General features: G+C 49.8%; 1 protein-coding gene across 1 annotated transcript; it reads right to left on the minus strand.

The window, feature by feature from the left end:
- Positions 1-7,490: 7,490 nt before the first annotated feature.
- Positions 7,491-75,729, minus strand: LOC142256928 (myo-inositol 2-dehydrogenase-like). Its single transcript, XM_075328922.1, has 9 exons — positions 74,661-75,729; positions 63,917-64,498; positions 62,004-62,074; positions 45,926-46,034; positions 45,418-45,548; positions 22,948-23,055; positions 22,486-22,604; positions 9,219-9,375; positions 7,491-8,123 (listed from the first exon to the last, which is right to left on the minus strand). Exons 1-9 carry the CDS (start codon positions 74,903-74,905, stop codon positions 7,975-7,977), a joined length of 1,671 nt encoding a protein of 556 aa, XP_075185037.1. The 5' UTR covers positions 74,906-75,729; the 3' UTR covers positions 7,491-7,974.
- Positions 75,730-144,179: the final 68,450 nt, after the last annotated feature.

Below are 144,179 nucleotides of genomic sequence, written 5' to 3' on the forward strand. Positions count from 1 at the left end.
TCTGCTTTTCATTTGTGTGGGAGAAGTTGAATGTCTGCTGGTGCGTGCCCACGATCAGTGTTTGCAGCTTTTTGGATGCGGCATTCTTCAGCTGTGTCCAAAACGCTGCATTGTACAGTACAAGCACAGTGGAGGGATTTCTAGAAATCCTGTGCCCGCTGTGCTTGTTTTTTCCGCAGCAAACCCTGATCTGCGGTACGTCTTTCCAGACTGCAGCATGTCAGTTGTTTATCGCGCATTCGCCTGTGTCCTCCGTAGGGAGAACACAAGTGAGAGACTTCAGCGCCCTGAACCCTGATCATGGGCACATACCCTTAGGCTCGTGTACACAGAACACCCTACATACAGCCCGGTGTGCCCATCATTCCCTTTTTCTTTGTGTGCCTTTTCTATTCTGATCACCACCACCTATATATACCTCTGTAGGAGCCCTGACTTAAGGCCGCTTTACACGCAGCGACATCACTAACGAGATATCACTGGGGTCACGGAATTTGTGACGCACATCCGGCCTCGTTAGCAACGTCGTTGCGTGTGACACTTACAAGCGACCGCTAACGATCCCAAATACTCATCAAATCATTGATTGATTGTTGACACGTTGTTCATTTTCCAAATATCGTTGCTCATTTGGTTGTTCGTCGTTCCTGTCGTTCCATCGCTACGTGTGACACCCCGGGACCGACGAACAACACCGTCCCTGCGTCCTCTGGTAACGAGGTGGGCGTGACTTTCATGCGGCTGCTCTTTGCCCCTCCACTTCTATTGGACGGCTGCCGTGTGACGCCGCACGAACCGCCCCCTTAGAAAGGACGTTGTTCACCATCCACAGCGACGTCGTTAGGAAGGTAAGTTCGTGTGACGCGTTCCTGCGATATTGTTCGCTACAGGCAGCGATTTGCCTGTGACGCACGAACGATGGGGGTGGGTGCTATCCCTAGCGACATGCGATGTCGCAGCGTGTAAAGCGGCCTTTACTATGACCATACCACCTCCCCAGAGAAGTACCAATCTTGGTGTTGGTGTAGCAATGTGCCAAATCAATGTGCCAAATCACAAATTCCCGCAGTGCTCCGCTATATGTATCTGCTTCTGCTTCCGTACCTTGTGTTCTTTTCTCTCGCCTGCTGATATCTGAACATTTCTGTGAATGGCCACCGGATGGAAAGCTCCAGCCTTGATGATATACAATCAGGTCAGAGCATGATTGGAGCAGAGAAGGGGGTCAGCGTCTGCCTGCTGCGCTCTGGTCCAGCCTCAGAGTAGTAATTGCTTTCAGTCCTCACCACACTATATGGTCACGGTCTGGAAGTAGTAGACGTCTTAGGCTGCTTTCACACATCCGGTTTTGCAGTGCGGCTCGAAAACCTATGCAACGGATGCGGCGAAAAAAACAGATCCGTTGCATAAGTTTTTCCATGCGGCCCGTCCGTTTTTTGACGGATGCGGCTTGATACTGAACATCCGCAGTGCAAAAAAACGCATCCGGCGTCCATAGGCTTGCATTGTAAATCTCGCCGGATCCAGCGTGATGCGTTTTTTTCGCCGCACAAAAAAAGTGCCAGGCAACGTTCCATCATGGGCTAAATATGCCGCATCCGGCAAAAAACGGACGCAACGCAAGGCCATGCGGCCCAATACGGCGCTAATGCAAGTCTATGCAGAAAAAAACTCAACCGGCGGCAAAAAAAAAAAGGTTGCGTTTTTTCTGCAAAGCGCCGTATTGTGCCGCACAGCAAAAACCGGATGTGTGAAAGCAGCCTTAGCACCAGCTGACAGGCAATCCTTACAGGAAAGCCGTTCCTTTGTTTTCATCGCAATGCTTTATACATTTACAGATCCGTTTCCACATGGACCTGCACCAGGTGAGTCCCACCTTCACCTTCACCTTGATTTTTAGGTCTTTATGGCTATCAGGACTCTAATGCTAATCTCTGAATTATGGCAAATGGCTAATTTTCAGTAGAAATTAGCAACTGGCCAAACGTAAAAGGGGTTGTCTACCGCTTTACAGCCTTTACTTAAAGCACCGCTCCAGTGTTTTATTTCAGCACGCGAGTGGCGCTTAAAACCCCTGTTGTGTATTTTATCGGCGATACTCCGGTCCCGCAGCGCTATCTTGTGACAATCACGTCTGGAAGTTAGAAGTTACGTCACAAGCTCTCAATCTAACTCTATGAATGCCAGAACGAGGGTCTCATAGACTTGTATTGAGTTGTGACCTCCAGATTACTCCATGAAACATTTGCGAAGCTGGCAGGTCACAAACTACAGAAAACCACTGATGGAAGATGAAGACGCTGTAAGGTGAGTATAAGACCAGGAGCCGGGCACTTAAAGGGAACCTGTCACCAGATTTGGTGACTATAAGCTGCGGCCACCACCAGTGGGCTCTTATATACAGCATTCTAACATACTGTATATAAGAGCCCAGGCCGCTGTGTAGAACATAAACATGACTTTATAATACTTACCTAAGGGGCGATGCAGACTGGTCAGATGACCGTCTCCATTCTCCGGGTGCAGCGCCTCCTCTTTTGGCCATCTTTGTCCTCCTTCTTCTGAAGCCTGGGTGCTTAATGCGTCCTACGTCATCCACACAGGCTAACATTGAGGTCCTCTGTAAAATCTGAGAACACCATTAACCCTGCAATGGATTCGGCAAAACAAATCTTTCCCAATTTTGGCTCCTGACATGGGAGTTGTTTTACTAGTACATAACTTCACTAGTGTATGCATGAGAGCAGACAGCAGCTGCAGAACTACAAGGCTCAGCATCCTCCATTCACTAGTATATGCAGGAGAGCAGACAGCAGCTGCAGAACTACAAGGCTCAGCATACTCCATCCCGGACTGTATGCAGTTTTTTGCCAAAAAAGAGAAGAAAAAAAATGACGTGGGCTTCGCCATATTTTATATGCTAGCCGGGTACAGCAGGCAGGTACGGGCTGCCCCCAACCCCCAGCTGCCTATTTGTACCCGGCTGGGAACCAAAAATATAGAGAAGCCCTTTTTTTTTTAATTATTTCATGAATTTCATGAAATAATTTAAAAAAAAAATGACGTGAGCTTCGCCTAATTTTGGTGTCCAGCCGGGTACAACTAGGCAGCTGGGGATTGGAATCCGCAGTGCAGAGTACCCAAGCTTTCTGGGCACCCCCACTGCGAATTGCAGTCTGCAGCCACCCCAGAAAATGGCGCTTTCATAGAAGCGCCATCTTCTGGCGCTGTATCCAACTCTTCCAGCTGCCCTGAAGCCGGGTGGCTAGCCGGGTAATAATGGAGTTAGGGCTAGCTGTATATTATCAGCTAGCCCTAAGCCCGAAATTCATGGTGTCACGCCAATATTAGACATGGCCACCATGAATTTCTAGTAATGATAAAAAAAAAAAAACACAACACACAGAAAAATATTTTTATTAGAAATAAAACACAACACAATTAGTGACTCCATCTTTATTGAAATAAACCCCCCTCCGCAGTAATCCTGGGTCAGGGTCCCGCGCCGTCCAATCCGGATCCAATATCATCTGATCGGTTTGCTGGAAGGCAAAGCGATCAGATGATGTGTCAGGATCAAGTGCCTGAATCCCATCACACATCAGCTGATTGTATAAAAGCCGATTATACAATCAGCTGATGCATCAGTGCCAAAAAAAAAAAATACATACTCACTTATGTGCTGTGGTGATTACCGGCAGCTCCTGGAGCGATCGATTGGACAGGAGTCTGATCCTGTCCAATCGCTGCAGGAGCTGCCGGTAATCAGCTGATGAAGTCCCCTGACGGCAGGATCAGCTGATAGCCGGCCGGACACGAAAAAGCCGGCGAGACTACGATCAGCTGATGCGTCAGGTGACTGCATCAGGTGATCCACGGCCAGGTCCTGCAAGCTTCGTACGTGCCCCGGGGAGACTGCACACAGCCGAAGCGGCGGGACCGGGACAGGGGCTGGAAGCAGGCATGGACCCTGCAGACAGGTGAGTATGACATACACACTCACTCACACACTGTATATATACACACACACTGTATATATACACACACACACACTGTATATATACACACACACACACTGTATATTCACACACACACTGTATATACGCGCGCACACACTTTCTTCCCCTGGCTGTGTAAAGCTGCTGCTGTCTCTGTGTAATTGCTCTCAGTGCACATCCACTGGGAAGAGGCAGGGAGGAGACAGGGTGGAGAGCAGAGTGGGTGTATTAGACACAATGGGTGTGTTAGATAAGCCAGACACCGCCCTAGAGCCACAAAGAATTCTGGGACTTAGGAACTGAACACAGGAAGTCAGAGGAGAGATTAACCCCATCAGAGCTGGAGCCAGCAATGAGCATGTGCTGCTAGTGCACAATAAAAGGTAATTTTGCTGAAAAAACATAATAGATGTGTTGAGGGGCACATATTAGCAAGATTTATCAGAAAAAAAAAAATCAGTTTTGGTAACTGGACAACTTCTTTAAAGCTGATATTTCTGAGCTTTGGTCTTCCCCATATTGTTGCAAGGGAGTAGCTGTGTTCTCCCCTCCATGGCAGGGGAGGGTAAGCCAGCTCTGCTCCATAGCCCCTCCTGAGCCAGCTGCTGGGGTATTTGAGTGCTGTGGGCCAGGGGACGACCGCGGGGTACCTGGTGAGCTGGAGAAGCCAGAAAGAGAGGTAGGAGATCCTCTGTTCTGTGAAGCCCCAGGGGGAGAAGCACGCCCTGCAGCCAACTTCCCACTGCTCACCCCTCCCCCATCAGTCACCACAGGCCGGTCTCCGGTGCTTTCCCCAGGAGCCATCCATCTGGGAGCCTGCGATGCCGGGTCAGTCTGCAGCCCCTCACCAGGTTGCTGTGCAGAGCGGGCGGGAGAAGCAGGAGAACGCTCAGGCTGTGACAGCCGGGTTGCAGCAGCACGCGTCCCGGCCGCCATTACAGGCCTGGGAGGACGCTGGGCCTCAGTCAGGTACGGCACGACACCTTGCCCCCCTCGGCTGGGAGTCCCTCTGGCGGGCGTCTATGACCGGAGACCCGCTTTCCCTCTCATCTGAGCCCGGTGTTCGCTCTTGATAGCTGGTGGGTAGTGGTGTGTACAGCCGTTTCTGAGGAGCTCCTACATAGTGTGTCTTGCCGGCGCCATGTCCAGGCCACGCCCCATAGAGATTATATATTAATGTGTGTGTGTGTGTGTGTGTATGTATGTGTATCTATATCTATCTATCTATCTATCCATCTATATATATATCTCCCCAATATGACACAGGAGTTAAATAATTAATAAATAATTTTGTATAAATATATAAAAATATACAATATACAAATTTTATTTATTTATCTATATATGTATGTATATATATCTATCTCTCCAATATGACACAGGAGTTAAAGGGAAGGGGTGTTCCAATTATACCCATGTACTCATATAAAGGAATACATAAGATAGACCTACTGCACAACAAATCAGCATGTGTTTTCATAAGCAAATGAGGAAGTAGATCTGAATCCTCCGCCACTCCAGCACTGTCACATCATGCTTGACTGACAGCTCCTTTGTCTGAAGTCACACAGCATAAAAGGCAGTCGGCCAAGCAGGAGGAATCAGCACTGGGCGGGGAATAGAGTTTGAGTGATGGAGGCTTCAGGTCGACCATAGCCCTTCAACCTCATTTGTATATCAATTCAAAGGCTCATTCCTCAGTAACAGAGGAAGAGACCGGTCATGTAAAGGTATTGCTGGACTTGTCTTTAAAAGAGCTTCATGCCTTTATAAAGGTTAGCTGACAGATTCCCTTTAAGGTTGCTTATTGAAATCTCTCCTAGTGGTTACAACAGGCAGACTAGATGTGTACAAAAACGTGTTTGTGTGTAATTAAAAAAAAAACTAGAACTCACCAAGTCTATGTCTGTGGGACAGTGGGCTGTAATCTTAGGTTGGGGACACAAGGGCTTTATTGCGAGTCAATCGCATAACACTCAGCTCCCGCTCTGCTGAAGCGTAAGCCAAATGTTATGCGAGTGTCATGCCACTGTGTTGCGATCCAGCACAGCAATGGAGGACAGGGCGGGCACTGCAGTGGAGAGGGAGGGATTAATCTACCCATCTCCTCCATTGTCAGCTGATGCGATTCTCGCACTGCACTCACATTACACCGGTGTAACACGTGCAATGCGAGGATTCTCTCGCACCCATAGACTTGTATGGGTGCGAGAGAAAAATCAGATTCCAACTGCAGCATGCTGTGATTGTTTTGTCCATCCGATTAGGGGTGAGAAAATAATCGCTCATAGGTGCGGTCCCATAGAGTAACATTGGTCCGAGTGGAATGCGATTTTTATCGCTTTCCACTCGCTCCGTTTTACTTGTCGTGTGTGGTGACCCTTACGCATGAACTCCACAGCCTAACACATGACCACTTCTACCCTCTGATGAAGTGGTTTCCTAATTCACATATTGACAAGTCATTTGCAGTCATGAAGTTATAAATTAATATGGAGACGGCATGGTGTGCGGTGGAAGCGGTGGGGTGATATGATATTACGGAGCCTCTGTATTACCAGGAGAAACAAATACTAATAAAGAGAGATAGAGCATTATCTTTATACTTCATAAATAATGTATACATTATATACAGCTCTGATATAGGCTACAGTCATATCTGGCTAAATGTAAGATCTGTAATTATAAGACAATCTACATCCATAAGAAAAGAGAATATTTACCTGTAACTACCGGGCAGTAATAATAATTATTTTGGTCTTTACAATGCATAGTATAAACGCCCAGCTTCTACACAGACACAAAAGGTACAAACAATGCAGCTTTAATATGCAGGAGGCATCTGAAGACTGATAAAAGACTGGATCCTGTGGTTCATAGTAAATTCTTCTTCATCCTCATCATCAATCATGTACTGGTTGAATACTTTTTTTTTTTTTTTTATAAAGTCTGGGTGCATTAGGGAGTATATTTAAAGGGTTAGGCCGGGTACACATATCCGGCTTTTCGCCGATTTGACAGATGCGGCGCACGCCAGTACAGTGTATACACTTGGTAGCGCAACAAGCGCCGGTCACATGCTGTCATGTGACCGGGGCATGTGACCCAGAAGTTGTGGCGCTGCCACTGTACTGTATCATACTGTTCTGGCGTGCGCCACATCCGTCAAATCGGTGAAAAGCCGGATGTGTGTTCCCGGCCTTAGTGAGTTCCCCATATAGGGGTGGAAATTAAGAGGCCGATGCTTCCCTTCTTCGTACAGGAGCGATGATCACAGAGGTTGTCCCTTCACATCTTACACAAAAAAATAACTCCTAGAATGATTGTCATTTCCACGTTCAGACACAAACATGCCGACTAAAGGGGATATCGCCCAAACAAGAGTGCCAACAATGGAGAAAGAAAAGAAAGGGAAGAATGAAAAGAAAAAGCTTGAGGATATAAAGGAGAAATTAATCAGCACTGAGTTTTGTAACCTTTTAGATTAAAAAAAAAAAAAAAAAAAAAAAGGGATGAACAGTTAATTTAATGGGAAGAATTCAGAGGATAGAAATGACATTTCGCACCAGGAACAAATTCTGTGATCAGCAATATGAAGGGAAGGTGTCCACTTCATAGCTGCCTGTGTTGGTTGGTAGCAGTACCCCTGCCTCTCGTATGGTGCCCGATACCTCTGGATTTTGTGATTGAATAATGAATTATTTTTCAGAATGGCTGTGAACATGTCTGTTACTAAGAAATTCATATGTTTTCTGTATTTATGGTCTTACTAAAGAACAATATCATGAAGAAAATGAAAGATTATGACTTTAGATATAAAGGAAGGCCATCACTGTGCACTGTAAGGGCAGTGCTACATAGAAAGTCAAGTGCAAGTTAGCATTCTAGAGGCCACGACAATGCACGAGGGAAAATACGAGGAGTTTCAAGCCTAAATCCTCCCCCAGAATTGAGCTTTGAGGATGAGGCTCTAGCGTCATATAACCTCAGTCTTGATAACTGTTATATCTACAGCTTCATTCGTCAAGTCTACAGCAGAGCCACTCTGCCATGACTTTTCAGCAGCTGACGCCACCCTCAGCGCGCAGACATACTGCTCTTTGGTAATAACTGGATGTGATATGCCTGGAAAATAAAAGCACATCAGGTTATTTAATCTATGCAGGTGTTCGGCATTAAGACAACTCAAAAGTCTATGATTGTTCTAACTGATAATAAGTAATGGTAATTCATTTTTTTCATATATAAAGAATTAATCTATATATTAAGGCACTGTGTACATGCATTACATTACTTATCCTGTTCTGATCCTCAGTTACACCCTGTATTATACTCTACAGCTGCACTCACTATTCTGCTGCTGGAGTCATTGTGTACATACATTACTGTACTGATCCAGAGTTACATCCTGCATTATACTCCAGAGCTGCGCTCACTATTCTGCTGGTGCAGTCACTGTGTACATGCATTACATTACATATCCTGTATTGATCCTGAGTTATATCCTGTATTATATTCCAGAGCTGCACTCACTATGCTGCTGGAGGAGTTACTGTGTACATACATTACTTATCCTGTACTGATCCCGTATTACATCCTGCATTATACTCCAGCGCTGCACTCACTATTCTGCTGGTGCAGTCACTGTGTACATAGATTACATATCCTGTACTGATCCAGAGTTATATCCTGTATACCCCAGAGCTGCACTCACTATTCTGCTGGAGGAGTTACTGTGTACATACATTACTTATCCTGTACTGATCCCGTATTACATCCTGCATTATACTCCAGCGCTGCACTCACTATTCTGCTGGTGCAGTCACTGTGTACATACATTACATATCCTGTACTGATCCAGAGTTATATCCTGTATACCCCAGAGCTGCACTCACTATTCTGCTGGAGGAGTTACTGTGTACATACATTACTTATGCTGTACTGATCCCATATTATATCCTGTATTATACTCCAGAGCTGCACTCACTATTCTGCTGGTGCAGTCACTGTGTACATACATTATATTATCAACTCTGCACTAATCCGGAATTAAAGCCTATACTATATCTTATAACCATATCTATATGGTGAAGGAGGAGCAGAAGTTTCATCATCGCTGTCATAGCTTCTTCACATTCATTTCCAGTCATTCACCAGATTTTAGTTGATAAATTGGATTAAGAACAGACAAGAGTGGCACATGGAGACTTTCCCACTGACCTTTGATGGTATGTATGAAATGTTGGAAGAGCTCTTTGTAGGCTTCTCTGTATCTTTCGTTATGTGTTTGGAAGGGCGTAGGGAAAGATGAACCGTTCTCTATAATGGACAACGGGCTCTGATTGTCTAAACGCAATGATCCTTGTAAACCGTACAACTGGAAAAAAGAAGATGGCAGTGATAGTTACATGGCACCAATAACCCAAGACCGATTGCAAAGCCTCCATGTGTATATTCAGGACTTCATCAGAGCCCAGCACAGTTTAGAAAATCCAAATTAAACAAATTTAGGACATGTTCACTGAGAGGAAGGTCTTCAATTCATAAAACTCATCTCGTAGCTAGTATGGAGGAGGATGACTGTAATTGTGTCCTCCTGGAGGACCTGTCCTGTATTACACAGACAGCCCATTCAGCTGAAAGGACATTGTGTAATGCTTAAGGCTATGTGCGCACTATGCAGTTTTTACCCGCGGATTTACCCGCGGTTTTGCTGCGGAAATTTCTTGAGAAATGTTTGAAATCTTTCTGCAGACATTTCCCAGCAAAACCTATGGGAAAAAAAATATCTGTGCGCACACTGCGTTTTTTTCCTCAAGAAAATTCTTTCTGAAGATTTTCTTGAGAAAATGTGCATGTCACTTCTTTTCCGCAGGTAGCTGCGGTATACCCCCGGTAGTTCACTCCATTCACTGTAATGTAATTGCGAAATACCGGGGGGTATACCGCTGGTAGCAAATAATGTGCGGTATACCCCCAGGTTTACCTGCGGTAATGCTCATCGCTGCCTGCGGTTTTGCAGGAAGTGATGTCATTATGACAGAAGAGGAAGCGGAGCAGAGTAAACACACACATCACACTCCCTGGACGCCGCACAGAAGCACTTCCGTGTGACCTCCAGGTGCCCGTGCAGTCTGTGTCCCGCTCCAGCCCCGCCGCTGCCTGCCCTGCAGTGTCAGTGTCTGCCCGCAGTGTCAGCAGCCTGTCACCCTGCAGCGCAGGCAGACACTGACACACAGCAGTGCGTGCAGCCGCGGGGATTATGAGTGCTGCTGTCAGGAGGTGAGATGAGATCATTACCTGCTGTGACGATCTCCTGCCTCCTGACGTCACCGCTGTCACTGCCGTCTATGCCAGTCTCGCGAGCGGCCCGAGACATTCACTAGCGGTGACGTCACGGGCTCTCGCGATACTGCTGACAACGAGGCGGGCATAGAAGTCAGTGACAGCGCTGATGGCAGGACTGCAGGAGATCGTCACAGCAGGTAATGATCTCATCTAACCTCCTGATGGCAGCGCTAGTCATCCCCTGCATTGACCTGTGCTATTGATGTTAGGTCAGGTCACTGAATTGCTCTCCCAGCCAATGGGGAACATTCTGTTCTTCATTGAATGGGACAGGGACTATGGTATGGATCGCCGTGGCCCCCCCCCCTTATTGGATTACGACGGATGTCGAATTGATTGTTCTTTTCAATAAATTGGTGAAAGAGGGAGTGTTTTGGGCAGTGTTTTTTCAAATAAAATTTTTGTCGTCTATTTTTTATTTCTTACTGACTGGGTTGGTGATGTCGGGTATCTGATAGACGCGTGACATCACTAACCCCTGGGCTTGATGCCAGGTGACATTACACATCTGGCATCAACCCCATATATTACCTCGTTTGCCAACGCACCAGGGCAACGGGATGAGTTGGGGCGAAGTGCCAGGATTGGCTCGTCTAATGGATGTGCCACTTCTGGGGTGGCTGCGGCCTGCTATTTTTAGGCTGGGGCGTGTCCAATAACAGTGGAACTCCCTAGTCTGAGAATACCAGACCACAGCTGTCCGCTTTACCTTGGCTGGTGATCCAATTTGGAGGGGACCCCACGTTTGTTTTAAATTATTTATTTAATGTAAAATAACAGCGTGGGGTGCCCTCTGTTTTGGATTACCAGCCAAGGTGAAGATGGAGGGACCTCACATGTTTTTTTTTTTAAATTTATTTATTTTATGGCTAAATACAAGGCTAGGCACCCTTTAGTGCCACATGAAAGTCACTAAAGGGTATCAGCTTAGAATATGCAGGGAGGTGCGACATTATATAGGTCTTTCTCATCTATCTATCCATCTATCTATCCATCCATCTTTCCCTCTATCCATTATCTGTCTGTCTATCGATTATCTATTATCTATATTATTTATTGCAGTTACAGCATAAAAAAAACGCAGGGACCAACCTGCGGAAAAACCGCATGCGTTTTTCCCGCGGTTTTGGTGCGGTAATTTTCAACTCCCAGAAGTTTCTCAAGAAATTTTCTTGAGAAAAATCACTTTTCTAGTGCGCACTTAGCCTAAAGGGAACCGGTCACCGGATGTTTATAATACTTACCTAACGGTCAGGGCGGAGCAGACTGGTTGGATGGGCGTTTCAGTTCTCCAGGTCCCGCGTCTCCTCTTTCGGCCATCTTTGTTCTCCTTCTGAAGCTAGTGTGGATGATGCGTACTACGTCATCTGCACTAGCTGACAGTGAGGTCCTGCGCAGGCGCACTTTGATCTGAGCATGGAAGATCAAAGTGCGCCTGTGCGCAGGACCTCACTGTCAGCTAGTGTAGATGACGTAGTACGCATCATCCACACTAGCTTCAGAAGGAGGACAAAGATGGTGGAAAGAAAGAGGAGCAGGACCCGGAGACGCCCATCTGACCAGTCTGCTCTGCACCAACCGTTAGGTAAGTATTATAAACATCCGGCAACAGGTTCCCTCCGGAGGTGCTACAGGAAAAATGAACACTTACTGGCAGATTTACTCATAGAATACAATGAACTGCCGGGGCTCCCAACAGGGGGACAGTTTTCGGTCAACATATTATCAATGTACCCTCAATACTTAATAACCTTCCATGATCACTTAGTGTAAATAGATGACAGAGCTCTGGGCTCTGATTGTAGTGTTTCCCCCATTATAACAAAGACCCTGGATCTCTGTAGACCCAGATCAGCTCTGCCAATGACTAATGTCATCACAAGGGAGTATATTTTCACTGTAACTGGGGCGCCTATGAATGCCCCAGTTACAGTGAAAAATGTCAAACAGAAAAAAAGTGACTGTCCCCTAGATGTCCAATATGGCTTTATAGAGGACATATGTTAAAAAATATAGTAACACATAAGTAAAAAACACAATATATATATTAAAAAAAAAAACAAAAAAACACTCCAACCAAAGACTACTGCCAAAGCTATTTAACCCCTTAACCCTTCAAGGCAAGATTTTTTTTTCTTTTTTATTGTAAAACACATTTTCCTCCCCTTTTTCCAAAAGCCATAACGTTTTAATTTCTCCATCCATGTAGCTATATAAGGGCTTGTTTTATGTGGGGCGAGTTGTAGTTTTTCAAGTCTCCATTCAATTTACCACATAATTTACAAGAAAAAAAAAAAAAAAAAATAAAAAAAAAAATCCAAGAGATGAAATGGTGGAAGAAAAAAAAATGCAGTTCCGTCCTTGTTTTTGAGATCTGAATTTCAAGTATTCATCGTATGGTAAAAATGACCTGGCAATGTGATTTTTTCAGGTCAGTAAAAAAAATAAAAATAAATTTGGTACCAAGGTTGTATAGCTTTTTTTTTTTTATTATTATTATTATTATTATTTTAGTGGTTAAAAAGAGAATTTTGTTTTACTTACCGTAAATTCTTTTTCTTGTAGTTCCGACATGGGAGACCCAGACCATGGGTGTATAGCTAGCGCCTCCGGAGGACACACAAAGTACTACACTCAAACGTGTAGCTCCTCCCTCCGGGCTATATACACTCCCTGGATGACAATCTACCCAGTTCAGTGCAAAAGCTGAAGGAGGACATCCACCCATAAGTAGAGATAGAGTAAAACTCGGCAAAACCAGAACTCTGTCTACTAACAACAGCCGGTGAAACACACGGAACAAAAAACTGCCAACAGGCAACAGGGAGGGTGCTGGGTCTCCCATGTCGGAACTACAAGAAAAAGAATTTACGGTAAGTAAACAAAATTCTCTTTTTCTTTATCGTTCCTTCCATGGGAGACCCAGACCATGGGACGTTCCAAAGCAGTCCATGGGTGGGAAATAAACCAAACTGAGAAGTAGGCAAAACCCAACTTCACAAATGGGCGACAGCCGCCTGAAGGATGCGTCTGCCCAAGCACGCATCTGCCGAAGCATGAGCATGCACTTGGTAGTGCTTCGAAAAAGTGTGCAGACTGGACCAAGTGGCAGCCTGACACACCTGCTGAGCCGTAGCCTGGTGCCTGAAAGCCCAGGAGGCACCGACAGCTCTGGTCGAGTGCGCCTTAATCCCCGGCGGGGGAGGCACCTGAGAACACTGGTAGGCATCGGCGATAGCCGACCTAACCCAACGAGCCAGGGTCGGTTTAGAAGCAGAGAGACCCTTGCGCTGACCCGTGGTTAGCACAAAAAGTGAGGTGCACCGCCGAAAAACGGCGGTGCGTGACACATAGATTCGGAGCGCCCGCACCAAATCCAAGGTGTGCAACGCCTTCTCAAAGCGATGCACAGGGGCCGGACAAAGAGAGGGCAATGAAATGTCCTGGTTAAGGTTGAAGGAAGACACCACCTTAGGGAGAAAGTCCGGAGTCGGACGAAGAACCACCTTGTCTTGGTGAAACACCAAAAAGGGGGATTCCGAAGAAAGCGCAGCCAAATCAGAAACTCTCCTGAGAGAAGTTATGGCTACTAGAAAGACAACTTTCTGTGAAAGTCTAGACAAAGGAACCTCCCTGAGAGGCTCAAAAGGGGGTTTCTGTAAGGCCGTGAGGACCAGATTAAGGTCCCAGGGATCCAAGGGCCGCCGGTAAGGAGGGATGATGTGAGATGCGCCCTGCATGAAGGTGCGCACCTGAGCCAGTCGGGCGATACGCTGCTGGAACAATACCGACAAAGCCGACACCTGTCCCTTGAGGGAATTGAGGGATAGCCCTAGCTGCAGACCAGACTGTAGAAAGGACAGGATGGTCAGCAAGGAAAACGGCCAAGGAGCATGGCCGGAAGAGCGACACCAGGACAGGAAAATTCTCCAAGTCCTGTGGTAAATCCTGGCCGAGGAAGACTTCCAAGCCTGAGTCATAGTGGAGATGACCTCGGAAGGAATGCCTGAAGTCGTCAAGATCCAGGACTCAAGAGCCACGCCGTCAATCTGAGAGCCGCAGAATTCTGGCGGAAAAACGGACCTTGTAAGAGAAGGTCTGGGCGGTCCGGGAGATGCCATGGCACCTCTACGGACAGGCGGAGCAGGTCTGGGTACCAAGCTCGCCTGGGCCAGTCCGGAGCAATGAGTATGACTCGACGGCCCTCCGTTCCGATCTTGCGCAGAACCCTGGGCAAGAGCGCTAGAGGGGGAAACACATAGGCCAGACGGAACTGCGACCAATCTTGAACCAGTGCGTCTGCTGCGAAGGCTTGAGAATCGTGGGAGCGAGCCACGTAAACCGGAACCTTGTTGTTGTGCCGGGAAGCCATTAGATCCACTTCCGGAGTGCCCCACTTGCGGCAGATCGATCTGAACACTGACGGATGCAGGGCCCACTCGCCGCCGTCCACGGTTTGACGGCTGAGATAATCGGCCTCCCAGTTTTCCACGGCTGGGATGTGGACTGCAGATATGGTGGACTTGAAGTCCTCCGTCCACTGGAGGATTCGTTGAACCTCCAACATCGCCAGACGGCTGTGAGTCCCGCCCTGGTGATTGATGTAGGCAACCGCTGTCGCGTTGTCCGACTGAACCCGAATGTGCTTGCCCGCCAACAGGTGGTGAAAGTCTAGGAGAGCTAGAAACACAGCTCTGATCTCCAGCACATTGATCGGGAGGGCTGATTCGGACGGAGTCCAAGTGCCCTGTGCTCGGTGATGGAGAAATACCGCTCGCCAACCGGAGAGGCTGGCATCCGTGGTGAGGATCACCCAAGACGGAGTCAGGAAGGAGCGTCCCTGTGACAGGGAGAGGGGCTGAAGCCACCACTGAAGGGAGTTCCTGGCCTGTGATGACAGAGCCACCAGCCTGTCCAAGGAAGAGATCCGCTTGTCCCAACAGCAGAGAATGTCCAGCTGCAAGGGACGCAGATGGAACTGGGCAAAGGGAACCGCTTCCATTGACGCCACCATCTGACCCAGCACCTGCATGAGGTGTCTGATGGAATGACGGCGGTGCCTCAGCAGAGAGCGCACCGCCAGACGAAGGGACTGCTGTTTGACTAAGGGCAACTTGACAAGTGCCGGCAGAGTCTCGAATTGCATCCCTAGGTACATAAGTACCTGGGTCGGGGTCAGAGTGGACTTGGGCAGGTTGACAAGCCACCCGAACTGAACTAGCGTGGCGACAGTGAGAGAGACACTTCGCTGGCAGTCTACACTGGATGAGGTCTTGACTAGAAGGTCGTCCAGGAAAGGAATCACTGCCAATCCCTGGAGGTGCAGGACCGCAACCACTGCTGCCATGACCTTGGTGAACACTCGAGGGAAAGGGAAGAGCCACGAACTGGAAATGTTCCTCTCCGATTGCAAAGCGTAGCCAACGCTGGTGTGAGACCGCAATAGGCACATGCAGATAGGCATCTCTGATGTCGATGGATGCCAGAAAATCTCCTTGGGTCATTGGGGCAATGACCGATCTCAGAGATTCCATGCGAAAGTGCCGCACCTGAACATGCTTGTTGAGAAGCTTGAGATCCAGGATGGGCCGGGAGGAACCGTCCTTCTTGGGGACTAGAAAGAGGTTTGAGTAGAAACCGCTGAACCGTTCCCGGGCGGGAACCGGAACAATTACCCCGTTGGCCTGCAGGGATGCCACGGCCTGAGAGAAGGCGGCGGCCTTGGAGCAAGGGGGTGTGGACAGAAAAAATCTGTTTGGCGGGCTGGAAGAAAATTCTATCCTGTAGCCGTGGGAGATGATATCCCGCACCCACTGATCGGCGACGTGTTGGAACCACACGTCTCCAAAGTGGGAGAGTCTGCCACCGACCAAGGACGTTGCTGGCGCAGCCAGATAGTCAAGAGGAGGCTGCCTTAGTGGCAGCGGCTCCTCCGGTCTTTTGAGGACGCGGCTTTGCGCGCCAGTTCGATTTACGATCCTTGGCTGCGGTAGTGGACGCGGTCGAGGGCTTCGAGGATGACCAGTTAGAGGAACGAAACCTCGATTGGATCCTGCCCTGGACAGGTTTCCTGGCCTTAGTTTGAGGCAAGGAAGTACTCTTCCCGCCAGTAGCCTCCTTGATTATGTCATCCAGCTGTTCCCCAAACAGCCGGGACCCAGCAAAAGGGAGACTCGCAAGGTACTTTCTAGAGGAAGCGTCTGCTTTCCACTCTCGAAGCCACAAGATCCTGCGGATCGCGAGGGAGTTAGCGGAGGCCACTGCCGTGCGGTGAGAAGCCTCCAGGATGGCAGACATGGCGTAGGATGGAAAAGCCGAAGCTTGAGAAGTTAAGGCCTCCATCTCAGGCATAGAGTCCCTGGTGAGGGAATGCATCTCCTCCAGAGAGGCAGAGACTGCCTTGAGAGCCCACACTGCCGCAAAAGACGGGGAGAACGAGGCTCCAGCCGCCTCATATACAGACTTGGCCAAAAAGGTCAACCTGGCGGTCAGTGGGATCCTTAAGAGAAGTGCCATCAGCCACAGCTACGACTGTGCGGGCTGAGATTCTGGACACCGGAGGGTCTACCTTTGGGGACTGAGCCCATTCCTTAACCACCTCTGGTGGAAAAGGAAAACGGTCATCTGAACTACGCTTTGGAAAACGTTTGTCAGGACAGGCCCTTGGTAACAGTGGTCTGAAAGCTGGAGTGGTTAAAAAAACATACTTTTAGCTTTCTTAGGTGAGGTAAACTGGTGTATCTCTACCAGAGAGGCTTGTTCCTCAGACTCTGGTGGGTTGAGGTTCAGTACGGAGTTAATGGACGCAATCAAGTCACTAACATCCGCATCACCCTCAGACAAGTCAATGGGGTACATAGAGGTAGCGTCTGAGCCCACAGTAAACGAGTCCTCCTCGCCCTGTACCTCGGCACGTGAATCAGAGCCGTGGGAAGAGGAAGGAGAAGGGTCCCTGCGTCTCCGTTTAGGGGGACGGGGTCCTGGGACATGCTCTGGGAGCTCTGCAGAGCTAGGAGCAGCCGAAGCACCCTGAGAAGGGGGCTGATGCATGGTCAGCAGTGTCCGGGACAGCTGCCCCATGGAGTCGGCAAAAGACTGGGAAATAGCTTGTGAAAAGGATGCTACCCAAGCCGGGGGTTCAGCCACCGGGGCCGAAGCAGCCGGAGGGACCCCTGCGGAGGCTCCAGGCTGAGACACAACCATGTTAGCACAGGCATCACAATGTGGGTATGTGCTTGGCTCTGGCAGAATGAGCTTACATGCAGTGCATATAGCGTACATGTTTGCAGCCTTGCTCCTAGTGACAGACATGCTGCTGAGGTGGAAGCTCTGCAGTCAGAATACACTCCTGTAGAATGCCTGAGAGTGTAATAAAAGTCCACAACCAGAGGTTGTGGCTTACCAGCCCGTGCTCTCTGTGTGCCCTCCGGATTCCACCGCTCCCCTGTGAAGCGTCAGCCTGCCTAACAGTATGCAGCTGCAGCATCCAGCGCCTTCCAGTGTAAGAACGCTGAGAAAATGGCGCTGGGAGAAAGAGGGGGGGCGTGTATAAGCCCAAGAGCGGGAAAAACGGAGGGCAGAGAGATACAGGGAGATGTACAGGGGAGGGAACATCTCCCCAGAGAGGAGTGCCCTCCCCTCTGCTGGTCGGGCGGTGGGCGGCGCTGTATGCAAAACATGCAGAGAAGCCAAAACCGAAACTAGGCCCAAACTGAAGCCGGGGCCTAGATTTTAAAATGCGGCCGACGAGCAGGCACCTTCGGCGCGGTTCTCAGGGGAAATCCCCAGAACCGGCCGGAATTTACAGTAACGCTAAAACACATACTGTCCCCCTAATAAAAGTACCCGGGACCCCTGAAAAACGTCTCAATACTTAGCTTTGAGACGCAGGGCCATGTCCCTGGAGAGGGGGGTAAATGCTCCTTCCAGCAGGGACCAGACAGGGCTGCGGATGGAGACCGGTCTTCTGCAAGCAGAGAGGACCGTGGAGGCTCCCACTTCAACCCAGAGCCTCTTAGAGGATGTGAAGGAGCGCGGCATGTGAAGGCTCCAGCATTATAAAGTCAACCTTAACAGCACCGCCGACAGAGTGGGGTGTGAAGGGACATGCCGGGAGTCCAGACTGGGCCCGCTTTTCTTCCAAATCTTTAAAATTAAAATAAAAATGAGAAAAAAATATCAGAGAATGCAAGTGTGTGATCCTCCTGAAACACAAAGCATTGAACTGGGTAGATTGTCATCCAGGGAGTGTATATAGCCCGGAGGGAGGAGCTACACGTTTGAGTGTAGTACTTTGTGTGTCCTCCGGAGGCGCTAGCTATACACCCATGGTCTGGGTCTCCCATGGAAGGAACGATAAAGAAAAATATGTAGAACATAAAATTGTTTTGGGATGTCATTTCCTGAAAAACATTACTTTTATATATTTTTGCATTGGAGCTGTGTGCGGGATTGTTATTGTGTGGGGAGCTAGTTTTTTATACTGGTACCTTTTTGGGGTACATATGATGCTTGTTCACTTTATATTGCATTTTTAGTGAGATATGTGGCAACTAAAATCCGCCAATTCTAGAGTAGTTTTTTTTTCTCTTAATGGCATTTACCAACAAAGTTAATTACTTTTCTATTTCAATAGCTCAGGCTTTTACAGATGTCAGAAATGTTTAATTATATTTAATTTGTAACCTGGAAAACTGCTTGATTCCATTTTTTTTTTTAATTATATTTCAATTTTTTTTTACTTTATTTTGTGGTTCGTCTACTTAGAGGACCTGCAATTCTTTGCTTGTATAATGGAGTTCCTCAGTATTGCAGAATATAGTGCAAATGATGGACTACTTTGAAGCCCAGCTTGTGGTTGGGCTTCACAGGAGTACCAAGATAGCAGCCATGAGGCCTTCAGCTGGCAAGAATTTGGAATTTAAATGGTTAAACAGCAGCAATCAGAGCTGTCTCTGTTTGCTGCTGTTAAAAGTCACATGCTGGCAGTGTAACACAGCTAGCATCTGCTGCGTGTGGAATGTGCTCAGCTTGTGGAGTCCACAAATGCGGACATTATATGTATTTATTTGTGTATATAGCACTAGTAATTCCACAGCACTTTACATACATTGGCATCCTTGTCCCCATTGGGGCTCACAGTCTGAATTCCCTATCAGTAGGTCTTTGAAGTTGGGAGGAAACCGGAGAACCCGGAAGAAATCCATGCAAACATGCGGAGAACATACAAACTCCTTGCAGATGCTGTCCTTGGTGGGATTTGAACCCAGGACCCCAGTGCTGCAAGACTGCAGTGCTAACCACTGAGCCACCGTGCCGCCCATTGAGTTACGACTACATGCACTAAGGAGTTATTGAAATGATAAAGTACTATAACATGAAAAATATACAATACTGCGAAAAAGTTTTAGGGAGGTGATGAAAACCTAAGCAGAGTTAAGGCCCACTTTACAGGTCAGTGTAAAAAAAAAACAAAACAAAAAAAAAAAAAACCACATCTTGCGTGGTCTGTTTAGATCTTTCAAAAATAGAAGAGCTATTCGGTTATTTTGATCATTGCCACACTGCAAAGTGCATGAACAAATCTAAATCACATCAATATTTGGTGACCGGCTTTTGCCTTCAAATCAGCATCAGTTACTCTAGGTACACTTCCACAAAGTCAAGAATATTGTACATTTATAGTCAGGTGCATTACTGAGTATACCAAACAGGTGATAATGATCATCATTTTCATCTATAGGTTGAAACACAGGCATTAACTGAAACAGCAACAGCTGTGTGTGAGGCCTAAAACAGGGTGAGGAGCAGCCAAACTCTGCTACAACAGTGAGGCTGAGGAAGACAGTTTCCCGTCACAGACTATATCATACACCATGACAAGACTAAGAACAGCAACAAGACACAAAGTAGTTATACTACACCATGTCATCTATCAAGCAAATATTTTAAAACAGATTGTGGTGTCAAGATGTTTAAGAAATGGACTACAGTAACGACCATAGATGCAGTGGCCAGCCAGGGAAACTTAGTGTAGCAGATGAAAAACACATCAAGCTTAATTCCCTTAGAAATCAGAAGTTAACCAGCAGTGCCGTCAGCTCAGAACTGACACCAACCAGTCACCCAGCTACTGTCATCTACTGTTCAGAGAAGTCTGGACAGAAGTGGTCCTCATGGAAGAATTGTGGCCTAAAAGATGTACCATCAATATGGAAACAATGCTAAGTAACTCAACTATGCACAAAAACAAATACAGGGGTGGAGAGAAGTACAATGATGAATTTCTGCACACCAAAGTGAAGCATGGTGGAGGCTCCTTGCAAGTTTGTTGGTATAAGTGGAGTTGGAATTTAGTCAGGATTAATGGTGTCTGCTGAAAAATACAGGCAGATACTTCATGCAATGCAATCAGGAAGACAACTGATTAGCTCCATCATGACGACGAACCGAAAGATACAGCCAATACCATCAAGAGCTATGTAAGAGTAAAGAATGAAGAGGCCTGGAAGTGATGATCCGGACCCCACAGAGCACTGATCTTATCTCATCCAGTCTGTTTGGGATTACATGAAGAGACAGAAGGATTTGCACAAGCCTCACACACAGAAGATCTGAGGTTACCCCTCCATGGTGTTTGAAAAAAAAAACCCTCCCTGCCGAGTTCCTTCAAAAACGGAAATTTTGCATTGTCATTTGATAAACTATCAAGACTCCTGTTTTTTTAAACCATTCTTACTTTGCAGCATTTTTCTCACATCCCCCTAAACGTTTTGCACAGTGATATATGCACACACATATACTCCCTATGTGTACAATCAATATATTATATATATACACACACACACACACACACACACACACACACGTATATATACATACATATATACATTTTAGTACTTGTGGTAAACTCTACCCCTAATAAAACCAAAAATCTATTATATACATATCGGAAATCATAGTTGTGTACCACATAAGTAAAGGCTTAAAAATCTTAGTAGCTCAACAAATAGAGTTAGGGATGTTAACCCTTTCACAAAATATGGTGTACATGTAAGGTGGATGTGTGCACCATATGTATGGAGTTGGCACCATCTGTTATTGCTGTGAATGGAGATAGCTCTGAGATCTGCAGTTTAGACCCCTGAATGTTGCTGTGAATAGTTCCTAAGGCAGTAGTATAACAAAAGTTCCTAAAAGTAAAGTTTGAATCATCGCTCTTTTCCTGAAATATGAAAACAAAAATCTAAAGAGAAGTTCAGTTGTCCCCCGCTATATATCACAGTTCACTTATTGCAGCTACACTGTATCGTGGGTATCGGGGAGGGGGGGCGGCAGCGGTAGTGGAGCGGGGTCACAGGAAGCGAAGGCGGTGGTGGAGTAGGACGATGCTGTGGGTAGTGCGGTAGATGTCCCAGATGTTTGCTGTTGGTGCTGGCAAGAACATTAAGAAACTGTCAGCGGTGTGGGCTTCAAAGATATGGCGCCTGTAGTCGGCACGTGCACAGATTGAGCTATAGGTTCAATGACTAACCGAAATCTCATCTGCGCATGCACCACCTCCGGGTGCCATTTTCCTTTAGTTTGCAGCTGGGAGATCAATGGGCCGGAGGCAGTACATGCGCAGATGAGATCTTGAGCCGAGAGCTCAATCTGGGCACGTGCCCAGTCTAGGCACCATTATTTGAAGCCCGCACAGCCCACATTTTCAGGATGGCCCCTGCCTCACCTTCCACAGCGCACAGCACTTCCCCTGCCTCCTGTCACCATTCTCCACCATCCCCTAGTAAGTTAGATTCGGCTTTTAAAACACACCTCATATTTTTGGGAGGAAAAGTGTGTCTTATAATCCAAAAAATACGGGTAAATATTAAAGTAAATATAACTCCGCTACTTTGTGGATTTTCACCCCTCAGGGGGTCTCTAGAATGTAACTCCCGTAATAGGAGCGGGATCACTAGACATTTAGTATTGCTGTGACCATCACAACCGCACCACATAGTCAGAGCAAGTCCTTGCAACTTAAATTTTACTGAATCAGCTAAGAACAAAGATGAAGCCATGCGGTGTACGGCAGAGCTGTGGTTCTTGGGGTTAATTCAGCCGTATATTCTCTGCACCAATAATGAAGTGCCATTACCTCTAGCCTCTGATCACAGGATTTGGTGCAGTGCTGACTGATGTCCAAGCTCGCGATGGCTCCAGTGGCGAACTTCATGCTGATGTTGACTGTGTCCACATCCTTCAAGGTAGTCATGTCTTGGGCAGAAAGCAATTCTCATATTACTGTAAGATTATATGCTAAGCAATCAGTTCTCTCCCATATCACTCCTGAACCTATAGATGAGACAAGGACTGGCCGTAGGTTTCCTGAACTGAACTTGACAGCCTCGTAAGACATATATGTAGCTATAAAGTTTAGGTCAGGAGATCTGCTGCCAGTGCATGCATAGCAGTCAGTACTCATAGCACGTCTGTCCGAATGAGGCGTTAAATGCAAATAGATCTGCCATCTCATGTTAAATCACAACAATATCAAACTAGCTTCTAAAATAGAAATAAAAAAAGTGTATGTTGATTGTATGACTGAGTTGAGGCTTACCTGTGCAGAAAGCATGTCCAAGGGAGAAGACTGTGTCCGGCAGACTCACTCCAAGTAACCAGAAGACAATGTCTATATCGTGCAATGCCGAGCTATAGAAAATACCTCCTGTCAGAAAAAGAAATCAAAGAGCTGTTGGTTTTATTCACATTGCTAGTGACATGAGATATGTCCATAAAGTGAAGGAACACAAGATAACAAGGAGTAAAGAAACAAAGAATATGAGTGAAACTAAAGATTCCTCACAATACACCCCTACCCCCCATTACTCTGATGACAGCTTTACACCCCCTCTTGGCTCTCTCAGGCTGCTTATCAGGTTGTCACCTGAAATGACTCTTTGAAAACTCACTTATGGAATCATCGGCCTTCAGAAAGCGTTTGTGACCATCAAATGTGGTACACAGCTGAATACAGAGCTGAGCCCTATTCCACGACTGATCTAAGCAAGAGAAAGGCACGAGACAACTAAATACTGAGATACAATAGTCCACCATCACTAGAAGACACGAAAGTCAGTCAAGCTGCAAAAATGCTAGGTCCTTGAAGGTACTTTAAAGTGCAGTCAAGAAACTGGTCAAATCGTTATGTTGAAAATATGTCTCATGGGGATTACTGCAGAAAAGGAAGACCAACAATGACCTCTGCTGAAAAGAATAAAGCGGGCTTTACACGCAACGACATAGCTAACGAGATGTCGTTGGGGGTCATGGAATTCGTGACGCACATCCGGCCTCGTTAGCGACGTCGTTGCGTGTGAAACGCAGGAACGACCTGTTAACGATCAAAATTACTTACCAAATCGTTGATCGTTGTCCAGTCGTTCCTATCCCGAATATCGTTGCTGTTGCAGGATGCAGGTTGTTCGTCGTTCCTGCGGCAGCACACATCGCTATGTGGGACACTGCAGGAACGAGGAACAGCACCATACCTGCAGCCACCGGCAATGAGGAAGGAAGGAGGTGGGCGGGATGTTCGTCCCGCTCATCTCCGCCCCTCCGCTTCTACTGGGCGTCGCTGTGACGCCGCACGAACCGCCCCCTTAGAAAGGAGGCGGTTCGCCGGCCACAGCAATGTCGCTAGGCAGGTAAGTATAGTGTGACTGTTCCTAGCAATGTTGTGCGCCATGGGCAGCGATTTGCCCGTGACGCACAACCGACGGGGGCGAGTGCTTTCACCAGCAACATCGCTAGCAATGTCACTGTGTGTAAAGCCTGCTTAAGACTTCATCATAATTACCAGCCTCAGAAACCACTGATTGGCAGCACTCCAGATAACAGCCTTCATAAATGATGCACAGATATCACACAGCAGACACCTCAACATCAAGGAAGATGCTAGTATCAGGCTTTCATGGTCTAATAGCTGCAAAGATGCCACTACTGATGAACACAAGCAAGAACAGGAGATTTGTTTGGGCCAAGAAACACAAGAACTGAATATCAGATCAGTGAAAATCTGGTCTAAGGAGATTAAACTAGAGTTTCTTGATAATAAACAACATGTTTTTGTGAGATGCAAAAGAAGGGAATTTTGTTTACTTACCGTAAATTCCCTTTCTTCTAGCTCCTATTGTGAGACCCAGACAATTGGGGTGTATAGCTTCTGCCTCCGGAGGCCACACAAAGTATTACACTTAAAAAAGTGTAACCCCTCCCCTCTGCTATACACCCTCCCGTGGATCACGGGCTCCTCAGTTTTGGTGCAAAAGCAGGAAGGAGAAAACTTATAAATTGGTCTAGGGTAAATTCAATCCGAAGGATGTTCGGAGAACTGAAAACCATGAACCAAAAGAACAATTCAACATGAACATGTGTACACAAAAGAACAACCAGCCCGAAGGGAACAGGGGCGGGTGCTGGGTCTCCCAATAGGAGCTAGAAGAAAAGGAATTTTTCGGTAAGTAAACAAAATTCCCTTCTTCTTTGTCGCTCCATTGGGAGACCCAGACAATTGGGACGTCCAAAAGCAGTCCCTGGGTGGGTAAAAGAATACCTCAATAAAAAGAGCCGCAACGGCCCCCTTTTACAGGTGGGCAACCGCCGCCTGAAGGACTCGCCTACCTAGACTGGCGTCTGCCGAAGCATAGGTATGCACTTGATAGTGTTTCGTGAAAGTGTGCAGACTAGACCACGTAGCTGCCTGACACACCTGCTGAGCCGTAGCCCGGTGCCGCAATGCCCAGGACGCACCCACGGCTCTGGTAGAATGGGCTTTCAGCCCTGAAGGAAGCGGAAGCCCAGAAGAACGGTAGCCTTCGAGAATCGGTTCCTTGATCCACCGAGCCAATGTTGACTTGGAAGCCTGCGAACCCTTACGCTGGCCAGTGACAAGGACAAAGAGCGCATCTGAATGACGCAGGGGTGCCGTGCGAGACACGTAGAGCCGGAGTGCTCTCACCAGATCCAAAGAGTGCAAATCCTTTTCACATTGGTGAATTGGATTAGGGAAAAATGAAGGCAAGGAGATATCCTGATTGAGATGAAAAGGGGATACCACCTTAGGGAGAAATTCCGGGACCGGACGCAGAACCACCTTATCCTGGTGAAACACCAGGAAGGGGGCTTTGCATGACAGCGCTGCTAGCTCAGACACTCTCCGGAGTGATGTAACTGCCACTAGAAAGCAGGGCTGTGGAGTCGGAGTCGGAGTCGTGGAGTCGGAGTCGGAGTCGGAGCTCATTTTGGTGGAGTCGGAGTCGGAGTCGGAGTCGGTATAAAATGCACCGACTCCGACTCCTAAAATATATAATAAATTGGGGACAGGAGTGCAATGCAGAATGTGCTGAATATTTTACTAAATAACAACATTTAGTATAATGCTTATATTTAAGCGAAAAATTTATTGTAGTACAATGTGAACATCAGACATTTAATTGTTTTTATGATACAATAATCAAGATATTTGGATAGAACATAAAATATTTATTGGAATACAACTTTAGAACACAAAAAAACTAATAAATTGTAAATATGTAATATATATAATATATATATATATATACAGTGTATATACACACACACAAGATATATATGTAATCTACTGTATATTACATAGTGTATTACATATTTACAATTTATTACAGTTTTTTGTGTTCTAAAGTTGTATTCCAATAAATATATTTTATGTTCTATCCAAATATCTTGATTATTGTATCATAAAAATTATTAAATGTCTGATGTTCACATACACATATTCATGTACTACAATAAATTTTTCACCTAACTATAAGCAATATATGTAGGAGTCGGAGTCGGAGCCGGAGTCGGAGTCGGAGCCGGAGTCGGAGTCGGTGCAAGAGAATTTGAGGAGTCGGAGTCGGAGTCGGAGTCGAAGGTTTGGCTTACCGACTCCACAGCCCTGCTAGAAAGGCCACCTTCTGCGAAAGACGTGATCAAGAGACATCCCGCAGCGGCTCGAAAGGTGGTTTCTGAAGAGCCATTAGCACCCTGTTAAGATCCCAGGGTTCCAGCGGACGTTTGTAAGGTGGGACTATGTGGCAAACTCCCTGCAGGAACGTGCGGACCTGCGGAAGCCTGGCTAGGCGCTTTTGAAAAAATACGGAGAGCGCCGATACTTGGCCCTTGAGAGAGCCGAGTGACAAACCCTTGTCCATTCCGGATTGAAGGAATGAAAGAAAAGTGGGTAAGACAAACGGCCATGGAGGAAAACCGTTATCAGAACACCAGGATAAGAAGATTTGCCAAGACCTGTAATAGATCTTGGCGGACGTTGGCTTCCTTGCCTGTCTCATGGTGGCAATGACATCCTGAGATAACCCTGAAGACGCTAGGAGCCAGGACTCAATGGCCACACAGTCAGGTTGAGGGCCACAGAATTCAGATGGAAAAACGGGCCTTGTGATAGTGAAGTCTGGGTGGTCTGGAAGCGCCCACGGTTGTCCCACCGTGAGATGCCACAGATCCGGGTACCACGACCGCCTCGGCCAGTCTGGAGCGACGAGAATGGCGCGACGGCAGTCGGATCTGATCTTGCGTAACACTCTGGGCAGCATCGCCAGAGGAGGAAACACATAAGGCAGTCGAAACTGCGACCAATCCTGAACTAACGCGTCCGCCGCCAGAGCTCTGTGATCATGAGACCGAGCCATGAATGCCGGGACTTTGTTGTTGTGCCGTGACGCCATGAGATCGACGTCCGGCGTTCCCCAGCGGCGACAGATCTCTCGAAACACTTCTGGGTGTAGAAACCATTCCCCCGCATCCATGCCCTGACGACTGAGAAAATCTGCTTCCCAGTTTTCTACGCCCGGGATGTGAACTGCGGAGATGGTGGAGGCTGTGGCTTCCACCCACTGCAGAATCCGCCGGACTTCCTGGAAGGCTTGACGACTGCGAGTGCCGCCTTGGTGGTTGATGTATGCGACGGCAGTGGCGTTGTCCGACTGGATACGGATCTGCCTGCCCTCCAGCCACCGATGGAAAGCCAATAGGGCTAGATACACTGCCCTTATCTCCAGAACATTGATCTGAAGGGAAGACTACCGGAGTCCAGGTTCCCTGAGCCCTGTGGTGGAGAAAAACCGCTCCCCACCCTGACAGGCTCGCGTCCGTGGTGACCACAGCCCAGGTTGGGGGTAGGAAGGATTTTCCCTGCGATACAGAATTGGGAAGGAGCCACCACTGAAGAGACGTCTTGGTTGCAAGGGAAAGAGAGACTTTCCTGTCGAGGGAAGCCGACCTCCTGTCCCATTTGCGGAGAATGTCCCATTGGAGTGGCCGCAGATGGAATTGCGCAAATGGTAACCATCGCTGCCACCATCTTCCCCAGGAAGTGCATGAGGCGCCTTAAGGGGTGTGACTGACCCCGAAGAAGAGATTTCACCCCTGCCTGCAGAGAAAGCCGTTTGTCCCGCGGTAGCTTGACTACCGCTGACTGTGTATGAAACTCCATCCCGAGGTAAGTCAGTGATTGGGTCGGTGTCAACTTGGATTTCGGGAAGTTGATGATCCACCCGAACTGCTGGAGAGTCGCCAGAGCGACGGTAAGGCTGTGTTGACACGCCACCCGAGAAGGGGCCCTGACTAGGAGATCGTCTAAGTAGGGAATCACCGAGTGGCCCTGAGAGTGTAGGACCACCACAACGGATGCCATGACTTTGGTGAAAACCCGTGGGGCTGTCGCCAGGCCGAAAGGCAATGCCACGAACTGAAGCTGTTCGTCCCCGATGGCGAAACGCAAGAAGCGTTGATGCTCGGGTGCGATCGGCACGTGGAGATAAGCATCCTTGATGTCGATCGATGCTAGGAAGTCTCCTTGTGACATCGATGCGATGACCGAGCGGAGAGATTCCATCCGAAACCGTCTGGTTCTCACATGTCTGTTGAGTAGTTTGAGGTCCAGAACGGGACGGAATGATCCGTCCTTTTTTGGCACCACGAACAAGTTGGAGTAAAAGCCGCGACCACGTTCCAGAAGGGGAACAGAGATCACAACTCCTTCTGTCTTCAGAGCGTCCACTGCCTGAAAAAGTGCGTCGGCCTGAGCGGGGGGCGGAGAGGTTCTGAAGAAACGAGCCGCAGGACGAGAGCTGAACTCTATCCTGTAACCGTGAGACAGAATGTCTCTCACCCATCGGTCTTGAACATGTGGCCACCAGGCGTCGCCAAAGCGGGAGAGCCTGCCACCGACCGAGGATGCGGCTAGGGGATGCCGAGAGTCATGAGGAGGCCGCCTTGGAGGCAGTGCCTCCTGCGGCCTTTTGGGGGCGTGACTTGGACCGCCACGCATAGGAGTTCCTCTGGCCTTTCTCCGGCCTGCTGGACGAAGAGGATTGGGGCTTGGCGGAGGGACGAAAGGACCGAAACCTCGATTGTATTTTCCGTTGCTGAGGTCTCTTAGGTTTGGATTGGGGTAAGGAGGAGTCCTTTCCCTTGGATTCCTTAATAATCTCATCCAATCGTTCGCCAAACAAGCAGTCGCCAGAAAACGGCAAACCGGTTAAGAACCTTTTGGAGGCCGAGTCTGCCTTCCATTCGCGCAGCCACATGGCCCTGCGGACTGCCACAGAGTTAGCGGATGCCACAGCTGTACGGCTAGCAGAGTCTAGGACTGCGTTCATGGCGTAAGAAGAAAAAGCTGACGCTTGAGAAGTCAAAGACGCAACTTGCGGAGCAGAATTACGTGTGACAGCATTAATCTCAGCCAGACAAGCTGAGATAGCTTGGAGTGCCCACACGGCTGCAAAGGCCGGGGCAAAAGACGCGCCCGTGGCCTCATAGATGGACTTCACCAGAAGCTCTATCTGCCTGTCAGTGGCATCCTTTAGCGATGAGCCATCTGCAACCGATACCACAGAGCTAGCCGCCAATCTAGAGACTGGAGGATCCACCTTGGGACACTGAGCCCAACCCTTAACGACCTCGGAGGGGAAGGGGTAACGCGTGTCAGAGAGGCGCTTAGTAAAGCGCTTGTCCGGAACCGCTCTGGGCTTCTGGACAGCATCTCTGAAGTTAGAGTGATCGAAAAACGCACTACGTGTACGTTTGGGGAACCTAAACTGGTGTTTCTCCTGCTGAGACGCCGACTCCTCTACAGTAGGAGGTGGGGGAGAAAGATCCAACACCTGGTTGATGGACGAGATAAGATCATTCACTAAGGCGTCTCCTTCAGGTGTATCAAGGTTAAGGGCGACGTCCGGGTCAGAGCCCTGAGCTGCGACGTCCGCCTCGTCCTCCAGAGAGTCCTCAAGCTGGGAACCCGAGCAGCGTGAAGAAGTCGGGGAAGATTCCCAGCGAGCCCGCTTAGCCTGTCTAGGACTGTGGTCCGGGCAGGAGTCCTCCACGTGAGACCTAGGGCCCAACCTGGGAGCGCGCTGCGGCGCGGACCGAGAGGGGCCTGGAGGCGACGATCCAACAGGGGCCGGGGCCTGTGTAAGAACCGGTCTGGACTGCAAAGCTTCTAGCAGCTTGGCAGACCATTTGTCCATAGACTGAGCCATGGATTGTGAAAGTGACTCAGAGAGTTTCTCAGCAAAAGAGGCGAACTCTGTCCCTGCCGCCTGGACAGGGGGAGCAGGGGGGTCTACATGAGCCGAGGGGCCCACTAGTGACCGAGGCTCCGGCTGAGCAAGCGAAACAGGGGTCGAGCATTGCTCACAGTGAGGGTAGGTGGAACCCGCAGGTAACATAGCCCCACAAGAGGTACAGGCCGCAAAAAAACCCTGTGCCTTAACAGCTTTGATCCTTGTGGACGACATGCTGTTGTCTCCTAGGAGAATGATCACTGAGGGTATATGGGCAAAAAAGGGTATACAGCCCGACCGAACAGAAATATATATATATATAAATACGTATCTATTCCGGCACCCTGGAGGGACCAGCACCGGGTGACCGGTGTGGCTTACCGACCGCTAAAAAGCGGAGTGTGTGTCCTCCAGATTCCCTGCCTTAGGTCCCCCGGAGCTGCAGAGCTCTTCACTGAGAATCCTCCACCGGCAGAATGCCAAAAAATGGCTGCCGGAGCTCTCAGGGGAGGAGTGGAGCCGTGGGCGGCGCCAGGAAAGTGCGGGAATCTGGGGTCCCCACAGTGATCAGTGAGGGGGGAGGAAACATGCAGGATGGTCCGGCCCTCACATCCGACGTCAGGTCGGCAGTCCCGCCCTTACCCCTGACAGGCAGGCCCGGGGGCGGGATTTTTGCGACTAGGCCGCGATGAAGCCGGGGACTAAATTTGAGACCGCGCCCGACAAGCAGGCACGGTCGGCGCGGAAGTCCGCCGGCCTTCTCAATTCAGCAGCTGCCGCAGCGTCCGGGAAGAAGGTGCGCTCCCTGCACAGTCCCCTATGGGGACACAGAGTACCTTAGAGTTGCAGGGCCCGGTCCCTGAGGTTGAATAGACTCCGGTCCGGCAGATTCCCACAGGGGCTGCGGAGGGAGCACGGTCCCAGTAAATGGATGACCGCTCAGGATCCCACTTCTCCCAGAGCCGCTAAGGGATGGTGAAGGAGACGGCATGAGGCTCCGGCCTTTGTACCCGCAATGGGTACCTCAACCTTAACAACACCGCCGACGTAGTGGGGTGAGAAGGGAACATGCCGGGGGCCCCGTGGGGGCCCTCTTTTCTTCCAACTGACATAACTAATATGAGAATGCATGAGTGGATGTGTGCCTCCTTCCACACAAAGCATAAAACTGGGGAGCCCGTGATCCACGGGAGGGTGTATAGGCAGAGGGGAGGGGTTACACTTTTTTAAGTGTAATACTTTGTGTGGCCTCCGGAGGCAGAAGCTATACACCCCAATTGTCTGGGTCTCCCAATGGAGCGACAAAGAAAAGTAGACCAAATGGTTTCGACATGTGTGATGCCCACAGTAAAAAATGGAAGGGAAGGTGTGATGCTGTGGGGGGCTTTCCTGGTGACAACATTGGTGATTTCTTCCAAATTCAAGCTACACTTACTAGAATGGTAACCACAGCACTCTGCAACAGCTGCCATCCCATCTGGTTTGCACTTAGTGGTACCATCTTTTGTATTGCAAAATGACAATAACCCATATCACACCTCTGGGGCACCAAAAAGGAGAAGGATGGAGGCTGCATCAGATGACATGGCCTCCACTTGACCTCAACCCAATGGAGATAATCTGGGATGAGTTGGATGCAGAGTGAAGGCAAAGCAGCCACAAGTTCTTGGCACCTCGGGGAATTCCTTCAAGACTGTCGGAAGCCATTCCAGGTAACTACCTAATGAAGCAGCTTGAGAGAAAAGGGGAAGCGGTCACCATTGCTAAATGGGGCAATTTGAAGAATCTAAAGTTTAACACATTCTTGTTTAACTCACATGTTCCTTTACTCCTTGTTTCCTTATGTATAGCTTTGTGATTTTGCGGCTTCCAGTCTGAATCTATAATGCGCACATTCCAATAAAAAGAACACTATTGCATAAACAGGTGAATCCAAACTTTTGCCTGCCACCATTTTTGTTTTATTTTGTTTTTCACATCACTATCAATGCAAAGAAAATAAAAATCCAAATGCCTAGTTGGTTTTTTTTGTTATTTTTTTTCACATGAAAATTAGTGTAAAGCGGGGGCACGGGGCAGTAGTCGCGGGTGAGGGATTCACTCTAGTACACGCGCCAACCCCACTTCATAGGAAAAATATTGTGTTCCTGGCAAGGTGTGTTCATAGGTGCGGTGCTGTTCATAGCTTTCAGGAGGCCGCTTTTCGCCACTGTCTTGAGCAGGCCCTAACTGACATTACCAAAGAAACCGCTTCTCTTCCTGAGCACTAGCTCCTCCCCTATACGCTAATCCCAACTGTCTGTTGCCGACACATTTAAAGGGAAACTGTCACCGGATGTTTATAATACTTACCTAACGATCAGTGTGGAGAAGACTGGTCGGATGGGCGTCTCCTGAGCAGAGCAGATAAAAAGTGCGCAGGCGCAGAACCTCACTGCCGGCTAGTGTGGATGACGTAGAACGCGTCATACACACTACCTTCAGGAGGACAAAGATGGCCGAAAGAGGAGGCGCAGGACCTGGAGAACGGAGACTCTCATCCGACCAGTCTGATCCGCACCGACCGTTAGGTAAGTATTATAAACATCTGGCAACAGGTTCCCTTTAACCTTTCAGCTGTATACCTCTAATACCTTATTAAGCATCCTACATTAAATTACACTTTATACCAATACCAAGACACATATCAGTACTGCTACACCTCTACATAATAACATTCAACTCTACTAAGTCTTATACATTACAGTACCTTACACTATACATTCCTAATATAACATTAATTTATATCTTATCACACACATATATACGCACACACACACCTCAATAATTTAGAATATCAAAAAGTTAATTTATTTCAGTAATTCAATAAAAAAGTGAAACATTATATAGTCATTACACACAGAGGGATCCATTTCTATATATTACATAGAGTCATTACACACAAAGGGATCTATTCCTATATATTATATAGAGTCATTACAAGTGTTTATTTCTGTTGATGCTGATGATTATGGCTTACTGCCAATGAAAACCCAAAAGTCATTATCTCAAAAAATTAGAATATTATATAAGACCAACTGAAAAAAAAATATTTTACACTCAGTAATGTTGGTGCCTACTAATAAGTCTGTACAGTAAATGCCTCAATACTTGGTCAGGGCTCCTTTTGCATGAATTACTGCATCACAGCGGCGTGGCATGGAGGCGATCAGCCTGTGGCACTGTTGAGGTGTTATGGAAGCCCAGGTTGCTTTGATAGCAGCCTTCAGCTCATCTGCATTGTTGGCTCTGGTATCTCATCTTCCTCTTGACAACACCCCATAGAGAATCTAGGTCAGGCGAGTTTGCTGGACAATCAAGCACAGTGATACTGTGGTTAGTAAACCAGGTATTGGCCACACTGCCAAAAGTACCAAGTCCTGATGGAAAATGAAATTTCCATCTCCAAAAAGCTTGTCGGTAGAGAGGAGCATGAAGTGCTCTAAAATTTCCAGGTAGATGGCTGCGCTGACTTTGGTCTTGATAACACAGTGGAGCTACACCAGCAGATGACATGGCTCCCCAAACCATCACTGATTGTGGAGACTTCACACTAGACCTCAAGCAGCTTGGATTGTGGCCTCTCCACTCTTCCTCCAGACTCTGGGACCGCGATTTCCAAATGAAATGCAAAATTTACTTTCATCTGAAAACATCACCTTGGACCACTGAGAACAGTCCAGTTCTTGTTCTCCTTGGCCCAGGTAAGACACTTCTGGAGTTGTCTATTGGTCATGAGTGGCTTGACACAAGGAATGTGACACTTGTAGCCCATGTCCTGGATACGTCTGTGTGTGGTGGCTCTTGAAGCTCTGGCTCCAGCAGCGTCCACTCCTGGTGAATCTCCCCCAAATTTTTTAATGGCCTTTTCTTAACAGTCCTATCAAGTCTGAGGTTTTCTACCACACTTTTTCCTTCCACTCAACTTCCCATTAATATGCTTGGATACAGCACTCTGAACAGCCAGCTTCTTTAGTAAAAAGAGAATTTTGTTTACTTACCGTAAATTCTTTTTCTTATAGTTCCGTCATGGGAGACCCAGACCATGGGTGTATAGCTACTGCCTCCGGAGGACACACAAAGTTACTACACTCAAAACGTGTAGCTCCTCCCTCCTAGCATATACACCCCCTGCTAGCCAGTCCTAGCCAGTTTAGTGCAAAAGCTGAAGGAGGACATCCACCCACAAGTAGAGATAGAGTAAAATCCGGAACAACCGGAGCCTCTGTCTACAACAACAGCCGGTGAAGACACACGGAACAAGAAACTTGCCAACAGGCAATAGGGAGGGTGCTGGGTCTCCCATGACGGAACTATAAGAAAAAGAATTTACGGTAAGTAAACAAAATTCTCTTTTTCTTTATCGTTCCTATGGGAGACCCAGACCATGGGACGTCCAAAAGCAGTCCATGGGTGGGAATAAACAGACAACTGAGAAGCAGGAAAACCCAACTTCACAGATGGGCGACAGACACCTGAAAGATGCGTCTGCCGAAGCCCGCGTCTGCCAAAGCAAGAGCATGCCTTGGATAGAGCTTCGAAAAAGTATGCAGACTAATTCGAGCTGCCGTCTGACAGACCTACTGAGCCGTAGCCTGGTGCCTGAAAGCCGAAAAGGCACCGACAGGTCTGATCAAATGTGCTCTGATCCCCAGCGGGGAAGGCACTTGAGTACACTGTAGGCCTCGGAAATGGCCGACCTAAGCTAACGAACAAGGGTCGGCTTAGATGCAGAGAGACCGCTATGCTGACTAGCAGTCAGTACTAGAGAGAGGTGCACCGCCTAATAACGGCGGTGCGAGACACCTAGATCCGGGGCGCCCGCACCAGATCCAGGATATGCAACGCTTTCTCAAAGCGATGAACAGGAGTCGGACAAAAGGAAGGCAGGAAAATTGCCCCGGATAAGGTGGAAGCAGTAACCACCTTAGGGAAAAAAGTCCGGAGTCGGACGGAGACCACCTTGTCTTGATGCAAAAGACCAAAAAAGGGGGTGACTCAGAGAGAGTGCAGCCAGAACTCCCTGGCAGGAAATTATAGCCACTAGAAAGACTACTTTCTGTGAAAGATGAAACAAAGAAACCTCCCTAAGAAGCGCAAAGGGGGGTTTCCGGGAACCGGGAGGACCGGATTAAGGTCCCAGGGCTCCATAGACCGCCGGAAAGGCGGAATGATGTGAGACGCGCCCTTAAAGGAGCGCACTGGAGCCAGCCGGACGATACGCCGCTGGCACATACCGACAGAACGGAGACCTGTCCCTTAATGAGGGATAGTCCTAGCTGTAGACCGGACTGTGGAAGGGACAGGAGGGTCGGCAAGGCTAAAAAGATCCAGGACTCAATAGCTACGCCGTCAATCTGAGAATCCAGAATTCTGACGGAAAAAACGGACCTTCTGAGAAAAGGTCTGGACGGACCGGAAGATGCCATGGCAATCCAACGGACAGAAGGAGCAGGTCAGGATACGAAGCCTGCCTGGGTCAGTCTGTAAGAGAATGACCCGACGGCCCCCTTCCCTGATCTTGTGCAGGGCTCTGGGCAAGAGGTAGAGACGAAGCTGGGATCAAACATGAACCAGTGTGTCTACCGCAAAACCTGAGGATTGGACAGCTGAAATAATCTGCCCGCAGTTTTGACATCTAGGATGTGGGCTGCGGATACGGTGGACTAGGAGTCCCTTGTCCAGTGAAGAATGTTGAGGCGCCAAGATTGCCAGGCGGCTGTCTGGAAATTGATGTAGGAAAACGCTGTAACGTTATCCGACTGAACTCGAATGTGCCTAGCCGCCAACAGATGGTGAAGGCTTAGAGAGCTAGAATACAGCTCTGATTTCTAGCCCATTGATCTAGAGGGCTGATTCGGACAGAGTCCAAGCGCCCTGCGCTCCGCGGTGGAGATATAATGCTCCCAAGGCGGAAAGACCAGCACCCTGGTGAGAATCACCTGGGACGGGGCCAGGAAGGAGCGTCCCTGAGACAGAGTGGTCGAAACCACCCCTGAAAACGAGCCCCAGGTCAGTGGCAAGCCACCACCCCGTGGAAGGAGGGAGTTGGCGTGTACAGCGGACAACATCCAGTCTCAGAGGGCACAGGAGAAACTGGGCAAGGAATCGCTTCCATTGACGCCACCGTCTGACCAGCACCTGTATTTGGTGTCTGATAGAACGACGTCGACCGCCAGCGGAGGGACTACTGATCGACTAAGAGCGGCTTCACAAGAGCCGACAGTCTCGAATTGCGTCCTTGAGAACCTCTGGTTCGAAGTCAGAGTGGACTTGAACAGAATGACAAGCCACCCGAATAGGTTAGAGTGGCGAGAGTAAGCGAAGTACTCTGCTAAGAGTCTGCACTGGATGAAGGCCTGAGAAGGCCGTCTAGGGCAAACGATCACTGTCAATCCCTAGGGGTGCAGGACCCTAATCACAGCAGCCCCAATGAGAATACTCGAGGGGCCGTGGCCAACCCCAAGGGAAGAGCCACGAATTGGACCACTCTGATGGCAAAACGCCGTCAACGCTGGTGTGAAACTGCGATTGACCGTTGCAGAAAAGCATCTCTGATGCCGAAGGCTGCGAGGGAATCTCCTTGGGTTCTTGATTGATCCGGTGAAAAAAACACACGGAACAAGATCGAGACTCCATGTGAAAACGCCACACCTGACCATGCTTGAAAAAAGAGAATTTTGTTTACTTACCGTAAATTCTTTTTCTTGTAGTTCCGACATGGGAGACCCAGACCATGGGGTGTATAGCTAGCGCCTCCGGAGGACACACAAAGCACTACACTCAAACGTGTAGCTCCTCCCTCCGGGCTATATACACCCCCTGGATGACAATCTACCCAGTTCAGTGCAAAAGCTGAAGGAGGACATCCACCCATAAGTAGAGATAGAGTAAAACTCGGCAAAACCAGAACTCTGTCTACTAACAACAGCCGTGAAACACACGGAACAAAAAACTGCCAACAGGCAACAGGGAGGGTGCTGGGTCTCCCATGTCGGAACTACAAGAAAAAGAATTTACGGTAAGTAAACAAAATTCTCTTTTTCTTTATCGTTCCTTCCATGGGAGACCCAGACCATGGGACGTTCCAAAGCAGTCCATGGGTGGGAAATAAACCAAACTGAGAAGTAGGCAAAACCTAACTTCACAAATGGGCGACAGCCGCCTGAAGGATGCGTCTGCCCAAGCTCGCATCTGCCGAAGCATGAGCATGCACTTGGTAGTGCTTAGAAAAAGTGTGCAGACTGGACCAAGTGGCAGCCTGACACACCTGCTGAGCCGTAGCCTGGTGCCTGAAAGCCCAGGAGGCACCGACAGCTCTGGTCGAGTGCGCCTTAATCCCCGGCGGGGGAGGCACCTGAGAACACTGGTAGGCATCGGCGATAGCCGACCTAACCCAACGAGCCAGGGTCGGTTTAGATGCCGAGAGGCCCTTGCGCTGACCCGTGGTTAGCACAAAAAGTGAGGTGCACCGCCGAAAAACGGCGGTGCGAGACACATAGATTCGGAGCGCCCGCACCAAATCCAAGGTGTGCAACGCCTTCTCAAAACGATGCACAGGGGCCGGACAAAGAGAGGGCAATGAAATGTCCTGGTTAAGGTGGAAGGAAGACACCACCTTAGGGAGAAAGTCCGGAGTCGGACGCAGAACCACCTTGTCTTGGTGAAACACCAAAAAGGGGGATTCCGAAGAAAGCGCAGCCAAATCAGAAACTCTCCTGAGAGAAGTTATGGCTACTAGAAAGACAACTTTCTGTGAAAGTCTAGACAAAGGAACCTCCCTGAGAGGCTCAAAAGGGGGTTTCTGTAAGGCCGTGAGGACCAGATTAAGGTCCCAGGGATCCAAGGGCCGTCGGTAAGGAGGGATGATGTGAGATGCGCCCTGCATGAAGGTGCGCACCTGAGCCAGTCGGGCGATACGCCGCTGGAACAATACCGACAAAGCCGACACCTGTCCCTTAAGGGAATTGAGGGACAGACCCAACTGTAGACCTGACTGTAGAAAAGACAGGATGGTCGGCAAAGCGAACGGCCAAGGAGCATGGCCGGAAGAGCGACACCAGGACAGGAAAATTTTCCAAGTCCTGTGGTAAATCTTAGCCGAGGAAGACTTCCGAGCCTGAGTCATGGTGGAGATGACCTCAGAGGGAATGCCTGAAGCCGTCAGGATCCAGGACTCAAGAGCCCCGCCGTCAATCTGAGAGCCGCAGAATTCTGGCGGAAGAACGGACCTTGAGAGAGAAGGTCTGGGCGGTCCGGGAGACGCCACGGCACCTCTACGGACAGGCGGAGCAGATCTGGGTACCAGGCTCGCCTGGGCCAGTCCGGAGCAATGAGTATGACTCGACGGCCCTCCATTCGGATCTTGCGCAGAACCCTGGGCAAGAGCGCTAGAGGGGGAAACACATAGGCCAGACTGAACTGAGACCAATCCTGAACCAGTGCGTCTGCTGCGAAGGCTTGAGGATCGTGGGAGCGAGCCACGTAAACCGGAACCTTGTTGTTGTGCCGGGAAGCCATTAGATCTACTTCCGGAGTGCCCCACTTGCGGCAGATTGATCTGAACACTGACGGATGCAGGGCCCACTCGCCGCCGTCCACGGCTTGACGGCTGAGATAATCGGCCTCCCAGTTTTCCACGCCTGGGATGTGGACTGCGGATATGGTGGACTTGGAGTCCTCCGTCCACTGGAGGATTCGTTGAACCTCCAACATCGCCAGACGGCTGTGAGTTCCGCCCTGGTGATTGATGTAGGCAACCGCTGTCGCGTTGTCCGACTGAACCCGAATGTGCTTGCCCGCCAACAGGTGGTGAAAGTCTAGGAGAGCTAGAAACACAGCTCTGATCTCCAGCACATTGATCGGGAGGGCTAATTCGGACGGAGTCCAAGTGCCCTGTGCTCGGTGATGGAGAAATACCGCTCCCCAGCCGGAGAGACTGGCATCCGTGGTGAGGATCACCCAGGACGGAGTCAGGAAGGAACGTCCCTGTGAAAGGGATAGGGGCTGAAGCCACCACTGAAGGGAGTTCCTGGCCTGTGATGACAGAGCCACCAGCCTGTCCAAAGAAGAGATCCGCTTGTCCCAACAGCGGAGAATGTCCAGCTGCAAGGGACGCAGATGGAACTGGGCAAAGGGAACCGCTTCCATGGACGCCACCATCTGACCCAGCACCTGCATGAGGTGTCTGATGGAATGACGGCGGTGCCTCAGCAGAGAGCGCACCGCCAGACGAAGGGACTGCTGTTTGACTAAGGGCAACTTGACAAGTGCCGGCAGAGTCTCGAATTGCATCCCTAGGTACAAAAGTACCTGGGTCGGGGTCAGAGTTGACTTGGGGAGGTTGACAAGCCACCCGAACTGAATTAGCGTGGTGACAGTGAGAGAGACACTCCGCTGGCAGTCTGCACTGGATGAGGCCTTGACTAGAAGGTCGTCCAGGTAAGGAATCACTGCCAATCCCTGGAGGTGCAGGACCGCAACCACTGCTGCCATGACCTTGGTGAACACTCGAGGGGCCGTGGCTAAGCCAAAGGGAAGAGCCACGAACTGGAAATGTTCCTCTCAGATTGCAAAGCGTAGCCAGCGCTGGTGTGAGACCGCAATAGGCACATGCAGATAGGCATCCCTCGGCCTGTAAATCAGAGCCGTGGGACGAGGAAGGAGAAGGGTCCGTGCGTCTCCGTTTAGGGGGACGAGGTCCTAGGACATGCTCTGAGGGCTCTGCAGAGCTCGGAGCCGCAGAGACACCCTGAGAGGGAGGCTGATGCATAGACAGCAGCGTCCGGGACAGCTGCCCCATGGAATCGGCAAACGACTTGGAAAGAGCTTGTGAAAAGGATGCTACCCAAGCCGGGGGCTCAGCCACCGGGGCCGGAGCAGCCGGAGGGACCCCTGCGGAGGCTCCAGGCTGAGACACAACCATATTAGCACAGGCATCACAATGTGGGTATGTGCTTGGCTCTGGCAGAATGAGCTTGCACGCAGTGCATATAGCATACATGTTTGCAGCCTTGCTCCTAGTGACAGACATGCTGCTGTGGAGGAAGTTCTGCAGCCAAAACACACTCCTGTAGAAAGCCTGAGAGTGTAATAAAAGTCCACAACCAGAGGTTGTGGCTTACCAGCCCTGCTCTCTGTGTGTCCTCCGGATTTCACCGCTCCCCTGTGAAGTGTCAGCCTTCCAGATAGTATGCAGCTGCAGCATCCAGCGCTTCCCAGTGTAAGAAACGCTGAGAAAATGGCGCTGGGAGAAGGAGGGGGGGCGTGTATAAGCCCAGGAGCGGGAAAAACAGAGGGCAGAGAGACACAGGGAGGTAGACAGGGGAGGGGACATCTCCCTAGAGAGGAGTGCCCTCCCCTCTGCTGGTCGGGCGGTGGGCGGCGCTGTATGCAAAACATGCAGAAGAAGCCAAAAACGAAACTAGGCCCAAACTGAAGCCGGGGCCTAGATTTTAAAGTGCGGCCGACGAGCAGGCACCGTCGGCGCGGTTCTCATGGGAAATTCCCAGAACCGGCCGAAATTAACAGTAACGCTAAGGCACATACTGTCCCCCTATTAAAAGTACCCGGGACCCCTGAAAAAACGTCTCAATACTTAGCTTTGAGACGCAGGGCCATGTCCCTGAGTGGGGGTTAACGCTCCTTCCAGCAGGGACCAGACAGGGCTGCGGATGGAGACCGGTCTTCTGCAAGCAGAGAGGACCGTGATGGCTCCCACTTCAAACAGAGCCTCGACAGAGGATGCGAAGGAGCTCGGCATGTGAAGGCTCCAGCCTTATTAAAAATCAACCTTAACAGCACCCCGCAGAGTGGAGCGTGAAGGGACATGCCGGGAGTCCAGACTGGACCCGCTTTTCTTCCAAATCTTTAAAAATTAAAATAAAAATATCAGGAAATGAAAATGTGTGTGATCCTCCTGGAACACAAAGCGTTGAACTGGGTAGATTGTCATCCAGGGGGTGTATATAGCCCGGAGGGAGGAGCTACACGTTTGAGTGTAGTGCTTTGTGTGTCCTCCGGAGGCGCTAGCTATACACCCCATGGTCTGGGTCTCCCATGGAAGGAACGATAAAGAAAGCTAAAGATCCAGGTCGGAAGGCACCGCCCTCTTCGGGGACTAGAAATAGATTTAAACAAAAATCTCAGAACCGTTCCCAGTCGGGATTCGGTACAATTACTCCATTGGCCTGCAAGAAATGCCACGGCTTATGAGAAGGCGGCGGCCTTGGAGCCGGGAGGAGGTAACAGAAAAAATCTGTTTGGCGGGTGGACAGAACTCCATCCTGTAGCCATGGGAGATATAATCCCGCCCCCACTGAACGGAGACGTGTTAGAACCATACGTCGCCAAGTGGAGAGAGCCTGCCACCGACTAGGAGGAGGTTGGCGTGGCTAGATAGCTCGGCGGAAGCTGACTAAGTGGCAGCATCTCCTGCGGTCTTCTGAAGACGCAGCTTCAAGCCAATTGGTTCTATGAACCTAGGCCGAGCTAGAGGACGATCAGATGGATGAACGGAAACCACCGAAACCTCAACTGATTCCTGCCCTGGACAGGTTCCCTGGTTTAGGTTTGTGGCAAGGAAGAACACTCCCCGCCAAGAGCTTCCTAAATTTCATCCAGTTGGTTCCGAAGAGACTGGTCCCACGAAAGGGGAGCCTAGCAAGGAACCTCTATAGAGGCATCCGTCTTCAATTTCCGAAGCCACAGGAGCCTGCGGGTAGCGAGGAAAGTAGCGAAGACCACCGCCGTGCGGTGTCCAGCATGGCAGACCTGGCAGAGGATGAAAAGACTGAAGTCTGGAAGTTCAGGCGACCGTTTTGGGCATAGAGTCTCTGTGAGGGAATGCATCTCCTCTGAGGAGCCGTCAGCCACCGACATAACGGTCCGGGCTGAGCCACCTGAGGTGAATGAGCCCACTTCTTGACCACTATTGGTGGACAGGGGAAAAACAGTCCTCAGAATCACGCTTCATGGGAAGCGACTGTCAGAGTGGACCCTGGGCTGGTCACAGGGGCCTGAAAACTGGAGTGGTTAAGGAACACATGTTGTGTTCACCCAGATAAGGTAACTCCGGCGGATTGAGGTCCAGTACAAAATTAATGTACCGTGGGATCCTTATAGAGGTGCCGTCAGCCACTGATACCACTATCCGGGCTGAAAGTCTAGACACCGGAGTGGCCACCATTGGCAAATGAGTACACTCCTTGACCACCTTTGATGGGAGGGGGAGTCAGGCAGCAGCACCCCGCTGTGGGATCTGCAGCACAGGCTGCGGGCTTGGACGCCTGAAAACTGGAGTGGTTAAGGAACACACTCCTCGTCTTGTTAAAGGTATACTGATGCCTTTCTGCCAGCGGGGAATACTCCCCTGATACAGGCGGATGGAGGTCCAATACAAGTATAATGGACGCAATCCAATCATTCGCATCCGCATCACCTACGGACGGATCAAAGTACCTAAAGTAGCGTCCGAGCCCCTGGTAGAGACATCTTCCTCGTCCAGTGAGTCAGCTCGTAATCAGAGCTGCGGGACGGGGAGGATAGGGGACCCTGCGTCTCCCAGTCAGGAGGACGGGGTCTGTGAGGTTTGCTGAGCGAGCAGAAAACGCCCTGAGAAGGGGGCTGCATGCTCAGCAGATGCCGGGACAGGCCGACCCCTGGAAAAAGATTCCTCCAGGGGTCAGCCACCGAAACCGGAGCGGCTGGAGGGACCATGAATGAGCCTCCAAGCAGAGGGGCCACAGTGGTGATTAGCTCGGTACAGCCTGAGACTACCAGCAGTGGATACTAAAAACCGCCTGCAGCCTCGCTCTGTGAGACATGCTGCAGAGGTGGGGGGCTATGTCTAGAATGTCTAGAATACCCGAGACAGGGGTCAGCCTGGGGAGACTCCAGGCAGAGGCACCACATAAGGACCTGGGTCCGTGCCGGTTCAGGCAATATGAGTTTACATGCAGAACATGTAGTGTACAGCCTTGGAGCTTTGCTCCTAGTGAGACATGCTGCTGAGGAGGTTCTATAATAAAGAATTAACTCCCTCAGAATGCACTGATCGTGTATAAAAGTGCACAACCAGAGGTTGTGACTTATCAGGCCGCTATTGTGAGTGCCCCCCCAGGTTCCAAGCCTGGACCCCCAGCCATATATCCACTCCCTCTGCACTGCAGAGCAGCCAGCGCCGATCAGCGTACTAAGAACGCTGAGAAAATGGCGCCAGAGTGAGGGGGGGGGGGGCGGGGGTTAACCTAGGAGCGGGAATCGGAGGGCTAAGGCATGTACAGGGGAGGGAATCATGTCCTAAAACGGAGTGTCGTCCCCTGTGCAGAGCGGCCGGCGGGCGGCGCTGCAGTGTCCCCCTGCATGACTAACATGCAGGGGAACAAAACGAAACTAGGCCGCGGCTGAAGCCGGGGCCTAGAGTTATACATGCGGCCGAAAATCAGGCATCATCGGCGCGGTACTCAGTAAAAACTGAGAAACCGGCCGGAAAAACTGTAAAAAACAGCATTATCAACATAAATCACTGTCCCCTCAATAAAAGCTCCACATTGTAGAAGGACCCTTGAATAACGTCTCTATACTTAGCTTTGAGACGCAGGGTCCAATCCCTGGTGGGGTGGGGGTCCAGTGCTCCGTCCAGCAGGGTCCTGCCAAAGGGCTGCGGATGGAGGCCGGTCTCCTGCAAGGCAGTGAGAACCGTGTTGGCTCTAACTTCAAGCCAGAGCCCATAAGGGATGGTGAAGGAGCGCGGCATGAAGGGATTTCTGCCCTGAAGTCAACCATAACAGCACTGCCGCCAGGGGAGTGTGAAGGGACATGCCGGGGGTCCAGTGGACCCGCTTTTCTTCCAAATCTTTAGAAAAAATGAAAAATCCAAAAAAGGATGCATGTGTGTGTGTGATCCTCCTGACACAAAGCATGAAACTGGCTAGGACTGGCTAGCAGGGGGTGTATATGCTAGGAGGGAGGAGCTACACGTTTTGAGTGTAGTAACTTTGTGTGTCCTCCGGAGGCAGTAGCTATACACCCATGGTCTGGGTCTCCCATAGGAACGATAAAGAAAAACCTTTTGTGGCTTACCCTCCTTGTGGATTGTCAATGACTGTTTTAAATGCCTCGGAAGCCTTTGTAGGTGTTTTGGGTTAATTATTCTAATTCTTTAGATAATGACTTGTTTTCATTGGCTGTAAGCCATAATCAGCAACATTAACAGAAATAAACGCTTGAAATAGATCCCTCTGTGTGTAATGACTCTATATAATATATAGGAATAGATCCCTCTGTGTGTAATGACTATATAAGAAAATGATAAGGACTGAATGTTTGTTCCCAATAGGTGTTTTATGAACTTTTGGAGGAAAAATGTTTAAAAAAAAAAAAAAAGTGGAGTAGTGCTTTAAATCTAACTCCCCTGTCCTCTGTCTTATACTCACTCTCCAGTGTCTTCATCTTTTCCAGCATTGCTCCCATCCATCTCGGCGATTTGTGATCTCTCAGCAGCCCCAGTGTTTCATGGAGCACACCGGAGGTCACAACATAATACATGTCTATGAGAGCCTCGTTCTGGCTCTCATAGAGATGCAATGGGAGATTGTGACGCAACATATGACTCTTCACAATTCAAAAGTGATGGGCAGAAGGTATCGCAAGACTGGAGCAGCGTAGAAAAAGAATGAAAATGCTGGAAAGCGAGTATAAGAAAGAGGGCAGGGGATGTAGCACCACTCCAGCATTGAGAGGGAAAAAAAACAAAAAAAAACCCGCTGCAGTAGTGCATTAATAAAAAATACATAGAAGCCTAAATTAAAAAACAAATAACTATAGATCATCACTAAAGCTGTTCTGTTCATCTTAGACTATACCTATAACATCAAAGTGAACTTTATTAGGGAATAAATAAGCATATATTCTTTAATTTCTTCTTCAAAATAAGTTTCCTAATTTGTTTTGGTTACTTTGATAAGTAATTTGTACAGTCTAGGACAAACATGGATTTTTTTTTTCTTTTTTTGTTCTTTATTAAAATTATAAAAGAGCCAAAATTAAAAATCAATAGATGAAACCGACAAAAAAAAACAAAAAGGCAATTCTATAAAGTGTGTATTAAAAGCTTCCCTATATGTCAGGAAAGTGCACTGAAAAATGATTTCAATATCCCAACAAAGTTATGGCTTTTAATCTTACACTAGCGCAAAATCACTACACAGTATCTGATCATTTAGGACCCCATGATGTGTATGAAGGGAGGAATAAAAAAAAGCACTGTGTCTCAGTACCTAGAGCACTCATCATAATCTGTTTGGCAGCACTATGTCACATGCATACGCCATAACGCACATAATTCTGTGTCCAGATATGCACCCACAACCCTGCAGTGCAGATATAGTCAGTGACTCTTGCCATTTTCATGGCCTCACTTTGCTCCTCCGCCATGTTATCTGTACCTGACGTCCTGATCTTGCTGACAGAAGAGCAGGGGAAGCTCCGGCTGACTGTAGATAATTTCTGGATTCGGCCCAAAGCATTTTTCTGTTGAATCTTCTTAAAAAGGTATTTCAAGGCAGGATCAAAGCGCCTGTAAAGACACAAGATAAACCTTAAGAATGTGGTCTCCATCCTGTGTCTCTCCAGTACTGGACCCCTTTACTGGTGAAGATTATGTGGTTGTGATTAGTGATGAGCGAGCACTACCATGCTCGGTACTCGGACAGGTTGAACTCGAGTACTGAATATAATAGAAGTCAATGGGAAACTCAAGCATTATTCTAAAAAAATGCTCGAGTCTCCCATTGACTTCCATTATACTCGGTACAGGAGTCGTGCCCATCCAAGTGTCTGACCTGTTTGTTTCGAGCACCGAGCATGGTAGTGCTCGCTCATCACTAGTTGTGATCAGTAAGTGCGGCTTCCGTCACTAGAACATGCAGCCCACATCCTCAATGTATAACTTACTTGTAGAGGCCACAGACTAGAGGTCTCCCCTGTTTCTCAGCCTCATCAAAGCACGCTTCCACCGTCTGCCTGCTCGTGCTCAGCAGCTTCTCACATAGAACAGCCTTCCCTTGAAATAAACACAAAGAGCTGTGCAAATATTTGTCAATTCATCTACAGCAGAATTGAATTAGTTCGTAAACAGCAATACCCAAACATCCCAATGTTGTTAAACATACGTGTTATATTTATATACAGCGATCAGCAATGGACAAGGGTCAGGACTGAAGCGTCTATCAAAAGGGACATATTGCAAGGTTGATGACGTCCCTAAAATGTAAGGTCTTGATGGGTGTTCCTGATAATGCAGGGCTTACCATCTACCAAAAAAGGTCAAAGGAAGGACCACCTCCGATCCAGCAACATGATCATAAGCACCCAGGATTTATTTCTTGTGGATGTGAAGGCTAGCCTGGCTGGTTGTATCCCACAAAAGAATTACTGCAACACAGTTTTCTAAATATCTTAGGGGTACTTCTCACATAGCGAGATCGCTGCTGAGTCACGGTTTTTGTGACACACTAGTGACCTCGTCAGCGATGTCGCTGTGTGTGACACTGAGCAGCGATCTGGCCCCTGCTGTGAGATCGCTGCTCGTTACACACAGTGCTGGTTCATTTTTTGGACTTTGCTCTCCCGCTGTGAAGCACACATCGCTGTGTGACAGCAAGAGAGCAACGATCTGAATGTGCATGGAGCCGGTGTCTGGCAGCCTGCGGTAAGCTGTAACCAAGGTAAATATGGGGTAACCAAGCGAAGCCCTTTGCTTGGTTACCCGTTATTTACCTTGGTTACTAGCGTCTGCCGCTCTCAGGCTGCCAGTGCCGGCTCTCTGCTCCCTGCACAAGTAGCCGAAGTACACATCGGGTAAATAAGCAAAGCGGTTTGCTTATTAACCCGATGTGTACTCTGGCTACGAGTGCAGGGAGCCAGCGCTAAGCAGTGTGCGCTGGTAACCTAGGTAAATATCGGGTAACCAAGCGCTTGGTTAGCCGATATTTACTTTAGTTACCAAGCGCAGCATCACTTCCACGTGTCACTGCTGGCTGGGGGGCTGGTCACTGGTGAGATCTGCCTGATTGACAGCTCACCAGCGACCATGTAGCGACGCACCAGCGATCCTGACCAGGTCATATCGCTGGTGGGATCGCTGGAGCGTTGCTAAAGTGTGACGGTACCCTTAATCTAGGCGATGCTATTAAAAGTGTCAGAACACAGTAAATTGAAGCTCACGATACACAGGGCTGTGCAGCCGCTGACCGGTCAGACCCCTGTCCACTGCATACAGCACCAACAATGAACATGTGACCATCAGACCCGGACCATGAAGTAATGGAAGAGGCTGGTGGTGTTGGAGGAGCCATGTTTTCATTTACAGCACGTAGACAGCTGGATGCATGTGCATCACTTATCTGGGGAAGAGATGACCCCAATATGCGCTATAGGAAGATGACAAGTCAGTGAAGGCATTGCGATATCCTGGGCAATCTTCCACCGGGTAACATCGGGTACGGGCTTCCATATCACCTTAGCCATAAGAGCTCATTTTTGTGGGACGAGTATTAGTTTTTTAATGAGACTTTATTGTATGATGTACAAAAAAACGAAAAAAAAAATACAAAGTGGGTAAAAAAAAAAGTTAAAAAACCGTAATACCACCATTGTTTTAAGTTTTTTTGTTTTTTGTTTTTTTTTTAATGGCATTCATTGCATGGAAAAAAATAACCTGACAGCGCAATGCTGAAGGTCAGCATGTTTACAGCAATAAACTTGAATAGATTTACTTGTTTTTTTAATTAAATTTGGTATGTATGGTAATTTTCCAAGGCCTGTAACATTTTTACTAATGCTGCAAACTAAATATGTATCCTTTTTAATGTAATTGGCGGAAAAGAAAGGCGATTCTACATTTTAGAGGCTTTTTTCCCCTTGAGGAACTTGAACCTGTGATCATTCAAACACTTGTCAATGAGTCCAAGGTGATGACTTGGCTTCCAAATTCCTCTGATCTAAAATAGATGTAGCCCCTGTGGGATGTGCTGACGATACAATTCACATCCATGGAGGTCCCACCTTGCAACTCACAGGATCTGCTGCTGAGGAAGCGGTGAAGTATACCAACGCGAAAACGCATGTTTGGAGGGTTCTTTTCTAATCCTGGTGGGCATGTTAATTTCTTTGGGGGCAATTTATAAACAAATGGGTAAGCAAGTAACTGCAGTTTATTAATGTCCACTGTGACTAATCTATTGTTGATGGATATGCACTTTATAGCTTGATCTTACCTTCCCTTATAAAAATGTTTAAAGGGAACCTGTCACCACTTTTTTGGCCTATAAGCTGTGGCCACCACCACCGGGCTCTTATATACAGTATTCTAACATGCTGTAGTATATATGAGCCCAGGCCGCTGTGAGAACATAAACACTTTATAATACTTACCTAACGAGCAAGCAAGTTGTCCGTTGTCCGGTGCCGCCTCTTTCGGCCATCTTTGTGCTTTTTCTTCTCTAGCCACGGTGCATGACGGGTCCGACGTACAACCACGCTCGCCGGCGTTCAGGTCCTGAGCAGGGCAAATCAAAGTATTGTAGTGCGCCTGCGCAGGACTGGCGAGTGTGTATGACGTAGACGCGTCATGCACACAGGCTTCAGAAAGAGGACTAAGATGGCCGAAAGAGGCGGCGCCGGCACCGGAGTTGCCCATATGGCCAACTGAGCGACCGTTAGGTGAGTATTATAGTGGCTTTTTATGTTCTCACAGCGGCCTGGGCTCTTATATACAGCACATTAGAATGCGGTACATAAGAACCCACTGGTGTTGGCCGCAGCTTTTAGGGCAAAAAACTGGTGACAGGTTTCCTTTAAACTATAACCCCCACATGTATTTATCCCCCTTTGCTCATTTATTCTGCAACTTATTATTGTATATGATTTATAATCTTTTGTAGGTAATTTTTTCACTATATCATTTGCATATGGAAATAAAATGTATATTTTTAAAAACTATATTTGACCTGGTAACTCCATTTTTTTTTTCTTGTTGTAAACGTAGCCCTTTTTGGAGTGGTCTACAATGTTTTGTGATATCCCTTTGTAGGAACTGTGGAAATGTTTGCATTAACTCACAGGATCTGCTGCTGTGGTAGTCTCTTGATGCAGATATCGCAGGAAATCATCAGAGGTCTCGCGGAGGCGATTACTCAATGGACCAGAGCTGTTCTCATCTATACATGGTACATATCACTGTAAAGAGTCTGATTCATTGCTCCATAGAGAAGACTACTGAATATATGATGCACTGCGGTCGTAGCCAAGCACAGTCACCTTGCTTTTATACACAAAAACAACAGGGTTGACAAAATACAACACATTTAGGCTATGTGCACACAGTGCATTTTTTGCGGGTTTTTCAGGTGCGTTTTTGGGCTCAAAACTGCAATGACTTTGCTTCCCCAGCAAAGCCTACGAGTTTTCATTTTTGCTGTCCGCACACAACGTTTTTTTTTTTTGCTGCGTTTTTGATCTGAAATTAAAAAAAAAAAAATGTTCATGTCAATTCTTTTCTGCATTTTACTGCATTTTCCACCAATGCAATGCATTGGAAAAACGCAGCAAAACGCAGAGATCAAAAACGCAGCAAAACGCCATCATCGTTTTTACCGATGCGTTTTTCCCGAGGGTGCGTTTTTGCGGCAAAAACGCACAAAAGAAGGGAATTTTGTTTACTTACCGTAAATTCCTTTTCTTCTAGCTCCAATTGGGAGACCCAGACAATTGGGTGTATAGCTATTGCCTCTGGAGGCCACACAAAGTATTACACTTAAAAGTGTAAGGCCCCTCCCCTTCTGGCTATACACCCCCAGTGGGATCACTGGCTCACCAGTTTTAGTGCCAAAGCAAGAAGGAGGAAAGCCAATAACTGGTTTAAAGACCAATTCAATCCGAGGAAACATCGGAGAACTGAACCATACCACATGAACAACATGTGTACCCGAAAAAACAGAAAAACCCAGAGAAAACAGGGCGGGTGCTGGGTCTCCCAATTGGAGCTAGAAGAAAAGGAATTTACGGTAAGTAAACAAAATTCCCTTCTTCTTTTTCGCTCCTAATTGGGAGACCCAGACAATTGGGACGTCCAAAAGCAGTCCCTGGGTGGGTAAAAGAATACCTCGTGATAGGGCCGTCAAACAGCCCTTTCCTACAGGTGGGCAATTGCCGCCTGAAGGACTTATCTACCTAGGCTGGCGTCTGCCGAAGCGTAGGTATGCACCTGAAAATGCTTGGTAAAAGTATGCAGACCCAATCAGGTAGGTGCCTGACACACCTGCTGAGCCGTAGCCTGGTGCCGTAATGTCCAGGATGCACCCACGGCTCTGGTAGAATGGGCCTTCGGCCTTGAGAGAACCAGAAGCCCAGTAGAACTGTAGGTTTCAAGAATTTGTTCCTCGATCCCCCGAGCAAGGGTGGATTTGGAAGCTTGCGACTGTTTACGCCGACCAGCGACAAGGACAAAGAGTGCATCCGGGTGGCGCAGGAGCGCCATGCGGGAAGTAGAACCTGAGTGCTCTCACCAGAACCAACAGATGCAAATCTTTCTGAAATTGATGGACTGGACGAGGACACAAAGAAGGTGAGGTGATATCCTGATTGATATGAAAGTGGGATACCACCTTAGGGAGAAATTCCGGAACCGGACGCAGAACTACCCTGTCCTGGTGAAGGACCAGGAAGGGAGTTTGTATGAGAGCGTTGCTAGCTCGGAAACTCTCCTAAGAGACGAGACCGTTACTAGAAGGCCACTTCCCGTGAAAAGCGGGAAGGGAGACATCCTTCAAAGGCTCGAAAGGCGGCATCTGGAGAGCAATTAGAACCTTGTTCAGATCTCAGGGCTCTAACGGCCGCTTGTACGGAGTGCTGAGAAGACAAACTCCCCGTAGGAACGTGCGTACCTGAGGAAGTCGTCGTTTCTGAAAAAATACAGATAGCGCTGAGACTTGTCCCTAAAGGGAACTGAGCGACAACCCATTTTCCTACCTAGATTGCAGGAAGGAAGGAAACAGACGATGCAACCGGCCAGGGAGAAACACCCTGCGCCGAGCACCGAGATAAGAATATCTTCCACGTCCTGTGGTCAATCTTGGCGGACGTTGGTATGCTAGCCTGTCTCATGGTGGCAACCACGTCCTGAGGTAATCCTGACGACACTAGGTTCCAGGACTCAATGCCACACCATCCGGTTGAGGGCCGTAGAATTCAAATGGAAGAATGGCCCTTGAGACAGCCAGTCTGATTGGTCTGGTAGTGCCCCCGGTTAGCCTACCGTGAGGCACCACAGAACCGAGTACCACAACATCCTCGGCCAATCTGTAGCGACGAGGATGGCGCGGCCGCAGTCGGTCTTGATCTAGCGCAGTACTCTGGGCAACAATGCCAGAGGTGGCACCTAAGGTAGCTGGAACTGCGACCAATGCTGAACTAAGGCGTTTGCCGCCAGAGCTCGATGATTGTGAAACCGTGCCATGAAGCTGGCACATTGTTGTTGTGCCGTGACGCCATTAGATCGACGTCCGGCCTCTGTCAGCGGCGCCAGATCTCCTGAAACCCGTCCGGGTGAGGAGACCATACTCTTTCGGCCACACCCCAGCGACTTAGGAAGTCAGCTTCCTAGTTTCCACACTTGGGATGTGAATTGTGGATATGGTGGATGCCGTGTCTTCCACCCACATCAGAACCTGCCGGACTTCCTGGAAGGCTTGCCGGTTGCGCGTTCTTCCTTGGTGGTTGATGTATGCCACCGCTGTGGAGCTGTCCGACTGAAGTCGGATATGCTTGCTTTCCAGCCGCTGTTGGAAGGTTTGTAGGGCAAGATACACTGCTCTGTGTTCAAGAACATTGATCTGAAGGGTGGACTCTTGCTGAGTCCACGTACCCTGAGCGCTGTAGTGGAGAAAAACTGCTCCCCACCCTGATAGACTCGCGTCTGTCGTAACTATCGCCCAGGATGGGGATAGGAAGGACCTTCTTTTTGACCAAGAGGTGGGAAGAAGCCACCACCGTAGAGATTCCTTGGCCGCCTGAGAAAGAACGACGACTCTGTTGAGGGACGTCGACTCCTCGTCCCATTGACGGAGAATGTCCCATTGTAGTGGACGCAGTAAAACTGCGCGAAAGGAACTGCCTCCATTGCTACCATCTTACGTAGGAAGTGCATGAGGCGTCTCAATGTGTGCGACTGGTTCTTAAAGAAGAGCTTGCAGCCCGTAGTGAATGCTGTTTGTCTAGCGGAAGCTTCACTATCGCTGAGAGAGTAAGAAACTCTATGCCTAGATATGTTATCGATAGGGTCGGGGTCGGATCTGACTTTAAAAAGTTGATGATCCACCCAAAACTCTAGAGAGTCTCCAGCGCAACGTTCGGGCAGTGTTGGCATGTTTCCTAAGAGAGTGCCTTGACAAGTAGATCGTCTAAATACGGGATCACAGAGTGACCCTGAGAGTGCAGGACTGTGACTACTGCTGCCCTGACCTTGGCGAAGACCAGTGGGACTGTCGCTAGCCGGAAGGTAGAGCTACGAACAGAAGGTGTTCGTCTCCTATAACGAAGCGTAGAAACGCTAGTGCTCTGGATCAATCGGCACGTGTGGATAAGCATCCTTGATGCCTAATGATGCTAGGAAATATCCTTGGGACCTTGAGGCGATGACATGGCGGAGGGATTCCATCCGGAACCGCCTGGTGTCCACGAGCTTGCTGAGCATTTTTAGATCCAGAACGGGACGGAACGGCCCGTTGTTATAGGTACCGCAAAGAATTTGGGGTAAAAACCGTGACCTTGTTCCTGAAGAGGAACGGGGGTCATCACTCTTTCTGCCTATAGAGTGCACCCTGTTTGCAGAAGAGCAGCGGCTCGGCCGGGAGGTGGAGAAATTCTGAAGAATCGAGTTGGAGGACGAGAAGTGAGCTCTATCCTGTACCCGTGAGACAGAATGTCTCACACTCAATGGTCATTGACCTATGGCAGCTAAATATCGCCAAGGCGGGAGAGCCTGCTACCGACCGAGGCCGCAAGTCATGAGGAAGCCGCCTTGGAAGCGGGTTTTCAGACTGTCGCTTTTTTGGGCGTGACTGAGCCCGCTAAGAATCTGAGCTCCTCTGATCCTTTTGAGTCCACATTGGACGAGGAAAAATGGGACCTGCCCGAGCCTCGAAAAGGCCGAAAACCCCGACTGCCTCTTGCTCTGTTGGGGTTTGTTGTGTCCGGGCTGAGGAAAGGATGAATCCTTACCCCTGGACTGTTTAATGGTTACATCCAACGCTCACCAAACAGTCGGTCAGCAGAAAAAGGCAACTGGTTAGGCAACCTTTTTTGGAAGCAGAATCTGCCTTCCATTCACTTAACGAGCAGACCAGGCTCTGCTTAAAAACACGGAGTAGCGGAGGCTACCGCCGCACGGTTCGCAGAGTCCAGGACAACCTGAATCGCGTAAGAAACAAATGCAGACATTTGAGAGGTTAAGGATGCCACCTGCGGCACAGATGTACGTGTAACCGTGTCAATCTGTGTAAGACAAGCTGAAATAGCTTGGAGTGCCCCAAGGGAGAGAATGCCGGAGCCAACGGTGCGCCGACAGCCTCATAGATGGCTTTCGACCAGAGATCCATCTGTCTGTCAGTGGCATCTTTGAGTGCAGTTCCATCTCCCACTGCAACTATGGATCTAGCTACAAGCCTGGAGATTGGAGGATGCCGCTTGGGACACTGGGTCCAGTCCTTGACCAAGTCAGGGGACAGGGATAACGTGTATCCTAAGCCGTTTGGAGAAGCGCATATCTGGATAAGCGTGGTGTTCCTGGACTGCCTCTCTGAAGGCAGAGTGGTCCAGAAAAATACGTGAAGCTGACTCCTCCACTGGAGGAGCTGTGAGAAATAACCCACATTCTATAGATGGACGCTATAAGATTATTTACTATGGCGTCACGATCAGGTGTATCCAGATTGAGAGCGGTCTCAGGATCAGAATCCTGAGCCGCTACTTCCGCCTCATTACACAGCGAGTCCTTCTGCTAGGACCCTGATGAAACCGAGGCCGCTCATAGTGAGCCCGCTTAGGCTGTCTGGGACTGACGTCCGTGCAGAGCCGTGACTCTGGGATGCGTGTGACATTCCCGGAGCTGTTAGTTGTTCACACTGAGGGGGGCCATGGATCAATGATTCAACAGTGCCCATATTGTGAGAGACATGTCCGGACTGCTAGGCTTCTAGTATCATAGCCATAGTCTCAGAAAAACTGTCAGTAAATACTGCAGACACCGTCCTCATCCCCTGGCCATTAGTGCATACAATGGGAGTCTATGTAACCTGCCGGCCGTATAGCCGTACATGCTGTACCAGCTGTATAGAAAAACATGTGGTTCTGCACCTTTGTTTTACACAGAGAATATGCTGATAACTCCTCCGCATAATCCAGGAGGGTATATACAACGTGCGACCAAACAGTGCAATGTATATAGTACAAGCATATCTATAAGTGCACTTCTGCACTAGTGGGGTTAGCACCACAGGTGCTGCTTAACGCCTGTTGCAGCGATTGTGTGACTATCAGAATGCCAGGGTCTTCCACACTTGTCTCTGTATCGTACAGAAACTGACACTAATGGCTGCCGGCGTCCTTGTAGAGAAGGAAGCCGTGGGCGTGCCTGAGAAAGTGCGGGAATCCGGTTTCACAGTGCACACAGTGAGAGGGGTGGAGTATGCAAAACATACTCCAGCTCTCAGCGCTGCTGTGCTATGCAGCGTCACGCCCCTACCCTGACTGTCAGGGCTGTGGGCGGTAACGAAGGGAGACTAGGCCCAGAAGCCGGGGACTCGAGTTAACAGCGCGGCCGCCGTAAAAGCGCGGGCCGCGCTGAAGTCCCCGGCGCACCACAAGTGCCAGCCGCGCCGCAGTCCCAGCGGCCGGCGCGACCGATTTCTAGAAGTGGCCAGCGTCCCGCCCCTCTCCTGACTGGCAGGTCTGGGGGCGGGAACGAACGGAAGCAGGCCGCAAAAGCCGGGGACTCTAGTTATCAGCGCGGCCGCCGTAAAAGCGCAGGCCGCGCTGAAGTCCCCGGCGCACTACAAGTGCCAGCCGCGCCGCAGTCCCAGCGGCCGGCGCGACCAATTCCCATAAGTGAGCCTGCTTCAGCGAAGCTGAATGAGGCCATGGCACAGGCGCCGCAGCGCTGATGTCCCCCGGCGCACTACAACACCCAGCATGCTGCGGTGTGAGCGCCAAATGCACGGGGACACAGAGTACCTTGAGGAAGCAGGGCCATGTCCCTGATGTACTCCGCTCCATCCAGCATCTTCTCCAGGGGCTGTAGATGGAGCACGGTCTCAGTGCCTGGAGACCGGTAAATCCCACTTCACCCAGAGCCCTGTAAAAAGGGATGGGGAAGGAATCAGCATGTGGGCTCCTGCCGCCGTACCCGCAATGGGTACCTCAACCTTACAAACACCTCCGACATACAGTGGGGTGAGAAGGGAGCATGCTGGGAGCCCTTTAGTATGGGCCCTCTTTTCTTCCATCCGACATAGTCAGCAGCTGCTGCTGACTAAAAAGTGGAGCTATGCGTGGATGTGTTGCCTCCTTCGCACAAAGCACAAAACTGGTGAGCCAGTGATCCCACTGGGGGTGTATAGCCAGAAGGGGAGGGGCCTTACACTTTTAAGTGTAATACTTTGTGTGGCCTCCAGAGGCAATAGCTATACACCCAATTGTCTGGGTCTCCCAATTAGGAGCGAAAAAGAAAGGCAGCGTAAAAGAAGGGAATTTTGTTTACTTACCGTAAATTCCTTTTCTTCTAGCTCCTATTGGGAGACCCAGACAATTGGGTGTATAGCTTCTGCCTCCGGAGGCCACACAAAGTATTACACTTTAAAAAGTGTAACCCCTCCCCTCTGCCTATACACCCTCCCGTGGATCACGGGCTCCTCAGTTTTGGTGCAAAAGCAGGAAGGAGAAAACTTATAAATTGGTCTAGGGCAGTCATGGCGAACCTTTTACAGGCTGAGTGCCCAAACTGTAGTTCTAAACCCATTTTTTTTTCCGAAGTGCCAACCAATCCTATTATGTAAATAATTGATTTTAACCTTACCTTTGCAGTCTTCTCTTCTCTCCAGCAGGGGGCATCACGCTCATGCATGCTTACCACACATGGAAGCTGAGCCCCTGCCCTTTTCAGACACAGCAGTTGGATTGATCTTTCTGGAAATAAATTGCAGCATATTTGACAGAGATTTTAGCATGGAATGCAATCAGATGTCACCTGTAATCCACATCTACATTTCAAAGTCTGAACATCTTGAAATCCCATAAAGACGTACGAGTTGCTCCCCCCCCCTTCATTGTGTAGTTATGTCCCCCTTCCTGGCCACTTCCTGGTAAACATGTCCCCCATCCTGATATACATTCCCTACATTCTGGTATATTTGTCCACATCATGGCCCCATCCTGGTAAATGTACCCCATTCCTGGTAAATGTACCCCATCCTGGTAAATGTACCCCATCATTGTAAATGTATCCCATCCTGGCATGTTCCCCCCTGCTGTTAAATGACCCCATCCTGGTAAATGTACCTCATCCAGGCATGTTCCCTTATCCTGGTAAATGTACCCCATCCTGATAAAGGTCACCCTTCCTGATAAATGTTCCCCATCCTGGCATTTTTCCTCATCCTGGCATGTTCATGTACCCCCATCCTGGCATGTTTCCCCCCATTCTGGTAAATGTATCCCCCTTACTGGTAAATGTATCCCCCATACTGGTAAATGTATCCCCCATACTGGTAAATGTATCCCCCATACTGGTAAATGTACCATCCATACTGGTAAATGTACCCCCCATACTGGAAAATGTACCCCTTCCTGGCATGTTTCCCTTACTGCTAAATGTACCCCATCCTGGCATGATTTCCACCCATCCTTGCAGTCATGTTTCCACCCATGCTTACAGTCATGTTTACCCCCATCCTTGCAGTCATGTTTCCCCCATCTTTGCAGCCATGTTTCCCCCCATCTTTGCAGCCATGTATCCCCCATCTTTGCAGCCATGTTTCCCCCATCTTTGCACGTTTCTCTCCATCTTTGCAGCCATGTTTTCCCCGTGCTCTCCATGTTTTCCCCGTGCTCAGTTTGCCCCGTGCTCTGTTTGTATATGCCCCATGCTCCCATGTTCCCCCCGTGCTAGCTCTGTCCCCCGTGCTCCCCATGTTTCCCCCGTGCTCCCCATGTTTCCCCCGTGCTCCCCATGTTTCCCCGTGCTGGCTCTGTCCCCGTGTGCTCCATGTTTCCCCCGTGCTGGCTCTGTCCCTGTGCGCTCCATGTTTCCCCCGTGCTGGCTCTGTCCCCGTGCGCTCCATGTTTCCCCCGTGCTGGCTCTGTCCCCCGTGCGCTCCATATTTCCCCCGTGCTCCCCATGTGTCCCCCGTGCCCTGCATGTTTCCCCCGTGCGCTCCATGTTTTCCCCGTGCTGGCGCTGTCCCCGTGCGCTCCATGTGTCCCCCGTGCGCTGCATGTTTCCCCTGTGCGCTCCATGTTTCCCCCATGCGCTCCATGTTTCCCCCATGCTGGCTCTGTCCCCGTGCGCTCCATGTTTCCCCCGTGCTGGCTCTGTCCCCGTGCGCTCCATGTTTCCCCCGTGCTGGCTCTGTCCCTGTGAGCTCCATGTTTCCCCCGTGCTGGCTCTGTCCCCGTGCGCTCCATGTTTCCCCCGTGCTGGCTCTGTCCCTGTGCGCTCCATGTTTCCCCCGTGCTGGCTCTGTCCCCCGTGCGCTCCATATTTCCCCCGTGCTCCCCATGTGTCCCCCGTGCCCTGCATGTTTCCCCCGTGCGCTCCATGTTTCCCCCGTGCTGGCTCTGTCCCCGTGCGCTCCATGTGTCCCCCGTGCGCTGCATGTTTCCCCTGTGCGCTCCATGTTTCCCCCGTGCTCCCCATGTGTCCCCCGTGCTCCCCATGTGTCCCCCGTGCGCTTCATGTTTCCCCTGTGCTCCCATGTTTCCCCCGTGCGCTCCATGTTTCCCCCGTGCTGGCTCTGTCCCCGTGCGCTCCATGTGTCCCCCGTGCGCTGCATGTTTCCCCTGTGCGCTCCATGTTTCCCCCGTGCTCCCCATGTGTCCCCCGTGCCCTGCATGTTTCTCCCGTGCTCCCATGTTTCCCCCCGTGCGCTCCATGTTTCCCCCGTGCGCTCCATGTGTCCCCCGTGCGCTGCATGTTTCCCCTGTGCTGGCTCTGTCCCCCCCACATCTTTGCACAGCCGCACAGAAGCTAAAAATAAAAAAAAAAAAAAACTCACCTTCTGGCCCCCACTCCTCCACTGCTGCGTCCTCAGTCACTTCAGTTCCCGCGCGGCCACAAGACACCGGCGCCGCCTACTGACGCTCCTCCGTCTCCTAGGCAACAGGCCTGCAGCCCAGGAGAGGAGGCGTGTCAGAGCGAGGAGAAATGTCTCCTCTGCTAAACACCAGTTTGAGCTGCTGGCGCGACCACACCAGCAGATCAAACTGGCGCAGTGTGGCGACACAGCGCGTGCCAGCACAAAGGGCTCTGCGTGCCCTGTCTGGCACGCGTGCCATAGGTTCGCCATCACTGGTCTAGGGTAAATTCAATCCGAAGGATGTTCGGAGAACTGAAAACCATGAACCAAAAGAACAATTCAACATGAACAACATGTCTACACAAAAGAACAACAGCCCGAAGGGAACAGGGGCGGGTGCTGGGTCTCCCAATAGGAGCTAGAAGAAAAGGAATTTACGGTAAGTAAACAAAATTCCCTTCTTCTTTGTCGCTCCATTGGGAGACCCAGACAATTGGGACGTCCAAAAGCAGTCCCTGGGTGGGTAAAAGAATACCTCAATAAAAAGCCGAAACGGCCCCCTCTTACAGGTGGGCAACCGCCGCCTGAAGGACTCGCCTACCTAGACTGGTGTCTGCCGAAGCATAAGTATGCACCTGATAGTGCTTCGTGAAAGTGTGCAGACTAGACCACGTAGCTGCCTGACACACCTGCTGAGCCGTAGCCCGGTGCCGCAATGCCCAGGACGCACCCACGGCTCTGGTAGAATGGGCTTTCAGCCCTGAAGGAAGCGGAAGCCCAGAAGAACGGTAGGCTTCGAGAATCGGTTCCTTGATCCACCGAGCCAAGGTTGACTTGGAAGCCTGCGAACCCTTACGCTGGCCAGCGACAAGGACAAAGAGCGCATCTGAACGACGCAGGGGCGCCGTGCGAGACACGTAGAGTCGGAGTGCTCTCACCAGATCCAAAGAGTGCAAATCCTTTTCACATTGGTGAATTGGATTAGGGCAAAATGAAGGCAAGGAGATATCCTGATTGAGATGAAAAGGAGATACCACCTTAGGGAGAAAATCCGGGACCGGACGCAGAACCACCTTATCTGGGTGAAACACCAGGAAGGGGGCTTTGCATGACAGCGCTGCAAGCTCAGACACTCTTCGGAGTGATGTAACTGCCACTAGAAAGGCCACCTTCTGCGAAAGACGTGATAAAGAGACATCCCGCAGCGGCTCGAAAGGTGGTTTCTGAAGAGCCGTTAGCACCCTGTTAAGATTCCAGGGTTCCAGCGGACACTTGTAAGGTGGGACTATGTGGCAAACTCCCTGCAGGAACGTGCGGACCTGCGGAAGCCTGGCTAGGCGCTTTTGAAAAAAATACGGAGAGCGCCGATACTTAGCCCTTGAGAGAGCCGAGTGACAAACCCTTGTCCATTCCGGATTGAAGGAATGAAAGAAAAGTGGGTAAGGTAAACGGCCATGGAGGAAAACCGTTATCAGAGCACCAGGATAAGAAGATTTGCCAAGACCTGTAATAGATCTTGGCGGACGTTGGCTTCCTGGCCTGTCTCATGGTGGCAATGACATCCTGAGATAACCCTGAGGACGCTAGGAGCCAGGACTCAATGGCCACACAGTCAGGTTGAGGGCCACGGAATTCAGATGGAAAAACGGGCCTTGTGACAGCAAGTCTGGGCGGTCTGGAAGCGCCCACGGTTGACCCACCGTGAGATGCCACAGATCCGGGTACCACGACCGCCTCGGCCAGTCTGGAGCGACGAGAATGACGCGACGGCAGTCGGACCTGATCTTGCGTAACACTCTGGGCAGCATCGCCAGAGGAGGAAACACATAAGGCAGTCGAAACTGCGACCAATCCTGAACTAACGCGTCCGCCGCCAGAGCTCTGTGATCCTGAGACCCTGCCATGAATGCCGGGACTTTATTGTTGTGCCGTGACGCCATGAGATCGACGTCCGGCGTTCCCCAGCGGCGACAGATCTCTCGAAACACTTCTGGGTGCAGAGACCATTCCCCCCGCCTCCATGCCCTGACGACTGAGAAAATCTGCCTCCCAGTTTTCTACGCCCGGGATGTGAACTGCGGAGATGGTGGAGGCTGTGGCTTCCACCCACTGCAGAATCCGTCGGACTTCCTGGAAGGCTTGACGACTGCGAGTGCCGCCTTGGTGGTTGATGTATGCGACGGCCGTGGCGTTGTCCGACTGTATACGGATCTGTCTGCCCTCCAGCCACCGATGGAAAGCCAATAGGGCTAGATACACTGCCCTTATCTCCAGAACATTGAACTGAAGGGAGGACTCTACCGGAGTCCAGGTTCCCTGAGCCCTGTGGTGGAGGAAAACCGCTCCCCACCCTGACAGGCTCGCGTCCGTGGTGACCACAGCCCAGGTTGGGGGTATGAAGGATTTTCCCTGCGATAGAGAATTGGGAAGGAGCCACCACTGAAGTGACGTCTTGGTTGCAAGGGAAAGAGAGACGTTCCTGTCGAGGGAAGCCGACCTCCTGTCCCATTTGCGGAGAATGTCCCATTGGAGTGGCCGCAGATGGAATTGCGCGAACGGCACTGCCTCCATCGCTGCCACCATCTTCCCCACGAAGTGCATGAGGCGCCTTAAGGGGTGTGACTGACCCCGAAGAAGTGATTGCACCCCTGCCTGCAGAGAAAGCTGTTTGTCCCGCGGTAGCTTGACTACAGCTGACTGTGTATGAAACTCCATCCCAAGGTAAGTCAGTGATTGGGTCGGTGTCAACTTGGATTTCGGGAAGTTGATGATCCACCCGAACTGCTGGAGAGTCGACAGAGCGACGGTAAGGCTGTGTTGACACGCCACCCGAGAAGGGGCCCTGACTAGGAGATCGTCTAAGTAGGGAATCACCGAGTGGCCCTGAGAGTGTAGGACCGCCACAACGGATGCCATGACTTTGGTGAAAACCCGTGGGGCTGTCGCCAGGCCAAAAGGCAATGCCATGAACTGAAGGTGTTCGTCCCCGATGGCGAAACGCAAGAAGCGTTGATGTTCGGGTGCGATCGGCACGTGGAGATAAGCATCCTTGATGTCGATCGATGCTAGGAAGTCTCCTTGTGACATCGAGGCGATGACCGAGCGGAGAGATTCCATCCGAAACAGTCTGGTTCTCACATGTCTGTTGAGTAGCTTGAGGTCCAGAACGGGACGGAATGAACCGTCCTTTTTTGGCACCACGAACAAGTTGGAGTAAAAGCCGCGACCACGTTCCTGAAGGGGAACGGGGATCACAACTCCTTCTGTCTTCAGAGCGTCCCCGACATAACTAAGTTGAGAATGCATGAGTGGATGTGTGCCTCCTTCCACACAAAGCATAAAACTGAGGAGCCCGTGATCCACGGGAGGGTGTATAGGCAGAGGGGAGGGGTTACACTTTTTAAAGTGTAATACTTTGTGTGGCCTCCGGAGGCAGAAGCCATACACCCAATTGTCTGGGTCTCCCAATGGAGCGACAAAGAAAAACCCCGCAGTGTGCGCACATAGCCTTATAGAAACAAATTAGTTCAACAAAAAGTTGCAAAAGTTATCAGCCAAATCTCCAATACACCCTTCGGTTGTGAAGGACCTGCTAGGGGTTGTGGTTTTACAACAGGTGGAGAAGTCCCCAACGTCATGAACACTCAGTAAATGAGGAGATAAGAGCTAGATCGACCACTTACCAGCTTTCAATGTCACCAATGTCATGGCGGCTGCCAGTTCTGGTGGAGAACAAATAACCACCCCAGACACTCTGCAAATGAAAATGTCAGACAGATGAATATGACAGGACATCCCACACTGACTACTGGGACATCATCAAAAAATCAAAGACAATGCCCAGGCCTCAAGAGACAAACCTAGACAGAACCTGCGCCTCACCACTGAAGGGCCATACTAACATATAATCTCTCTGAAGTTTTTTATTTTTATCTCCTAAGCCAAATATATGTATAAAAATAGTTAATTTGCTAAACCTAAAGGACTGGGCAGCCTTTGATCACCTGTATGAAACCTGCCTACTCAAAACCTAGCTGCCACCTCACTCGCCAGGACAGCCTTACAGTTTGAGAAGTACTGATGTAAAGTAGTGATATAAAGGTGGTATAGTGAGAGTTAAAGGGTTTTCACAAAATCACTGGCACTTCCAAGGATCCCAAGAACAGAGCGACTGAACCCACGTTATGGCGCTCTGAAGCCACGTATTGAAAGGAGTGAAGGTGCAAATACTCGGCTCCGTCCATTCATTGTCTATGAGACTGCTGGAAAAAGAAGCCTTCTCTTCAATCAGACAGGGCTCTGCAGTTCTCAGGATCTTTGTCAACAATAAAATTATTCTACCACTTTGATTAGCCAAGATGAATACAATAGGTATACTAGAATATCCGCAGGGTAGAAATGCTAAAGGTGTAATCTAACTTTTAATAATAAAAAATAAAAATATCAGTGGTGAAAGTGCTTAAAACACACAAGTGGATTAGGCTGTGTTGTGTGCGCATTTGCCCAATTTTTGCTGCTTTTTTTTGGAGCAGTTTGTTGCCCAAAACTGCATGGCTTTCCTTCTCACAGCAAGGTCTATGTGAATTCATAAATGCTGTGCACACGGTGCTTTTTTTGCGTGCACAAAAAACTGCAGCATGTCAACTGTGTCCTGCGTTTTTTAGCCTTTAAAGCCATTGATTAAAGAAAAAAAAAAAAAAGGAAAATGGGACAAAACACAAACGTTTTTTGTGTTGCGTTTTCTGGCACAAGGTGCAGTTTTCTTGTCTGCAGCGTGCGCACATACCCAAACACTACTCACTTTTTTTTTTTTTTTTTTTTTTAACCCCTGATGATACAAGTCTCTTTGAAGCCAAGTGCCAGCTATATACAAGTGACTCTTGGCTACTACACTCAACAAGTGGCTATCAGGTTTATATGCGATATTACTAGCAACATGGCTGCAAATCACTGACCCGTCATGCCAATAATACAGCACATGCTGTGGCCAATCACTGGATGCAGCGGTCATGACCTGGCCAAATGTAAAACAAAGACAGGAGGACCACTGGAGGGTCAGAGCCGGATCATTGAAAAATAGGCTAGTATGGGGTTTGTTTGTTTTTTTTAACATTCACATTTTTTTATTACATTTAGAGCTGAGTGAGTACCTAACTATTCGCACTTGCTATACTCATAACGAGTACTGTCTAATATTCGCATATTTATTCCAAATAGCGTGTGCAATGCAAGTCAATGGGGAAAAAACTTGCAAAGTGTCGAGTAACCCAAATGTCGCACTATTTTCTACTCGCACGAATAGTGCAGCATTCGGGTTACTCAGTACTTTGTAAGTTTTTCCCCATTGACTTGCATTGCACACTATTTGGAATGAATATGTGAGTATTAGACAGTACCCGTTATGAGTGTAGCGAGTGTGAATAGTTAGATACTCGCTCAACTCTAATTACATTGTTTTTTTAATTTCAAAGGTAGATAACTCAAGTATAATTCTATAGCCAGCCTTATAAATAATAAATTATACGGTAAAACTTGTAGCAGATTACATAAAGTATCTATAAAATTAAGGATCTGAATGCACAGGGTTCATGCTGACCTTCGGTCACTAAGTGCAATGTCCACGTCTTGCTCCGGCAGCACTCGCGTCTTGGCCAAGAGTCCTTCACTAAAGGCCGTCTCCACCGCCAAACGTTGATTCTCGACAATGTAGTACAGGTAGCAGTCGTTTTCTTCTGCTATGCTTTGAAGCAAGGCCTGGCAGCCGTGGCTCACACCTATGACAGCGAGGCCAATATTACTCTCCTGAGAACCTTCTCTGCTGTACAGTCCTCCTGGGACAATACTATCGGAGGCTTCTGAGATAACATGCTTTTGGTTGGTGTGCTTGGAAGAGATGGACGGATGCTGGATGTGGATTGTTCCAAATGACGAAGGCATTGAGGAGGAGGTAGACGGTGCTGGATCTTCTCTTCCAGTCATAATGGTGGTGGTGGAACTGATGTTTGGGTGACCAGGAAATGAAGACTGATGATGACGATGGAGGGGAGGTGATAGCACCGGATTACTGGTGCTGATGGTATTGCTGACAGAGCTGACCTGCAGTGTAAAGGAGGGCTGAGGCTGAGAAGAGGAGTCCAGAGGCAGAGAGAGGTCCTCGACATGGTCTGCACCTGTCGTCCTATGAAGGAGAAGGATACATTAAAAGGTCTGCCTGTGCTCCATACACATCGCCATCCTAATACAAGCCTGCATACGGCAGGACCCACAACACATATTCCTACTGCCGAGAGGACTATAGCTTTCCATACAACCTTCCTTACATGGAGTAAGCTACACCGGGTCTATACTCCAGTCACTTCCACAGCTGCATTCAGAATCCTGTTTCTCTGTTACAACCCAGCCTGTAATACACTGAGCCAGTGCCGATTTATAGGCCAGAAAACTACCTATTGCTGTAATCAAGCCTTTTATATTATATACAGTATATATTTGATATTTCTTTTGTCATATCACAATCCATAGTTTAACAAAATAAATAAAGAAGGGAATTTTGTTTACTTACCGTAAATTCCTTTTCTTCTAGCTCCTATTGGGAGACCCAGACAATTGGGTGTATAGCTTCTGCCTCCGGAGGCCACACAAAGTATTACACTAAAAAGTGTAACCCCTCCCCTCTGCCTATACACCCTCCCGTGCATCACGGGCTCCTCAGTTTTGGTGCAAAAGCAGGAAGGAGGAAACTTATAAATTGGTCTAAGGTAAATTCAATCCGAAGGATGTTCGGAGAACTGAACCATGAACCAAAAGAACAACCAGCCCGAAGGGCACAGGGGCGGGTGCTGGGTCTCCTAATAGGAGCTAGAAGAAAAGGAATTTACGGTAAGTAAACAAAATTCCCTTCTTCTTTGTCGCTCCATTGGGAGACCCAGACAATTGGGACGTCCAAAAGCAGTCCCTGGGTGGGTAAAAGAATACCTCGATAAAAAGAGCCGAAACGGCCCCCTCTTACAGGTGGGCAACCGCCGCCTGAAGGACTCGTCTACCTAGACTGGTGTCTGCCGAAGCATAAGTATGCACCTGATAGTGTTTCGTGAAAGTGTGCAGACTAGACCAGGTAGCTGCCTGACACACCTGCTGAGCCGTAGCCCGGTGCCGCAATGCCCAGGACGCACCCACGGCTCTGGTAGAATGGGCTTTTAGCCCTGAAGGAAGCGGAAGCCCAGAAGAACGGTAGGCTTCAAGAATCGGTTCCTTGATCCACCGAGCCAAGGTTGACTTGGAAGCCTGCGAACTCTTACGCTGGCCAGTGACAAGGACAAAGAGCGCATCTGAACGACGCAGGGGCGCCGTGTGAGACACGTAGAACCGGAGTGCTCTCACCAGATCCAAAGAGTGCAAATCCTTTTCACATTGGTGAATTGGATTAGGGCAAAATGAAGGTAAGGAGATATCCTGATTGAGATGAAAAGGGGATACCACCTTAGGGAGAAATTCCGGGACAGGACGCAGAACCACCTTACCCTGGTGAAAAACCAGGAAGGGGGCTTTGCATGACCGCGCTGCAAGCTCCGACACTCTTCGGAGTGATGTAATCCTGAAGACACTAGGAGCCAGGACTCAATGGCCACACAGTCAGGTTGAGGGCCACAGAATTCAGATGGAAAAACGGCCCTTGTGACAGCAAGTCTGGGCGGTCTGGAAGCGCCCACGGTTGACCCACCGTGAGATGCCACAGATCCGGGTACCACGATCGCCTCGGCCAATCTGGAGCGACGAGAATGGCGCGACGACAGTCGGACCTGATCTTGCGTAACACTCTGGGCAGCATCGCCAGAGGAGGAAATACATAAGGCAGTCGAAACTGCGACCAATCCTGAACTAATGCGTCCGCCGCCAGAGCTCTGTGATCCTGAGACCGTGCCATGAAGGCCGGGACCTTGTTGTTGTGTCGCGACGCCATGAGATCGACGTCCGGCGTTCCCCAGCGGCGACAGATCTCTCGAAACACGTCTGGGTGCAGAGATCATTCCCCCGCGTCCATGCCCTGACGACTGAGAAAATCTGCTTCCCAGTTTTCTACGCCCGGGATGTAAACTGCGGAGATGGTGGAGACTGTGGCTTCCACCCACTGCAGAATCTGCCTGACTTCCTGGAAGGCCTGACGACTGCGCGTGCCGCCCTGATGGTTGATGTATGCGACGGCAGTGGCGTTGTCCGACTGTATACGGATCTGTCTGAACTCCAGCCACCGATGGAAGGCCAATAGGGCTAGATACACTGCCCTTATCTCCAGAACATTGAACTGAAGGGAGGACTCTACCGGAGTCCAGGTTCCCTGAGCCCTGTGGTGGAGGAAAACCGCTCCCCACCCTGACAGGCTCGCGTCCGTGGTGACCACAGCCCAGGTTGGGGGTAGGAAGGATTTTCCTTGCGATAGAGAATTGGGAAGGAGCCACCACTAAAGAGACGTCTTGGTTGCAAGGGACAGAGAGACGTTCCTGTCGAGGAAAGTCGACCTCCTGTCCCATTTGCGGAGAATATCCCATTGGAGTGGCCGCAGATGGAATTGTGCGAACGACACTGCCTCCATTGCTGCCACCATCTTCCCCAGGAAGTGCATGAGGCGCCTCAAGGGGTATGACTGACCCCGAAGAAGAGATTGCACCCCTGCCTGTAGGGAAAGCTGTTTGTCCAGCGGTAGCTTGACTACCGCTGACTGTGTATGAAACTCCATCCCAAGGTAAGTCAGTGATTGGGTCGGTGTCAACTGGGATTTTGGGAAGTTGATTATCCACCCGAACTGCTGGAGAGTCGCCAGAGTGACTGTAAGGCTGTGTTGACACGCCACCCGAGAAGGTGCCCTGACTAGGAGATCGTCTAAGTAGGGAATCACCGAGTGGCCCTGAGAGTGTAGGACCACCACAACGGATGCCATGGCTTTGGTGAACACCCGTGGGGCTGTCGCCAGGCCGAAAGGCAATGCCACGAACTGAAGGTGTTCGTCCCCGATGGCGAAACGCAAGAAGCGTTGATGTTCGGGTGCGATCAGCACATGGAGATAAGCATCCTTGATGTCGATCGATGCTAGGAAGTCTCCTTGTGACATCGAGGCGATGACCGAGCGGAGAGATTCCATCCGAAACAGTCTGGTGCTCACATGTCTGTTGAGCAGTTTGAGGTCCAGAACGGGACGGAATGATCCGTCCTTCTTTGGCACCACGAACAAGTTGGAGTAAAAGCCGCGACCATGTTCCTGAGGGGGAACAGGGATCACAACTCCCTCTTTCTTCAGAGTGACCACTGCCTGAAAAAGTGCGTCGGCCCGAGCGGGGGGCGGAGAGGTTCTGAAGAAACGAGTCTGAGGACGAGAGCTGAACTCTATCCTGTAACCGTGAGACAGAATGTCTCTCACCCACCGGTCTTGAACATGTGGCCACCAGGCGTCGCAAAAGCGGGAGAGCCTGCCACCGACCGAGGATGCGGTTCGGGGATGCCGAGAGTCATGAGGAGGCCGCCTTGGAGGCAGCGCCTCCGGCGGCCTTTTGGGGGCGTGACTTAGACTGCCACGCATACGAGTTCCTCTGGCCTTTCTCCGGCCTGCTGGACGAAGCGGATTGGGACCTGGCGGAGGGACGAAAGGACCGAAACCTCGATTGAATTTTCCGTTGCTGAGGTCTCTTAGGTTTGGACTGGGGTAAGGAGGAGTCCTTTCCCTTGGATTCCTTAATAATCTCATCCAATCGTTCGTCAAACAATCGGTCGCCAGAAAACGGCAAACCGGTTAAGAACCTCTTGGAGGCCGAGTCTGCCTTCCATTCGCGCAGCCACATGGCCCTGCGGACTGCCACAGAATTAGCGGATGCCACCGCTGTACGGCTAGCAGAATCTAGGACTGCGTTCATGGCGTAGGAAGAAAAAGCTGACGCCTGAGAGGTCAAAGACGCAACCTGCGGAGCAGAATTACGTGTAACCGCATTAATCTCAGCCAGACAAGCTGTGATAGCTTGTAGTGCCCACACGGCTGTAAAGGCCGGGGCAAAAGACGCGCCCGTGGCTTCATAGATGGATTTCACCAGGAGCTCTATCTGCCTGTCAGTGGCATCCTTTAGCGATGAGCCATCTGCCACCGATACCACAGATCTAGCCGCCAATCTAGAGACTGGAGGATCCACCTTGGGACACTGAGCCCAACCCTTAACTACGTCAGAGGGGAAGGGGTAACGTGTGTCAGTGAGGCGCTTATGTACGTTTGGGAAACCGAAACTGGTGTTTCTCCTGCTGAGAAGCCGACTCCTCTACAGGTGGAGGCGGGGGAGACAGGTCTAACACCTGGTTGATGGACGAGATAAGATCATTTACTAAGGCGTCCCCTTCAGGTGCATCAAGATTGAGGGCAACGTCAGGTTCAGAGCCCTGAGCTGCGACGTCCGCCTCGTCCTCCAGAGAGCCCTCGAGCTGGGAACCCGAGCAGCGTGAAGAAGTCGGGGAAGATTCCCAGCGGGCCCGCTTAGTCTGTCTGGGACTGAGGTCCGGGCAGGAGTCCTCCGCGTGGGACCTAGGGCCCAACCTGGGAGCGCGCTGCGGCGCAGACCGAGAGGGGCCTGGAGGCGACGAGCTAACGGGGACCGGGGCCTGTGTAAGGACCGGTCTGGACTGCAAAGCTTCTAGCAGCTTGGCAGACCATTTGTCCATAGACTGAGCCATGGATTGTGAAAGTGACTCAGAGAGTTTCTCAGCAAACGCAGCAAACTCTGTCCCTGCCGCCTGGACGGGGGAGCAGGGGGGGGTCTACATGAGCCGAGGGGCCCACTAGTGACCGAGGCTCCGGCTGAGCAAGCGAAACAGGGGTCGAGCATTGCTCACAGTGAGGGTAGGTGGAACCCGCAGGTAACATAGCCGCACAAGAGGTACAGGTCACAAAAAAAACCTGTGCCTTAGCACCTTTGCTCCTTGGGGACGACATGCTGTTGTCTCCTAGGAGAGTGATCACTGAGGGTATATGGGAAGGGGTATACAGCCCGACCGAACAGAAATATGTATATAAATACGTATCTATTCCGGCACCCTGGGGGGGACCAGCACCGGGTGACCGGTGTGGCTGACCGACCGCTAAAAAGCGGAGTGTGTGTCCTTCAGATTCCCTGCCTTAGGTCTCCCAGAGCTCTTTTCTGATAATCCTCCACCGGCAGAATGCCAAAAACATGGCTGCCGGAGCTCTCAGGGGAGGAGTGGAGCCGTGGGCGGTGCTAGAAAAGTGCGGGAATCTGGGGTCCCCACAGTGATCAGTGAGGGGGGAGGAAACATACAGGATGCTCCGGCCCTCACAGCAGACGTCAGGCCGGCCGTCCCGCCCTTACCCCTGACAGGCAGGCCCGGGGGCGGGATTTTTGCTACTAGGCCGCGATGAAGCCGGGGACTAAATTTAAGACTGCGGCCGACAAGCAGGCGCGGTCGGCGCGGAAGTCCGCCGGTCTTCACAAATCAGCAGCTGCTGCAGCGTCCGGGAAGAAGGCGCTCCATGCACAATCCCCATGGGGACACAGAGTACCTTATGGATGCAGGGCCCGGTCCCTGAGGATGGATAGACTCCTGTCCAGCAGATTCCCACAGGGGCTGCGGAGGGAGCCCGGTCCCAGTGACTGGATGACCGGTCAGGATCACACTTCTCCCAGAGCCACTAAGGGATGGTGAAGGAAAACGGCATGAGGCTCCGGCCTTTGTACCCGCAATGGGTACCTCAACCTTAACAGCACCGCCGACATAGTGGAGTGAGAAGGGAACATGCCGGGGGCCCCGTGGGGGCCCTCTTTTCTTCCAACCGACATAACTAAGTTGAGAATGCATGAGTGGATGTGTGCCTCCTTCCACACAAAGCATAAAACTGAGGAGCCCGTGATGCACGGGAGGGTGTATAGGCAGAGGGGAGGGGTTACACTTTTAAAGTGTAATACTTTGTGTGGCCTCCGGAGGCAGAAGCTATACACCCAATTGTCTGGGTCTCCCAATGGAGCGACAAAGAAATATATATATTGCAAGTTTCACATTAGCCACACTATCCAATTTAACCCCTCCCATCCCGGCTGGAGTTTCAATCTATGCATACAGTTAACCTTAAAGCTGGGGTCACACTAAGCGACAGCGACGTCGCTGTTACGTCACCATTTTCGGTGACGTAACAGCGACCTTGTAAGTCGCTGTTATGATCGCTGCTTAGCTGTCAAACACAGCAGAAGCAGCGATCATAACGTCGCTGTGCTACATGTGCAGAGAGCAGGGAGCCGCGCTTAGCGCTGGCTCCTTGCTCTCCTAGGTACAGTACACATCGGGTTAATTAACCCGATGTGTGCTGCAGCTACATGTCACAGTGCAGAGAGCAGGGAGCCGCGCGCACTGCTTAGCGCTGACTCCTTGCTACAGTATACATCGGGTTAATTACCTGATGTGTACTGCAGCCACATGTGCACAGAGCAGGAGCCGGCACTGGCAGCAAGAGCGGAGGCTGGTAACGAAGGTAAATATCGGGTAACCAGGGAAAGGTCTTCCCTTGGTTACCCGATGTTTACGCTGGTTACAGCTTACCGCAGCTGCCAGACGCCGGCTCCTGCTCCCTCTGCTCGCTTCATTTCGTCGCTCTCTCGCTGTCACACACAGCGATGTGTGTGTCACAGCGGGAGAGTGACGACCAAAAAATGAAGCTGGACATTCAGCAACGACCGGCGACCTCACAGCAGGGGCCAGGTCGTTGCTGGATGTCACACACAGCGACAGCGACGGGACGTCGCTGCAACGTCACAGAAAATGGTGACGTAGCAGCGACGTCGTTGTCGTTGTCGCTGTGTGTGACACCAGCTTAAGGGAAGACATACCTGGTAGAGCTTACACATTCCTTCTGCTCAATGTTTATTTTTAAACTGGAAACATTTTTTATATATAAAATGCTTTTCTTTATTTTTAATACCCACTGGGGACTTGTAAATGCCCAATACAACAGCAGTAAATAGCAAAACTCACTGTCACCTATGAATTACCAACATGGAAGCCATGAGGCCTTCATCTCCCAATGCAACCAATCAAAAGCCCACGATCAGGTTGATCACAGACTGACTTAGGCCTTATCTTTGGTATAGAAGCCTTCTGAGCTTCAAATCTGAGCATGGTCAAATCTGGGCAAAGGTATAAAGGGGGTAGGTTGCATGGTGGAACTTTGGATGGTGGATCCTGCGCTATCTACTGTATATAGATGTTATCCGTCATTGTAATCCTATCTGTGATGATAATGAGGATGCTGAAAAGTCTTCTATAACAAACAGGAAGAATGAATCTACACTATAAAGTCTCCCATACAATTTAGATGAAAGTGAGCATTGTGTGTATTGAGGCCTCTCGACTGCCCCATAGGAATTGGACAGCTAAGACGCAACTGAACGTTTTATTAGATCAGGAGATAAGATGTTGCCAGATTATTCCAGAAGCAGTTTTCTCAGAGAACACAGATGCTTGCCGGCGTCAGGAGACAGCAGTCAACCAAATTATATTGGTGTATGTTTAAAGGGAACCTGTCAGCAGATTTGGGCTCTATAAGCTGCGGCCACCACCAGTGAGCTCTTATATACATCATTATACAATACTGTACATAGGAGCCCAGGCCGCTGTGTAGAACGTAAAAATCACTTTGTAATACTTACCTAAATGGTCACTGCGGTGGAGTTGGGTCATAGGGGCGTCTCCATTGCCAGTGTCTCCTCTTTCGGCCTTCTTTGTTCTCCTTCTTCTGAAGCCAACGTGCATGATGCGTCCTACGTCATACACACTCGCCGGCATTGGGGTCCTGCACAGGCGCACTTTGATTTGCCCTGAGCAGGGCAGATCAAAGTATTGTAGTGCGCCTGCGCGGGATCGGCGAGTGTGTATAACGTAGACGCGTCATGCACACAGGCTTCAGAAGGAGGAGGAAGATGGCCGAAAGAGGAGGCGCCGGTACCGGACTACAGAGACGCCCATATGGCCCAAATCCACCGCAGCGACCATTTAGGTGAGTATTATAAAGTGCTTTTTAAGTTCTACACAGCGGCCTGGGCTCTTATATACAGCATGTTAGAATGCCGTATATAAGAGCCCACTGGTGGTGGCCGCAGCTTATATGCCCAAAATCTGCTGACAGGTTTCCTTTAAGACCTACAAGCCAGTGTGAAAACTGTAAGAAATTAAAGAGATTTTCGGGTGAAAACAAGTTATCAATAATTGGAGATGGGACTTCCACCAATCAGCAGTATAGGGATTATTCCTGACACTTTTATCCCTACTTAGAAGGAAGCAGCAGTGCACATGCCCGAATGCCACTCCATTTATTTTCTACAAAGCAGACAGAAAAGCCAAGTATAACGCTTGGCAGGCCCATAGGGAATAAATAGAATGGAGGACAGTGCACAAGCTCGACTGCCATTCCAACGGGGACAAAAGTGCCTCGTTCTGCTGACTGCTGCCCAGTGGTCAGACCCCCAAGTTTTCAGCTATCATTTGCATAAGTAATAACCTGTTTTCAAAAGGCAACCCCTTTACATTACAATTTGAGCCCAGAATCCTAGCTGCATTAGTCGCATTTATGCTGAACTGTGGCGCATCTGTCAGCACAATGTTCACCAATACCAAGTGACTAACAGAAGAATTCTGAGTGCAGCTCTGGATGTGACTGGAGTAAAAAGATCTGAAGCAACACCCCCCCCCCCCCCCCCCCCGCCCAAAGGCTACATGTGCACGCTGCAGTTTTTGCCACCCTTTTTTGGTGCAGTTTCGTTATAAGCCAAGTCTATGACCATTTAAATTTGCAGTGCACTCGTTGCAGGTTTTCTGCGTGCAGTTTCTATCTTCTTGAGTTTTTGGGTTGCTTCTACTGAAAAAACGCAGCGTCATTACAAGCGTTTGGTTTTTTATATTTCTGGGATAAGGTGCAGTTTTGTGGTGACAACAAAACTGCAGTGTGCGCATGTAGCATAAAAAAGTAAAGTGTTCGCAAGAGTATTCCAAATGGATGGCACAGAAATCTTTATAATGATTTCTAAAAACCTAGACCTGAAATCCAGGGAACTAGTCTGACTGACATGGAGGGATTTTTCCTCTAGTATTGTGCGACTAGTATTTGCCTGATGGGGTTTTTGATTCTTCTAGATCAATATGTTAGGATATAAGTTAACCCTAATGGATTTAGGCCCATTTTCAACCTCAAAGCACCACTACAGTGTTTTTTTTTCCAGTACTGGAGTGGTGCTTGAAATCTAAGTCCCCTGCCCCGGTAATATACTCCCCCCCAGTGTTTCAATCATTTTTCAACGTCGCTCTGGTCCCACAGTGCCATCTAGTGACTAACTTCTGAATGATCAGAAGTCATAAGTTATGTCACAAGAGCTCAGTGCAAGTCTATGAAAGCTAGAACGAGGCTCTCATAGACTTATTTAGTTGTGATCTACAGTGCGCTCCCTGAAACAATATAACTGCCAGCAGATCAAACTGGAGAAGATCGACAAAAGCGTTGCTGAAAATGCTGGAGAGTAAGGCTATGTGCCCACAGGACAACATACCCGCGGATTTTGCTGCAGAAAACCTGCGGATTTATCTAGATTTTCTAGAAAAATCCACAGGTTCTAGCAAGTACAGACTCTCTCCATGTTATCCTATGGGATTTGGGGAGTGCTGTATCAATGGTGCGGTATGTGCGGCTGTGGAATATGCTGCAGATGTCCCGCAACTGCACATAACTGCATGTAAATTATTCATGCGGAAATATCTGCGGCTGTCCAGCCTATCCACTATGGAGATAGAGATCGGGACTTCCTCAGGTATTTCAGCACTTGTCCCGCAGGTTTACCGCAGCAAAAATGCTCGAATCCCGCAGCAATGAATAGCTGCAGATTCCGGGGATCAGCTGCTGGAAAACTGCGGACAAACCTGCGGAAAAGTCAGCGGGTACGATGTCCCATGGGCACATAGCCTTAGTATAAGACCGGGGGCTTAGATTTAGGCTGGAGTCACACAGGTAATATGCGCGAGTCTCGCATCGCATCACCTTGCATGGCCGTGCACTCTCCAGACAGGAGCATGTCGGCTGCATCAAATAAATGCAGCCGACCCGCTCTAGTCAGGAGAGTGCACAGCCATGCAAGGTGATGCCATACGAGATTCGAGCGTATTACTCGAGTCACTCACAAGTGTGACTCCGGCCTTAAAGCACCACTCCGGCGCTGAAATAAAAATGTTGGAGTGGTGCTTTAACAATTAGAAAATTATGTAATTCGACTATATCCATATTTTGTACAGTTGGTGACCTGCCACCATTTTTTACTTACACCAGCACGGGGGCTCGGTTCCAGTGCTGCTTGATCAGTCTCCGGTTCCTATAATGCCTTCCTGAGGCCAAGTGCTCCAAAATGCGATCCCGTCTCACCCGCATGGGCAGCTCACAGGATTTACAGTACAAAGTCTCCACCACTGAGGTCTCTCCTGTATCGTCATGTTCAATCACATGCCTCCTCACCGCCAAGTCTGTAAACTCCGCCGCATAGTCAAGCAGCGTTTTCTTTTTCCGTCCCATAACAAAAAAAAATAATAAATAAATTGGAAAAATAAAGACCAGAGAAGTTCAGATCCACGACAAGTCCAAGGTACGGCGGTTCGGGGGGTCTCCGTATACGTTCTGGTGCCTTCTAATATCTCAGATAAGGTGTCTCAGGGCGTGACGCTTTGCTATATGAAATAATCTGGACTCATTGTCGCCCCCTAGTGTCCAATTCTTCATGAAATGACATAATGCACATTATACTTATTCTTATTATATCTATCCCTTTTATTTAAAAACATAAAACCCTCCCTAAAAAAAAAAAAAAAAAAAAAAAAAATCGGCCTCTCTCGTGGGCTTAGACCACCCCTGTGTGCACAGGACCCCCGCACCCTCGGATCATATCGGGAAATGGTTGCTTATGTCTCTCTTTTTAAAGAATTCTAGAGTTTGTACTAAATCATACAAATATGTATCACATATTATAGTTACTAATGTCTGATAACATAATACAGACACATAATCTGCTTATAATCACTGGGGGGGGAGGGGGAGCTCCTATAATATACAGGTTACCATGGTGATAAAAGATATAACCCTACGGTTCCCATAGGTGTGCATGAGTGTCTGCAGCCCTGTCACTATTTAATGGCCGACTATACAGACACCCGGCCCCTCCCTTACCCTACTTTCTATATAGCTATATAAACTGTATGCATGAGCTCCACGGCCGGCCTAGTCCGTCATCACCGGGCGGTGCAGCCTATAATGTCTTCCCCCGCACACACTTCAAGACTCCCAGGCACTTCAGGACGAGTTTACAGCTCCCAACTCTTCCACTTCGCTGACCCGGAAACAGAACTTTATGCGAACCGGAAGAGAATGAGGATTATAGAGACGAACCACCGGCTTCATTAGCATTAGTGACTAGCGGCATCTAGCGGTGGCTGATCAAATCGCAGCGTTCTGAGTATAAAGAGCCGTATGCAGAAATGGCTGATAGATACGGTCTGTACAGACCTGGAAATAGATAAAGATCAAAAACTAGAAAACAAACCCCACAACACTTAAGTCATATCTTAAAATTTATTAGGAATGACGTAGAATGTATACTGGGTGGGATTTTTCTTTTTATGTATAGACTGAGCAGGAGCAACAATGCCATAAAAATGTATAGACTGAGCAGGAGCAACAACGGTGCCATAAAAATGTATAGACTGAGCAGGAGCAACGGTGCCATAAAAATGTATAGACTGAGCAGGAGCAACGGTGCCATAAAAATGTATAGACTGAGCAGGAGCAACACTGCCATAAAAATGTATAGACTGAGCAGGAGCAACGATGCCATAAAAATGTATAGACTGAGCAGGAGCAACGGTGCCATAAAAATGTATAGACAGCAGGAGCAACGGTGCCATAAAAATGTATAGACAGCAGGAGCAACGGTGCCATAAAAATGTATAGACAGCAGGAGCAACGGTGCCATAAAAATGTATAGACTGAGGAGCAATGCTGCCATATAAATGTATAGACTGAGCAGGAGCAACGGTGCCATAAAAATGTATAGACAGCAGGAGCAACGGTGCCATAAAAATGTATAGACAGCAGGAGCAACGGTGCCATAAAAATGTATAGACTGAGGAGCAATGCTGCCATAAAAATGTATAGACTGAGCAGGAGCAACGGTGCCATAAAAATGTATAGACAGCAGGAGCAACGGTGCCATAAAAATGTATAGACTGAGCAGGAGCAACGCTGCCATAAAAATGTATAAATAATAAGGAACCTGTGGAAAAGAAAGCGCAATAGGGTCTTACCCTGACAAACAAGGGGTGAAAGAGAGGATAATCCTACTCACCAAATGGGGTTGTGACAGGCATAACTCCTATAACAGCATGGATCTGGATCAAAGGCAGCAGTACCCCAGAGGCTGTAAACAGAGAGAGATAGTAGAACGGGGCTTTCATATACCGCGCCAAAGATCACTGATGAATTCTTGGATTAATGTAAACTTTTATTTTTGCTCAGGTCTACGCGTTTCAGGAGGCTCAGCTCCCTTCCTCAGGACCAACAGGCATAGGATACATCAAATCTCAAACTTCATGGCAACGCTGCCATAAATATGTATAAACTGAAAAATAAGGAGCGCTGATAGTGTAATACCAACAGATCAGTGAGGTAGATCAGGAAAAATACACTCACCTGAAAAGGTTGTGATAGTCACAACCACTGATAGAGCATAGGATGAAGGCGTCTGCTGCAGCCCCTCAAGGATGTGCATACAAATCAGAGTGAAGAGGGGGTTAATGCCGCGCATCAGCCAAAATGAAGATGTAGCATGTTGATGTTATAAACGTATTCTTTTATTCCATCGGTCTACGCGTTTCGAGGATACACCTCTTCTTCAGGACCAGTGCATCAACAAAGTACTTTGTTGATGCACTGGTCCTGAAGAAGAGGTGTATCCTCGAAACGCGTAGACCGATGGAATAAAAGAATACGTTTATAACATCAACATGCTACATCTTCATTTTGGCTGATGCGCGGCATTAACCCCCTCTTCACTCTGATTTGTATAAATATGTATAGACTGAGCAGGAGCAACGGTGCCATAAAAATGTATAGACTGAGCAGGAGCAACGGTGCTATAAAAAAGTAAAGACTGAGCAGGAGCAACGGTGCCATAAAAATGTATTGACTGAGCAGGAGCAACGATGCCATAAAAATGTATAGACTGAGCAGGAGCAACGGTGCCATAAAAATGTATAGACTGAGCAGGAGCAACGCTGCCATAAAAATGTATTGACTGAGCAGGAGCAACGGTGCCATAAAAATGTATAGACTGAGCAGGAGCAATGGTGCCATAAAAATGTATTGACTGAGCAGGAGCAACTGTGCTATAAAAAAGTAAAGACTGAGCAGGAGCAACGGTGCCATAAAAATGTATAGACTGAGCAGGAGCAACGATCCCATAAAAATGTATAGACTGAGCAGGAGCAACGGTGCCATAAAAATGTATTGACTGAGCAGGAGCAACGATGCCATAAAAATGTATAGACTGAGCAGGAGCAACGGTGCCATAAAAATGTATAGACTGAGCAGGAGCAACGGTGCCATAAAAATGTATTGACTGAGCAGGAGCAATGGTGCCATAAAAATGTATTGACTGAGCAGGAGCAACGGTGCCATAAAAATGTATTGACTGAGCAGGAGCAACGGTGCTATAAAAAAGTAAAGACTGAGCAGGAGCAACGGTGCCATAAAAATGTATAGACTGAGCAGGAGCAACGATGCCATAAAAATGTATAGACTGAGCAGGAGCAACGGTGCCATAAAAATGTATAGACTGAGCAGGAGCAACGGTGCTATAAAAAAGTAAAGACTGAGCAGGAGCAACGGTGCCATAAAAATGTATAGACTGAGCAGGAGCAACGGTGCCATAAAAATGTATTGACTGAGCAGGAGCAACGGTGCCATAAAAATGTATAGACTGAGCAGGAGCAACGGTGCCATAAAAATGTATTGACTGAGCAGGAGCAACGATGCCATAAAAATGTATAGACTGAGCAGGAGCAACAATGCCATAAAAATGTATAGACTGAGCAGGAGCAACACTGCCAGAAAAATGTATAGACTGAGCAGGAGCAACGGTGCATAAAAATGTATAAAATTTGTAAGAGAAAGACCTCGCCTCTACTCGTGTAGGTGCTCTGGAGAAAATCAGTCAGTAAATAAAAGTGGGGTAACTCCGGCACACTACTAATTTCCCATAAGAATCAAGGAGACATAGTAAATTGAAAAAATCTTTTTCAAAATAAAAAGAAAAAGATTTTTTTCACTTTACTATGTCTCCTTGATTCTTATGGGAAATTAGTAGTGTGCCGGAGTTACCCCACTTTTATTTACCATAAAAATGTATAGACTGAGCAGGAGCAACGATGACATAAAAATGTATAGACTGAGCAGGAGCAACGGTGCCATAAAAATGTATAGACTGAGCAGGAGCAACACTGCCATAAAAATGTATAGACTGAGCAGGAGCAACGCTGCCATAAAAATGTGAAGACTGAACAGGAGCAACGATGACATAAAAATGTATAGACTGAGCAGGAGCAACGGTGCCATAAAAATGTATAGACTGAGCAGGAGCAACGGTGCCATAAAAATGTATAGACTGAGCAGGAGCAACGGTGCCATAAAAATGTATAGACTGAGCAGGAGCAACGGTGCCATAAAAATGTACAGACTGAGCAGGAGCAACGGTGCCATAAAAATGTACAGACTGAGCAGGAGCAACGGTGCCATAAAAATGTTTAGACTGAGCAGGAGCAACACTGCCATAAAAATGTATAGACTGAGCAGGAGCAACGATGCCATAAATATGTATAGACTGAGCAGGAGCAACGGTGCCATAAAAATGTATAGACTGAGCAGGAGCAACGCTGCCATAAAAATGTATAGACTGAGCAGGAGCAACGCTGCCATAAAAATGTATAGACTGAGCAGGAGCAACGGTGCCATAAAAATGTATAGACTGAGCAGGAGCAACGGTGCCATAAAAATGTATAGACTGAGCAGGAGCAACTCTGCCATAAAAATGTAAAGACTGAGCAGGAACAACGCTGCTGTCACGCTCTCCGGGTCCCCTGCTCTGCTCCCTGGCTCACCTGCCACGCTCCCCGGCTTCCCTGCTTCGCTCCCCGGCTCCTCTGTCAGGCGTTCCCCGCTCCACGGTCTCCAGCCTCCAACGCCTGCGGTCCCCAGGCGGCCCGGTAGACTGAGAAGGAGCAACGGTGCCATAAAAATGTATAATAAGGAATAACGTTTGGAACACCATTCTAAGTCTGAACTGGGTGCAAAAACCTAAAAAAACATCACTATGGGGAGATAAGGTATGCACACCAGTGACTATGTAAGGGGAATACATGGAATAGCAGAAACTGCTGTGTGAATACTGACTTGAAAAATCCAATAGCTATATGTAAGAGTGAAAATGTGAAAAATGGAATCTGCATTACTGCCATGAACATATGAATCAAGAGAAATTTAGCTACTGAATTGATCAATGCAATAGAGCCCCAACACTACGCCAAAGTATTTCTCTACGTTGGTGTCCCTAGCTTGTGTGTGTCCTCTCATGCAGTTAAAAAATCTTACCGTGTATGGGAAGCTGAGACCCAGGCTATTTATGCATATGATATGGATTGGCAATAGGTGTGGTTGGGGAGGGTTCACAAACGAAAAACTACTAACAATAAGGAATAACGTTTGGAACACCATTCTAAGTCTGAACTGGGTGCAAAAACTTTTTTCTGATTTTTCAAGTCAGTATTCACACAGCAGTTTCTGCTATTTCATGTATTCCCCTTACATAGTCACTGGTGTGCATACCTTATCTCCCCATAAAATTGTATAGACTGAGCAGGAGCAACGCTGCCATAAAAATGTAAAGACTGAGCAGGAGCAACGGTGCCATAAAAATGTATAGACTGAGCAGGAGCAACGCTGCCATAAAAATGTATAGACTGAGCAGGAGCAACGGTGCCATAAAAATGACAATTTATGTTCCCAAACACAGAGTGCGGGCAAGAAAAATGTAGAGTATATTACAAGCGCTTTTAATTAGTTTTTCAGCCATTATTCATATCATACATTGAAAAAGGTAGAAAAAAAACGAAAAACACTGATGTGGAAAAAAGCACACACTGCAGATCAAAGACAGAAATGAAAAAGCAAACACTGCAGATCAAAGAAAGAAAAGAAGAAAGCACACACTGCAGATCAAAGAAAGAAAGGGAAAAGCACACACTGCAGATCAAAGAAAGAAAGGGAAAAGCACACACTGCAGATCAAAGAAAGAAAAGAAGAAAGCACACACTGCAGATCCAAGACAGAAAAGAAAAAAACACATGTAGCGCCCCATAGGGCAGGTGTTTTAACCTACTTGTCGCCGGGCCGGGGGTGAAGAGCCTCTGCGTCGTCACGGAGTGGCTTGGCCCGGTTCTGTTGCCCCGAGGCGTACAGGAAGGGAAGGATGGCGATGGACAGGATGCAGGAATGGAGGATGGGGGTGATAGTGACGGTTAGGAGAGTCTCTCGGATGATCGTGACGCCACCTGTGGTAAGCGGCCAGGTACGCGGCCACCAATGCAGGGTCTCTCGCAGGGGCAGATGTTGGATGCAGCCGGGATTGTGTCGCTCCCCACAGGTTGCTTCTCCCTGTCCCTGAGTCCCCAGGTCCAGTGGATCTGGGGAGCCTTTGTGCAGTGGCATCCTGTAAACCCACCGCTGTAGTGACCCCCTACTGTGATCCTACCCTGGCCTGGTCCCCAATGGGGAGGGCAACCCAGTGTTACTGTATGTTTGTGTGAATGGAAACCGGTACCGACCTTCCCTGGACCCAGGATAAGTAGTACACCCTAATGGGGGTGCAGTACCTTGTGGCGCCTGAAGTCTCGGGTGCCACACACATACTGCAGATCAGAGAAAGAAAAGAAAAAAGCACACACTGCAGATCCAAGACAGAAAAGAAAAAAGCACACACTGCAGATCAAAGACAGAAAAGAAAAAAGCACACACTGCAGATCAAAGAAAGAAAAGGAGAAAGCACACACTGCAGATCCAAGACAGAAAAGAAGAAAGCACACACTGCAGATCCAAGACAGAAAATAAAAAAACACACACTGCAGATCCAAGACAGAAAAAAAATAAGCAAACACTGCAGATCAAAGAAAGAAAAGAAAAAAGCACACACTGCAGATCAAAGAAAGAAGAAGAAAGAACACACTGCAGATCAAAGAAAGAAGAAGAAGAAAGCACACACTGCAGATCAAAGAAAGAAAAGAAAAAAACACACACTGCAGATCCAAGACAGAAAAGAAAAAAGCACACACTGCAGATCAAAGAAAGAAAAGAAGAAAGCACACACTGCAGATCAAAGAAAGAAACGAGAAAAGCACACACTGCAGATCAAAGACAGAAAAGAAAAAAACACACACTGCAGATCAAAGAAAGAAAAGAAGAAAGCATACACTGCAGATCAAAGAAAGAAAAGAAAAAAGCACACACTGCAGATCCAAGACAGAAAAGAAAAAAAGCACACACTGCAGATCAAAGAAAGAAAAGAGAAAAGCACACACTGCAGATCAAAGAAAGAAAAGGGAAAACCACACACTGCAGATCAAAGACAGAAATGAAAAAAGCACACACTGCAGATCAAAGAAAGAAAAGAAGAAAGCACACACTGCAGATCAAAGAAAGAAAAGAGAAAAGCACACACTGCAGATTAAAGACAGAAATGAAAAAAGCAAACACTGAAGATCAAAGAAAGAAAAGAAGAAAGCACACGCTGCGGATCAAAGAAAGAAAGGGAAAAGCACACACTGCAAATCAAAGGCAGAAAAGAAAAAAGCACACACTGCAGATCAAAGAAAGAAAAGAAATAAGCACACACTGCAGATCAAAGAAAGAAAAGAAGAAAGCACACACTGCAGATCAAAGACAGAAAAGAAAAAAAGCACAAGCAGATCCAAGACAGAAAAGAAAAAAACACATGTAGCGCCCCATAGGGCAGGTGTTTTAACCTACTTGTCGCCGGGCCGGGGGTGAAGATCCTCTGCGTCGTCACGGAGTGGCTTGGCCCGGTTCCGTTGCCTCGAGGCGTACAGGAAGGGAAGGATGGCGATGGACGGGAGGCAGGAATAGAGGATGGGGGTGGTAGTGACGGTTAGGAGAGTCTCTCGGATGATCGTGACGCCACCTGTGATACGCGGCCAGGTACGCGGCCACCAATGCAGGGTCTCTCGCAGGGGCAGATGTTGGATGCAGCCGGGATGGTGTCGCTCCCCACAGGTTGCTTCTCCCTGTCCCTGAGTCCCCAGGTCCAGTGGATCTGGGGAGCCTTTGTGCAGTGGCGTCCTGTAAACCCACCGCTGTAGTGACTCCCTACTGTGATCCTACCCTGGCCTGGTCCCCAATGGGGAGGGCAACCCAGTGTTACTGTATGTTTGTGTTAATGGAAACCGGTACCGACCTTCCCTGGACCCAGGATAAGTACTAAACCCTAATGGGGGTGCAGTACCTTGTGGCGCCTAAAGTCTCGGGTGCCACACACATACTGCAGATCAGAGAAAGAAAAGAAAAAAGCACACACTGCAGATCAAAGACAGAAAAGAAAAAAACACACTGCAGATCCAAGACAGAAAAGAAGAAAGCACACACTGCAGATTCAAGACAGAAAAGAAAAAAAGCACACACTGCAGATCAAAAAAAGAAGAAGAAAGAACACACTGCAGATCAAAGAAAGAAGAAGAAGAAAGCACACACTGCAGATCAAAGAAAGAAAAGAAAAAAACACACACTGCAGATCCAAGACAGAAAAGAAAAAAGCACGCACTGCAGATCAAAGAAAGAAAAGAAGAAAGCACACACTGCAGATCAAAGAAAGAAAAGAGAAAAGCACACACTGCAGATCAAAGACAGAAAAGAAAAAAACACACACTGCAGATCAAAGAAAGAAAAGAAGAAAGAACACACTGCAGATCCAAGACAGAAAAGAAAAAAAGCACACACTGCAGATCAAAGAAAGAAAAGAGAAAAGCACACACTGCAGATCAAAGAAAGAAAAGGGAAAAGCACACACTGCAGATCAAAGACAGAAATGAAAAAAGCACACACTGCAGATCAAAGAAAGAAAAGAAGAAAGCACACACTGCAGATCAAAGAAAGAAAAGAGAAAAGCACACACTGCAGATCAAAGACAGAAATGAAAAAAGCAAACACTGAAGATCAAAGAAAGAAAAGAAGAAAGCACACGCTGCGGATCAAAGAAAGAAAGGGAAAAGCACACACTGCAAATCAAAGGCAGAAAAGAAAAAAGCACACACTGCAGATCAAAGAAAGAAAAGAAGAAAGCACACACTGCAGATCAAAGACAGAAAAGAAAAAAAGCACAAGCAGATCCAAGACAGAAAAGAAAAAAACACATGTAGCGCCCCATAGGGCAGGTGTTTTAACCTACTTGTCGCCAGGCCGGGGGTGAAGATCCTCTGCGTCGTCACGGAGTGGCTTGGCCCGGTTCCGTTGCCCCGAGGCGTACAGGAAGGGAAGGATGGCGATGGACGGGAGGCAGGAATGGAGGATGGGGGTGGTAGTGACGGTTAGGAGAGTCTCTCGGATGATCGTGACGCCACCTGTGATACGCGGCCAGGTACGCGGCCACCAATGCAGGGTCTCTCGCAGGGGCAGATGTTGAATGCAGCCGGAATGGTGTCGCTCCCCACAGGTTGCTTCTCCCTGTCCCTGAGTCCCCAGGTCCAGTGGATCTGGGGAGCCTTTGTGCAGTGGCGTCCTGTAAACCCACCGCTGTAGTGACCCCCTACTGTGATCCTACCCTGGCCTGGTCCCCAATGGGGAGGGCAACCCAGTGTTACTGTATGTTTGTGTGAATGGAAACCGGTACCGACCTTCCCTGGACCCAGGATAAGTACTAAACCCTAATGGGGGTGCAGTACCTTGTGGCGCCTAAAGTCTCGGGTGCCACACACATACTGCAGATCAGAGAAAGAAAAGAAAAAAGCACACACTGCAGATCAAAGACAGAAAAGAAAAAAACACACTGCAGATCCAAGACAGAAAAGAAGAAAGCACACACTGCAGATTCAAGACAGAAAAGAAAAAAAGCACACACTGCAGATCAAAGAAAGAAAAGAAAAAAGCACACACTGCAGATCCAAGACAGAAAAGAAAAAAGCACACACTGCGGATCAAAGAAAGAAAGGGAAAAGCACACACTGCAAATCAAAGACAGAAAAGAAAAAAGCACACACTGCAGATCAAAGAAAGAAAAGAAGAAAGCACACACTGCAGATCAAAGACAGAAAAGAAAAAAAGCACACGCAGATCCAAGACAGAAAAGAAAAAAACACATGTAGCGCCCCATAGGGCAGGTGTTTTAACCTACTTGTCGCCGGGCCGGGGGTGAAGATCCTCTGCGTCGTCACGGAGTGGCTTGGCCCGGTTCTGTTGCCCCGAGGCATACAGGAAGGGAAGGATGGCGATGGACGGGAGGCAGGAATGGAGGATGGGGGTGGTAGTGATGGTTAGGAGAGTCTCTCGGATGATCGTGACGTCACCTGTGGTACGTGGCCAGGTACGCGGCCACCAATGCAGGGTCTCTCGCAGGGGCAAATGTTGGATGCAGCCGGGATGGTGTCGCTCCCCACAGGTTGCTTCTCTCTGTCCCTGAGTCCCCAGGTCCAGTGGATCTGGGGAGCCTTTGTGCAGTGGCGTCCTGTAAACCCACCGCTGTAGTGACCCCCTACAGTGATCCTACCCTGGCCTGGTCCCCAATGGGGAGGGCAACCCAGTGTTACTGTATGTTTGTGTGAATGGAAACCGGTATCGACCTTCCCTGGAGCCAGGATAAGTACTACACCCTAATGGGGGTGCAGTACCTTGTGGCGCCTGAAGTCTCGGGTGCCACACACATACTGCAGATCAGAGAAAGAAAAGATAAAAGCACACACTGCAGATCAAAGGAAGAAAAAAAGCACACACTGCAGATCAAAGGAAGAAAAAAGACACACACTGCAGATCAAAGACAGAAAAGAAAAAAGCACACACTGCAGATCAAAGACAGAAAAGAAAAAAGAACACACTGCAGATCAAAGAAGGAAAAGAAAAAATCAGTGTCAATAAGATTGTAGAAATCTCATTTATTTTACTGTTACTGTAAAATGTTGCATTTTTTTCTGCATCAAAAAATACTACATATGAAAAGACCCTAAGAAGATGGGCGATGTTATGATGGTTTACTCCAATACTACAAAGATCTCATATAGTATAATGTGTGTCACATATCTCATAGGTAGCAGAGCTCATGGCTTATCCAATACGTTTTCCCTTATAAACAGATATTTGCAGGAGCCACATTGTATCCCATAGTTGTTCCCTAAGTGACGTCCCCAAAAAAATAAATACTAAGAGATTCTTAAAGGGGTTGTTCATTTTGATGATGGATGGATGTAAACACACTGAACTGGCCTGTAATGCACGACTCCAGTCAATGTTTTGCCACCACTGCCAGGTCCTGCTGATCTGTAGTCACAAACATTGTGCATTACAGCTCAGTTCAATGTGTTAACCTCCGGCCACCACTAAAATGGACAACCCATTTAGGAACCTGTATGTATGTACATTTTTGGGGAAATCGCTTAGGGAACAGCTGTGGAGTACAATGCGGCTCTTGCAAATACCATTGCTATTAACAGCTGATTGATAGGGGAGTTGGTTATTGGACCAGCCACCGATCTGACATGATGACTTTTTTAAAATAAATGAAATTCTAGGTAGGATTTCACTGTGTTGAGCGCCCTCGTTGGCTGCCGGCAGTGTTTTTTCTGTCTGGTCTCCTCGAGATCAGTGATTGTTTTGTTGGTCTACTAGGCATTGCTCCCACCTGGCCAGAATCCTACTTCACACTGATGAGGGGCAATACCCCGAAACAGCTGTCTGTGGATGGATACCTGGCCTTGCTATTTCCCTTGTCATATCTTTAAACTTGTCAAGAGCTGGATATTGACTAAAAGGGCCACTTAATATGGTGGTTATAGTGGTCTCCTAACAAGAGCCACTCCTTGGCTAGGTCCTTCCCGGAGGGATATCTGGTTAGTTCCCGTGTCGAGACTCCTAACAGAGGCTCCACGGACCTTTTTGACTAAAATAAGTGAAGGTAATCAATATTTGTACCTGGTCACTGATAGGGAGCAGAAAACATGAAAATGATGATTAATGTTAGGAAGTTGCATAACATTTTGTGATATAAGGATTACAGTGCCTTAAAATATCATAGTATTCATAACCTGTAAAATTTTTCACATTTTTCTGCATTACACCCATAAACCTAAATGTATTTAATGGGATTTTATGTGATTTACCAGACCAAAGTATCAAATATTTTTAAATTTATTTTATTATTTTAAATTATAAAGGAAATGATACATGGTTTTCTAAATATTTTAAGAATCTAAAACTGAAAATTGTGACGTGCATTCATATTCAGCCCCACTGAATCAATACTTTGTAGGATCACTTTTCTCTGCAATTACTGCTGCAAGTCTTTTTGGTTATTTGTCTACCAGTGTTGCTCATCTAGAGGCTGAAATTTTGGCCCTTTCTTCTTTGTACACTAGTAGTGTTGAGCGAGCGTGTCGGCACTGCTTGTTACTTGATAGAGCATTAGGGTACTGGAGTAACGAGCAGTGTCGAGCATTGCGTGGTGCTGAGTGCTCTGTCACAGTGGAGCAGCTTCTTTCAATTATTGGAGCTCTGAAGCCAGGGATTTCCCTAGCTGAGTAGAGGGACTCCTCGCTCAGCTGGACTCTTTTAGAGCTGAAGAAGTCCCTGGTTAGTTCTTTCTCTCTATCTCTCTCTGTTTCTCTCTCTTACATCAGACTGTCTCTGCTTTGCTACATCTAGCCGTCTCATCTCTGCTACATCTGAGTGAAACAGTCAGATGTAACTGTCATGCTGTACAAAGAGCTGGTAAGACGTAGTACAGCGTATTCCCCACTATGTATCACTGCGGACAGCTTCGTCAGGGGAGGGTGTTCTCTACTCCGTATTCAGGCTGTATATTGCTATGTTTTAACCCTCTCCCCCTCCTTTCACCCTAGAGGGGGTGAGACTGACTCACAGGGTCCTTATAAGGTATTTCCCAGTCTGGTCTATCACCAGGACATATGATGGTCTCCATTACTGCAGGGCTCTTATGTTTCAGGTGATCCTGGCATTAGAATTGGTACTGTTTCATTGTCAGTAATTCTATATTGGCGGCACTGTATTTGACATATAATTTGTACATACCACTGACACACAATTCTGTGGTCTTTGGTCTGATATTATATTCTGATTTTAATTGGTCAACGGCGTCGTATAATTATTATACTAGCTCCAGGTGCTGGGAGCATATTGCATACGAGCATTGGGGTATGTGTTGACCTTTATACAAATTGTTATGATATGAGTGTGGCGCCCTGGACAAGCCAGGACGTCACAGGTACTGCAACAACACACCCTACACCCCGGTTAGGAACACCGAAGTCAAACACAAATCCTTGTTGCCTTCCTCCAGGGACTGATGTCCACACCAGGTGGGGCGGAGCCAGGTTGTTGGCTCCACCCACTGAGGAGTTCACAGTCCTGGAGGCGGAAAAAGGGAAGAGAACAGTTTGAGGAGTCAGAGAGTGAGGAAGTAGTAGTGGAGGAACCGACTGACCGTGTCCGGGTACGTGGCCCGGGCACCTGACAGCAAGGTTGGCAGACGGTGGTGACCGTCTGCAGGAGAGGCCGATTGACGCACAACCGTGAGGACAGGGGACGGGCGGTGGCCCGCCGGTACCGAAAGGGGGAGTGAAGAGAAGCCAACACCATCCGGCAGGGCCTACGGACCCCGACCAGGCTAGGAGTCACCGTAAAACCGGTCAAATCCGTTAGCGACGGGAACCTCCGGGGATTCCCAGCAGTAAAGACCCGACTGAAGGCAACCGTCCAAACCGTGAAGGAGATAAAGCTACCACCAGAGCTAGAGTTCCCAGGGCCAGAGCCTGCGGGCAAAGGAAGGGCTCCCTTAGCCAACATACCGCTGGGGAGCGGGCTATCAGTGGGAAGCCATTGGGGCCAAGCACAGAACACCGGTGCAGGGAGAGACAGTTACCGCCAACCTACCGGGAGTGACCGCTGCAGCCGTCTGTGGGACTCGTCCATCCAGCCGTTTGTTTTACAAGAGACTCCGTCTGCTTTACTGGCTGAGTAAGTACCACCGTGCCGTCTGGCACTGCGCTGCCCCGCGACCCAGCACCTGGCCAGGCCCCGCATCCCACCTTCCGACCTCCACCACCGGGCCCCGGGACCACCAAAAACCCCCTACTCACGGAGGGGAGAAAACATCTCAGCTGCTCCCTGTCAACGCTCCCGGGATCCCCGTACAGAGCAGTGGTGGTGTCCAAACCTCACCACAAACCGTGGGTGGCGTCACGGACAATACCCCTACACCCAAAACCACCCCTTTAACTCACGGGCGAGGAGTGCCGCTCGAGTCCCCGGGATCCGGCCCACCGCTCGAGCCACTGACCGAGCGAGCAGCAGCAGCAGCCGGACCCGAGCAGTGGGTGAGCGCAGCGTCCCCTCCTCCGCCCGTGACAACTTGGCGTCACGAACAGAATCTTACCGTTCTACTGCCTGGTAGAAGTGCGCCTGGTGTCCCGCCGGAGGTGTCCGGCCGAAAATTTTCGGAAGCCGCCATATTGGGCGCGAAAAGTCCCCACTCGAGCGTCTTCCCGAGCAGTGGAGGCGCGAAAGCCGAAGCTCCGCCCCTGAAGAGGAGGTGCCGGAAAGACACCAAGGGGGGACGGATGGCGTCTGGCCGCATGTAGACCGCGGCTATAAAAGCAGGGACGCCGGGACCCTGCGGCCATCTTTTGGTTCCTGGAAGAGGCCGCCGCAGCGATGCACCAACCGTCCCGAAGCACCGTAGCCCCCGCACCCGGAACCGAGGCATGGGTGGAGGTCCGGACCGCTCAGCTACAACAACGTCTGCAGGTACGTGTGCAGCTCCTCCTGGAGGAGTGGGAGGCCGACATGGCGGACATGGTGGCGGCTATACGGAGACGCGAGGTGGAGGGAGATCTGGAGGAGCGGGTAAGAGACCCACGCTCCTGTGTTCCTGAAGGATCGGCCACTGCGGCTGAGGGGCCCGGCCTGCACCCGCTCACCCTGCTGCCTCCCCCGCTACCCGCGCTAGTCACTACCGCCCCGTCACTAGGCCCGCTACCCGCCCAACCGGTAGTGGTACGCTGCCCGTCCGCCCAAGCGGACCGACCTGCAGCAGAAGCCCGTCACCGTCATGAACTGCTTTCCTGGAAGCTGTCAAAGCCGCGGCCCACTAGTGACAGTGTACCGGAGACACCTGCAGTGATCGTACCAGGTTCCGTGCCCGCGCTCGGGACCGCGGCGTCGATGAAGGCCCGAGTAACTGAATCCAACCAACACCATCGGGATCAGATACGTCTCCTGACAGAGCGGTGGACCGCCGAAGTAGAAGCGCTGGTTACGATTGCCCAGATGCATGAGATGGGGGCCGACGTGACAGAGCTGGTGAATGACCCACGCCTCCATGTCCCTCAGGGACTGGCCACTGCAGCTGGGAGACCCGGTCCGCAATCGGCCCTCGAACCGTCTCTGCCATTACCCATGGGGCACACCAGTGGTGAACTGCCTGACCTGCTGTCCCATGCTGCCACAGTAGGGCCCGACGTGGTGGGTGCCGAGGGCCCGGGTGCGGCTGCAGCCGGTGGAAACTCCTATGGCGCAGAGGAGAAAAGGACCCCGGCCGTCCGCCTGGTCCTGGAGGGAGCGCCTGACCACAGGGGAGTTAGGAGCGATGGTTCCGGACCTGGTGCAGAGCCCGTCTCAGAGTCCGAGGAAGCGAGTGGGCGTCTTCGCTACGACGGAGGACCGGTGGTCTACTATAGCCCGTGCCATGGTGGAAATGGATACCGGGCACCCCTCTCCCAACAGGCCTGTCACTGCATGTTTGAAATGTTAGTAGCAGAGGATGAGGCCACCTCCGCAGAAGAATCAGAGTAATGACAGCGGCCCCGCCGCAAGTGTCCCCGTTGGGACCCCCAGCACCGTGGTGATGTTCTTGTATGTTGTTAAATGTTTGAATGATAAGATTGAATCAACCGAAGAAGTTTATCAGATTGACACTGTGATTGAACCGGCTGTTGCCGGCAACTAGTCCCCGTAGGGACTTTCTGCAACCGTTGCGTAAGGAACTTCTTACGGACAAGCCCGAGAACTTGCAGGGCAACCACAAACTTAGTGGAGTGTAAATAAATTGTTGGCTTGATACCGTAACCGCCTCTGGAGAGGCTGATTTGGGAGGATGGGCCTGGAGGAAATGGATGGCCCAGGCCCGCCACTACCGTAACCGGTGGCAATCCTCCGGGGGTCAGGGGTCACCCATGGACGTGGGTCCCCTGAAAGAGACCGTACCCGCTCGGGCAATTTGGTTCTGGACTGGGGCAAGGGGTGCTGCCCATTTTCTTAGGGGCAGCATCAGGGCTAGGTTGTTTGGGCGGGGGGAGAGCGGAAGCCGTTACCGTTTAATAAAAGACAACCGTTTAGTAACGTTAAAAGTACAGTGCCTTCCGTTATGGGAAGTTTATAAAGAATACTTGTGTTTTATATGTGTTTTACCGTTTTCTATTTTTCTAGTTGTGAAAATAAAACCGGTGATGGACGAGCAGCCCGTGGACGGTCTGCATTTAACCAAGGGGGAATGTGGCGCCCTGGACAAGCCAGGACGTCACAGGTACTGCAACAACACACCCTACACCCCGGTTAGGAACACCGAAGTCAAACACAAATCCTTGTTGCCTTCCTTCAGGGACTGATGTCCACACCAGGTGGGGCGGAGCCAGGCGGTTGGCTCCACCCACTGAGGAGTTCACAGTCCTGGAGGCGGAAAAAGGGAAGAGAACAGTTTGAGGAGTCGGAGAGTGAGGAAGTAGCAGTGGAGGAACCGACTGACCGTGTCCGGGTACGTGGCCCGGGCACCTGACAGCAAGGTTGGCAGACGGTGGTGACCGTGTGCAGGAGAGGCCGATTGACGCACAACCGTGAGGACCGGGGACGGGCGGTGGCCCGCCGGTACCGAACCGGGGAGCGAAGAGAAGCCAGCACCATCCGGCAGGGCCTACGGACCCCGACCAGGCTAGGAGTCGCCATAAAACCGGTCAAATCCGTCAGCGACGGGAACCTCCGGGGTTTCCCAGCAGTAAAGACCCGACTGAAGGCAACCGTCCAAACCGTGAGGGAGATAAAGCTACTGCCAGAGCTAGAGCTCCCAGGGCCAGAGCCTGCGGGCAAAGGAAGGGCTCCCTTAGCCAACAAACTGCTGGGGAGCGGGCTATCAGTGGGAAGCCATTGGGGCTAAGCTCAGAACACCGGTGCAGGGAGAGACAGTTACCGCCAACCTACCGGGAGTGACTGCCGCAGCCATCTGTGGGACTCGTCCATCCAGCCGTTTGTTTTACAAGAGACTCTGTGTGCTTTATTGGCTGAGTAAGTACCACCATGCCGTCTGGCACTGCGCTGCCCCGCGACCCTGCACCTGGCCAGGCCCCGCATCCCACCTTCCGACCTCCACCACCGGGCCCCGGGACCACCAAAAACCCCCTACCCATGGAGGGGAGAAAACATCTCAGCTGCTCCCTGTCAACGCTCCCGGGATCCCCGTACAGAGCAGCGGTGGTGTCCCAACCTCACCACAAACCGTGGGTGGCGTCACGGACAATACCCCTACACCCAAAACCACCCCTTTCACTCACGGGCGAGGAGCGCCGCTCGAGTCCCCGGGATCCGGCCCACCGCTCGAGCCACCGAGCGAGCAGCAGCAGCAGCCGGACCCGAGCAGTGGGTGAGCGCAGCGTCCCCTCCTCCGCCCGCGACATGAGCACGGGCCGGTCACACACACCATATTGAGAAATTTAGGAGGTATAGAAGAATTATTACTAATTATAATTTGATTTGTCAATACTATTTTGCATTAATCTTATGTATGGTGATACCCTTTCCATGTTCAAGGAGTAACGTGTTTTACACTTGTGTATTTTTTGCATATTTTAATTGTTTTTAATGTTCACTTGTGTGTGTGTGTCTTTTGGACCTAACAAAAATTTGTTATTTATATGGATCACAGTTACTGTTCATTATTATATAGTGGGTTGCACGTCCATTAGGTGTCGCGGGCGGCGGGGCGCTGCGCTCACCACGCTCGGGTCCGGCGCTGCTGCTGCTGCTCGGTGGCTCAAGCGGTGGGCCGGATCCGGGGACTCGAGCGGCGCTCCTCGCCCGTGAGTGAAAGGGGTGGTTTGTTGGTGTTTGGGATGTCGGTTTGTGACGCCACCCACGGTGTGTGGTGAGGTTGGGGCACCACCGCTGCTCTGTACGGGGATCCCGGGAGCGATGACAGGGAGCAGCTGGGATGTTTTCCTCCCCTCCGTGGGTAGGGGAATTTTGGTAGTCCCGGGGCCCAGAGTTGGTGTCTGTTTGGTGTATTGCGGGACCTGGCCAGGTGCAGGGTCGCGGGGCAGCGCAGTGCCAGACGGCACGGTGGTACTTACTCAGCCAGTAAAGCACACAGAGTCTCTTGTAAAACAAACGGCTGGATGGACAAGTCCCACAGACGGCTGCGACTTTCACTCCCGGTAGGTTGGCGGTAACTGTCTCTCCCTACACCGGTATTATGTTCTCGGCCCCGATGGCTTCCCACCGGTAACCCGCTCCCCAGCGGTAGGTTGGCTAAGGGAGCCCTGTTTGCCCGCAGGCTCTGGCCCTGGGATCTCTAGCTCTGGCTGTAGCTTTCTCTCCCTCACGGTTTGGACGGTTGCCTTCAGTCGGGTCTTTACTGCTGGGAAACCCCGGAGGTTCCCGTCGCTAACGGATTTGACCGGTTTAACGGTGACTCCTAGCCTGGTCGGGGTCCGTAGGCCCTGCCGAATGGTGCTGGCTTCTCTTCGCTCCCCGATCCGGTACCGGCGGGCCACCGCCCGTCCCCGGTCCTTTCGGTTGTGCGTCAATCGGCCTCTCCTGCAGACGGTCACCACCGTCTGCCAACCTTGCTGTCAGGTGCCCGGGCCACGTACCCGGACACGGCCAGTCAGTTCCTCCACTACCACTTCCCCTGACTCTCTCTCTCCACTCCTTGTCACTATCTATCTGACCTTCTTTCCGGCCTCCAGGACTGTGAACTCCGCGGTGGGAGGAGCCAACCGCCTGGCTCCGCCCCACCTGGTGTGGACATCAGCCCCTGAAGGGAGGCAACAAGGATTTGTGTTTGACTTTGGTGTTCCTAAACGGGGTGTGGGGTGTGTTGTTGCAGTACCCGTGATGTCCTGGCTTGTCCAGGGCGCCACATTAGGCATGAGCTTTTCTCTTTTTCATTACTGTTTGCTCTTCATGCATGACCATTGAGGAAGGATTCTCCAGTCGTGCTGTGTGTGTGTGTTACCCACCAATACCATCTGTAAATAATACACGGACTGCATGTGACTTGGTTCAAATTGGCCACAGCAGCCTTTATTACCTATTATTTACATTCTAAACACAAAAAGGGCGCCGTCCAACGGGCGACCCCAACAAATAATAGGTAACACAGTAATCAATACATTAATACAGTTAGGTCCAGAAATATTTGGACAGTGACACAAGTTTTGTTATTTTAGCTGTTTACAAAAACATGTTCAGAAATACAATTATATATATAATATGGGCTGAAAGTGCACACTCCCAGCTGCAATATGAGAGTTTTCACATCCAAATCGGACAAAGGGTTTAGGAATCATAGCTCTGTAATGCATAGCCTCCTCTTTTTAAAGGGACCAAAAGTAATTGGACAAGGGACTCTAAGGGCTGCAATTAACTCTGAAGGCGTCTCCCTCGTTAACCTGTAATCAATGAAGTAGTTAAAAGGTCTGGGGTTGATTACAGGTGTGTGGTTTTGCATTTGGAAGCTGTTGCTGTGACCAGACAACATGCGGTCTAAGGAACTCTCAATTGACGTGAAGCAGAACATCCTGAGGCTGAAAAAAAAGAAAAAATCCATCAGAGAGATAGCAGACATGCTTGGAGTAGCAAAATCAACAGTCGGGTACATTCTGAGAAAAAAGGAATTGACTGGTGAGCTTGGGAACTCAAAAAGGCCTCGGCGTCCACAGATGACAACAGTGGTGGATGATCGCCGCATACTTTCTTTGGTGAAGAAGAACCCGTTCACAACATCAACTGAAGTCCAGAACACTCTCAGTGAAGTAGGTGTATCTGTCTCTAAGTCAACAGTAAAGAGAAGACTCCATGAAAGTAAATACAAAGGGTTCACATCTAGATGCAAACCATTCATCAATTCCAAAAATAGACAGGCCAGAGTTAAATTTGCTGAAAAACACCTCATGAAGCCAGCTCAGTTCTGGAAAAGTATTCTATGGACAGATGAGACAAAGATCAACCTGTACCAGAATGATGGGAAGAAAAAAGTTTGGAGAAGAAAGGGAACGGCACATGATCCAAGGCACACCACATCCTCTGTAAAACATGGTGGAGGCAACGTGATGGCATGGGCATGCATGGCTTTCAATGGCACTGGGTCACTTGTGTTTATTGATGACATAACAGCAGACAAGAGTAGCCGGATGAATTCTGAAGTGTACCGGGATATACTTTCAGCCCAGATTCAGCCAAATGCCGCAAAGTTGATCGGACGGCGCTTCATAGTACAGATGGACAATGACCCCAAGCATACAGCCAAAGCTACCCAGGAGTTCATGAGTGCAAAAAAGTGGAACATTCTGCAATGGCCAAGTCAATCACCAGATCTTAACCCAATTGAGCATGCATTTCACTTGCTCAAATCCAGACTTAAGACGGAAAGACCCACAAACAAGCAAGACCTGAAGGCTGCGGCTGTAAAGGCCTGGCAAAGCATTAAGAAGGAGGAAACCCAGCGTTTGGTGATGTCCATGGGTTCCAGACTTAAGGCAGTGATTGCCTCCAAAGGATTCGCAACAAAATATTGAAAATAAAAATATTTAGTTTGGGTTTGGTTTATTTGTCCAATTACTTTTGACCTCCTAAAATGTGGAGTGTTTGTAAAGAAATGTGTACAATTCCTACAATTTCTATCAGATATTTTTGTTCAAACCTTCAAATTAAACGTTACAATCTGCACTTGAATTCTGTTGTAGAGGTTTCATTTCAAATCCAATGTGGTGGCATGCAGAGCCCAACTCGCGAAAATTGTGTCACTGTCCAAATATTTCTGGACCTAACTGTATGTAACCCTGAGTAGGCCCAGTCCAGGAACAACTTCTCACACCAATATCCCTGGCAGCAACACACCGACCCAGAGATGAGGTATTAATCACCAACGGATTAATACCCCCAACTTTGCAGAACCCCGTGCCTGCAACATCCCGGAACCCGGAGCCACCATACCAAGATGGTGTCTCTCTGTCCAGTTACCATTGCCTTCAATCGCCTCTGGACCAGACCTACCCCCCACCACAGGACAGGGCACGTGACTCCTTACGTGGCCTGGACCCGCCACACACCAAAAAGCTCGTGCCACACCTCCACGCAACCCCAGTGTCACAAAACAGCACCAATATCATTAAGATGCACCCCCATTGCATCTCCGAAACCCCAGATCAGCAACACCAACCCTCGGTGCCGCACCCCAATAAGCTCGAGTGATACTAGCTACCGAACGAGCCCCCTCCACTCCACCTGGCCACACTATCAAACCACCCACGATTAAGCCCGGGTACATCGTCCACAAACGCAACAAACCAATATTATTAAAAATGTATTTATTTATGTATTTTTTATTATTATTTTTTTTTTTTAATACATTTGTAATTAACTCTCGAGATGCCCGGGCCGCCAAATCGTTGCCTCCCACACACAGGACCAGCACCATCAGCCCGTCCAGACCCAGCTAGCGAAAATTCGGGCGAGCTTCAGCCCGCCGAGCCCCCCCGACAAATTAGTGCCCGAATAACCAAACGAGGCACACACTCACCACAAAACCCCACAGGTTATAAACCCACAGATACAACACCAACCGGTTACGCTAACCAAGACATGGTCCACTTCCAAGAAGACTCAAACCCCCCGTTGGCCTTAACATGATAACAACTGATACCGAACGTAATGACGAAACAAGAGGACTCCTCCCTCCCAATACGTCTCACAAACTCTTTCGAGGCCACACACAGGGGCCTCCGTGGCAAACCAATCCAGAAGGAAGGCGATCCGTAGTACTCCGGGCGCCCACCCCCGCCCCTTGCAAGCAAGTCTCCAGCACTGCTACAAACTGGTACCTTACCAAAAAGGACCCAACCATGTAACACAATAACGGGCCTGGGCGTCCTCCCGACATGATTCCGCACCCAGGACTGCGTATAACATCACCAACCTTCACAACCTGCCCGATCCGTTGCTTGAGCACGACGAAGCCGGTGCTCAACCCACTGCCCCACCGCAGACACATCCTCCAACATCAAACCACCACCCCTAACCGTAGATGGGCTGATTAACACCCGATCTGCAACGCCCCAGACAAGGCTAACACCAACCGTTTTGGACAAAAGGAAACACAGCCCCACTCATAATCAGATGAACATATCAACTACAAACTACTCCCAAAATGCTGTAACACAACAACGGAGATCGGACCCTTGCATCCCACTTTTTCACACCCTTGCGGAAAAACCCTTCAAGGCCTTGCCGCACCCGAAAATCCTGCGAACACATCCCTCTCACCCCTAAACTTCAACTAAAAAACCACGGCCGCCACCCCATGGACCACTGCCGATGCCGACCGACCAACCTGAAAAAATTCGCTACTCACCACTGTCAACAATACCACCAAATACTCCCACCGGGCACTCCGAAACCACGGCCCAAACAACGTTATCCATGCCGCCCACACTTCTGTATATCAGTACCAAGTAACCTGAGTCACCGAGTTCCTGAACCAGCTCCCAAAACACAGCCTCGCCAGACTCCACAAGCCCTCCGTACACACCGGTCCAACCTCGTCTGCCCCCGGCTTCAACTCCCGAGACCTGCGGAACTGAAACGGAACAAAAGCAGCAGCTACCCCTTTGTTGACTTTGTTGTTGTTTGTTGTTTTTTTTTATACCGCATACACTTGAGAACCAAATGCCGCAAGTACACCACCCTTGCCCAGAATTAGCAAACCAACCAGTAATCGAATCCACCAGCGACTAATAGTCGCGCTGACAGCACACCTTCCTCTTGGAAAAAACTGCTAACCCCCACAACTCGACCACTACCACAAATTGGAAGCAACACCCACCATGCCAAACCAAAACCAACCAGTCCCGTCGCATCCAATTACAGGTGCAACGTCCCATCAGGTACCACCTTACCAGCCACCACGCGCAGTCATTGCATCGCCATAAGAAAACATCCTACACCATCAGATCATCCTTGATCTCTGTCGTGCCTCCCCACAAAATGAGCCGATGGCTGCACCCCTGACATAGCCGTCGACAGCCGTCCAACAAACACACGCCCCATTGCCGTAACTCTGCACCCGCAGTTCAACTGCCCCAGCAAAGACTGCACCACCGGAAACCGCACCCCTTAGCTGATCTACTGCTCTATCGCAGCCCATAGGACCACACCAGTACTCACGAAGCCTATACCCCATAGCCATAACATCAATCTTTATCCTCCACAAACCGCATAATTGACGCTGGACCTTCAGTCTTTCCCTGCGCCAACAGGACGCAAAAAGAGTATCCGGCACCTTCTGCAATAAACAACAAACCCACACGAATCATCGGACCCGCCGACCCGATGCAAAGAAAACATCCAAAAATGAATGAGCGATGTCAGCGCGGATGTCGCGGGCGGAGGAGGGGACGCTACGCTCTCCCACTGCTCGGGTCCGGCTGCCGCTGCTTCTGCGGCCGCTGCTGCTCGGTGGCTCAAGCGATGGGCCGGATCCCGGGGACTCGAGCGGCGCTCCTCGCCCGTGAGTGAAAAGGGGTTTGGTTTTGGGGGTTTATTGTCCGTGACGCCACCCACGGTTGTGGTGATTGTGTGGACACCACCGCTGCTCTGGACGGGGATCCCGGGAGCGGTGACAGGGAGCAGCTTTGTTGTTACTTCTCCCCTCCGTGGGTAGAGGGTTGATTGTCCCGGGGACCAGTGATGGGGTAGGGGTGAATGGTAGGCCGGGTGCGGGGCCTGGTGAGGTGCAGGGTCACGGGGGCAGTGCTGTGCCGCACGGCACGGTGGTACTCACTCAGCCTGAGACGTTGACACAGTTCTCGGTAAAACACACGGCTGGAAAGACGGCTCCCACGGACGGCTGCTGTTGCTTTTCCCCAGTAGTTACGGTGACTGTCTCTTTCCCTGCACCTAGTACTTCTGTTGGTTGTGATGGGTTCCCACCGGTAACCCGCTCCCCGACTTGGATATGGCCCGGAGGAGCCCCTCTTTGCCCGCAGGCGCTGGCCCTGAGAAACTGGTGCCTTGGCGTTGTGCGGTGTCTCTCTCATACGGTTGGACTGTTGCCTTCAATCGGGACTTAGTTGTTTGGAAACCCGGAGGTCCCCTTCACTGACGGATTTGGCAAATTTACGGCGACTCCAAGCCTTGCCGGGATCCGAAAGGCCCCTGCCAATGGTGCTGGCTTCTCCTTGTGTACCGGTCCGGTACCGCCGGGTCACCACCCGCCCACGGTCCTCACGGCACCTCCGATAGGCCACTCCTGCAGACGGTCACCGCCGTCTGCTAACCTTGCTGTCTCTGTTGCTGTCACTTTTCTCCTCTCACTTGCTCTTCTACCACTCAACTCCTCTCACTTCCTCCTCCAAAACTAATCTGCCAGTTTTCCCTCCTCCAGGACTGTGAACTCCTTGGTGGGTGGAGACCAACCGCCTGGCTCCACCCCCTAGTGTGGACATCAGCCCCTGGAGGAAGGCAACAAGGGTTTTTTGGGTCTAGCTTAGATGTGCCTAACCGGGGTGTAGGGTGTGGTGATGTCATTACCTGTGACCCCTGGCTTGTCCAGGGCGTCACATTTCCCCTTAGCAAAATGCAGACCGTCCGCGGGCTGCCCGTCCAACACCGGTTTTATTTTTATTTTAAACTGTAAAAAGATAAAAACACATACAAGTATAGTAACATCATCCCACAACGGGAGGCACTTTTCTTAAACGTTGCAAACGGTTTCAAACGGTTAATGGTTACGGCTTTCGCTCTCACCCACCAAAGTAACCTGGCCCTGATGCTGCCCCTAAGAAAACAGGCAGCACCCCTTGACCCCAGTCCTGCACCAAGTTACCCGAGCGGGATCTGTCCTTTCCAGGGGACCCACGTCCATGGGGAGCCCCTGGAACCCCCAGAGTGTAGCCACCGGTTCAGGTGGTGGCTGGGCCCCAGCCTGCTCCACTGCGGGCCCTCCCTCCAATCTGCCTCTCCGGAGGCGGGTAACGGTGGAAGCTGCAACAACATTTTTATTTACATCCCACAAGTTTGTGGTTGCCCTGCAAGTTCACGGGCTTGTCCGTAAGGAGTCCCTTACGCAACTTCAAACGGTCCCTACGGGGACAACGGTGCCGGCAACGACCGGTTCAATCAAGCAGACAATCAGGTTAACTTCGGTTAATCATTTTCATTTTCAAAAACTTGCACAACTTTTAACACAGTGCTTTCAACACACATGTTCACCCCCCCCTCTAAATAGTAGTTTCCCTGTACCTAAGTGGGGGTCTACCTAGGTTGGGGCGAGTGGACCTCCGGGGTCCAGTGTCAGTGGTGATAGGCAGCGGGGAAGAGAGAACAATCAGTCTCTCTTCCCTGTTATCGTGTGGGGCAGGCGGAGGCATAGGGGAGCTGGGCACAGGTTCATCCCTGGGCACTGGCACTGGCTCTGGCTCACGGTTGACCACCTCCATCATTTCTTCATCCACAGGTTGTGGGAATAGTATCACTGGAAGAATCACCGTGCCGTTCTGTGTAGGCCAGTCCGCTGGGAAGTCACCCATCACGGTGTGGATTACCTCTTTTGCCTTCCCCGCTGGTGGAGGAACCGGAACTTCAGCTGTTGCCCTCAATGCTGGTGGGCACCTTTTCAGATGGTCCCGGGAAACCGTGGCCAAAGTGCCCCCTTGGTCACGACTGATCTGGTAGGCCTTCCCTTCTTCCCATCCTGTGGGCTGTATGACGTATGGGGTTTGTTCCCATTGATCATCCAGCTTGTGGGTTCTCCTCTTCCGCTTCAGCACTACATCTCCAGACTGGAAAGGGCCAGCAGACGCCTTCTGGTTGAAGGGCCGCTCCTGTTGTTCCCTACTCCGACTTAAGTTCTTCTCCACATATTCCTGAATCTGTCGGTACTGAACCCTCCGCCGGGTGTCCCATTCAGCCGTCGAGGGGAGTGTTTCTGGGGCTTCCAATCCCATTTCCAGGTCCACCGGCAGTCGGCCGGGGCGAGCCCTCATCAGATATGCTGGGGTGCACTTCGTTGAGCTGGACGGGATATTGTTGTACATATCGACCAAGTCAGGCAGCTTATCCGGCCACAGGTTCCGCTCTTCTAGCGGCAACGTCTTGAGGAGGCCAAGGACCAAATGGTTCATCTTTTCACACATGCCATTGGTTTGAGCATGGTAAGGCGTGGTCCGGATCTTCTTGCAGCCGTACAGCTGACAGAACTCATGGAACACCTCCGCTTCAAAGGCTGGGCCTTGGTCAGTAAGCACCTTCTCAGGGTATCTATGTGGTCGACAGAAGTAAGCTTGGAATGCTCTAGCAGCGGTACGGCCGGTTAGGTCTTTGACCGGGACAACCACCATGAACCTTGAATAGTGATCCGCTATGGTGAGAGCATAAGTGTACCCACTTCGGCTGGGGGTGAGCTTCACATGGTCCAGGGCGACCTGCTCCAGCGGTTGATGTGTAACGATCGGGTGCAGGGGTGCCTTCTGGCTGGCCTCGTCCTTCCTTCTCAGCGTGCACGGGCCGCACTCTCGGCACCAGGCCTCCACAGACTCCCGCATCCCGCTCCAATAGAACTGCTCCCTCAACAGCATTTCCAATTTCTTCCATCCAAAGTGTCCGGCACCATCATGGTACGCTTGAAGAATGGTGGGCACATTAGCTTGGGGAATCACCAACTGGCGGATTTTCTCATGAGTCTTTGGGTTAATCAGCTCACGGTAGAACTTCCCTTGGTGTAGATACAGCGGGGTCCGTTCTTTCCACAGGCGTTGGGCTTCAGCTGGGGCGGCAGGGTCTATTCCGGCAGCGCCTTGCTCCACTAGGGTCTTGACCAGGCGGACAGCGGGCGCCTGGTTTTGAGCTTCCTGCCCCTCCTGACTGGGTAGCGGGTCCAGGTTCACCCGTTGTTGGTGAACATGGACCTTCTCAGTTGGTGGCTGGTGAAATGCAGGCAACTCGATCTCTTCGAGGTCATCATCCTCGCACCCTTCTTCTGACAAGTGGGGCATCCGAGAGAGTGCATCAGCATTAACGTTGGCCCGACCGGCCCTGTATTTAATTGTGAAGTCGTAGTTGGCTAGCCTGGCCACCCACCGCTGTTCCAACGCACCCAACTTGGCCGTGTCCAGGTGGGTCAGCGGATTGTTATCCGTGAAAGCAGTGAATTTTGCTGCGGCCAAGTAATGGCGGAACCGCTCGGTGATAGCCCACACCAGCGCCAGGAGCTCCAGCTTGAAAGAGCTGTAATTTTCAGGGTTCCTTTCAGTCGGTCGGAGATTTCGGCTAGCATAGGCAATCACTTTTTCCTTCCCATCCTGGACCTGGGACAAGACTGCCCCCAAGCCCACGTTGCTGGCATCGGTGTAGAGGATGAACGGGTGGCTGTAATCAGGATACGCTAGGATCTCCTCCCCGGTCAAGGCCGCTTTCAGCTGGTGGAAGGCTTCCTCATGCCTCTCTTCCCACACCAGTGGGGCTCCGAGGGGTCTACCACCTTTGGTCTGTCCTACGAGGAGGTCTTGCATGGGGGCAGCCATCTTCGTGTATCCCTTGATGAAGCGATGGTAGTACCCTACCAGACCCAGAAACTGCCTTACTTCCCTCACTGTGGTTGGCCTCGGCCAGTCTTGGATGGCAGTGACCTTCTCGGGGTCTGGGGCGACACCTTCTGCTCCCACTACATGCCCCAGGTACTGCACTCTGGGTTTCAGCAGATGACACTTGGAGGGCTTCAACTTCATCCCGTACTTGGCAAGGGACGCGAACACCTCGGCTAGGTGTTCCAGATGGGCTTCATATGTCTGTGAATACACAATTACATCATCCAGGCACAACAGGACGGTCTCAAAATTCAGGTGCCCCAAACAGCACTCCATCAGCTGTTGGAAGGTACCCGGGGCATTGCACAGCCCGAACGGCATACTGTTGAATTCACAGAGTCCCATAGGGGTGGTAAAGGCAGTTTTCTCTCGGTCTTCGGGCACCACGGCCACCTGCCAGTACGCACTGGTGAGGTCAAGGGTGGAGAAGTAGTTTGCGGTTCTCAGCGCGGACAAGGACTCCTCGATACGGGGCAGAGGGTAGGCATCTTTATGTGTTATCTGGTTAATCTTCCGGTAATCCACGCACATCCGCATGGTGCCGTCTTTCTTCTTAACCAGCACCAACGGGGCGGCCCAGGGACTTCAGCTGTCCCTGATAACCCCTGCCTCCCTCATATTCCTCAACATGTCCTTGGCGCACTGGTAGTGTGCAGGGGGAATGGGCCTGTACCTCTCTTTGATAGGGGGATGTTCACCGGTAGGGATATGGTGTTGGACCCCTTTAATCTGCCCAAAGTCTAGGGGATGTTTTCTAAAAACTTGCTCGTACTCCCGTACCACCCTGTATACCCCTTCTTTGTGATGTGCAGGGGTATCGTCAGTGCCCACGTGTAGCTGTTGGTGCCACTCGTCTAACTCTCCTTGGGGCGGGTGAGTGCTGACAGTAGGTAGTGAAACTGGAGGGGCTGCTTCATGGATGGTGTGGGGATCTAGGGTGAGCAACTTGGCAAGTGTGGCATACCGGGGAAGTCTGACTTCTTCCTCTCCACAGTTCAGCACCCTCACAGGCACTCTCCCCTTCTTTACATCTACCACCCCTCGGGCGGCCATTACTGTGGGCCAGTGCTCGGAGGGCATGGGCTCTATCATGGCAGGGTAGTCACGCCCCTGAGGCCCTACTGCTGCCCTACACCAAATCATCATCTCACTCCTAGGAGGCACAGTCAACGGGGCAACATCCATCACTCTCACTCCACCAATCTCCCCTCCCGTCGAGTTTACATGCTGGCGGTACATCAAGGCTCGGATCTCACCCTGTACAGCTCTTTGTCGGCTCCCCGCGGCCGTGGCGGCCAGCTGCTGCAGTAGGGCCAACACATCACTCATACAGTGCTCCATCACATTGGTTCCCAGCACTATCTTCGGGTTATGATCACTGGGTTCATTCATGATCACAATCATACCCTGGTGTTGCAGTTCAGCTCGCCCCACAGTCATGGCCACTTGTTTATACCCCACTTGGGTCAGTGGGAGTCCATCAGCAGCAATCAGTGTTATACTAGTATCTGGGGGAGCCAGCTCGTCTGTCCCCCAATACCGTTGGTACAATGTGTATGGTATGGTGGTTACCTGTGATCCAGTGTCCAAGAGAGCCATCACCGGTATGCCGTCTACAGCCACGGGGATGATGGGCCGGGCCCCGATATACCGGTCCCGCCAGTCTGGGGGGCCACGGGGTTCTACTCCTGAGGATTGGCCCGTGGCCCCAGGGGTTGCTCGTTTAACGGGCACTGTCGGAAGTAATGGCCAGGCTTGCTGCACCTGTAGCAGGTTGGAGGTCTGTTCCGCGAGTTGTTAGCACTTCTTCGCTGCATCCAGGGAACATCCTCAGGGCTGTCGGCGAGCTGTATCTTTGCTGGAGGCTGGGATCTGGTCAGAGGTTGGAGTGCGGCGAGAATCTTGGCGAGGTCTCCATCCATGCGGCGGACCTGGGCAGCCAGTTCTTCCATCGTGCTGCTTGGAGCTGTAGGTACTGGAGAGGCTGGTAGGGCAGGGGCCACTACGACGGGGGCCGTCTCAACTGGCCACGGGGCTGGTTCCAAGACTTCCGAAGCTGGGGGTTGCAGAGCTTTAATGGCCCGTTCCTTTAACACAGCAAAGTCCACATCAGGGTGTTCTAGGGCCCACAGCCGGAGTTGTTTGCGATCCTCGGAGGACCTCATCCCCTGCACAAATTGCTCTACTAACATTTTGTTGCTGTCCGCCTCATTGGTGGTGTCCACCCGCTTCAGTGTGCGGAGGGCGGTTTGCAGACGTAAAGCGTAGTCCCGAATGCTGTCCACAGGCCGTTGCCGACATTGGTAAAACTGCATCCTCAGCTCGGCTTCGGTGCGGGTCTCAAAGGCAGTCTGTAGTTTCTCAAAGATGATGGCTACAGAGAACCGATCCCCCTCGGCCCAGGTCTCCGCCTCCTGCTCAGCCGCGCCGGTTAGCTGCCCCAGCACTACCGCTGCACGTTGCTTATCAGTCAGGGGGTACAATTCTAGGAGCGGGCTGAGCTTCTTCCGGAAGACCTGTAACGCATCAGGCTTCCCGTCGTACTGCGGCAGCCAGGTAGCTCCGGGCACATAGGGCAAGGAGAACGGCATCACCTGAGCGAGAGCTGGGACCGCGGCACCCCCCGCCAGCGCGGCCGGGACCTGGGCAGGCCCATTCCCATCCACGGGTGCCACTGCGGCTGCGACCGCCGCTCCTCCAGCAGCTCCGTTGGGCGCAGACATCTTGTTTCCGTCCCCCTTAGCCTCTTTCCGGCTCCTCCTCTATCGGGGCGGGGTTTTGGCCTTCGCGCCTCCACTACTCGAGGAGACGCTCGAGCGGGAACTTTTCGCGCCAAAGATGGCGGCTTCTGAAATTTTCCGGCCGGACACCTCCGGCGGTAACAAGGCGCACCTCTACCCAACGGCAGAGCGGTAAGATCCTGTTCGTGACGCCAAGTTGTCGCGGGCGGAGGAGGGGACGCTGCGCTCTCCCACTGCTCGGGTCCGGCTGCCGCTGCTGCTGCGGCCGCTGCTGCTCGGTGGCTCGAGCGATGGGCCGGATCCCGGGGACTCGAGCGGCGCTCCTCGCCTGTGAGTGAAAAGGGGTTTGGTTTTGGGGGTCGCGGGGGCAGCGCTGTGCCACACGGCACGGTGGTACTCACTCAGCCTGAGACGTTGACACAGTTCTCGGTAAAACACACGGCTGGAAAGACGGCTCCCATGGACGGCTGCTGTTGCTTTTCCCCAGTAGTTAACGGTGACTGTCTCTTTCCCTGCACCTAGTACTTCTGTTGGTTGCGATGGGTTCCCACCAGTAACCCGCTCCCCGACTTGGATATGGGCCGGAGGAGCCCCTCTTTGCCCGTAGGCGCTGGCCCTGAGAAACTGGTGCCTTGGCGGTGGCGGTGTCTCTCTCATACGGTTGGACTGTTGCCTTCAATCGGGACTTAGTTGTTTGGAAACCCGGAGGTCCCCTTCACTGACGGATTTGGCAAATTTACGGCGACTCCAAGCCTTGCCGGGATCCGGTACCGCCGGGTCACCACCCGTCCACGATCCTCATGGCACCTCCGATAGGCCACTCCTGCAGACGGTCACCGCCGTCTGCTAACCTTGCTGTCTCTGTTGCTGTCACTTTTATCCTCTCACTTGCTCCTCTACCACTCAACTCCTCTCACTTCCTCCTCCAAAACTAATCTGCCAGTTTTCCCTCCTCCAGGACTGTGAACTCTTTGGTGGGTGGAGACCAACCGCCTGGCTCCACCCCCTGGTGTGGACATCAGCCCCTGGAGGAAGACAACAAGGGTTTTTTGGGTCTAGCTTAGATGTGCCTAACCGGGGTGTAGGGTGTGGTGATGTCATTACCTGTGACCCCTGGCTTGTCCAGGGCGTCACACGGACACACCATGCACAACCCACTCAACAAAGAAATAAGCGCCTCAAATAGGAATACGAAATGAAACATCCCATCAGCAAACACCGATCAATGTAATAACTCCCATCGCCACAGTGACACCAGAAACTGATGGCTAGCAGGGTGGACCAGTAACAACCTAAATGCCGCCTCCACATCCACCCTCGACATCAATGCTCCACGGCTCACCGTCTTTACCAAATCCCACACTCTGTCAAACGACACATAATTAATCGCCGACAATTCTGGAGCCAAGCAGGCATACACCGATGACTCCTCCGGATAAGATAAGTTTTAAACAAGCCGAAATATATTCGGCTCCTTTTCGGCACTACCCCCAACAGAGAAACCCAATCAAGACAAGGAGGGCCCCGAATGGCCCACCCATCCTGCCCAAAGCCACTTCCTTACCCCACTTTCCACTGACAACATCCGGGCGTCCCCTAGCGAAGCGCCAATTCCAATAAGGAGGCGAAGATCCACCAACACCAACAGAATGCCAACAACGCGGGAATTACTATGTCCCTTTCCCCAGCCCAAACACTTATGCTTAAGGCAACCGGCTGCGCCAAATCTGCACTGCCCATCATTCTACTGCCCCCAAAAACTCCCATCGTCTGGTCCGCCGGGGTTCCAAGTCCCGAACACCCGACTGCCCCCCGAAAGGGCTGACTAGGAGCCGCCATCAACCGCATCCATAAGGATATGCCCGTATGATCCTACCGCATACTTCCACGCAACACCTTCCCCTGCTGAAATTACCCGGCGTACAGAAGCCAGGCTAAACCACCATATGACCGAACAAGCCTCCCCAAATGCATCCATATAACCAACCATGCCGAACAATTAGCCAATTCCTTCTCCCGATACACTCGCCAAAAACGCAAATGCTCGCAGCCACGTTGCAAATGTACGAGGGGTGAGCCTATACCGGCGCTTCCCCTCCCTCTACTTCTCCTTCCTGGAGTCACTTGGCTTGACCTTATCTAGGTGAAACTGTTCCAGGGGGAGCAGAGAAATTATTTCTACACTCTCCCCTTTCAAATCTTATCCCTCACATCCTCCAGCAGGTGAGCCCCCCAGCGGGCCTAAGAAGCACACATACCTCTCATACTTGGCCTCTGTTATCCAGACGCACCATCTCATCCCCCTCTTCTTTCCTCACCACTTTCTCTGTCACAGCCCCTACCGCCGATCCCGTCCATGCCGCCGGCGGCGCATGCGCACTCCCCGCAACCGTATACACCATCCCTTGCAGTAAAACCCCATACCTGGTCAAAATCACAGACCCCCTCAGCGCTGCCGTGTCTGCAGCCACCCCCCCATACTACCCTCTTGCACCCCCAACTGTGCCCCAACCCCGCCGAATCCACGGCTGTCTCACCCGACTGCGACCTGGCGTATCCTGGAATAGAAGTCACGCCTTCCTCCGCCATCCGGACATCCGATTCTGCCAACGTCGCCGCTCCCTCAGCCTCTGGCTCATGTAACACAGACGCCGCCGAAGCGCCACCACCACCACGGCCGTCCTCCTGGTACGCCGCGTGGGCACCGTCCTCCAGGCTCCATCTTCTGTCCCGCGGCGACAACCCTGGAAACCGTCCCGTCCCATGGGCTGCCACCGCGGGCCTCATCATCTTCTGGCCCGACCCCCCCCCTGCTGCCTGCAAGGGGGGGTACCTGTGGCCCGACCCGCTGCCAGCAGACTCTACTCTAGAGCCGCCGTCGCCGCATCTTGCCCTCCTGGGCCCATAATGCATCCGTCCGTCGGGCTCTCCCCCTCCTGGGGGAGACCGCCGCTGCCGGGAGCTGCACGCCTGATCTGGGTGACCAGGCAGGGACCGCAGGGCCCCCGCCATCACCCCCCCTTACCTACGCCTCCTGGGCACCCGTCGCACCCGGCTCGCACCCCCTGCTGGCTGCAGCCCCCCGCCTCCCCCGCTACCCGCGGGGGAAGTAACGCTGGCCTCCGTCCTCGCCGGGCACTCTCCTGGCCAGGAGCCGCAGCATCAAGCCCTCCTGGGCCCACGAAAGCCTCTGTCAGCTGGGCCCTCTCTCTCCAGGGGGCGACCGCCACTGCCGAGAGCTGCCTGCCTGATCTGAGTGACCAGGCAGGGACCGCAGGGCCCCCGCCGTCACCCCCACTTACCGCCACCTCCTGGGCACCCGTCGCACCAGGCTTGCCTGCCCCGGTGCCGGACCCACCATTGGCTGCAGCTCCGCGGCCCCCCCACCGTCCGCGGGATAGTAAAGCTGGCCTCCGTCCACCGCCGGGCACTCTCCCCGTCCAGGAGCTTCCGCATCCAGCAATCCAGGCCACGGCTCGAAACCGGAAGTAGGCCACAGACTAGCCACACCCCCCTCCCAGCTGCCGCGGCCCGGACGGAGATTCCTCCCGCGGCCGGAGCAGCAGCTGAGTACCGTCGCTGCCCACGTCATTGCCGCAGAGGGTCCCCGAAGGGGCTCTCACATCTCGTCCTCGCTCCCCCCGCACATGGCAAGTACCTGAAAGATGGCGGGGGGGGGAAACGCCGCCCGCTGCTGACAGGGGAGCGAGAGGAAATTGCCAACGGGTTAACCCCCAGCAGCCAAGACGTGGGACTGCGCTGCCAGGGGCCCGTGCACTGCCATGTCAAATTCACCGCTGGTCCTGGATAGCAGACGTCCCGTCGGACGTCCGGATCGCTCCATATCCAGAAGTCAAGAGAAGGGGGTAAGACAAATTTCCTATACTTACACCCCTCATCTGTCCCACCTCTTCCTCCAGGGAACTCCTCCTACCCACCAATCCCCTTCTCTGCCCTATGCACCAACGTTCCTGTTCCTATTAACCCCATCACTCCTTCCCTTCCCTCTAGTCATGTCGCCCCTCCACCCTATGGGTTCCATGGCTTTCTGGACGCTGCACCCATATTTTGCATTATGCAAAGTAATAGTAGAGCTGTGCATCCGGTCCTTTTTCTGAATACAGATGTAGTAGAGCACAGACAAATGTAGTGTCTCTGACCATCTCTGCTCTGCTACATCTGAGTAAAACGATAAGATGTAGCAGAGTACAGATAGATTATAAGCAAGAGAACAAAAGAGTTTTTATAGTGCAAAAATGTACAAAGGTTTATTTAGAAGCAGCAGGTGAAAGCAAGTAAAAACACAATGCCAAGCTCCAATGTATGTATCACTTTCAGGGTTAACAACACATATCCATAACCTTTTATATCAGTACAAGAAGAGGGGTATATATATTACATGTATCCCCTCTGGGACTATGCCCATAGAAAGTGTGACCCATCCAGATCCTATTCACACCACAATTAGTGTGAATAGTGGTGAAAACATATCTACCAATGGTAGCAGCATAGTAATGGCAGCTTGGTAGCAGAACCTCAAGAAGCGACGTACGTTTCGATTATATTCCTTCATCGGGGCAGAGGTGTTCTGACACTCTCCCCCTGATTGCCAGGTTTTAAATAGTAGTGCCTGAACTACAATTTGTCCGGAAGTTCCAGTGCGGCGCACACGCCGACCGCCCATGTAAGTCCCGCGAGACTACAGCCGTCACGTCATGATCGCGCATGCGCGGGAGCAGGGACGCGTCACCATGGCTCTCGCGCAGGCGCGAGACGTCTAGACGGCGGCAGCAACACAGGAACGAGCATAGCAGCCAGCGCGCGCGCACTGGAACCGCCGCAGAGCACTGGGCTTTCCACAATAGGTAAACCACATTAATAGCAGCCAGTAGGTGGAATCAGACAAATAACAACATATGCATGGATCACAACATTATAATAATATCATGCAGGATTTCCATTTCATCTTGATCCATCCATAGGGTCATCACGTCCGTAACTCCAGCCATGATATACATTATTAGGTTTGACCTATGAACAGGAGATATAAGTAAGTACACCCAGCGTCCAGGAGGGACAGACAGAAAAATGCTAGGTTAAAACATTAAAATCATGCTGAGGATGTAGGTGGTTAATGGGAAAGACAGTGGCACAAACAATATAGACCACTGAAAGAGTACCAAATTGAGTACATGTGTGCATTTGTATACACAAATATGCATACACTTATATAAGCATGTATTTAAAATCACACACATGCCTATTCTATATGGTGTCATAAAAAGGGGGAATAGCTAACAGACTCGTTGAGAACCCTTGGAAACAGAGTGTCCAAGGTTACAATCCACTTGGTCTCGCATTGTGCCAAGCGTTTTTTCAGATCACCACCCCTGATGCCCCCCTCTATGATGTCAATACCCCTAACTTTTAATTTAGAGGGATCACAAGAGTGGTGAGATCGAAAATGTCTCGGGAGTGTCTTCAACATAGTTGGATCGGTCTCTGATTTAGCCGCAGCAATGTCTCTGACATGCTCCCTGACCCTAATGCGGAGCTCACATGAAGTGAGCCCCACATAGGTCAGGGGACATGTACACGTAGCGAAATACACAACGTGTGTAGTACTACACGTGATGTATTTTCTTATCTGGAAATTCCTTTTTCCATCCGATGAATAGAAGGTAGTGCTACGGAGAACACTACTGCAGGCCACACAGTGCCCGCAAGGAAAACACCCCTGTGCTGGCCCACGAGAACCATATAGATTGACCCTTGGGGGGGATGTAATGACTCTGAACTAACATGTCTTTCAAACTTCTGGCTCTCCTAGAGGTCATCAACGGGTTTTGAGTAAGTACCTCCGCTAGCACCGGATCAGTTAGCAACAACGGCCAGTGTTTTTTCATAGTGTGCCGCACTGTCTCCCATTCTTGGTTGTACGTCCCGATGAACCTAAAGCACGCTTTACATTCTTCAATATATCTCACAATCCGTCGTTGGGGTCAAGTTGCAAGTGACGCACATCCGGCATCGTTTGTGAGGTATTTGCGTGTGACACCTATGTGTGATCAGGATTGAACGCAAAACCGTTGTCGCAAACACATCGTATCTTTGTCTAGAATTGAACGTTTTGTTGCACGAACCTAGTCAATTGAAACGTGTGACATCCCTCATACGATTTTGATGTCTGAGGCTATGTGCGCAGGAGCGGCTGTGTCTTCTGCAGCTCCGGTCACCTTCATGCAGCAGAGCTGGAAGCGACGCTGGACCATCCTGGATTACGCCGGACATGGAGGGCTTTTTCGAGCTTATTAAAGTGGTGAACGAGGGTATATGTTTGTGTTTTTTATTTCTAATAAAGGATTTTTTCGGGTGTGTGTATTTATTTACTGTCACTTACAGATTAATCATGGAAGGTATCTCGGGGAGACGCCTGACATGATTAATCTAAGACTTAGTGGCAGCTATGGGCTGCCAATAACTCCTTATTACCCCGATTGCCAACGCACCAGGGCAAAATCGGGAAGAGCCAGGTACAGTCCCAGAACTGTCGCATCTAATGTATGCGGCAATTCTGGGCGGCTGATGGCTGATATTGTTAGGCTGGGGGGCTCCCCATAACGTGGAGCTCCCCATCCTGAGAATACCAGCCTTCAGCCGTATGGCTTTATCTGGCTGGTTTTAAAATTGGGGGAGACCGCACACCGTTTTTTTTAATTATTTAATTATTTATTTCACTGCACAGTATAGACACGCCCACCGGCTGCTGCGATTGGGTACAGTGAGACACCTGTCACTCAGCGTGTGGGCGTGTTTCACTGCAACCAATCATAGGCGCCGGTGGGCGGGGAAAGCAGGGAATACGAGATTGTTTAATGAGCGGCCGACTTTTTAAAAATACTAAAAGCCGCCAGAGCAGTGTGAATGCCGTGCAGCGCCGCGCCGGGGATCGGGGATTGGTGAGTATATGAGAGAGAGCTGCTCAATTCAGTTACTCAGGAGTTTAGCGGTCACCGGTGAGTCCTTCACTGGTGACCGCTAATCAGGACGCGACACAGACAGAGCCGCAGCATGACATTGAAGTCGGGTTAAGTTAACCCGAGTTCATTCTGATCGTGCGGCTCTTTCTGTGTCTGCTGTCATCTGCCATTCAGCTCTGCTACATGGCTGTCTGTGTCTGCTGTTAGCGGCCATGTAGCAGAGCTGAATGGCAGATGACATAGTAAAAATGCATCCCTACACATTACACACGTTTGGCAAGTCAATAAATAAAAAAAAAAAAAAGGGTGCCCAATGCATACGTCACAGAACACATGATCTAAAGGATCGCACACAAAATTGATCAATTTAACATAGACTACTAACGCTCGTGTGACAGCAAATGAACGACCTACGTGCAATCTCATAAGATCACATATGCAATCTGGGCGTGTCACATCGCAAACGTGATTGCACAACAAATTGCAACGTGTAAAGCTGGCTTAACACCGCCATCCTGTTCTCGTTTTTTAAGGGTTTTTCTCAGCAGGTGTGCCCTTGAGGTTTTTTTGGCACGATTATAGCCCGATCTAATGCTCCTTCCGCTATACCCTCTGTCACGAAAACGGTCTCTGAGATCCGCCGACTGGGTCTCAAAAGTGGTGTCGGATGAGCAGATCCATCTCATCCTCAAGTATTGCCCGGTCGGGATGGCGCAAATTGTGGATGGATTATGGGCGGATGAGGCATGCAGCAGTGCATTCACGGACGTCGCCTTTCGGAAGACGTCCGTTTGGATCAACCCCCTGTCATCCACAGTAATTAGTATATCTAGGAAGTCAATCCTGTATCTGCTGCTCTTATGTTTTAGCCTGATGTTAAAATTATTAGTGTTAAGATGTCCCATAAACTGATCGAGCTGCTCAGGGGAGCCCTGCCGCACAAAGAAGATATCGTCAATGTATCTCAGCCAGCACTGCACATGGGCGCAAAGCTCAGAGCACCCGTCACCAAATACCAGCCTCACCCAGAAACCCAGAAAGAGGCCGGCATACGAAGGTTCACAAGCCGCGTCCATGGCAGAGTAGAGATAGATGTAGCATCTCTGCTCTGCTACATCTGACCATCTCTGCTCTGCTACATCTGACCATCTTAGCTGTGCTACATCTAAATGAGACAGCCAGATGTAGAAGATCAGAGACAGATATAGTGCCTATTACTTTCTCTGCTCTGTTACATCTGACCGTCTCAGCTCTGCTACATCTAAGTGAGATAGCCCTAGGTAGCAGTGCAGAGACAGAGGTTGCGTCTATGACCGTCTTTGCTACGCGACATCTGACTGTTTCAGCTCTGTTACATCTGAGTGAGACAGTCAGATGTAGCAGAGCTGAGATGGTCAGATGTAGCAGAGCAGAGACGATCAGAGATCGTTCATCTGTCTTTGCCCTGCTACACGTAACTGTCACACTCAGAAGTAGCAGAGCAGAGATGGTCAGATGTAGCAAAGCAAAGATGGTTAGATGTAGCAAAGCAGAGATGGTCAGCGATGCTACATCAGTATCTGCTACATCTGACCTTCTCACTCAGATGTAGCAGAGCTCAGATGGTCAGATATAGCAGAGCAGAGACGGTCAAAGGTAGTAAAGCAATGACAGTCAGAGACGCTACATCAGATGACCATCTCTGCTTTGTAGAGCAGAAACAGATGTACTGTTTCTGCTCTGCTATTAGAGTTGAGCGCGGTTCGCGGTTCGAGGTTCTCCAGTTCGCGGCTCGAGTGATTTTGGGGGCTGTTCTAGATCGAACTAGAACTCGAGCTTTTTGCTAAAGCTCGATAGTTCTAGATACGTTCGAGAATGGTTCTAGCAGCAAAAAGACAAGCTAATTCCTAGCTGGCTTTCCGCTGTAATAGTGTAAGTCACTCTGTGACTCACACTATTATGAAATTTCAGCGTATAGTGTTCGGGAACAGCGCATTCAGATCACTGCTGTTTGGATAATGGCGATCGCCATTTTTTTTTTTTTTTCCATGTCTTCCTTCCCTAAGCGCGCGCGTGTAGTGAGGCGGGCCAGCATGTCAGCCAATCCCAGACACACACACAGCTAAGTGGACTTTTAGCCAGAGAAGCAACGGCATGTGTGATAGGATGTCCATGTCACATGTCCATGCATTATAAAAACAGACATTTTCCTCCAGCACGCCATTATCTGCCTTCTGCGTCTTGGTGTCAGTCACCGCTGGCGTAGCTCCTGTCTCCGATACTGCTGTGTACGCTCTATACACAGCGCTATACAGAATAGGGATAGAAGTTTCTATTAGTCCTTTTAAGGGCTAATACCGGCAGGGTCAGAGCCATAGGTGACAGTCAGGTCCGTGAAAACAGATTTTAACAGCTACACAAGATGACAGCGTCTGTGTAGCTAAGGTCAGGGATTTCCTCGCTGCATTTCCCCATTAGGAGGGATAGAAAGGGAGGCTTCCTTTCCTCTACCCAGACCCACAACCCTGCCACTGTACCCTCCTGCCCTTTTCACACTCAAACTCATTGTTACTAAGCCATTATACTAGCAAAGCAAGCATTGTTGACCTTAGACAGATCAACATATCCACTGCGGAGACACCATCACGTGTTTCTCAACGCAGTGATTCTAGAGCAAAGCCCCCTGGGAAGTATGCAAATGAGAAAGCCGCGGAGACACCATCACATGTTTCTCAACGATGGCAGGAAACTAGCCAGGTCTTTCACCGGGAAGGAACAACCACGGGAAGGGCAGTCTCCAGTCAAGGAGACCACCTATACCAAACATGGTATCCATCCACAGACAGCCGTTTCGGGGTATTTGCCCCTCATCAGTGTGGAGTAGGAATCTGGCTAGTGGGGGCAATGCCTAGTAAAAGACTACTTAAGCAAGCATTGTTGACCTTAGGGAGATCAACATATCCACTGCGGAGACACCATCACGTGTTTCTCAACGCAGTGATTCTAGAGCAAAGCCCCCTGGGAAGTATGCAAATGAGAAAGCCGCGGAGACACCATCACATGTTTCTCAACGCTGGCAGGAAACTAGCCAGGTCTTTCACCGGGAAGGAACAACCACGGGAAGGGCAGTCTCCAGTCAAGGAGACCACCTATACCAAACATGGTATCCATCCACAGACAGCCGTTTCGGGGTATTTGCCCCTCATCAGTGTGGAGTAGGAATCTGGCTAGTGGGGGCAATGCCTAGTAAAAGACTACTTAAGCAAGCATTGTTGACCTTAGGGAGATCAACATATCCACTGCGGAGACACCATCACGTGTTTCTCAACGCAGTGATTCTAGAGCAAAGCCCCTGGGAAGTATGCAAATGAGAAAGCCGCGGAGACACCATCACATGTTTCTCAACGCTGGCAGGAAACTAGCCAGGTCTTTCACCGGGAAGGAACAACCACGGGAAGGGCAGTCTCCAGTCAAGGAGACCACCTATACCAAACATGGTATCCATCCACAGACAGCCGTTTCGGGGTATTTGCCCCTCATCAGTGTGGAGTAGGAATCTGGCTAGTGGGGGGCAATGCCTAGTAAAAGACTACTTAAGCAAGCATTGTTGACCTTAGGGAGATCAACATATCCACTGCGGAGACACCATCACGTGTTTCTCAACGCAGTGATTCTAGAGCAAAGCCCCCTGGGAAGTATGCAAATGAGAAAGCCGCGGAGACACCATCACATGTTTCTCAACGCTGGCAGGAAACTAGCCAGGTCTTTCACCGGGAAGGAACAACCACGGGAAGGGCAGTCTCCAGTCAAGGAGACCACCTATACCAAACATGGTATCCATCCACAGACAGCCGTTTCGGGGTATTTGCCCCTCATCAGTGTGGAGTAGGAATCTGGCTAGTGGGGGCAATGCCTAGTAAAAGACTACTTAAGCAAGCATTGTTGACCTTAGGGAGATCAACATATCCACTGCGGAGACACCATCACGTGTTTCTCAACGCAGTGATTCTAGAGCAAAGCCCCCTGGGAAGTATGCAAATGAGAAAGCCGCGGAGACACCATCACATGTTTCTCAACGCTGGCAGGAAACTAGCCAGGTCTTTCACCGGGAAGGAACAACCACGGGAAGGGCAGTCTCCAGTCAAGGAGACCACCTATACCAAACATGGTATCCATCCACAGACAGCCGTTTCGGGGTATTTGCCCCTCATCAGTGTGGAGTAGGAATCTGGCTAGTGGGGGCAATGCCTAGTAAAAGACTACTTAAGCAAGCATTGTTGACCTTAGGGAGATCAACATATCCACTGCGGAGACACCATCACGTGTTTCTCAACGCAGTGATTCTAGAGCAAAGCCCCCTGGGAAGTATGCAAATGAGAAAGCCGCGGAGACACCATCACATGTTTCTCAACGCTGGCAGGAAACTAGCCAGGTCTTTCACCGGGAAGGAACAACCACGGGAAGGGCAGTCTCCAGTCAAGGAGACCACCTATACCAAACATGGTATCCATCCACAGACAGCCGTTTCGGGGTATTTGCCCCTCATCAGTGTGGAGTAGGAATCTGGCTAGTGGGGGCAATGCCTAGTAAAAGACTACTTAAGCAAGCATTGTTGACCTTAGGGAGATCAACATATCCACTGCGGAGACACCATCACGTGTTTCTCAACGCAGTGATTCTAGAGCAAAGCCCCCTGGGAAGTATGCAAATGAGAAAGCCGCGGAGACACCATCACATGTTTCTCAACGCTGGCAGGAAACTAGCCAGGTCTTTCACCGGGAAGGAACAACCACGGGAAGGGCAGTCTCCAGTCAAGGAGACCACCTATACCAAACATGGTATCCATCCACAGACAGCCGTTTCGGGGTATTTGCCCCTCATCAGTGTGGAGTAGGAATCTGGCTAGTGGGGGCAATGCCTAGTAAAAGACTACTTAAGCAAGCATTGTTGACCTTAGGGAGATCAACATATCCACTGCGGAGACACCATCACGTGTTTCTCAACGCAGTGATTCTAGAGCAAAGCCCCCTGGGAAGTATGCAAATGAGAAAGCCGCGGAGACACCATCACATGTTTCTCAACGCTGGCAGGAAACTAGCCAGGTCTTTCACCGGGAAGGAACAACCACGGGAAGGGCAGTCTCCAGTCAAGGAGACCACCTATACCAAACATGGTATCCATCCACAGACAGCCGTTTCGGGGTATTTGCCCCTCATCAGTGTGGAGTAGGAATCTGGCTAGTGGGGGCAATGCCTAGTAAAAGACTACTTAAGCAAGCATTGTTGACCTTAGGGAGATCAACATATCCACTGCGGAGACACCATCACGTGTTTCTCAACGCAGTGATTCTAGAGCAAAGCCCCCTGGGAAGTATGCAAATGAGAAAGCCGCGGAGACACCATCACATGTTTCTCAACGCTGGCAGGAAACTAGCCAGGTCTTTCACCGGGAAGGAACAACCACGGGAAGGGCAGTCTCCAGTCAAGGAGACCACCTATACCAAACATGGTATCCATCCACAGACAGCCGTTTCGGGGTATTTGCCCCTCATCAGTGTGGAGTAGGAATCTGGCTAGTGGGGGCAATGCCTAGTAAAAGACTACTTAAGCAAGCATTGTTGACCTTAGGGAGATCAACATATCCACTGCGGAGACACCATCACGTGTTTCTCAACGCAGTGATTCTAGAGCAAAGCCCCCTGGGAAGTATGCAAATGAGACTATATTATAGATTATACTAGCAAACACTGAGGAAACTTAGTGGCATCCTAAACGTGGCTGTTGGACTTCTGTATTGTCCCACTAGTGCAAAGATATTTGCAGCACGTCTGCCTGCATTGCACACTCAAACTCATTGTTACTAAGCCATTATACTAGCAAACACTGAGTGAACTTAGTGGCATCCTAAAAGTGTCTGTTGGACTTCTGTATTGTCCCACTAGTGCAAAGATATTTGCAGCACGTCTGCCTGCATTGCACACTCCAACTCATTGTTACTAAGCCATTATTCTAGCAAACTATGCTGCCAGTTTAAGGGCCGTAGTTGCATTGTCAGGGATAATTATTGTTGTTTGTTCTGCTGTTAATAAAGCTAGACCACCGCTGCAATCTACACCACCTCTCAATTTTTACTACCACATTTTAAGTGCACAATCTTGTCGCAATCAAAATGAGTGGCAAAATGACAGATGCTGGTGGAAAGGGAAAGAGGCGTGTTGGAAAAGGAAAAAAAGGGTTTGTCCGTGGGGAAGGTGGCAAAGCTCCATTAACATCTGCTGAAGATAGACCATCTTCCAGCAAAAGTAAGATGTCTACTACTTACCGTGGACAATCCGATGTGCTCCCTTTTTTACGGACACGAACAACTGGAACAAAGGTAGATGATGGCTAAAAAAGGAAAATGCTTGAATGGATCTCAAGTGGTCCAACAAGTGCCCTCTCCGCTACCTCAACTACCACATCCAAAAAACACCAGTCCTCTGAGTTGTCAGCCCAATCACACTTGCATTCTCCCAGCTCTGAAGTCTCCATCTGCCCTGCACAGTATGGTGGAACTGAGATGGCTGAGTCTGCAGAGCTGTTCAGTCATACTATAGCCTGGGAATCAGAAGTCTGCTCCCAAGCTACAGTGAGTACAGACCAGGAAATGGTCTGCAGTGATGCCCAGAACCTTTGTGACTCAGATTCAGGCCGTGAGGACCAAGTTTCTGAGCATAATGTTGACCCTTTTTCACAAACTGTAACACCTGTTGTTACAGACAATGAGGAACATACTGATGACGATGAGACGCAGATACCAGATTGGGATGATAACTTAAATATTCGGTCAGGGCAAGAAGAGGCTCGGTCTGAGGGTGAGGGGAGTGCAAACACAACAATTGATGAGGAAGTTCTAGATCCCACCTACTGTCAACCCACAGTCAGGCCCTCGAGGAGGTCAACAGAGACGGTGGAGGAGGATGCAACTGATGACGAAGTTACCTTGCACCTTCCTGGACAGAGTCGGCCACCACTCTGCCTCTGAGCACTAGTCGGGGGGGCTCAGCAGGTCGCATGCCCTCTAAGCCTTGCCTAGCCTGGTCCTTTTTTGACATAGCAAAAGATCGGACAAATTATGTGATCTGTAAAATTTGTCGTGATTCTGTTAGCAGAGGGCAATACCTCAGCAGTTTGACAACTTCTTCCATGAATCGTCACGAATGAATAAATATCATATGTCCCAATGGGAAGCTCACCGTGCTGCAATGCAGCCTAGCGGAGAGAACCATCCACCGCCTGCCCCTTCCAGTGCATCCGCGCGCTCTTCATCTTCTAGGACTGTGGGGACAGCTGTCACACCTGGTTTTCCACGCACAACTTCCACCACTGTAATCGCAATAGGCAGTTTGCTTGGTAGGTCGTCAGTTGGTTTGGAAGGGGAAACAAGTACGTGTGTACAGCTCTCTCAGACATCGATAGCACCAACGTTGGATGAAGGCAACATCATGTCTATGCCTGCACTTTCCTCACAAAGCTGCATTTTTCCAGGGACACCCTACTCAACACCGTCTACACACAGCAGCCAGATTTCTGTCCCTCAGATGTGGACAAATAAAAGGCCATTTCCTGCGACCCATGACAAAGCTAAGAGGTTGACTTTATCCCTCTGTAAGTTCTTGGCTACCGAAATGCTGCCTTTCCGCCTGGTGGACACACAGGATTTTAGAGACCTTATGTCTGGCGCTGTACCCCTGTAACGGGGGCAGGGGGCGCCTCAGGGGGTGTAGTCGAGTCCCCTCGCCTTGTGGGCCGCAGGCTGAACCCCGGCCTGGCCGTTACTTGCAAAGCAGGTGTGTTGTTGGGGCAGAGTGTGGATGCATGGGGCCCATTCATGACAGCGTTCTTTCTGTGCTCTCCAGCTCCTTCTTCACTTTCAGGAAAGAGACAATTGCAGGCAGCGGGTAAACCAAACACCGATTTATTAAACAAAGCTTCCATCTTTTTGGTTGCAGCAGATTTACTTTAGTACGTTACAAGTTACAAGTCCTTTTCTACAAAAACGGTTTCCTTTTTCTCTACGGGCACTTTCCTTTGCCTGCAGGGGCCAATTGTTATCCCCCTAGCAGTGGTACTCCTATCCCGATTTTAGTCCAGCCCTTTCCCAGGGATTTGTATTGAACTAGGGGACGGCTCCAGTACTCACTACCGACTCCGGATTAGCTCCAACTTCTCCGCTCCACTGCCACAGCACCCACTCCTGCACTCTGCCCCGGCACTTCTCCTCAGCTCACTCTCCTGTTACATCTCCCAGCACACTGCCCTGCATTCAGAATCCTTCCTTCCCCACCTAGGCTGCCCTGCCCCTTCCTTCCCTGACTGTTACCAGGGGAACCACTGCTCTACACTGGCACCTAGTGGGGAAACAGTTTATGGCAGGTAACATTTTACCATCAACATTTACAATTTGCCACCATACTACTGTGGCGTCTTCAGGGGGGGAAAAACCGCTCCTTCACTACCAGGGGTCCGACTACCCCTTACATTCCTCCCCTCTTTAACCTCAGCCTCCTGGCGAGGTTCGTACCTGCAAAACAACACATGTAGGAAAACACAATACTTAAAACACACAGACTGGCACACAAGTTTGGTGCCCGGAGTCCCTCCAGAGAAGCTCCCGGTCTTAGTCACACATCTGCCCGGAGGCCCTCCTCAGGCGCTCCCGGTCTTAGCTGACCTTCTGCCCGGAAGCTATTTCCAAGCGCTCCCGGTCTTTCGGTGGGCAGAAAACAACAGGACAACAAGATTCCTTCTTAACAGTCACGGAAGGAGTCCACGCACAGTTCTGCATTAAGCTCCTCCCGGGTTCAGTACTTTTAACGTTGCTTGAGCTGTAACATTCGCTGGCTCCTAACAGCAAACAGACGTCTCTTCCAGATGACCACCTCTTCACGCTGGGTGGTATGCACGCAGCCATTCGGCCCGCTGGGCCCTCACATGGTCGGAGAGGGACTGTCCAGGTAAGCGGGGTAGCCTACGAAACGGCTCATAACCCGGTGGCTCCGGTACTTCCTTCTCCGGTTCAGGCCCTTCAGCCTTCTGCGGGGGTGAGGGGGTAGCTGGATGGGACCGAAGTGGGCTGCCGACAACAACTACCGGGTGCGACACCATACTCTGATGTATCACCAGTAATGCCGATGCTTCTCTTGGCTTGTCTCCAGCCGTAGGTTCGGCGGCCGCTTTTGGCGCTACCGCCGGGGTACTCTTCAGCCCACAGGCTTCAGCGAGCGCTTGCTTATGCTGAGCGCGCCACGCTCTGTTCTCCATTCTGCTTGGTCCAGGTATTGGAGTTTGCTTCTTCTTCCACTGCCGGGGTTGCAATCGCGCCGGGGAAGGTGGAGGCGGTTCTTCTTTTCCCGCTTCTGCCCATACTCCGCCCCCGGCCTCACCCACCAGGTCGGCACAGCGTTTGCGACGCCTCTTCTTTCTTGCGGCGCCACCCACGTCTCTAGACCTCTGCAGTATCTCGGGGCAAGCACCTCCCTTCTTTGGGCGGTGCACTCCGGGCTTTTTCCTTACAGGCCAGCCCAGCGCTTTTCGTTTGGCGCCCACTTTTCGCGCCTTCACTGAATCCATGAGGACGGCCGCCATCTTGCCGCCATCTTGTGGCCTGTTCAGTACATCAGGCACCACTTGGTCTCTACTCGGGGTTTCTCTTCTGCAGGCTTGATCCTGCCGACTACGCCAAAATGTAACGGGGGCAGGGGGCGCCTCAGGGGGTGTAGTCGAGTCCCCTCGCCTTGTGGGCCGCAGGCTGAACCCCGGCCCGGCCGTTACTTGCAAAGCAGGTGTGTTGTTGGGGCAGAGTGTGGATGCATGGGGCCCATTCATGACAGCGTTCTTTCTGTGCTCTCCAGCTCCTTCTTCACTTTCAGGAAAGAGACAATTGCAGGCAGCGGGTAAACCAAACACCGATTTATTAAACAAAGCTTCCATCTTTTTGGTTGCAGCAGATTTACTTTAGTACGTTACAAGTTACAAGTCCTTTTCTACAAAAACGGTTTCCTTTTTCTCTACGGGCACTTTCCTTTGCCTGCAGGGGCCAATTGTTATCCCCCTAGCAGTGGTACTCCTATCCCGATTTTAGTCCAGCCCTTTCCCAGGGATTTGTATTGAACTAGGGGACGGCTCCAGTACTCACTACCAACTCCGGATTAGCTCCAACTTCTCCGCTCCACTGCCACAGCACCCACTCCTGCACTCTGCCCCGGCACTTCTCCTCAGCTCACTCTCCTGTTACATCTCCCAGCACACTGCCCTGCATTCAGAATCCTTCCTTCCCCACCTAGGCTGCCCTGCCCCTTCCTTCCCTGACTGTTACCAGGGGAACCACTGCTCTACACTGGCACCTAGTGGGGAAACAGTTTATGGCAGGTAACATTTTACCATCAACATTTACAATTTGCCACCATACTACTGTGGCGTCTTCAGGGGGGGAAAAACCGCTCCTTCACTACCAGGGGTCCGACTACCCCTTACACCCCAGTACCAGATGCCCAGTCGCCACTTCTTCTCTAAGAAAGGTGTGCCCGCACTACACCAGCATGTCGCACACAACATCACCGCTTCCTTGAGAAACTCTGTGTGTCAACGGGTGCATTTCACCACCGATACTTGGACCAGTAAGCATGGACAGGGACGTTACATGTCGCTGACTGGGCACTGGGTAACTATGGTGATAGATGGTGAAAGGTCTGCTGCACAAGTCTTGCCGTCCCCACGACTTGTGTGTCAATCCTCTGTCTGTCCAAGTTCCGCCACTGCTTCTGCCTCCTCCACCTCATCTGGGTCCTCCACCTCCGCCCCAAGCCTGCCTGGTCAGACCACCAGCGTTCTCACTGCGCAGAAGGAATCACGCACCCCTCATTACTATGCTGGCAGCAGCGCGCAACGGCATCAGGCGGTCTTTAGCTTGACATGTCTTGGAAATAGGAGTCACACAGCGGCTGAGTTGTGGGCAGCTCTGGAGACTGAGTTTAATAAATGGTTGTCTCCACTCAACCTGCAGCCTGGTAAGGCCGTGTGCGACAATGCTGCAAACCTGGGTGCGGCCCTTCGCCTTGGCAAGGTGACAGATGTGCCTTGTATGGCTCACGTGTTGAACCTTGTTGTCCAGCAATTTTTAACACACTATTCCGGCCTAGATGGCCTTCTGACCAGGGCAAACGGTCTGCTCACTTCCGCCATTCAACCGCCGCAGCTGAGCGACTTGCATCGCTCCAGAAGTCTTTCGGCCTGCCGGTTCATCGCCTGAAATGCGATGTGCCGACACGCTGGAATTCGACTCTCCACATGTTACAGCGACTGTGGCAGCACCGCCGAGCCCTGGTGCAATACGTCATGACGTATAGCCTGGGCCAACGAGATGCAGAGGTGGGGCAGATCACCCTGATGGAGTGGTCTCAGATCAAGGACCTATGCACCCTTCTGCACAGTTTCGACATGGCGACGAATATGTTTAGCGCTGACAATGCCATTATCAGCATGACAATTCCAGTCATTTACATGCTGGAGCACACGCTAAACACTATTCGGAGTCAGGGGGTGGGACAACAGGAAGGGGAGGAACTACAGGAGGATTCATATGCGCAAGACACAACAACATCACCAAGGTCCAGACGTTCATCATCACCAATGCGGCAGGCATGGGACCATGGGGGACAGGGATCAACAAGGGCACATGGTAGCAGGCGAAATGTTGAGGAAGGTGCAGGAGAACATGAAGAAATGGAGGACGAACTGTCCATGGACATGGAAGACTCAGCGGATGAGGGAGACCTTGGTCAAATTTCAGTTGAAAGAGGTTGGGGGGAGATGTCAGAGGAAGAAAGAACGGGTAGCACCTCTATGCCACAAACACAGCGTGGACTTGGTCCGCATGGCTGCGCAAGACACATGAGCGCCTTCTTGCTGCACTACCTCCAACATGACCCTCGTATTGTCAAAATTAGAAGTGATGATGACTACTGGCTTGCCACACTATTAGATCCCCGGTACAAGTCCAAATTTTGTGACATAATTCCAGCCATAGAAAGGGACGCACGTATGCAGGAGTATCAGCAGAAGCTGTTACTCGATCTTAGCTCAGCTTTTCCACCAAACAACCGTGCAGGTGCAGGGAGTGAATCTCCCAGTTGTAACTTGACAAACATGGGACGGTCTCGTCATCTTCAACAGTCTACCCGTACCAGTAGCACCATATCTGGTGCTGGTAACAGCAATTTTATTGAATCTTTTCATAATTTTTTTAGACCGTCCTTTGCAAGGCCACCAGAGACAACAAGTCTGACACATAGTCAACGGCTGGAGAGGATGATACAGGAGTATCTCCAAATGAACATCGATGCCATGACTTTGCAAATGGAGCCTTGCTCATTTTGGGCTTCAAATCTTGAAAAATGGCCAGAGCTCTCCACTTACGCCTTGGAGATTTTGTCGTGTCCAGCTGCCAACGTTGTCTCTGAACATGTCTTCAGTGCTGCTGGGTGTGTGCTGATAGATAAGCCCACGCGTCTGTCCAGTGACAATGTGGACAGACTGACGTTCATCAAAATGAACAAGTCATGGATCCAGAAGGAATTTACTACCCCTGTGTCATCCTGGGGAGAGTAAATGCTTGTGGATTTGGAATGTGCTTGATGCAAATCAAAACATCCTGTTTGCAACTGGGGCACAAGTGCTGCCACTGATGGGGTGTTTGTGTGGCCTAATTTTTGGAAAAAAAACTCCGTTACTCCGCTTGGAGTAACCCTTGCTTACATTGTTTTTAAAAGGAGCCAAGATGAACAAGTCATGGTTCAGCAAAGACTTTGCTACTTACCCCGGGGTCATCCTGGGGACGGTTAAGTATGGCGTATTTTTGAATGTGCTTGATGCAAATCTACCTGTGAAGTGTACAACTAGGGCACAAGTGCTGCCACTGATGGGGTGTCTGTGTGGCCCAATTTTTGGAAAAAAGGGAGACTCCGCTTGGAGTAACCCTTGCTTGCTGTGTTTTTTAAAAGGAGCCAAGATGAACACGTCATGGTTCAGCAAAGACTTAGCTAACTACCCCGGTGTCATCCTGGGGACGGTTAAGTATGGCGTATTTTTGAATGTGCTTGATGCAAATCTACCTGTGAAGTGTACAACTGGGGCACAAGTGCTGCCACTGATGGGGTGGGTGTGTGTGGGGCCCAATTTTTGGAAAAAAAGGAGACTCCGCTTGGAGTAACCCTTGCTTGCTGTGTTTTTTAAAAGGAGCCAAGATGAACAAGTCATGGTTCAGCAAAGACTTTATCTACCTACCCCGGTGTCATCCTGGGGACGGTTAAGGATGGCGTATTTTTGAATGTGCTTGATGCAAATCTAGCTGTGAAGTGTACAACTGGGGCACAAGTGCTGCCACTGATGGGGTGGGTGTGTGTGTGTGTGACCCAATTTTTTGAAAAAAGGGAGAACTCCGCTTGGAGTCACCTTGTGGTGTTTTACATGATTTTAGAAGGGCGTGCAATGCCTATATCTGTGTCTCCTCCTCTTTTTCCTTGTCCAGCTCTTTTGTTTTCGCATGAGTATATGTCCTTGTCACTTTCCCATGTGTTTGTGTTGTGTTGTGAGTTGTTTGTCACCTTTCGGACACCTTTGAGGGTGTTTTCTAGGTGTTTTTATGTGTTTGTGAATGCCTGCCATTGTTTCCTATGCAGTTCGAGTTCGGTTCGTCGAACGTTCGCCGAACTGAACTCGAACGAGACCTCCGTTCGACGAACCGAACTCGAGCCGAACCGCGGCTGGTTCGCTCATCTCTATCTGCTATATCTGACCATCTCACTATGATGTAGCAGAGCTGAGACGGTCAGATGTAACAGAGACCAATGTAGCATCTCTGACCATCTTTGCTCTGCTACATCTGAGCATCTCTGCTCTGCTACATTTGAGCGTCTCAGCTTTGCTACATCATAGTGATATGGTCAGATGTAGCAGAGCAGAGATAGATGTTCAGTCTTTGACTGTCTCTGCTCTCCTACATCTGACCATCACTGCTCTGCTACATGTCACTGTTTCAACTCTGCTACATCTGAGTGAGATGGTCAGATGTTGAAGAGAAGAGACAGATGTCAGTTATGGTAATGGTACTATTATGTTGGCTCTAAACAATGTAATGTAATGTGGTTACTATATGACAGTATTATGCTTGGTCTATGCAATGCAATGTGGTAACTATATGGCAGTATTATGCTGGGTCTATACAATGCAATCTTGTTACTATATGGCGGTATTATGCTGGGTCTATATAATGGAATCCCATCTCTGCTCTACTACATCTGACCATCCCTGTTTTGCTACATTTGACCATCTCAGCTCTGCTACATCTGAGCGAGACAGTCAGATTTCACAGAGCAGAGACTGGTGTAAGTGTGGCTGCCCTGAGGCTCAGGTCGCCACAGGATACTACACCCCACTTAGGGTGTGGTGCTGATCATGGATCCAAAGGGAGGTCGGTACCGGTTTCATCATCCACAACCATATACACACAAAGGTTGCCCCTTCCCCACTGGGGACTGAGCTAGGGTCGGGTATAAAAGGGGTTTCAACAGTGTGGCATTTACAGGATGCCATCACAACAGGGGCCCCAATCCACTAGCTTAGGATTTGGGTAGGGGGAGGAGCGTCCACCAGGGGGAGTTAGGAGTCACGCCCACAGTTTACAGTTTTGAGGAGTTCTCCAGCAGGAGTGACAGTGAGCAGACATCTTTCCCGGTAGCTCCTGTGGGACATAGGAGTTTGACGGTCGCTGAGGAGGATACCGTGTCAGTTCCCCCGGGACCAGTGCTGTTCTGGGTGCAGCACCCTAGGGTAGTGTAATTCCATGTTGCATCACCAGATTCTGCTGGATGGAGGAGTTCCATGCTTTTCCGACCACACAAGTTTCCAGAGCCAAGTGGATATAGGACTCCCGGGGCCTAGATCACAGTCAGACTCAAGGGGATCCCTGCTACTGGCATAGGGAACAGTACTCTACCTAGTACGGAAGGGACTCTAAGTGCTTCAAGCCACAGGGACCCAAACTAAAAAGCACAGTGAGGAAGGGCCCGGAGACTACTCGACTGTGGAAAATAAGGGCGGCGGCCTCATCTATGTAAATGAACAGTGGGGGATGGCGAACAGCGTCAGGAGGGGGGATAACGGACGAAATACAGCCCACCCCGAGGCCAACAAACCTCATTACCATAGCAAAAGGTAATAATTTATAAAGTTGCTATTTAGGTCGGAAAGGGGGGCCAGTAGCAAGATGAACCTTTATAGAATGCAGCCCACGAGCTGCAGAAGGAAATTCTTTTAGTTTAGTAGCGAAAATTCTGGTGACAGGTTCCCTTTAAGGTTTTAGGCAGACACTCTCTTGAGAACTGAGTTTAGTGGGTAAAATCAGATTACAGCCATGTTTATTAAGGAGTAGTGGAGGAGAGTCAAGGTAGACGAAGGCTGCAATTGTGGGAGCTGTCAGCAGTAGTGATTCGGCCAGACCCTCATGGTCACCCCACGGATTCCGGAGTATACGGGAAAAGTCTCTGACATAGTCAGTCGGGAATTAAAGAATTGTCCTTGTCCGTAAGCTTGAGTAGCAGTCCCTGACTCTAGAGAGGATTCCTGGGTTGTGAATGTCTTTGTCCGGACAGCCTTGAAGTTTCCCACAACTGACGCGCAGGCCAACAGGCTAGAGATGCAATAATGGATGAGCCTCATCTTCCACGATGGTCCCAGTAGTTTTTAAGAACTAGAGTCCATGTGGGTGGGATGGGATTGAAGCCTGGAGAGACTTAATGACTTTGCGGAGCGTAGTTTTGACATTAAAGGGAAAATGAATCAAGTGTAAGTAAAAGTGAAGGTACCAGAGCCATGAGAGCAGTCTGCAGCAAATTGCATTATTGAAACAAATGAGGCTAAAGCCTGCTTTACACGTATCAATTTGTCGTGCGATCGCGTTTGCGATCACACACGCCCCCATCGTATGTGCAGCACGTTTAATTTGTTGACCGTGTCGCATAAACGATTATTTCCCGTCACACGTACTTACCTTCCATACGACCTCGCTGTGGGCGTCGAACATCCACTTCCTGAAGTAGGAGGGACGTTCGGCGTCACAGCGATGTCACGCGGCAGCCGGACAATCGAAGCGGAGGGGCGGAGATGAGCGGGACGTAAACATCCCACCCACCTCCTTCCTTCCGCATTGCTGGCGGGAGCCGCGGGACGCAGGTAAGCTGAGTTCATCATTCCCGGGGTGTCACACACTGCGATGTGTGCTACCTCGGGAACATTGAACAACCGGACGTTCAATTTTTAGAGATTAAACGATGTGTATGCGATCAACGTTTTAACATTCAATCGCAATCGCACTAAGATTTCACACGCTACAATGTAACTAACGATGCCGGATGTGCGTCACTTACGACGTGACCCCGCCGACACACCGTTAGATAAATTGTAGCGTGTAAAGCCCGCTTAAGGCTGTAACGTTAAAGAACCGTGCCCACAGTGGATATGTTCCAGACACAGTGTGTGATCTCTAGTAAATAATTTTTTTAAAGTTAAGAGAAGCTCTGTGCCAGTGTCATCCGGGACTCCACACAGCCCTCATGACCCCCTTTGCATTGTGGAGGTGACCGGGGTGCGGACTGATTGTGCCCTCGCCCGCTACTACTACTACCCCATGCTACCCCTACATCACTAACTGTGTATAATGGTATAAAGCAGCCCCCTCGCATCCCGGGCTTCTCATCCTACAGGCTGTTGAGAGGGCAAGTGAGCCCTATAAGGGCGAATAAGCCCATGACAATCTGGAGGGGGCTAGGGTCTGAAGGGGTTAATGTTTGGAATGCAGAAGTGTGCATTCTATGGGGTTATGGGATTGGTGGAAAGGGGGCAGTTGTGATTGGGGGGATAGGGTAGGAGGCTGGCTGATCAGGGGGGTATATAGGTGGGGTGAGGCAGTGGTTACCTCCTCTTGCTGCATCAAAGGAAAAAACTGGAGAAAACAGGTTTTATGCCGCGCTTGAAGACCACAGACATTGATGTCAGAACAGATGATTCTTTTATTATTTCATTCCTACGCGTTTCGGAGACCCCAACTGTCTCCTTCTTCTTCTTCTGTCTTTTCCCTGAAGAAGGAGACAGTTGGGGTCTCCGAAACGCGTAGGAATGAAATAATAAAAGAATCATCTGTTCTAACATCAATGTCTGTGGTCTTCAAGCGCGGCATAAAACCTGTTTTCTCCAGTTTTTTCCTTTGATGTTCCACTTGTGTAACAGGGCTGCTGCTGGACCGCTTGGGCGCTCATTTTTGCTGTCAATGGAGTTGTGACTGGCACAACCCGATCAGGTGAGTGCATTACTTCTTTATGATTTTGCCCAATATATCGGGTAAGACCCTATTGCGCCTTTTCTCTCCCATATAGTTTCCTCTTGCTGCAGGAAGATCAGCGTGGCCACATGCTGCTGGAAGTGCTGGTGGTCATCATCATCATCGGGAGAGCTGCAGGATTTCTGACTTGGAGGCCCTGATGGAGATGGTCCGGGGAGCTTCTGGAGTGCTGGGAGTCGAGGCACTGCGTGAGCAGCTGGCTGCAGTGTGCGCTCCTGGTCCGGTGGTGCCTGATCCTGCACCTCGGCCTGAGCTGTGCGCTCAGGCTCGCGGCCACCGGAGCACTACTCCCCGGCTAGGGGAATTAGAATACAGTTACGGAGCCCCCTCGGGGACCCTCCGGGACAGGGGAGCCCGCGGATGTTCCCTGGTTCCCCTCCGGTCACCGGGAGGAATCCGCGTCTGTGACCCTGCGAACCGGAAGTGGGCGGAGCTACACTGAGGCCTACTTCCGGTTCGCGGCCTGCAAGGACCCGGACCAGCCGTACGGCAGCCCCCGGTGACGTGTGGGCCGGGGCGAAGAGCCCAGCTTGAGGTGGCAGCAGTGGAGACCCCCTGCAGGCCGCAGGGGAGCCGCCCGCGGCAGAATCGGCAGTGGGCTGGAGAGAGCGAGAAGCCAGAGGACGGCAGCCAGGGAGGAGGGGATGGTGGCTCCTGCAGTCGGCAGGGCCACAGACTGCGATCAATGGTGACGGTCCCCTCCAGCGGGGATCTGGCTGGAGGGCAGACCCGGCATAAGGCGGACTGGATACGGTCTTCCTGCAGCCGGCAGGGAGGGAGACCTCTGAGGACGGCCGATGGAGCGGTGGCTTCACAGATGGGCAGTGATCCGGCGAGGGCTGATGGCGGCAGGACGCCGCGTCTGTTTAAAAGGCGGACGACCAGCAGGAGACAGTTGGCGGAGCAGGGGAGATGACCGCGGGGGTTGATGGCCGCCGGGAGCGGTTTGTCCCTCCGAGGGTCCCCCCCTGAGGACGCCAGCAGCACCACGGATTCCGCCGATGAGGAACGTCGAATGGACGCATCTGGAGGAGAGGAGAGGAGCGACAGCAGGAATATCTTGTCACGGCTGCTCCAGGATCGGACCAGAGGCAGCCTGGTGAGAGATCATCGATTGTGCATAATGTGGGTTCTGGGGGTGGGGGGTCGGTTGCGGCTGTAAGTACATGTTTCAGGGGTTGGTGGGAAAGTGATCGGGAGCAAGCGGGTCCGTGTTTCTGGCGGGTGCATGAGTGGGCCCCACTGGGGCTGGGCAATCGGTTGCAGTGGTACAGGAGGAAGGGGTGCAGGGAGCTGGAGTTGCGGTTGCGGTGGAAGCACAAGTGGCCGGGGTTGCGGCTGGGGTTGAGACGGCGAAGGAGAAGGATGCAGACAAGGAGAAAGAGGATGAGGTAGTTCGTTTAGATGACAGGGCGCGGAGCGAAGTGTATGTGTGCTTTGAGAGTCCGCTGGGGGTCCATTTGAAGAAGGAGGTGAAGGAAACAATTTGGAAGGGGGAGTATGGGGAAATATTTTTCCTGCTCCCCCTGGAGAAGTTTAATCTCGATTCAAGTTAAACTAAGCGATTCAAAGAAGGAAAAAGAGGATGAGGAGAAGAGGAGATATACAGTTAGGTCCAGAAATATTTGGACAGTGACACAATTTTCGCGAGTTGGGCTCTGCATGCCACCACATTGGATTTGAAATGAAACCTCTACAACAGAATTCAAGTGCAGATTGTAACGTTTAATTTGAAGGTTTGAACAAAAATATCTGATAGAAATTGTAGGAATTGTACACATTTCTTTACAAACACTCCACATTTTAGGAGGTCAAAAGTAATTGGACAAATAAACCAAACCCAAACTAAATATTTTTATTTTCAATATTTTGTTGCGAATCCTTTGGAGGCAATCACTGCCTTAAGTCTGGAACCCATGTACATCACCAAACGCTGGGTTTCCTCCTTCTTAATGCTTTGCCAGGCCTTTACAGCCACAGCCTTCAGGTCTTGCTTGTTTGTGGGTCTTTCCGTCTTAAGTCTGGATTTGAGCAAGTGAAATGCATGCTCAATTGGGTTAAGATCTGGTGATTGACTTGGCCATTGCAGAATGTTCCACTTTTTTGCACTCATGAACTCCTGGGTAGCTTTGGCTGTATGCTTGGGGTCATTGTCCATCTGTACTATGAAGCGCCGTCCGATCAACTTTGCGGCATTTGGCTGAATCTGGGCTGAAAGTATATCCCGGTACGCTTCAGAATTCATCCGGCTGCTCTTGTCTGCTGTTATGTCATCAATAAACACAAGTGACCCAGTGTCATTGAAAGCCATGCATGCCCATGCCATCACGTTGCCTCCACCATGTTTTACAGAGGATGTGGTGTGCCTTGGATCATGTGCCGTTCCCTTTCTTCTCCAAACTTTTTTCTTCCCATCATTCTGGTACAGGTTGATCTTTGTCTCATCTGTCCATAGAATACTTTTCCAGAACTGAGCTGGCTTCATGAGGTGTTTTTCAGCAAATTTAACTCTGGCCTGTCTATTTTTGGAATTGATGAATGGTTTGCATCTAGATGTGAACCCTTTGTATTTACTTCCATGGAGTCTTCTCTTTACTGTTGACTTAGAGACAGATACACCTACTTCACTGAGAGTGTTCTGGACTTCAGTTGATGTTGTGAACGGGTTCTTCTTCACCAAAGAAAGTATGCGGCGATCATCTACCACTGTTGTCATCCGTGGACGCCCAGGCCTTTTTGAGTTCCCAAGCTCACCAGTCAATTCCTTTTTTCTCAGAATGTACCCGACTGTTGATTTTGCTACTCCAAGCATGTCTGCTATCTCTCTGATGGATTTTTTCTTTTTTTTCAGCCTCAGGATGTTCTGCTTCACCTCAATTGAGAGTTCCTTAGACCGCATGTTGTCTGGTCACAGCAACAGCTTCCAAATGCAAAACCACACACCTGTAATCAACCCCAGACCTTTTAACTACTTCATTGATTACAGGTTAACGAGGGAGACGCCTTCAGAGTTAATTGCAGCCCTTAGAGTCCCTTGTCCAATTACTTTTGGTCCCTTTAAAAAGAGGAGGCTATGCATTACAGAGCTATGATTCCTAAACCCTTTGTCCGATTTGGATGTGAAAACTCTCATATTGCAGCTGGGAGTGTGCACTTTCAGCCCATATTATATATATAATTGTATTTCTGAACATGTTTTTGTAAACAGCTAAAATAACAAAACTTGTGTCACTGTCCAAATATTTCTGGACCTAACTGTAGGTTCATCCCCAGAACCTTTACTAATTGGCTGAAAATGTTTGCCATACTAGCTAGTATCATCAGGGAGAGGGAGCCGGAGCATTGCTCTGCCCCTTTTAGGCTTTATGGATTCCAGTGGGGAGGCATATCGAGTGTACGGAGGTTTGGGGTGGTTAAGATATGATGAGCAGTTTCGGCAACGGAAGGCTCTGCGTCCTGGCCTTAGATGGGACCACAAGGATATATCCTTGTGGATGCGAATGATGACGGCTCCGGCTCACCCCTTTCGTGGGGGTGCCGGGATCCCGGGTATGAGCAACGGGTCGCCGGTTGGCAAAAGAAAGGGGGCATATTGACAGTGTAATGAGGGGCACTGCAAGTTTGGGGCCTCGTGTCGGTTCAAGCACGAGAGTTCCGGTTGCTGAGGTGCCCACCCGTTGGTCAGGTGTTTTAAAAAGAAAAGGGGAAGTCAGGGGAAGGGGCTGGAAAGAGGGAGGATGCCAGTGAAAGTAGGGAGATGCTTCCCTATCTAAATAGGTATACGGATGTGCAGGCGGCAGGGTTATTGCGGCACGGTTTTGGTTGATGGTTGCAGGTTCCCGTTTGTTTCTAGGGCCCCAGTTTTTCGCCCAGGTAATTTTAGGTCTGCAACGGAACACCTGGAAGTTGGGAGGGACAAGCTAACTAAGGAGGTGGAGCTAGGTCGGATGGCGGGTCCGTGTAAGGACCCTCCATTTCCTAACCTCAGGATTTCGCCATTGGGGGGTTGTGCCCAAGAAAGAGACGATGAAATTCAGGCTCTTACATCAGTAATCTTACCCGGCCGGGTTGTCGGTTAATGATGGGATCTCACCGGATCTGTCCGCAGTTTCTTGCATTTCATTTGCTAGGGCGTTTGAATTAGTGCGAGCGGCAGGACAGGGGGTGTTGATGGCGAAATCAAATGTGGAAGCGGCTTTTCGCTTGCTTCCGGTCAATCCAGATAGCCATCATTTGTTGCGGTGCATGTGGAATGGAGAATATTATGTGATCTCTGCCTGCCCATGGGTTGTTCTATTTCATGTGCTTATTTTGAAGCATTTAGTTCCTTTCTGGAATGGGGAGTGCGGGACGTGGCAGGGGTTCATTCAGTAATTTACTATCTGAATGATTTTTTGTGCGTTGGGTCGGCAGGTTCCTCGGTTTGTTCCTTGTTATTGTTTACTTTGTTTACTTAGATTGCGCTGAGTTTTGGTATGTCGTTGGCAAAGAAAAAAACGGAAGGACCAGCGACGGTTTTTATGTTTCTTGGGCATCGAAATCGATGCGGTTGCCATGTAGTGCCGGCTGCCAGAAGAGAAGTTGGTGGATTTAAAGCGTCTGTTAGAGCGTTGTATCAGGCAAGAAAGGTAAGGTTGAGGGTTTTGCAGCCGGTGTTCAGTAAATTGAATTTCGCATGTCGCATTATGCCGATGGGGCGGATATTCCATAGAAGATGGGAATGTGCGACCTCAGGTGTCGTATCGCCAAATCACTTTATTAGAGTAGAAAAGGTGATGAAAGGGGACTTGCTGGTTTGGGACTCCTTTTTTGACAAGTACAATGGAAAGACGTTGTGGATGAGTATAGCAATGTCCTATAGTCAGCTGGAACTGTTTACGGATGTGGCAGGAGCGGTGGGTTTTGGAGCGATTTTCAGACTCACTGGGGTGTTGGGGAGTGGCCACGGCTGTGGAAGGAGAAAGAGTTGGGAAAAAAAAAAAAAAAAAATCTGGCGTTGCTCGAACCCTTTACGATTGTAGTGGCAATCGAGTTGTGGGTTTCAGAATTTGTTGGAAAAAAGGTTTGTTTGCACTGCGATAATATGGCGGTGGTGCATGCTATTAACACTTTGTCAGCAAAATCACCCCCAGTAGTGGGGTATTTAAGGCATTTGGTGCTGCGTTGCTTGGATTTCAACATTTGTGTGGTGGCAAGGCATGTGCTGGGGGTACAAAATTGGGGTGGCTTACGCACTGTTTTGATTTCAGTGTCGCAGGTTCAGGAGACTGGTGCTGGGGGTGAACGAGGATGGAGAACAATGTCCAGGCTGGCTGGGTGATCTGGCATCGGTGTCCCTTTCGAACGGATTAGGAGATCGGTGACCAAGGTCACTTGGTGCCGATATCAGGCGGTGTGGAAGAAATGGGAAAGAATTGGAACGAGAGGGTTTAATGGGGCCTGGTTACAATGGACGGGTGTTGGGGATTTTGACGTTTGTTAGCTGAGACTTTTTGGCGGGCCGATCAGTGTCTGTGATGGGACACAGGTTGGCGGCACTAGCGTTTTTGTCTAAATTGCACGTGGTTACAGATGCTACAAAAGATTTTCTGGTGCGGCAAGCCATGGAAGGTTTTAGGAAAGGGCCGAGGGCTCGGGACACAAGAAGACCAATTTCTATTCACTTGTTGGCACTTATGGTGCGTTGTTTGGGCGAGGTGTGTTCATCACATTTCACAATATGAGCAGGCATTGTTTGCGGTGGCGTTTGTTTTGTCGTTTTTTGGTGCTTTTCGCATTAGTGAATTGATTAGTCCTGCAAAGCAGGTGGCAGGAGGCCTTTTAATAGGGGATGTGGGGCTGGGGGACGGTCAAGTTGAATGTACTTTGCACCGTTCCAAAACGGATCAGATGGGTCGTGGACATTTGACGGTGTTGTATGGCATTCCAGGACACCACTGGTGTCCGGTTGCACAGGTGGCAGGTTTTAAGGATGCGCGAGGGTTACCCTGGCTCCTTCCTGAGGCATGAGGACGGGTCATCGTTGTTCAAATTTCAATTTGTAGCAATATTGAAGTCTTGTTTGGCACGGGTGGGAGCAGTGCCAAGGAATCGAGTGAGGGCGATCGATTCAGTTTGGAGATTAATAGGGGATGTTTAATGGCTGTGTGGCATGTGGGTTTTTTCTGTTCTTAATGGTGCTTATAAGCTTATAGGTGTGTGTCTTGTCTGTGTACTCGGGCACTCCTACGTGTACTGGGGGGCGTTGCGGGCGGACGTGCATACGGACGGTCGACAACTCTGAATGGCAAGAGAGGAGGCGCGAGTAAAAGGGATTGGGATTCGTGGTTTGATGTGGGGGAGAGTATGCGCGGAGGTGGCATATTATGCTAGGGCTGACCAGGATCCCAATGTTTTAATTTGCGAGAGGAAACGATTTGGGAGTGCGGGCAGCCAGAGATTTGAAGCGAAAAATTAAGTTGGACCTTTGGCTACTGTGGTGAGAGTTTCCGGGTATCGTTATCGTCTGGTCAGATATCGTGGCTCGGATGAGTTGGCGTTTTGCCAGGTCAGTCTAGCGGATTAACAACAACGTAGCAAGTTGAACAGGGCAAGTGGCCAGTTTGTGGCGTGGAATGGAGGCTTTGTCGTGCGGCACAGGGACTTAGAGGAGTCGTCGGATCAATATTTGCGGCAGGAGTTCATCTCACTGATATTGGTTTGGATCTGTGGATGCTCGGTTTGCGGGAAGGTTTGGAGCACGCAGTGGGGGTGTGGAGGGCCCGGGCCATGTAAAGGGTCACGTGGCCGGTCGGTGGCGGAGGGATAGGTCCGTTGTCAGAGGCTGGGAGTACCGATACTCGGTTGGTGGTACAAAGTCACTCAGGGGTAGTGGCTTCGTAAGAAATTGGGAACTTGTGGGCGTAGGTCCTGCAGGTTCGGGGGAGGGGTATTTAATGATGGAACGTTAATACCTCTCACACCTCGGGTCGGTTTTGGTCACGGCCGAGGTGGTCCCTTGGGCTGGTTTTAGGATACGGCCAGGGGATAGGAAGAATTGGTTGCTTCTGGGACGGACCTATCGGTGTTTGGTTTGTGGTGTTTGGAATGTATATATATATATATATATATATATATATATCAGTTATGGTTTTAATTAAAGGGGCGGCATGTTGAGCCGCGAGAAAGATATATATATATACTTGTTAAATAAAGCTGTGGCCATTCGTCCAATGGAAGTTGTCTTGTCATTATTTATAGATAGTAATTAAGTGGGTATAATTTATGAAGACAGAAGTATCCCTCATAGAGATGTCATGCTTGCTTGGTCTACTGCCAAGTCTTATTTAGTATGGATTCAAATGTATTTTAACTTTATATTCCCCTATGGCACAATCCTAATTTCTTGCATCTCATGAATCATCCTGCAGCTGGTTTCTGGGAAAGTAAAGGAATTGAATATTTTGGATAGTTTTCTGAAGATCTCTAGTTTTTCCAACTTTTGAGGTTTCAAAGGCTAGATTTGAATTACCTGACACTTCTTTCTTTCAATATCTTCAAATACGGCATTAAATTCGAATGCAATTTTTCTCCTCCAGGTAAGAATTGGGTCCTAATAAACTTAAAACATTGCTGATAATTGAGAATCTAAAGATGCCATTGACCTGTATGGATGACCTCTTGTGCTCTTCAGAAGCTACTCCCTTTGACAGAGGTCTTAGGAGATGAGGGGAGGACAGCTGACAGTTTTAAATAAAAAATGTAAAAAGTATTAAAAAAAATGTTAAGGTTGATGCATATTTCCCCAACAATCTAGTATATGTGTATGTATGTTCTCTGTCTGTGTAACATCCATTCTCCTGGATATCACACAGCCCTGACAATGAAACTTCATTTTGTCCACTTTGACAAAAAAGTACAGCAGACCATTAATTTTGTTGAGATTTTTCAAGGCTTGACGTCAGTGGGCAATCTATACTCTCATCAGAAACCTTATTGATTGGGATGTCGCAGCCGAAAAAGGCTATCAGTGTCAGCTCTTAGCTCAGCCTTGTGCTCCGATGTATTTAATGCTTCCGTTATTTCTATCTAGAATTAAAGGCTGGGACAATACTGATTATTGTAATGCTTCCAACTGGTGATGATTAAACACTATCTCTGGGAAGTGTGAACGTTCCAAGAGGACCTTTCGTTAACCCGACTGAAAACCTGCTGGACTAATGTATTGTAAATGACTGTCAAGGTCACTTCAGAGCCTTTCACTCCGAGGCTGTGAATTAAAGAACATAACATGTCTAGTGCTACTCAAACTATGGGCAGATGTTGGGGACAGATACTGCAGGATGGGGCACAATGGTGATTTAATATTTTCCAATGTTTGGGAAGTGAGAAGTTTGGTAGGTTTTGAGCAGTGATTTATTAATTGGTGCACATATGCCCCTACTATTCCTAAAGGGCACACCCTCAATCTAAGTCACTGGAATCACAAGTAAGCAAAATAACCCTGTCATCACTTCTCAAAATTATTACAGAACCAATAAATAAAAACAGACCAAAATCAGACTCCATAAACTTATGCAGACCCTAAAACCAACCCCACTAACCATTATAGACCTCAGACTAGACAAGTGCAGACTCCCTAAATAAATTCAGACTTCTAGACCTCATACACACCAACCAAAGACTCTACCTCCAAAATGAATGTAGTCTGCAGGCCCAGACCGAGACCAGTAATTTCTAAAAAAAAGTTCCTCCTAAACAAGTACAGATACCAGATCAGGAGGAGTGCATTAATATTGTAATCTCACTTTGGTAAATACAACAGTTTTTTTCCTGTGATATTTTGGGAACTTTATGTCCTTTTCAGTGAGCTCCTTTGGATTTTAGTGTAGGGACTCAAAATACAATGAGGACGCTTATCATGGTTTGGGAGCATGTGTATTTTGGCCAAAATATTTGAAGCATTTATACATCTTTTACATCTTTTTTTCTTCTTTTGCAGGGTGCATTCAGGTCTTTTAGTGGGGGATTGGGGTGTCTGTCCTTGTGGGGTGCACTTTTATAGTGCTAGGCCACCTGCTCTAATTGTATGGGCCTAACTAGTAGGCTGTAATATTCAGACACTGTATACTACACGCACCGGTGTGATTGGCTGTGGTCATGGTTGTGGGGGGAGACTGGAGGCAAGCACGTCTGTATAGGGAGGCATATTGGATTTTAATGTTAAACACATCCCAACCTGCTCGTCTGAATAAAATAACTGACTTGATCTTACATTATTATATTGGGATCTATTTGTTGTAGATATGGATATATATATGCATTAATTTCTATATGGTCGTATAAGTTTTTGCATGTAATTTACGACATTTACGCTTGGGGATATATTGTTATGCAGGTCTAGCCCACAGCTGTATTTCATTGCCGGAATTGGCTGGGGGATTCTGCTATATATTCTTCCTGGTTTAGGGTTTAAGCAGGAGGTTGAGACTAAAGGCACCGTCACATGCAGCGATATCGCTAGCAATATCGCTAGTGAGCGTACCCGCCCCCATCGTTTGTGCATCACGGGCAAATCGCTGCCCGTGGCGCACAATATCGTTGGGAGCCGTCACACGGACTTACCTGCCTAGCGACGTCATTGTGGCCGGCGAACCGCCTCCTTTCTAAGGGGACGGTTCGTGCAGCGTCACTAAGCGGCCGCCTAATAGAAGCGGAGGGGAGGAGATGAGCGGCCGTAACATCCCGCCCACCTCCTTCCTTCCTCATTGCCGGCGGCCGCAGGTAAGCTGTTGTTCGTCGTTCCCAGGGTGTCACACGTAGTGATGTGTGCTAATATATAATTAATAATAATGGAAATCTGGACATATGTATTAGTAGCGATGTGTGCTGCCTCAGGAACGACTAACAACCTGCGTCCTCAATAATCAACGACTTTTTTAAAATGAACGACGTGTCAACGATGGACGATTTGGTGAGTATTTTCCATCGTTAATGGTCGCTCGTTAGTGTCACACCCAACGACGTGGCTAACGATATCGGATGTGCGTCACAGAATCCGTGACCCCGGCGATATATCGTTAGATACGTCATTGCGTGTGACGGGGCCTTAAGGGCCACATTGGGCCAGAAACGTCTTACTTGTCTAGCATGTTTGCTTTTTGTTTTATCCACCTACCTTCTTGTTTTTATGCCTTTTTGTATTGAATAAATTTTTTTGGGTATTTGTACGAAATTGTGCTGGTGCTATTTCTACCGTTTGGAAAAAAAAATCAGTGTTTGAGTTCAGGTGCTGTACGTATGCTAACCACCCGGTTGAGCATCGCTGAGCTTGGTCTACTGAGAGCCGATTGCAGTGTCTGAATGAATCGCACTGGAGTAAAAACAGCGTGACCGGATGTAGTGTGCAGCAGCAAACAAATAAAAAAAACAAGAACAAACCAACCCTCCTTTACCCAGAAGTGTTCTGTTTATGGCTGGCTGCATGTGGGCGACTCAGCCTTGGAGTCAGAAAGAGTGAGTAAAGTAGAGTTAGTTTCTTATAAAACAAACTGCTGCAGGGGAACAAGGGTCTTCTGAGACTGGAAACCCCCTTTAACTACAAATATGTCAGTAGTAGACCTGTTTGCATTAAATATGGTGAGAGGTGCCTGTGGCGGCACCAACTCAGCTGTAACATTTGTGCCTCCTATTAAGATACCACTGAAGCAGCAGTCTGAGAAAATTTCACAGAGTTTTGCACAAGCTTTGCCAACTGTCATGGTGGCATTGGACTCTGTTCAAATTGCATATTCTGACACTCTGCCCAATGGTTTCTCTGGTGTCTGGGATTAACATGGGCAACTCGGGTGTCGACCTGCTGTGTGCTGATTCATAAGCAAACTAGCAAGAGTTAATCTCTGTTTGTCTGCTTGGTCATTTAATCACATGTTGTGGCTAGACCTATCACATCTGCTCCCCTCTCCTATTTATGCTGCTGCAATCCTCCTACCCATGCCAGCTATAGTTTATTCTATGTTGGTCTGTGAGGTGTTGTGTCCCAGACTTTCTGGTTAAAATTGTGCTTTAGTTGTGCCTATTGCTTGGAGCGGTTGTGGAGTTTACCCCTGTTGTTTTGTACTTCCTTACTGCACTTGTTTTCCCTCCTGAATCTCTTATTGTCTTTAATTTTTGTGTGTGCATGCTGTGTAACAGAGTTTTGTTTTTTCCCTTGTCTGTGTTTATTTGTGGTTTAAACGCACTCCTGTCCCATCCCTCCATAGGGGGAGGGGGAATCAGATCAGGACTAGTCAGGAGCAGGGTCAGGAAGAAGCCTCAGGTCTCTCCACCATCCTGAGTATCCCTGAGATTAAAGGCCCTGTCACACACAGAGATAAATCTGTGGCAGATCTGTGGTTGCAGTGAAATTGTGGACAATCGGTGCCAGGTTTGTGGCTGTGTACAAATGGAACAATATGCCAATGATTTCACTGCAACCACAGATCTGCCAAAGATTTATCTCTGTGTGTGACGGGGCCTTAAGGATAGCGTAGGGTCCCCTAGCTTGTGGGACAGCTTCAAAGCCCCGGTTCCCCGCTATCCCAAAGTCATCGTGACAGAAAAGCTAAGTTATAAGGCTAAGGCTGACAACCCTGCCCGGCAAAGCATCCTCATAGAGATGCAGGTTAAAGAAGATATGTTCTGTAGTTGTATACAACCATTGCTGATCATCAGGGCCAAATGGCCCTTTTCTCTTGATAAGCAGGTGACCCGCCATTCATCATAATGTATGGATATACCATAAATGTCTAAGATGTGTATATAGCTATAACAACTTTTATTTTTCAATTTTCAATGCAAGAATTTTTACAAAATAGAACTTTTTCTGCTTCCGGAAGGTGTACTCTGAAATGTTAGTTTTGCCCTTGCTACATCATGATATCTTCTAATTTCTGTAGAGATATGAGTCAGAGGCATCAATGATTTGCATATACGGGAGCCCTCATTCACAGAACATGATGTCATTGGGCATAAAGTTGGTAAACGCAGAAGATAAATCTTGCCGGACAAACCTGTTGAGTATATTAATGTTTTCTCTTATAGTAGTAAAGTGATTCATTCAATGCGAGGTGGCAGCGAGCGTCTGGCAGAGACGCGGACTAATGAAAGGATATCATCACATCCAAAATTATTGTATTAAAAAAGTCCAATTATAAGCTGATTCATCCCGTCCTGCGTTTAATTCCCCTTCATCTCCCCTGACGTTCTCTATAACCTCCCAGTGTCTTCATTTTTTACTCCAGTCATAACTTAGAATATATGTTATGCCTAACCTTATAAGAGGTCCACTGCATATTATTATTGTGTATTAAAAAGTTGGTCAATCAGAGGCTTAGTTAAAAAAAAACAATAGATGGTGATGTACCAAATCTCTTCCAGTGTCCTTTGCAGGACTCCTTGCTTCCTCTTCTGGGGATGTCACCATTGATTGTCAGCAGCCTTGACGTTCCATCCCAACCACAACAAACAGTCTCCTGGCTTTCATGTCTGGCTCAGAGAAATCTTCAAAGCTGCAGTCAATAAATAGCCACGTATTGGCTCTGCCAGAAAAGGAAGTAAGGACCCCAATGGACTCATTTTTTTATATAGGAATGATAGGTAGTAGACAACCCATTTAAGAGAATGTAAGAGGGTGCACGGCCTGTGTGCCCTGCCCTGAAGACACCGATCATCTTTACAGAGTAATAATGTGAATTGTGTTTATACATATAATGTGGTTGTGTTTACTATGTGAATGTGTCCATCTGGTGGCCGGGTTTTTGGTACTGCTCCCTGGTAAGATGGTGAGGTGTTGCCTAGCGACAAAGACAGTGAGAAAGCAAACAATTAGATGATGTGTGAAGTCCCACATGGGAAGCAGCCAGCTACAGGATATAGGCTGACTCCATCTTAGCTTAGTCAGTTAAGAGTTAGGAGAACGGGGAAGAAGTAGCCCAAGCTGTATGTGTGAGAGGTATAGCTAAGGGTGTGCAAGCCAGCTAGATACCTGAGGCCGAAGAGAGTGTCTGTGCAAAAGCACATGGGAAGGACTCCAGCGTAAGATGGTACAATGGATCATCTCTATTCCGCCATAGTGAGTACCAGGCCCAAACCCGAGTGTCCTCGGGTAGCGACTGACTCCAGTGGTACTAGTCATACAGTGGAGGTCTGGCAAAGACTTGAATAAATAGGTCGGTATGGAACCCTAAGTAGATGAGCCTTATCCAACGGTGGTCAAAACCGTTAACAGTATCGTGTCCCTGTGGGTGGAACGAGACCATAGCCAAGCGGCCCTCTATGACTAGTAGTACCAGGAACCATGGAACAGTTTACAGTAAAAGTGTGCTTGTATTGTTCAGGATTCTCTGCACTGCTGCTGATCTGTTTTGGGACTAGCATCATGGATTTGCATGCCTGATATCGAGGTTCTTGGCCTTCTGATGAACCACTCAACGCGTCGAGGCAGAGACAGACCTCATCCATTGTAGATGGCTGCTGTGTCACTCCTTAAAGGGACTTGGAACTCTGTATGTTAATGACATAAGGACTCTTTGGGACTGCAACCTTTCCAATACCATTTACACAGTTGTACATGGTAGCACAAGGCATAGTCAAATAACCGTTTACATTCATAACTTAAATAACTATATAAATAAATAAATAGACACAGACAGAATGTGGATGAAAAGTGGTTGTGATGGTTTATTAAGAGTAACCAATACAATCAAATAAACATTAAAGATACCAACAAACCTATAAATATATTTTAAACAAAAATGCATGATGTTACACCATCATGCCACCAAAATAAACCATTACCAAGCAAATCCACCCAGGCGACCTGGGTGATTTTTCCCTCTAATAAAACATCACGACATAAGCAACCACCCTATGTAAGAAAACAGGGGCGGGCGGGCGGGTGTTTCTTCAATCTTCATCAGCTGGACTGCCAGCTGACCGGTTAGTCACTCATATATATACTAAAATTCTCCCGCACAAAGACAATAACCACCAATCATATTAAAGTAAAAAAGGCGCGCAACAGCTGGTTCAAACCGGTTTACTCAGCTGTCCACGTTACATCACCTCACTTCACCATTATCTAATAAGTTAACTCTTTCTTTACCAGGTTACTCTTCACTGAACTTTTTCCCTGCCTGTGCGACCATGGCAACCCCTCGATATTGGCTATAGGGTTTTTTCATGGTAGCACAAGGCATAGTCAAATAACCGTTTACATTCATAACTTAAATAACTATATAAATAAATAAATAGACACAGACAGAATGTGGATGAAAAGTGGCCGTGATGGTTTATTAAGAGTAACCAATACAATCAAATAAACATTAAAGATACCAACAAACCTATAAATATATTTTAAACAAAAATGCATGATGTTACACCATCATGCCACCAAAATAAACCATTACCAAGCAAATCCACCCAGGCGACCTGGGTGATTTTTCCACAAGGACACGAC

Source organism: Anomaloglossus baeobatrachus, chromosome 11 (genome assembly GCF_048569485.1).
Source record: "Anomaloglossus baeobatrachus isolate aAnoBae1 chromosome 11, aAnoBae1.hap1, whole genome shotgun sequence".
NCBI classification, from domain to species: domain Eukaryota; kingdom Metazoa; phylum Chordata; class Amphibia; order Anura; family Aromobatidae; genus Anomaloglossus; species Anomaloglossus baeobatrachus.

Excerpts from the sequence above, each read along its gene's own strand:
- LOC142256928 (XM_075328922.1), bottom strand. The coding sequence starts at position 74,905 with ATGGGACGGAAAAAGAAAACGCTGCTTGACTATGCGGCGGAGTTTACA. Across the intron at positions 64,499-74,660 it reads AACCGAGCCCCCGTGCTGGT|GACGACAGGTGCAGACCATG; the intron begins GTAAGTAAAAAA and ends TCTCCTTCATAG. Across the intron at positions 9,376-22,485 it reads CCTGTGATCAGAGGCTAGAG|TTGTACGGTTTACAAGGATC; the intron begins GTAATGGCACTT and ends TCTTTTTTCCAG.